The following is a 144,179-nucleotide window of genomic DNA, read 5'->3' as shown; positions in this document are numbered from 1 at the left end:
TCGAAGCAGATGGCTGCCCACCCAGAGATAGGTTCTGCTCGAGGTTTCTGCCTACTAAAAAGAAGTTTTTCCTCGCCCCTTTTACCAAGTGCTTGCTCATGAGGGAATTGTTGGGTCTCTGTAGATAAAGACTTTGGTCTGTACCTGCTCTATATTGAAAGTGTCCTGAGACAACTTCAGTTGTGATTCGACGCTATATAAATAAAACTGAATTGAATAAAAATTTTGTGTTATTTTGTCATTAGTAGTGCCATTCTGACACAGCATGATTAGAAGCATCAGCAGGTGGAGCTGCGGCCAGCTTCAATAATTGTCAAACACATGATCTCCACTCATCCCATTACAGATTAATTGGAGTGGCTGTAAAACCAAAACTCACATTTGAAAAGTGCTGTTAACTCCCAAAACACAATTATACAACACCATTGTTACAAATATGTGTCACTGTAAACGCAACATCAAATCAGTGCAAGTGAAGTGAGTGCAGTGCTTCTCATTGCTGTCCTCTGATGTTTTTTGTTGCTGTGAGTTCTCTATCCTTTGGCTAGCATTGCATTGTGTGGGAGAGAAGACCCTTACCATGGCCAGATGGGCACAGATTGACTTCCACACAGTTCAGTAATGGAGGTCCCACACTCTATTTTCAGTCACCATTATATTTTGAAAGACAATTGCCTTCACTAAAGAAAAATGAAGACATAGTTACATGAATAAATCTTTGGAATGATAAAACACATGCTTGAAGACAAACATGATTTGTCCTTTTTTATTTTGTTTATTATTATTATAAAATGTAATTAAGGGGTCATCAGTGAGTACATCTCTTGTAAATCTTATCTACAACTGCTGTTCCTTTTGTACACCTGTGTTGAGTGTTGGAGATTGGAGTTGGTGCTGAGAAAAGTTGCAAGACCAAAATGTCACATATTTGTTCTTTGAAAAATGGAGCATAGCTTTTACTTCAGGCAGAGCACCAAAGCTGTGCTTGCATCAGCTGATTAGCATTAGTATTAGTATTCCTTTGCCAAACTACCCTACAATTCTGGGCTGCAAATGTTGCTTTGAGTGTAGTGTCTTGGTGGAGTTATACCGTAGGTATATGTCAAATTTTTCAGTAATCAATGGTTTCCTTTATTGTTTACCAGATTCAGTTATCTCTAACGTAGTGAGTGGAAACTCCTTTAACTTAGTCATAGGTCAGACTTGGGTTACAAATTTCATGATTTCACATGTTGTTTCTGAATGAAAAATTGTCTAAAAAGACTTTCAAACCAGTGACACACTACTTTGCCTGGACATAAGCTTTATGTATCCAAAATCTTGACAGACAGAGCAGACACTCAGGCAGAGGCATTCTTTCAGCAAAAGCCAAGCATTGACAGTGTGACATGATGTAAAGGACCTACTATGCTACTGAAAATTGTTTTAACAGCTTATAGCCAGGGGTGCGCATAACTGGTATGCAGGTATGCAGCACAGAAAACATATCTCTTGTCTCTTTGTTTCTTGTCAATACATGTGACCCAATGAAGTAACCTACTGTGAGAGATGTCCAAAAAACAAGAGCCAATAAGCGCCAACCTTGGCATCCCGCTACCGAGAAATGTTAAACCGAACCCTAGCAGAAGACAAGGTTTTTCTCTGAAAAGTGTCTCAAAAATGGACCATGGTTTGAAACTAACGATGAGCACAATGAAATGTGGTATGTCATTTGCGTCCACATATGTAGCAAACAAAGCAGGCACATTTTTTACAGGCTCAAAGAATAACCATACACTATCTGATACAAAAGGGTCACAGTGTGGCCAAAGATATTGCTACATAACAAGCTGGTAAGGCTGAAAAGTTCAGACACTTATTTGCTAAATGGCCAAACAAGTTGAATTACTAAGCATTGCATGTATTCAATTGAATTCAATTCAGTTTTATTCAAGTCAGTTTTACTTAAATAGTGCCAAATCACAACCAAACCCTTTATCTACAGAGACCCAACAACATCAACGAGGTGGACTGATTGTCTCTCACACTGCCTTTAAGCAGTGCAGCATGAGAGAGAGGATTCTCACTATCAACATAATAAGCCAAGTACAAATCTCATCTGTCACATGCTTTATCTCTCAGCCCTGATGCACATTCACCTGTCAAAAATGACCACATTTTGACAGACATTTGACCTATTGCAAGCTGTTGACCTGTGGATTAACACAGGTAGTCGCAGGCTCAACCAGGTACTGGTTCATCATCATTATTTACCATGCAGGAAGCTGAGGCATATAGGCATATATTCATTGATTGATTGATTGATTGATACGAACATTTTTTTTGTCCTACCATCATGGTTTTGATATTACCAGATTCTAGACAAGCTCAGCTACTCAATTATGAAAGGATATCTCTACTGCCAGTTTTTAATGGTAAGATACATGACAAAACATAACAATTCCATAAGATGAACTCTTTTTTACCTTGATATAAAGGCTAATGGTGGCCACATTGTGTCAATAAAATTATTTTAAAAACACAACAACAATGAGGACCCTCTTTTTACTGTTATACAGTGGATCCATATTTGAGAGACATTGAACCTTCTAAATATGCAGTATAACAACTTTTCCTCAGAAATGCCTGCAGGGTGACAGTGGTTTGAATTTATAGCCTTGACAATTGGTCTTGGATGAATCGTCTGTTTTTTTTCTCATGCATGCACAACTGTGGGTGTAGAATTAATGAGGAATATGGCACGAAACACCTGAAATCTGGCTTGCACTTACATGCTGGCACCCAAAAACTTCCAAAAATTAAAAGCAACGATTGCATCCCTGCTCTTATCACAGAACTTATTAATGATTACAAAGACAAGCACTTAAAAGCACCATTTAATTCTGGAATAATATTTCCACTTTCCATTACACTTAGCAAGGGTGATTTTAGAGGTTAACAAACTCCATTTTGTATTTCCTGGATTATGTATTCACTGCAGGCATACAGGCTGCTCTCAGATGTTTTTTTTTGTTTGTTTGTTGTTAGTTTTTTTGGATCGCTAATTGCGATCAGTTGAAATTAATGAAAAGGAAATGCATTTCAATAGATGTGGAGCAAAATGCAGAATGAAAGTAGAAAACGAATCTGTGTGATGATGAATACTCAATGTTGTTTTAGCTGTCTTTGGAAACTCTACTGTGTGAAATAAGTGGTGCTTTCTTCACCCACTAGACAAAGCAGGATTCATCTCACAACAGCATTTTCCCTTTCATCTTCAAGTGACCTCAGAAATGAGACTCAACAAGTCTGCAAAGTACTGATCTACAACAAGCAAACTAAAAATTTCAATTCTTTTAGAAGAAAAAAACTGGGGTTGTGGATAAATATTCTATATACAAACACGATTTTGAAAACAGGGCTCATTGCACTACAAACGATTCACACAACCATACACACAAGTGGCAGAACACCTCTGGTCTTTTACAAAATTAAAACTACACAGTGATTTATAAGAGCCCAATTTTGGCACCATACAGCACACACGGTTCATATGATCTTACATTACATACAATACATTAAGTGAAACCTAGCACTCAAGGAGCAAAACCTCAGCCCAGATCTGCACAACTATAAGCACATTCTCTGCCTCACACTTTTTGCAAAACACTACACACAGTGTTTTTTTAAAAAAAACACCACACTCATTTCTCTACATTAGACACAGAAATCTAACATAAGGTCACTGCCTTTCAAAATACCACACCTATGAACCAGTTGATCAAACACAGCTGTCAGGTGTAGGGACACTTAGGTGCTTAACTGTTAACACACCAACCACACGTAAGCACTATAAAAAGGGAACAGGTGAGTGTACCTGGAAGGTAACATTGCAGTCAGGGGGAGAAACATCATGAGCCACAGAGCTATTTTGAATGTCCCAGGTCAACGTGGTGGTAACATCACAATGTGCCCTACAATCACGCAGAATGGGGTCCTTCACCGCAATGCCAACTTAGGTCCTTACAACACAGCCCACCTACTCACATTTTAGACAGACTACACAACACTGCCACAGCAGAAGGCCAAATGGATGCAGAGCAGATGAGATCCACAATCTGCTCTGGTCCAAATTGGTTTCATCAGCATCCACAATTTTCACTCCAATACCTCCCACCATACTCTCCCTCCTTGACCCCACTGAGGAGTTGTATTTTCAGTATGGTGGCTCCAGCCCTTAGTCAGGATACCCCTCATTCAAGCCATGGAGGAGGCCTGTGACCAAATTAATGCAGGGTCTCTGCAAGGCTGGATTGCCATCCAAGAGGATTCTTCCCTCGCTGTCTTGTGAGCGAGGACATATCCTGTGATGTGGACAAAGTGCCATGGCCAGACCCAGCTAGGCCAAGAGATCATGCTTAGGGTTTCTTTTCTTTTTTTCTTTCTTTTCATTTTGCCTCCACAAATGTTTTTGCTGTGTTTGTGTACTATATTCTACTGTACTTTCAGTACAAAATGCAGCATTTGTAAATGCATGGAGAAGTAGTGGAGGGTGTGGACAACATCATGTTCCTGGGCCTCCACATCACATCTGATCTTTCCTGGTCCATGAACACCTCCCGCCTGGTGAAGAAGGCACAACCAAGGCTCTTCTTCCTCAGGAAACTGAAACGGGCTGGACTCTCCTCTCAGTTGCACATCAACCTTTACAGGGCCACAATTGAAAGCATCCTCTGCCTTAGTGTGACAGTGTGGTATGGCAGCTGCACGGCACAGGAGAGGAAACAACTGGCACGGATGGGTAAAACTGCACAGGGCATCGTGGGCTGCCCCCTTCCTGACCTAGATTCTATATATGAAGGCCGGGTCAGGAAGAGGGCAAGATCCATCGCCACGGACCCCAGCCATCCGGGCCACAGACTGTTTGTACCGCTTCCATCAGGAAAGCGGTACAGGAACATCCGCACCACCACCAACAGACAGGGAGGAAACTGTATAAGTGTAAGTACCCTGCTGTAATTTAGCCGTGCCTAACTTACCGTTACATTCTCCAAAGAGTAATGCATGGGGATCCGTCATGTTTCAATTAAATGTATTTCATCCACAACCTGTTTTCTTATGTTATAAATCCCACTAACAACAGAAACTTTGACTTTATGATTACAAGCCTTCACGTGGCCACATCATGTTTCCAGAACTGTCACTGATATATAAACCAAACACATCGGCCTCTCGTCACTTGTTCTGTGTGTTATCTGAGTGAAATAATGTGTTTCATGGCTTGTAGGTTTCTCTTCACTGACAGCTCTGAAATGTGTCTCATTGAACAGAGAAAGAAGACACAGCGAGGCTGATCAGAAAATGAGAGGAGGCATCCAGCCAAGAATGAAGACATTATTTCTCATGTGTGTTGACAAAAGTGTTACATGCTTATTTGCTAGTGCTGGTAACTTTTTTCTAATAATGTAAATTTAAGTGAATGTGTCAAAACCGAGTATTAAGGGTGGGGGTGTTTGTGTCAGTATGAATATAACGGTAAAGGTAACAGTCCAGCTTCACGTGATGCTTCAGAGGAAAGGACGTCTCAATTCTCTTAAACATACAGTGGTATGAAAAAGTATCTGAACCTTTTGGAATTTCTCACATTTCTGCATAAAATCACCATCAAATGTGTGTTATCAAAAACTTATTCCTCCCCCTTCTGTCATTGTTTGCATGCTATCCTCATTAAAATATGAAAACCTATAAATGTTTGGGTGGTTTTAGTTAAAGCAGACACTGTTTTTTCATCTGTGTGATTTTGACAAAGATCAGATCACATTTGATGGTTATGCAGAAATGTGAGAAATTCCAAAAGGTTCAGAGTTTCATACCACTGTATTTCCACGTATCTTCTCTCCTTTTGCTCCATGCAAACCCCGGGTGGGAGGGACAAAGAAGCAAGAAAAAGATGCAAGTGAGGGAAATGTGGATGCAATTTAAGAGAATTGGGATGTACCCTATTACCTATGCCCATCTACAGAATGTGACACATTCCCACTTCTGGTGTATTCAGGATGTTAAAAGACAAAATAACAGAGTTTCTTGTTGCTGAAACACAAAGTCAATAGGCCCTTACTGAAGCATGCCTCTATGTAGCTAGATTAAGCCTGTACCAACTGTACACAAGAGTGGTGCAGACTTAACACACTGCCATGTCAGGGAGCCATGTAGGTATGAGAGTGTTTCTGAGCATTAGCTTTTGGCTGTGGCACTTCTTTGCTTTAAAATTGTTTGCTTTTAATTCCAGGATGAAGAAACCTTGAAACTCAGTCCCCCATGTCTTCCTTGTTTTGTAAATTATGAGACAACAAAGAAAGCCATCAAGTTGTGTGCAAGGTGAAACAGGACCTATCTCTGTGTAACTGAATATTCAAGAGGTGAATCATCAAAGCCACATTAATTCTTGTTGCCTATTTTAATTAATATTCCTCAGGTTTGTTTACAGAGCTGTGGATAACTGAAAGGTTAATAGACTAGCCATTATCCCCCACTGGTTCTGGATACTTCAACGTCCTGATAAAATGCTGTCTGAGTTTGACATAAATAATCGTCTTGAAACTCGTGGGATTCTATAATAGTTTCTTGACTGACTGAATATTCTGTGGATTGTGTATTTCATTTAAACAAAAGGACAAATTAGCAAATCTAAACTTATGCATGGATTCTTCTGGAATAGTAACCATTGTAAATAATCTTTTCATGTGATCATGACATTTTTATGAGTTTATTTGAAAACTATGAGGCATTAATCAAATCCTCTGTTTAAGTGTATTACTTTTATTTGCTTAAAAACCAAGAGCTATTTATGAAAGAACTAATTAGACAAGGAGAGAGCGAAACCTATATTTCTACTGATAGTATTCTGTGTTAAAGGGACATTTCACCATGTTTTATGTGGATGACTTATCAGTGTTGAACATAAAAATAGTCAACCAAAGCAAAAAATTCTGCAGTGCATGCTATATTAACTGGTAAAGCTGAGTTCTCTATGCTGTCGCTGACACCAACCCAGAGAGAGCTGTACTTAACTATTGTAGTAGTGTATATTATAGGGTATTGTGCCAAGTTCATGTCATAGTGATATTGTTATGGAACACATTAAAATGAAACAGCCTGAACCATACGAAAACACTAATATTCACACAATGGCAATCACTTCTTTCAAGCTATTTCATATTTTTTTAGAGGAATGGAGTCATATCATAGAGTAGTTCGTTTGGCAGTAGTAAAGCACAAAGAAAACAGTCCTGTTGTGGATCGTAATTTTCAGACTTTTCATTTATACAGCACTATGTCAGAGAGTCAAGAATAAAGTATATTGAAACTTGGGGATCTGAGGTATAAATTCAAGCTAATGCAGATTTATTTGGTGTAAATATTTATATACATGCATAGTTGGCAAAAGTGGGTAAAGTGCAAGTCAAACACTGAGCAAAAACAAAACACAAAACATAACATTATTTCACCATGTAAGATCTGTAACAATAGGCTTGAAAGAAAAAAAAATGCAGAAATATGCTGAGAACAGTGAATAGAGACCAAAGAAAGTGTAACTGTAGTGAAGATAAGACCTTATTAATCTCACAATGGAGAAATTGTGTACCATTCAAAAATTAAAAAATAAGGTATCCTATATACAATGAATTTAAGATCAAATAGAAAAGGTGTTTTGCTTAGCAATAATACAATAACTACGGCAGTGTGGATTATAGATGTTTACAATCACAGAGGAGGTAGATGTGGTTGAGAAGAAGGTGGAGGTGACTCTGGCCCCTCTTTTACGGGGCTTGAGTGTTGTGGGACCAGTCCAGTTTATTGTTGAGGTGAACACCCAGGTACTTGAAACTGTCCCCCTGAATGTTCACTGGTGAGTGTGGTAGTGTCCTCCAGCTGAAGTCAACCCCCATCTCCTTTGTTCAAGCACAAGTGGTTGCGCTCACACCAGTCCACAAAGTCCATGATGACCGACCGGTTCTCCAGCTTGTTCCCCTCTGACACATAGCCCACGATGGCGGAGTCATCAGAGAACTTCTGAAGATGGCAGCTGTCCATGTTGTAGGTGAAGTCCGAGGTGTAGGTGGTAAGGAGGAAAAGTGACAGGACGGTGCCCTGGGGTGCTCCCGTGCTGTAGAATGCCACCTCTGACTCACAGCTGTACATTCGCATGTATTGTGGACGGTCAGTGAGGTAGTCGCTGGTCCAGGCAGCAAGATTTCCATCCACTCCCACGTCCTCCAGGAGAGCTTTGAGCTCAGGGGTGACTTGGAGAAGCACCATACCCTCCGAGTCGGCACAGTGCAGTCCACACAGAAGTTTATGTAGTCTGTGATGCAGTGTGTTAGGCGGTCGATGTCTTTTCCATAAGAGCTGCAGAGCATGCTCCAGTCTGTGGACTGGAAACAGTCCACGCTTTCACAATCCTCTTCTGTGTAGGTTCCTTTCACACCCTGGCTGTGTATTGGGGGAGCAGATGAATAAATTGTGATCAGACCGCCCAAGGTGAACAAAACACATTAACAGACACGACAAGACATAACAACCAGCACCCCTCCTTTCTTCTTACTGCTCTCCACCACACTCCAGTCTGCGCGCATGAGTGTAAACCAGGGAAACCATAGAGCATGTATCAGCACATTCAGCCACGTCTCTGAGAAACACATGAGGCTGCACTCCTGGTACTCCCTCTGCTATCTAGCGCAGCCAGGTCCTCCATCTTGTTAGAGATGGAGCGGACATTTCCCATGATGACAGACATATAAGTCGTCTGCTTCTTTCGTCCACCTCTACAGCCTCTCCTTTTTCTCCATATCTCCGCGGGGACAACGGGCTTGTCTGTGTACAGCAAATAAGGGCCACGCAGACTTAGGAGTTCTTCACATGTGTATGTGGGACGCTTGGAGCTGTAGCTGAATCCAAAAGGGGGAATTAAAAAGTGCAAAAAACAGTGGCAAACCAAATAAAAGTGTAATTTCCCATGTGGGTTTCCCATGTGCAGAATTGCACAATGCTTCACCCACTTTAAAGAAAGATAAACAAAATGCCTATTTACGATAGAAAAAAAGGAAAAGTAGGAAAAGAGGGCTCAGAGCTACCGCTACCAGCTTCTGGTCACCCAGCGCCATTATGTTAAGATAAAGAGTTTGGTCTGTACCAGGTCTATATGGAAAGTGTCCTGAGACAAGTTTGATCATGATTTGGTGCTATATAAATACAACTGAATTGAATTGGATTGGATTGAAAGAGGCCCATGCCAAACATGCCTAACTAACACTTCATCGCAAAAATCAGGTATATAGCTAAGGAACAATCTTGTGAGATTGCTCACAGACATTAGCAGTAAGGTTCTCCTCCTAAATTTGAACACACTGAAGTTAAAGATTTTCATTTTCGCCTGAATATTTTTTGTAAATATATGCCTGCAGATGACTGTGGTTGGGATTTTTTAGCTTGAACACACAATGAAATAGCCTCCCTCCCCCAACAGGTCAGCAGACTTACTGAGAAAGCACACAGGGAAAAGCAGTCTACAAAATGCGTTTTCGTATGTCAAACTAAAGCTTATTTATCAAAATTTGAAATATACAGTAGTATATCAAGTCGAAATATATACTAATATATAAGTCGAATATAAACATCGAAATATATAGTCATACATAAGTTGCATGATAAAATAGACAGACATTGCTTCAGATAATTATCTATTTTTCGCACAGAGGCACAGACATCATATGATGTCTCTTTACACACGTTTTTCCATTGTAGTTGGAAAGTTCCCTGTGTTCAGACTTTCTTTGGCTATACAAAGCACCAGTCATTTTGTTGCAGTTGGCTGGATCTGTACATGTGGGAAGTGAGAGTGGTACCTCAACTAAATGTGGAACATTGTTGTGTATGGTAAGCTCCTTCTGAGCCAAATGAGATGGCAATGCAAAGATCAGAGTTCAGCGGCCATGGATCCAAGCTACTGTCTTTGTGTGCAGGAGAAATAGAGATACAGTAGAGAATTCGCTTAAGATTTTGCACTGAAATTGGATAATTTGAACGATGCGCCAGCAGTCTGTGGATGTTTATGGACATAATATGTTTTGTACTAAATATTTTACTGGATTGGATCAGATGGAAAATCTAAGCTTTCCAATGATTTAGCATGGGTAGAACCTTAAACAGAGGAGTTATGTACATCATGAGACCGCTGTGCAACAGATGGACAGCCCGCTGGCAGTCCGTCTGATAAGTTAATGAAAATGCACTTGTTTCAAAATCCATAAAAACCCTGTCAAAACAACAAGGTTAAAATCAAATTGTAACCAACAACAGAAAAGGGGACAGTAATTAATCACATTTGCACACAAAAGACAACAATCCTGTAATAGTATAGGTAGAGGTCGGAAAAGCGGCTTGTAATCGGAAGGTCGCCAGTTCGATTCCCCCACTGGACTGGCAGAAAAATTTGGGTCTGGTGGAGTATCCCATTCCCCTCCATTAGCCAGCTGATGTGCCCTTGAGCAAGGCAGTTAACCCCCCCTATATGCTCCCCAGGCGCCTGATGCGGCAGCCCACTGCTCCTGTGTGTGTTTCACTGCATGTTGCATGTGTGTGTTTCAACCAGCGATGGGTAAAATGCGGAGAAGTAATTTCCCAGTTTGGGATCATTGAAGTAAAAAAAAATAATAATAATAATAATAATAATGTCCACATGCTACAGCTAACATTTCTATGGATTTCTTACTGGCTAACTAGAGCCTGCTGCATTTTTCACTGAGGGTGGAAAGTCTGTACTACCATGGGTAGGGGACTCTTTTAGTCAACTTATGAGCCATTTCATTTTAGCTCAATTCAACTAAATTGTTGACTTTTTTTTAAAATTAGGATTTGCACTTATATTTACTTCAATGTAAAAGGTTTGCTTCTGTCTGCATATGCATTACTGTACTGTTATTTTCCATTTTTTCACAGAAATTTACATGAATGCCTGTTGATTCACATGGAAAGTCCATGCAAATTACCAGAATTTTGCGATTCTAGTGAGGATGCAGCAAGGTCATATAGAAGATGTGCATAGACGTGAATCCACCTATGCTCATTGAACCTGTGTAGGTTCATATAAGACAGCTGTCATTCTGTTTGTTATTATTAAACAGAGACTGCAGTCTGCAGTGCAGTTCAAACACCTCTCTATTTAACCAGAGAATTTACAGTGGTAGCCTGCATCAGGCCTCGTAATCAAATAATTATAAGAACACAAAATCAAACTTCCCATTGTACAAATGCACAGTGGCAGTAATTAGCCCAAGTTACCCTATGTAGGGTATCTATCTAGAAGTAACTGGCTGGACTGAACTCTTTGGGTATGTCTAACCAGACAGGGTGAACAAATAGCTTTGTTACCTTGCCTCTGTGGGACAGGGAGAGGACACGAAAGAAGGTGTCAGCCACTTCCCCCTGCACTTCAACCTCACAAACTGAAGGCAGAGAGGGTGATGCAATACTTTAAAAAATCACAATGATTTAACCACTTGTGATGAAATTCTGAAAAAAAAAAAATCCAAATCAAATAATTTGATTAAATGGTGGTGGTATAATAGATATCTGATTTTGCATATTGTGAAAAAGAAAAGCAGGGGTTCTCAAATTAATTGCTCAAAGGTCAGAATCTGATTTTAATTCAAGGTCAAGGGTGGAAACAATTGGTGATTACAAAATAATATTTAATCAATTAATTAACATTGCATTTACTGTGATTGGGCCAGCATAAAACCGAGGTAGACAAGGTTCAGACAGCTAGTCCATATTTATTTCTGACTCTGACATATTCTTACAACTACATTTACACTAGTTCCACCAGAAAAAAAAGACTGTATGCAGTTTCAAATCACACTGAGCTGAATTCACCAAATTTGAATAATTTATTAATTGCATTTTACTATTTTTTTTAAATAAATTCAGCTGAGAACAACTGAGTAGAATTTAATTATGTTCATCAGGAGAGTCAAAAGTGCAGAAAATTGATAAATTTTACTCATTGGGAAGTCCTAATTTTAACAGCACTGGGAAATACTGCACACATTTTTAATTTTTTTTTTCTATTTTCTAAAAAGACACCTAAATTCATCGAGACGCCATCTTGTATTTTTACGCGATCCCAAAAAACCCTTGGCAATTCTTCATCGTCAATGCCTTGAGCTCATGTGGACAAAAAAATAGGCTCATCAGATGTACGGTGTAGGACAAGTAAATCAATTTCCATTGTATGTAAATTTGAAAAAAGTCCAATTATCTCACTTCCTGTTGGGCGTGGCCATGGAATCATATGACCTTTTTTGTTTGTCTTGGTATAATACACACCCCCATAGAAGGATTAGTCCGTGACTTGTACAGTATGCCGGCCCCGCCCCTTTATCACGTTAGGGGGCGCTATTGAGCACCTAGGCTCTGTTAGGGGCGGGGCTTTTTTGTGTACGTACCTGCCACCCTACCGAACACCAGTGCAAAATTTCCTTTGAATTCGCGCATGGCAACCCCCCCTCAATTGCCCAAACGTCCGTGGAGACGAAAAAAAAAATAATAAAAATAATAAAAAACATGACTAAAACAATGGGGCCTTGCGTCTTCAGTGCTCGGGCCCTAAATATAAGTCAATTTTTGTAAATATGAATCAGTTTCCCCCAGATATTTAGTAAATTGAAATAATTTTTGCTCAGGTATTTAGTAGATATAAATCAGCTTTTCTTGTGAAATTGACCTGTTAGTATTTTATGGCGATGTAACTCATCATTTGGCATGCTATTGCTAAATCCAACACATTTCAACTGTTGCTTTTATTAACATGTACTTCATTTTTTTTGTTAAGTTAATGAATTCAATACTTTTGAATCAAAATTGTCGAACTTAAAATCTATTCAATTACATTATGTGTCACTTTGTTGCCACAATTTTTTTAAGTAGCCATTGGTCAAATTTTTCTCACTGTATATATATATCATCACTCAGACCAACAAGCTGATACACAGTACAGCAACAGTAATCATGGAGATGCTTGGGAAGCGGTACAAACAGTCTGTGGCCCAGATGGCTGGGTTCTGTCGCGATGGATCTTGCCCTCTTTCTGACCCAGCCTTCATATATGGAGAGTAGGTCAGGAAGGGGGCAGCCCACAATGCCCTGTGTAGTTTTAACCACCGGTGCCAATTGTTTTCTCTCCTGTGCTGTGCAGCTGCCATACCACACTGTCACACTAAGGCAGAGAATGCTTTCAATTGTGGCCCTGTAAAAGTTGATGAGCAGCCGAGAGGAGAGTCCAGCCCGTTTCAGCTTCCTGAGGAAGAAGAGCCTTGATTGTGCCTTCTTTAGCAGGTGGGAGGTGTTCATGGACCAGGAGAGATCAGATGTGATGTGGAAGCCCAGGAACATTATGTTGTCCACACGCTCCACTACTTCTCCATCAATGAGGAGGGGGCCGTGATCTGTCTTTCTGGACCTCCTGAAGTCCACAATGACCTCCTTGGTCTTCCCTGTGTTCAGCACCAGGTTGTTGGCTGAACACCACTGGGTGAGCTGGTGTATCTCCTCTCTGTAGTGGGTCTCATTGTTATCTGAGATTAGACCCACTACTGTAGTGTTGTCCGCAAACTTGAAGATGAAGAGCTGGGCAGCACCAGGCCCCAATATGATCCATACGTACTGGCTGAAGAAGCTAACTCACTGCACTTCATGAACGCCTAGCAGCACAGATGAACCACCCCACCCCACCCCACCCAGACTGGCAAATCTCGGGCAGGACAGTCTTAGTCATGAAGGACCTGCAGAAGGGACCCATCCCATCCAACTATCGGCCAATTACTTGTCTCTGCACAACATGGAAGGCCCTTTCAGGCATCATTGCGGCAAAAATGAGTAAGCATGTGGCTCAATACATGAGCAAAGCACAGAAAGGAATTGGCAGTAACACCAGAGGAGCCAAGCACCAGCTACTGATTGATATAACCGTTGCCCGAGACTGTAAGACCGGACAGACCAACCTGTGCACTGCCTGGATTGACTACAAGATAGCCTACGACTCAATGCCACACACATGGATACTGGAATGTCTGGAGCTGTATAAGATCAACAGGAACCTAAGGGCCTTCATCCAATACTCGATGGAAATGTGGAAGACAACCCTACAGCCCAATTCAAAGCCGATTGCCCAAGTCAACATCAAATGTGGCATATACCAAGGTATATCACCACTGCTGTTCTGCATGGGCCTGAACCTCAGGTCATCACGAAGAGCGGCTACGGGTACCGATTCCGTAGTGGGGCAACAATCAGTCACCTGCTCAACATGGATGAAATCAAGCTGTACGCCAGGAGCGAGCGAGAAAGAGACTGACTGATCCACACCACCAGGATCTACAGTGATTACATAGGGATGTCATTCGGATTTGACAAGTGTGGCTGGATGGTCTCAAAGAGAGGCAAGATGATCAGGACTGAGGGGATTGACATACCAGAGGGCAACATAGGTGATATCCAAGACAGCTACAAGTACCTTGGCATCCCACAGGCTAATGGAAACCATGAAGATGACACAAGGTCGTCAACCACAGCCAAATACCTCCAGAGAGTAAGGCAGGTCCTGAACAGTCAGCTGAATGGTAAGAACAAGGTCCGAGCCATCAACATCTACACAATAACAGTCATCAGATACCCAGCTGGTATCATAAGCTGGCCAAAGGAGGAGATAGATGCCACAGACATCAAGACTAGAAAGTTCCTCACCATGCACGGAGGGTTCCACCCCAAGTCCAGCACCCTGAGGCTATACACTAAGCGGAAAGAGGGAGGCCTGTCACGGTTCGCAGACAGAGGCCCAAACGCAGACGAAGTTCACAGCACACAACTAAGTCTTCACCAGAGTTTATTTACAATAAGTTTAAATACAAAAACCCACGAGTGTGATAATATGTACAGTGAAGGGCTACAACTAACCAGATACCCAGAGCAATAATTGTACAAAACAAGTACTAGGCTAAATAGCAAAGTTATTGGACGGGAACCTAATAAACAGGAAACAAGACTGGTAACAAAACACTAAATGTAGAAAACACAACTAAACGTAGAGGACTTAAGCCAGGGACAAACTAAGGCTACGAAACTAATTTTACAGGACCAACAAGAGACAAGGGTTACTGACGGAGACTGAGGGGAAGGCTGGAGGTGAGGCAGATGGTAGCGGACAGGTGTGGCAGTAGATGAGGCTTGGCTGGAGTTGAAGCAGAGGGTTTAGAGCAGCAGAGTCTTCGGAGACCAGAGGTGAATCTAGCAGAAGGTAGCAGGGTGGTCCAAAACTGAGGCAGAGCAAAGACACAATTAGATCAAGCACCAAAATGACAAAAAGCAGACTTACAGATCTTGAGCAGCTGGGAATAAACTAACTGGAGGTAGTTTACGGTCCGGCGTCGAGCCATGGACTGAAGCTGGTATTTATGGCAGCAAGGAGAACAATGGAGCTGAGTAGACCACACCCTGCTGCAGGTGAGTAGGGTTGACAATCAGCAGATCACCACACCTGTCCGTGCCTCACACACCAGCCTGCACACGCCCACCTAAGGATGAGTGTGATAGAAAGAGGGAGCGAGAGGAGGGGAGGGGAAGAGGGATTGCCACTAGGAGAGGGCAGAAGTGGAGGGCGTGACAGTACCCCCCCCTCTACGTGCACCTCCAGGTGCACGTTGGAACCGTTCAGGACGACGTCGTCTAAGGTCCTGGATCAGCGTTGCATCCATGATCCGTCGTCGTGGAACCCAACTCCGTTCTTCGGGCCCATAGCCCTCCCAGTCGACCAAGAACTGAAGTCCTCTGCCACGACGGCGCACATCCAACAATCTCTGCACAGTGTACACAGGGCCATCATCCAGCATCCTGGGAGGTGGAGGGGGATGGACAGGGGGGGCCAGAACACTCTCCCTGACAGGCTTGAGCTGTGAAACATGAAAGGTGGGATGAACCTTCATTGAGGCAGGGAGTTTCAATCTCACCGAGCTTGCGTTGATGATCTTCTCCACGACAAACGGTCCAATGAACCTGGGTGCCAGCTTCTTAGACTCCACCCGTAAGGGAAGATCCTTTGCTCGCAACCAAACCTTGTCTCCCTGGGCATATGTGGGTGCCACAACTCGTCTCCGATTCGCTTGCTCCTCCATCCTCCGGTTGGCACGAATTAATGCTGCTCGAGCCCTCCTCCATGTCCTCTCACACCTCTTCACAAACGCCTGAACTGAGGGAACTGCAATCTCCTGTTCCTGTGCTGGGAAAAGGGGAGGTTGGTAGCCAAGAGAGCATTGAAAAGGTGAAAGGCCAGAAGAGGAGTTCACCAATGAGTTGTGTGCATATTCGACCCATACCAACTGACTGCTCCATGCCGTGGGATTGTCTGCTGTGACACATCGAAGGTATGTCTCCAAAGATTGATTGGCCCGTTCTGTCTGACCATTGGACTGAGGGTGGAAACCAGAGGTTAAACTGACTGTTGCTCCCAAAGCTTTACAAAAATGTTTCCATACCTCAGAGGTGAATTGTGGTCCACGGTCAGAGACAATGTCCAAAGGTAACCCATGAATCCTGAAAACCTGCTTCACCATCACATCCGCTGTCTCTTTAGCCGTGGGCAGCTTAGGGAGGGCGATGAAGTGAGCTGCCTTGGAGAAGCGATCGACCACTGTAAGAATAGTGGTATTACCTTCAGACGGGGGCAATCCGGAAACAAAATCCACAGCGAGGTGGGACCAAGGGCGCCGGGGAACTGGCAAGGGCTGCAGTAGGCCAGAGCTCAGCTGATTGGACGTCTTTTGGCGTGCACAGACAGGACACGCAGCAATGAACTCCCTCACATCCTTGTCCATAGAGTGCCACCAAAACCTCTGCTTCAGGACCCTGAGTGTTCTGCTGACCCCCGGATGACACATCAGCCGCGATGAGTGGCCCCACTGAAGAACCTGAGATCAGACAGAGTAAGGCACAAACAGGGAATTAGATGGCCCATTACCTGGATTGTCCGACTGGTCTGGAGCTTGACGAACCACGTCCTCAATGGCCCAGGTGAGGGCCGCCACCAGACAGGACCTGGGCAGAATGGACTCTGCTTCTCCAGACTTCTCCTCCTTGGAGTACAGGCGGGAGAGGGCATCAGGTTTCAAATTTCTGGAGCCAGGGCGGTAAGTCAGAGTAAACTTAAAACGGCCAAAGAACAAAGTCCAGCGAGCCTGCCGTGAGTTCAATCTTTTTGCTGAACGTACATACTCCAGGTTCTTGTGGTCTGTCCAGACCACAAATGGCTGGTCAGCCCCCTCCAACCAGTGTCGCCACTCTTCCAGAGCCAGCTTGACAGCAAGTAGCTCCCTGTTTCCGACATCATAATTCCGCTCTGCTTGGGACAGACGACGTGAGAAGAAGGCACAGGGATGAAGTTTGTTGTCACAGGAGGCCCGCTGAGACAGCACTGCTCCCACGCCAGTATCTGAGGCATCCACCTCCACGACAAACTGATGCTTAGGATCAGGTTGAACCAGGATTGGGGCAGACGTGAACCGATCCTTCAAAGTCTGAAAGGCCTGAGCAGCTTCAGGGGACCAGGCAAAAACCCTGTTGACAGAGGTCAGAGAGGTTAAAGGGGCAGCAACCTTACTATAGTCCCGAATGAACCGACGATAAAAATTGGCAAAGCCCAGGAATCGCTGCAGCTGTTTTCTAGTCTCAGGGACTGGCCAATCCTTTACCGCGGACACTTTCAGGGGATCCATCCGAATCTCCCCCTGTGAGATGATGTAGCCCAGGAAAGATGTGGTGGTGGCATGGAACTCGCACTTCTCAGCTTTGACGTACAGACGGTTCTTGAGGAGCCTCTCCAGAACCAGACGGACATGTCGGGTATGTTCCTCGGGAGAGCGTGAATAAATGAGGATGTCATCCAAATAGACAAAGACAAACCTGTTGATCATGTCCCTGAGCACATCATTCATGAGGTTCTGGAAGACTGCAGGAGCGTTCGTAAGACCAAAAGGCATGACCAGATACTCAAAGTGGCCCAGTGGTGTGTTGAAGGCCGTCTTCCATTCATCACCCTCCCGGATCCGGATAAGATGGTACGCATTGCGCAAGTCGAGTTTGGTGAAGATGTTAGCACCATGCAGGGAGGTGAAGGCCGAATTGATCAACGGAAGGGGGTAGGTATTTTTCACAGTGATGTCATTAAGTCCTCGAAAGTCTATACAGGGTCGGAGTGAAGAGTCTCGCTTAGCCACAAAGAAAAATCCGGCCCCTACCGGTGAGGAAGAGGGTCGGATAATACCTGCAGCTAACGAGTCCCTGATGTAGTTCTCCATTGCAGACTGTTCTGGTTGAGACAAGTTGTATAACCTGCTCCGGGGTAATGCGGCACCAGGAAGAAGATCAATTGCACAATCATAAGGTCGGTGGGGAGGGAGCGACATAGCCTCTTCTTTGCTAAACACAGGAGCCAGGTCATGATACTCTGCAGGAACCGAAGACAAATCCACTGGCGAGGAAGGGCGAGGCTCTGCAGAAGCTGGTGTCAGAGCTGAGTGCAGGCAGCGAGGGTGGCATGCAACACTCCAAGAGGTGATCTCGCTCTTGATCCAGTCGATCTGGGGATTGTGCAATTGTAGCCAGGGGTGTCCAAGAACTACAGGGGGGTTGGAATGGTCAAGAATATGGAAGATGAGTTGTTCATGATGGTTACCGGCCAAGACTAGACTTACTGGAGCAGTACGGAAACGAATTACAGTTAATGGCAGACCATTCAAGGCTCGGGCTGTGACAGGATTAGGCAGAGGTTCAAGTGGGATCTGTAACTGTTTGGCTAAGTGTTCATCCAAAAAATTCTCCTCTGCCCCAGAGTCAATCAAAACACTAATAGATGTGGAATGGGATTGCCAACAGATGGTAGCATCTAGCAGTAAACGTGGAAGGGAGGAAGTGGTTGTGCGGCTCACCCGAACTCCTCCCGTTAGCGGGGAGCCAGCTCTTTTGCCATCCTCTTAGGGCAGGCCACCAAGTAATGTCCAGAGACTCCACAGTAGAAGCAGGCGTTGGCGGCCCTTCGCTGCTCCCTCTCCTGGGGGGTCAGTCGTGCTCTGCCAATCTGCATCGCCTCTGAGTCAGCAGGTGGAGGTGTCACTGGAGTTCCTGAGCCTGGGACCAAGTGAGGGGCTGCCGGAATGCTGATCCAGTGACTTCGCTCTCTCCTCCGTTCCCTGATTCGATTATCCAGACGAATACTGAGAGATATTAAGGCGTCTAGGTCTGCAGACTCGTCACGTGTGGCCAGCTCATCCTTTCCCTTCTCATTCAGTCCTCTATAGAAGGTCTCTTGGAGGGCTGCATCATTCCACCCACTCTCCGCCGCGAGAGTCCGAAACCCCACAGCGTATTCTGCCACACTTAATCTCCCCTGTCTCAGATGGGAAAGACGAGAGCCAGCTTCTCTGCCTCGGACAGGGTGATCAAAAACCTTCTTCATCTCATTCACAAAGGCTGCATAAGAGTGGCACAAGGCATTCTGCTTCTCCCAGATTGCAGCACCCCAGTCTCTCGCAGGTCCTTTCAATAAGCCAATTAGATATGCTATTCTAGACCTCTCTGTGGCATATGACAATGGCTGGAGCTCAAACACTAGTGACACCTGAGTGAGAAAAGACTGACAAGATCCTAAATTACCATCATAACGTTCTGGTGTGGGGGCGGATGGTTCACGGGCAACTGGGAGTGGAGCTACACTGGCGTTAGGAGTAGCAGGCAAGGCAGTAGCATTAGAGATTTGTGGATTAGCAATGGCGGTGGTTAGCTGTGCAGACAACGAAGACACTTGATCAGTAAGCAGAGACACTTGGTTCATCAACAGGTTATTGCTCTCGGCTAATGAGCGTAACAACTCATCGTGTCGACCCAGCATAGCTCCATGGCTAGCCATAGCTTGCATAACCGGGGAGCCAGAAGCTCTAGCAGCACTGGTCGCTTCATCTGCTGAGCTCATCTTGGCCGGACCGTACTGTCACGGTTCGCAGACAGAGGCCCAAACGCAGACGAAGTTCACAGCATACAACTAAGTCTTCACCAGAGTTTATTTACAATAAGTTTAAATACAAAAACCCACGAGTGTGATAATATGTACAGTGAAGGGCTACAACTAACCAGATACCCAGAGCAATAATTGTACAAAACAAGTACTAGGCTAAATAGCAAAGTTATTGGACGGGAACCTAATAAACAGGAAACAAGACTGGCAACAAAACACTAAATGTAGAAAACACAACTAAACGTAGAGGACTTAAGCCAGGGACAAACTAAAGCTACGAAACTAATTTTACAGGACCAACAAGAGACAAGGGTTACTGACGGAGACTGAGGGGAAGGCTGGAGGTGAGGCAGATGGTAGCGGACAGGTGTGGCAGTAGATGAGGCTTGGCTGGAGTTGAAGCAGAGGGTTTAGAGCAGCAGAGTCTTCGGAGACCAGAGGTGAATCTAGCAGAAGGTAGCAGGGTGGTCCAAAACTGAGGCAGAGCAAAGACACAATTAGATCAAGCACCGAAATGACAAAAAGCAGACTTACAGATCTTGAGCAGCTGGGAATAAACTAACTGGAGGTAGTTTACGGTCCGGCGTCGAGCCATGGACTGAAGCTGGTATTTATGGCAGCAAGGAGAACAATGGAGCTGAGTAGACCACACCCTGCTGCAGGTGAGTAGGGTTGACAATCAGCAGATCACCACACCTGTCCGTGCCTCACACACCAGCCTGCACACGCCCACCTAAGGATGAGTGTGATAGAAAGAGGGAGAGAGAGGAGGGGAGGGGAAGAGGGATTGCCACTAGGAGAGGGCAGAAGTGGAGGGCGTGACAAGGCCGATGTAGCACCGGTATCACACCACTAACTGCGCCACTGGACCAGTTCTAGGCTCTAAGGAGTGGGGAGCAAGAATAATTACACCAGAGACCGTTGCTTTAAGTAGAAAAGGACGGCAATTTACTGAATGTAAAACACACATATAAAACACAATGCATATAACCAAAAATACCCTGCAGGTTCCCAATAATGAGGTAAGAATAAATAAAAATATATATATATTTCTGCGGCACGGGCAGTTGTTGAAGCAAAAACTCGGGTATGGGAAAAGTTCGGGGAGGCCATGGAGGAGGATTATCGGTCGGCCACAAAGATATTCTGGCAAACCGTCCGGCACCTCAGAAGGGGGAAGCAGTACCCTGCCAACACTGTTTACAGTGGAGGTGGGGAGCTGTTGACCTCGACTGGGGATATTGTCGGGCGGTGGAAAGAGTACTTTGAGGATCTCCTCAATCCCATTGCCACGCCTTCCGTAGAGGAAGCAGGGGCTGGGGACCCAGAGGCTGGCTCATCCATCACTCAGGCTGAGGTCACCGAGGTAGTTCGGAAGCTCCTCGGTGGCAAGGCCCCGGGGGTGGATGAGATCCGCCCTGAGTACCTCAAGTCTCTGGATGTTGTCGGGCTGTCTTGGTTGACACGCCTTTGCAACATCGCGTGGCAGTTGGGGACAGTGCCCCTGGACTGGCAGACCGGGGTGGTGGTCCCTCTATTCAAAAAGGGGGACCGGAGGATGTGCTCCAACTACAGGGGGATCACACTCCTCAGCCTCCCTGGTAAAGTCTATTCCAGGGTACTGGAGAGGAGAATTCGGCCGATAGTCGAACCTCGGATTCAGGAGGAACAATGCGGTTTTCGTCCTGGCCGTGGAACACTGGACCAGCTCTACACCCTCCGCAGGGTGCTCGAGGGTTCATGGGAGTTTGCCCAACCAGTCCACATGTGTTTTGTGGACTTGGAGAAGGCATTCGACCGTGTCCCTCGTGGCATTCTGTGGGAGGTGCTTCGGGAGTATGGAGTGCGGGGCCCTTTGCTACGGGCCGTCCGGTCTCTGTATGACCGGAGCAGGAGCTTGGTTCGCATTGCCGGCAGTAAGTCAGACTTGTTCCCAGTGCATGTTGGACTCCGGCAGGGCTGCCCTTTGTCACCGGTTCTGTTCATTATTTTTATGGACAGAATTTCTAGGCGCAGCCAAGGGCCGGAGGGAATCTGGTTTGGGGACCACAGGATCTCATCTCTGCTTTTTGTGGATGATGTTGTCCTGTTGGCTTCTTCGAACCAGCACCTCCAGCATATGTTGGGGCAGTTTGCAGCCGAGTGTGAAGCGGCTGGGATGAGAATCAGCACCTCCAAGTCCGAGGCCATGGTTCTCGACCAGAAAAGGGTGGCTTGTCCCCTCTGGGTTGGAAGAGAGCTCCTGCCTCAAGTGGAGGAGTTCAAGTATCTTGGGGTCTTGTTCACGAGTGAGGGAAGGATGGAGCGTGAGATTGACAGGCGGATCGGTGCGGCGGCAGCAGTAATGCGGTCGTTGTACCGGTCCGTCGTGGTGAAGAAGGAGCTGAGCCCAAAGGCAAAGCTCTCGATTTACCGGTCAATCTACGTTCCTACCCCCACCTATGGTCATGAACTTTGGGTCATGACCGAAAGAACGAGATCTCGGATACAAGCGGCTGAAATGAGTTTCCTCCGCAGGGTGGCGGGGCGCTCCCTTAGAGATAGGGTGAGGAGCTCTGTCACTCGGGAGGAGCTCAGAGTAGAGCCGCTGCTCCTCCACGTCGAGAGGAGCCAGCTGAGGTGGCTCGGGCATCTTCAACGGATGCCTCCTGGACGCCTTCCTGGGAGGGTGTTCCGGGCATGCCCCACCGGGAAGAGGCCCCGGGGAAGACCCAGGACACGCTGGAGGGACTATGTCACTCGGCTGGCCTGGGAACGCCTCGGGGTCCCCCCGGAAGAGCTGGAGGAAGTGTCTGGGGAGAGGGAAGTCTGGGCCTCCCTGCTTAGACTGCTGCCCCCGCGACCCGGCCCCGGATAAGCGGAAGAGAATGGATGGATGGATGGATATATATATTTCACTCTTTGTTTTTCTTCTTTGGTTCACCTAGTTTATTTTAGTGAATCTAATCTAATTTAATTAGACCAGTCTCTTTTTCCTAGGTTGTACCTATTTTAGGATTCCTATTTTTCTTCCTGAGTTAACCCTTTTTCTTTCTTTTATAGGTAAGAAAATACTTTCAAAACCCAAGTAAATCAAAGTGGACCACAGTTATTCAAATTCAAAATATGAACATATGAAAATAAAAAGTTTTGACACTTCACATTTAAGTTCAAATGTTCAGTTCAATGGAAAGTTTCAGTTCGATTCAGTCAAAAATATAATAGTTCAATCAGTTCTCAGTTCTGTTCAGTTCAGTGCAAACTAGTTCCTGATACTCCTACTGCTCTGGCAGTGAGTTACCACACGCAGAGGATTTCCTCAATGATGCGATGGAGGAGATTAGTTGAAGATCTGGGTCTGGCTCGCCATCTTGAATCCCGTCTGTGGATGTGCACGCCCGCACATGGCAGACCAATCCTTGCTCCGTCCGAGCTTCCAACCGAGCAAAAAACCTGACCTGTGTAACAGGCCATGAACACAATAAAGCTCTTTTTTAAATCTTCAATTCACACACATAAATTCTTCACAGTCTCCATAAACACAGAATATTAACTGGTAAACAGTTTATGACGGAGCATTACTTTGTAAACAGCGTTTTTAGCGTTAACTCTCCGCCAAAAAAAAGAAGTAAGAAAACGCATGAAAATAAACACAAAACTCACCAAAACCGATGTGGCTTAGTTCTCACAAAATCCCTGTCAGTTCCCGACCAGGTAAGTTATGTTTCCCTGACTGTTTTATTGACTTTTTCTCTACTTTTTCTGTTAATTGATCACCTCCCGTTTCCTCTGCTCTCTCCCTCAGGTCTCTGCTGCAGCGTCACTGAGGTGCTGCGTCTATGTCGCTGGTCCCTTAAAGGGGAGCGGCATTATTTTCTGTCAACTGTCGACTTTTAATCCTAAACATTAAATGATTGCTAAATTAACATTTTTAATTAACTCTGGTGATTAATTGACATTATATGAATCACTTTAAACTTTTAAACTTATTTATGCAGTTTTTATTCAACTATTTATTTTTATTTATGTAATATTTGAACATGGGTTACACCGAGGGCTAGTAAGGGTCAAGGCCACAGTCCGGGATGATACATCGAAAAAATGGCCCCAAAGGATGAACTGCTAAGTGAATGTCTCAGGCAGCAGAACCCTGATAAGAGTGTAGAGGAGGAGGAGCAGACAACCTGATAAACAGATAGAGGAAGTGGCTGATATCAAGAAACCCTACTTGTGGCTGGAAAATGCAGGACTGACAGACAGCACAGAGGCACTAATCATGTGCGGGGCACTGGCTGTTATTTCCTTGATGAAGTCATGCCCATATCCTGGGGGTTCCCCTGGGTCCCAGTGGGTCTCATCCTATTGGAAGCCAGGATTTGGATTCAAGCTAAATCTGGTACTCTGGTGTGAATGCAAGGCATAACAGGCTAAAGCTAAATTTAAATAAATAAATAAACTCCATCCACTCTTTGCTTGTACAGCCTAGCTCCTGGACCAGCTCTTCTTCCCCTCTGCTGTGGCAGCTCTAACCGAACCCAGCCATAGCATTATGTTGTCCTGCCCATGTTGCATTGCATTGAGGGCGAATATTGTCAATCAGCAGAACACTCTTTAGCTTGATTTTGTCTGTGCAATCTTGGTTTATTTAATTATGCAAATTTCCAATGTGAACACACCAAATACTCAAAACACAGCTATACTGACTGTGCTGTACACTTGTATAAACGTGATGCATAGTTATTAGTCAGCTGGTAATTAAGCAGATAATGAATGATCCATTGGTGGTGAAGATAGATAGATAGATAGATAGATAGATAGATAGATAGATAGATAGATAGATAGATAGATAGATAGATAGATAGATAGATAGATAGATGGATAGATTGTGGAGTGAGTGTGTGGACCAGTGCAAATGGAAGATGCTGTAATACCAGCATAAACACACTGTGTTTACTACCATGACACTGCAAGTGAGAGAACGGAGAAAGCATGAGGCTTTATTTTTTAAAATGAAAATCCAGGAAATTTTAACATTCCCACACATGATGCCTTAGCACAGTTCATTCACTATCAGCCCTTAACTAAATGTTCAATAAAGCCTTTGCTGGTTGACATTGGCGCAATATGGCATTTTTATGAGCAATACAGCTATGTTGGCTCTGCCACATCCAAATTCAGTGTATATTAGCAGATATCTCTGCTGTCATAGACAACTGCAGTGGCCAGTGTTTTTCAACCCATTACTCTAAGAGTGCGTTTTGATGCCTCCAGAGAAGAGGCATCAAAACGCCCTGGTGTCAGTCTGTGGGTCAGATGGATCAGGTGGAAGCTCTTTAGTGTTTGTCTTTAATAAGGGTCATCCAGAGTTCAGAGAAATGGTTGAAGGCAAGGATCTCTGATTTGTTTGTCCTGATGCTTTACGTTCTTCACATACTGAAATGAAAGCTTTTTGTGGTGAGGTTTATTGCTTTACTAGCATACTGAGAGTGAATTCATCCATTACTGCTGACTAAATACATCCATTATGGTTGCATTTTGGTTTCATGGCCACAAAAGGCGACTGGAACTGGAAGTATTCATTATTGTTCAGAGATTGCTTCATCGGTTGACTAACCACTTCCATTCAGGTGAATTTGCTCTCAATCCTGAACATCTTGCATTTATTTTAACACAGCAAAATCATTGTACTAATTAAATGCATACTTTGATTTTGAATAGAACACATACTGTGTAGTTGCAATGCTGTTAGGGTTAGCCTTAGGTCACCCCAGTATTGATGACATGCAACTCTAAATTAATTTGACGACTCCAGAACCATGGTGTTGGTGGTAAGCGAGAATCGTAGAAAACTGTTAAAAACCTAGTGTGAAAAATGAAATGAAAGATACCCATAAAAAGATATTGCACAGATACCATACATCAAGATATTGCTCATTCCCACCAATAATGCCCCCACCCCCTGCATGTATGCACACACACACACACACACACACACACACACTAAATAGTTGGATTGATAGAGGAACTAAGCAAAATTTCTACCTGTTCAACTTAAAGTTTGGTAACCCAGTGCAAGGTCAGGCTGGCCATGGAGGTCAAGCTCAATTCGAATTCTAGATTCCTTGGCTGATGGCTCAGCTGATCTCAAACCAGCCAACATAAGCTGACAGCTCAGCTGATTCTCTGCTTACACCCAATTGGCACATCTAAAACAGGGTGCTGTATTTAAGGTGTCATAGCCTGCTTATCCTCGCTGCCTCTCTGCAAGCCATTTTGCTTTCCCTCATGAGAATGACAAGGCTGTTGGTGTGCATGCTTTGACTTACCCTGCCGCTCATGAAGTCGATCCACATCAATGATGACGATCCATGGCAGATCAACTGCATCATGGATTCTCAGCAGGTAGGAAGAGGAAGAAGCAGGAAGCCAATTTCAAAGAGATCACTGTCCCTGTTCGCCAAAGCTCTTGTCTGGCAAGTAAAAATTTGAATACTCCAGGAGTAGCGAATGGCAGGTGCCCTAAGTAAGACTTCCCTCCTGGAAGCCTTATTCAGGAATTTGATTTAGGCTGCAGTCGGAGCTTCTCACAAGGAGCTTTTTTTTTCATTAATTAATTAATAAATTAAAACGAATTAATTCACATCCATCATCTATCTGTTGTTCTTTCCAATTCCTCTGCTCCCAATGATGTCTCACCAGCAACCACAGACGGCATCACAATCCTGTGGAGATCACTGGGAACTGCAGTCCCAATTTTGACAATGAACAAACAAATGAAGGTGATGGGTAAAATATGCAGTGCGTAAGTGAATCAAATACAATTGGTAGTGGCTGTCACATGAGCAGCTGGCAGCTGGTTCCTGGTTTCATTGAAAATTATCAATGACCAAGGCACGTTACTAGCTGCTAAAAGGCGCGCTATGTTATCATGATGATAATCTTAGGTACGATCAAAGTGGTGGCCCATTGACGTACACACCCTTCAGACTGATGAAGTGCCACTTAAGGTGTATTGTAGCTATCTGTCCTTATTTACATATCACATAGATTCTCAGAGAAGCAGACTGGCAAAGGATGTCCATTATTGCAGCATGGATGACTAACACAGCACACTAAAACTATAATTGAACGTCTTTACTTGTTCTGTTTCACTCACCTCTTTATTTAATTTTTCTAATTGGCTTTACCTCCTGGGGGGTATACTATGAAACAAGTTTGAAAGTTCGGCCAGGCTTTCTTGTGCTGGCTTGTCAGAACCTAAAACCCCTGTCAGAGATAATGGGTGTTACAATGGTGGTTATCAATTTTGTTTGTTAACCCAGGTTTTCTTCATCAGGCTCTGTGCTCGCTTGTCAGAAAGAAATTCTTACTGAAGGACTGATCTATATTGTTTAGGCCGTCAGGCCTGTTTTGTATTCATAGCTAACACAACCAAGATTTTAAAGACCATAACTGTCGACTGAGGCTGAGTGAACCAGTGCTTTGTAAACATATCATTCACAGACACATAGATCATTTTCTCTTTTTCTTCAACAATAAATAATTGGCAAAGACACAAATGAAGTCACACATTGCCGCCATTTGAAAAATACATATTGATTAATAAGTTAACCTGAGGAATAATGAAGAACTTATACATTTGTGGTGATTCCACACCTTCTTTCTGTCCTGCCTGCCTGCCCCTGGCCAAGAAAGCTGTCAGCACAGCTTTTTGATCGGCTACTGATGCACCTTGGACCTGGTGTATACATGTGGAAATGCAAACAGACACTTAGTGTCAGCTTAGTGACCTAGGCAGCCATGCTGCCAAGATGTGTAATACCTGTATGACAGTATTCCCAGTTGTCATCCCCAGTCCTCCCTATACTCCCTGTGAATGTGCAGGTTGTCTTCATGGAGGCAGTACAGGGAGTGTGGCAGCCAGATAAGACAGTGGACCAGTTCCTGGCTGCAGCATTTCCTTTCCTGGTACTTGGGCATGTCCTTACAATTCCTGCATGTGCACCATGGTACCCCAGGCAGCCCAGTGCCCCAGGCAGCCCAGCAGCTGGTGGTACACCACTGTAAATATGCTGCTCTGATTGTGTAAACAACCATTAAAAAAGAATAAACTGACACATGTTAAGTGAAGTCATCTGATATGCAACAAGACAGAAGGCAACGCTTGCTCTCAACATGTACAATACTTGTTATAAGACAAGAACCTGTGAAATGCAAAGTGCATAAACAATAGTTGTTTTAGCTTTTAACCCTTACATTTTAAAAGCCTCTACTAAAGAGATGAAACACAAGAAAGCAGAAACCTGCTAATCAGATACTGTCAACCATAACCATAACCATAAGGATGAAATGCCCAATATAAACTCTGACACTTTTGTGTAGTGTCCTGATCAGAGACTCGGCAGCAGAATAGTTCTATCCCATGTAAAGTGGTAGTTACCCTTTATAGAGCTTACTAATACATATAAGTATAAACAGTAGGCCACATCTGGAAAACAAAACACAAGTTGCCTGACTCTGAAATGACAATATTATCAAAAGGCAATGTTTCACAAGTCACTCACAAGTCCATCTGTACTTGTGAGTGTTCATCATAGTTCCCTGTGTTTTAGTTTCCTTTAGTTTAATAAACTTAACTCAAACCAGCGCCCCCTTGTGTCTGCATCTGGGCTCAACCCGGGGTTCCCTTGAAACCCCATATTCCTGACAATAATAAAACAAGTGGCTTTGTAGAGGATCAAAAGATCCATTTAAGTGCATATCCTGGAACTCTCTTGGATGTTGGCCTGAAACAGACTAAAGGCAATCCTTCATTACTGCCCTAACACATAACTATGTCCTCACCACTGGCTGCATGAATACTCCTATCCTCTACAAAAGCATTTCTCATCTGTGTGGAACTCTCAGTGATGCTGCTTTTGAGATGCACAATTCACAAAAACACCAAACAAATCTTGTGGCCGAAGTATTTCTACAGTCCAACACCGATTTTGTTTTTCAGTCCGAGGAATTTGGGGGCAAGCTTTTCCCCATTCATTCCCATGAGTGCTTTTTGAATGAATTCATAATAGCATCTCAGTTCCTTGGGGTAGGCCAGTTCAATGCATAGATCACTCCAATCATCACTGCGCAAGCCTGGGCTGCAGATCCAATGTTGTCCAGGATGATCGCTCCATCAACAGTAATTGCGATGTCATCATGATGTTGAGGATCTCATTCCCCTTGCTGATGCAGTAAATGCCCATGGCCCACTTCTGCATGTCTGTTGGGATGGCACTTCCGAAATAGGAGAGAAGGGAAACATGAGAATGCTTTGCCACAAATAAACATTATTTTTTACCATACATTGTGCATCTGCACGACAGACACCTTCAGATTTCAATCAGGGCGCTGTCCAATTGCGCATCAAGTGTTTTATGGGCACTGTGTGTTCCAAGGTGTGCTCTTGTGCTTTGACTCTATGCCTGGTTCTATCATATAAGCAACAGGAACAAAACCTTTTACTATACTGACTTGGACAGGTGAAGCAGCACAAGAAACATCACTACATACAAGATTCTATAATGGTGCACTGTGACAGCAAATTATTCTTTTAAACTCAGACACCTCTGCTGTACACTGAAGAGAGCCAGTAGGGAGCCAAAACTACAGGGCAATCAACTTCAAAATCTTAAATATTAGTTACATTCAGATCATTAAACTTACCATATACTCATGGATCAGATGTCCATCATCCTCACCAAGGTAGAGGCAAAGTGCTCTGAGGACTGCTGCCCTTTTTGAATGAACATCACTTGTAGCCTGTGTGAAGACATTCCACTGACTAAAAACATTTCCAGGCACTAAAGTAATTACAAAAGTATTTGAACTTTTCAACCCACGGTTATACTATAAATAACTGTATTCCTTTGATTACAAAATAATTGTGGTGTGGTTACAACATATGAAAGGTATGGATGTATAAGAATGAAAACGCTGTGCTAAGCATGGTTCAAAAATCTTGCTCAGTGCAGGTGGTGTACATTAACTGTCGCACCGGAGAAGACAGGGCTGGTTTTGCTACCATAACATGTAAACATGTCAAATATTTCTTTGGAAAAGTGTCCTGCATTAATGCATTAAAGGCTTTATTGAAACAGAATATATTAAAGCACACATATAGGTGGAGGGCTTCATGGATCATGGTTTTCCACCTGTTCCTGTGCTGGAGCCAAATCTGACGGCCTTTTTCGGAGTCCGTCTGGCCAGCACTGTGGCAGGTCGACCTGTCCCGCCCTTGGCCAAGGACCAACTGACTTGCCGCTTAGCTGATCGCGCTCATCAGTGCACCTTCCAAGCCTCGGCAGCGGCCAACAGCTTGTCTCTACTGGCCTTTTCCCTGACCAAGCTGGCCGCCCGGTCTACGACCATGTCCCTGGAGGAGGCGTCGGAGATCAGCAAGGCGGCCACGCGATGCTTACTATGTGCGCCTCAATTGCAGTCTCTCAAGCCAGGATCGTCTCGTGGCTGACCCAGATTCATCGCCACATTTGGCTGCAGCAGTCCTCTGTTCCAGAGGCAGCGAGGAGGGATTTCTTGGAGGCTCCTGTCCGCCCAGACGGGCTGTTCGGGCCTCAGTTTCATGAGATGGTTGACTCTATGAGGTCTGCGGCGGAGGAAGCGGAGAGCATTCACCGTCACATCGGCTGGGCTCGACCTACGGCTCATGTCCAGTGCCCCTATGATCAGCGGCGGGACCGTCACGATCGGCGCGATCCCCGGCAGCGGCAGAGATGCCCTCCGGCGGCCACCAGGAGCTGCGTCCTACACCTCTACGTCTGCACCTCCTCCTCCTCTTCCACGAGCAGTCCAGCTTCCTCAACCAGATCTCCCTCCTACCCAACCGACCCTGTGGAGGGGTTTCAAGCCTCGACGTGTGGCTTGCTCCTGGACCAACCCTCCGTTGGAGCCACAGAGGAAGCAGAGCAGGAGACAATGAAGTCTTGGGGGGGTGTGTGTGTGTAAATGTTCCAGTTTGTTTTGAAATAAAACGTGAACATCACTTAAAGGGCTTGGTTCCTAGCTCAACACAGTCTGTCCCTGATTCGGCTGAGTCGGCTACAGCTGCGTGTACATACACATCCCCCACACTACAAGAGCATGCAGCCACTAACCCCTCGGTTAGTGGGCACATGTCAGATAGACACATACCACAGTGTTTTCTCCTCTGAGAAATAGGAAACATGATTATGAGGCCACGAGCAGCGTCTTTACGCATCGTGCGGACAACACACGCCGATCAGCGCTCAGCTTCCCCTCGCATCCGTGTCGGCTGCGGGCGAGGGTAGACGTCCCTGTCCGTCACGTTTCTGAGCCCTCTTTCCATAAACGTGTCAACAGTACGCTCTTGTCTGCGGCCAGCGTCTCCTCTCTTCCATCTCTGGTGTGTGAGAGTGTGAATGACCCTGTACAGTGCGCTTATGAGCACTCTCCTCCTAAGCGTCAGCTCTTTGATGACGCCTCTGCCATTTACTCACCTTCCTCCCGACGGGACCCGGTAGCAAGTGTGGGTAAGGAGCAGCCTCTGGAGTCTTCCAGTTGGCCCTTTCGATCCAAGCCCCCATGGGTCACATCAGAGTGCACTCCAGTATATGTGACGAGGGCTCTGAATTGGCTCATTTCCATGACAACCGAGGCACCGCAACAAAATGTATGCCCACTTTCAGAAGGCTGCTCGGTGTGACAATGGACAGCTGGATGGAGAGGGTGATCAGCAAAGGTTACACTCTGCAGTTCCTCTCCCCCCTGAAGTTCAACAGGATACTGGAGACATCCCTGTCATCCCGGGAACAACCCATTGCTCTCCAGGAAGAGCTGCAGGATCTTTTGTCAAAATTTCCGCCGTTTCTCAGGGGGAAGAGAATCAGGGGTTTTACTCCCGTCACTTTCTGGTTCCAAAAAAGTCGGGAGGGATGAGACCCATTCTCGATCTGTCGCTGTTCAACAAATCGATAATGACCAGACCATTTCACATGCTGACGATCAAACAGGTGTTGGAGTGTGTGCACCAGGGCAACTGGTTCACCTCCATAGACCTGAAAGAGGCATATTTTCACATCCGCATCATACCAAAACACAGGAAGTTTCTACGCTTCTCTTTTCAGGCGACTCAATATCAGTACAATCGCCTGCCGTTCGGCTACTCTCTGGCTCCTCGCACATTTTCCAGATGCGTGGAAACGGCTCTGGAGCCATTACGCAGGATGGGGATGAGAGTTTTATTCTATCTGGACGATCTGCTCCTACTGACCCAGTCCAGGGAGGAAGCTGCTTTACAGACAGTGAAGCTGGTGTCTCACCTACTGAGGCTGGGCTTCACGATAAACTGGGAAAAAAGCTCCCCTCTCAGCTTATTGTTTACCTGTGAGTGGAGCTCAACTCTGTCAGCATGAGAGCGCGGCTCTCTCAACAGAGGGTGGAGACGCTCACGGCTCTCCTCCACCGTGTCACTCCCCACAATGTGGTGACAGCTCTTTCAGTCATGCGTCTTCTGGGCATGATGTCAGCAGCTCACGCTGTGGTTCCTCTGGGTCTCCTCCACATGAGACGGCTACAGAGATGGTTCATCCACTTGGCAATCGACCCCGTGCGTCAGCGGAGACGCATGATTTCCATTCCCCAGTCTGTCAGCTTGGACTTGGTTCACTGGAGGGATCCTCGCGTCCTTGCAGCGAGGTCGAGTTGGGCAGAGCAACATCACACACCTCAGTGTTCACAGACGTGTCTCTTTCAGGGTGGGGAGGAACGTGTTTGTCTCAAGTGGTAGCGGGACAGTGGCCAGCGCGCCTGTCTCTCCACATAAACGCACTGGAGTTACTCACAGCGTGGAAAGCGCTCAGACATTTCGCTCCCCTGTTAAAGAATCAACACGTGTTGATTCGCACAGACAACAGGGCGACGGCAGCCTACATAAATCAAAAAAGGCGGAGTGCGATCAGCGCAGCTTTTAGGCATAGCCAGGAAGCTGCTGTGTTGGGCACACAGGGCGGCTTACATTCCCGGAGAGTTGAACAAGGGAGCGGATATCATGTCGGGGGGCGGCCCTCGTCAGGGGAACTGGAGTCCCAATGCCGAAGTGATCTCGCAAGTTTGGAGCAGGTTCGGCAAGGCGGAGGTGGATTTGTTTGCGACACGAGAGAACGCACAGTGCGCTCTCTGGTTTTCCCTGAGCACTCGAGATGTTCCTCTGCTGGGGGTAGACGCATTTGCGCATCAGCCATGGCCGAAGATGCTCCTGTATGCCTTTCCCCCCGTCCCGTTGATACCTCGCGTCCTGGACCAAGTTCAGGAGGAACAGCTGTCCATGACTTTGATAGCCCCGGTCAAGGCTCCTTTTGAGCCGTTGGATCAGGTTTCACTCAAGTTGCTCTCGGGCAAGACAGGTTTGCTTTTAGCGCTGACATCCGTGAAAAGAGTCGGTGATCTGGCTGCTCTCTCTGTGGCTCTGTCATGCCTTAGAATCCAAGGAGACGGTAGCTCAGCTGTTTTGCGCCCTAATCCGGCTTACATGCCGAAGAACATCGGTAGTTCCTTCAGATCCAGAGTGATATCTTTGGAGAGTTTTTTTCCTCCTCCTCATAGCTCTGAGGAGGAAGCCAGGTCTCACCTCCATTGTCCGGTGCGCGCGTTGTCTTGCTATGTTCAGCGCACAGCTGCATTGCGCCGCTCTCAGCGTTTGTTTGTGCATTACAGAGAACGTTCTTTGGGTTCTCCTCTGTCTGCACAACGTCTGTCGCATTGGCTCTGTGAGACTGTCGCACAGGCCTATACCTCCTCCGGTGTGGATCCACCTGAGCGCATCAGAGCGCACTCCACCAGAGGGGTCTCATCATCCATGGCTTTGCATGGTGGGATGTCAGTAGAAGACATTTGCACTGCCGCTTCTTGGTCTTCTCCCTGCTCGTTCGTTCGCTTTTACCTGCGTGATGTTTCACGTTTCTCAATGACTCATTCTGTTTTGAGTGTTTTGTCAGAATGATGGATGTCAGGTTTTTCGTCTGTGTGTTCTTCTCTTGCGCACGGACGCATGGAGAGCTGCCCTTTTTCCACCCTTCTCCTGTTCGCTGGACCTTTTTACGGCACGTAACATTTGTCCTTAGCTCTCAATAGCAGGTTCCTATGTTTTTCAGCCTCATTCCACATGAGAAATATTCTGTTTCATGAGGTGACATTATGGTGCCTGTTGTGGTTATGTATGTGCCACGCATGATGCACCGACAAGGCAAGGTACGTTATTGTTTCTCTTATTTTTGGGTTTTTTGCATGTGCTTGTGGTACCAAACGGACCCAGTGTGGCATGGACTATATCCTGCTTTGCCCTTATCCCACTAGCGATAGCCTTAGAGGGCAAAGCCTATACAAAATAGAACGTCAGTTACGTACCGTAACTGCAGATTCTATGAGTATAGGCGCAGCCCTCTAAGTCATGGGCCCCACTGGCTCCGTAGACGGCCGAAGAAAAGCTGTTATGGGAGCCAATTTATACTCAGGATGAGACCGCGAGTGGGGCCCAACCAACAGGTGGGCATGGACTAAGTTTCATTTTCAGTGCTGCGCAGGCGCGCAAAGGATAAACCCACTAGCGATAGCCTTGGAGGGCTGCGCCTATACTCATAGAATCTGCAGTTACGGTACGTAACTGACGTTATTGTACTACAGGAAGCTCATAATTTATACATCTTCTGCACCAGTAAAGAAGGCAGAAACAGCAGAGAGGATGAGCAGAAAAAGAAGGAAGTGGAAACAAACCTGCTATTTAAAAAATAAAGGTATCTTAACATAAATAAAAAAAACAAAATAAATTGATGTAACATAAATTTAAGAATAAATAAATGAAATAAATTATTAATAACTCATATGTAATTACCAAGCCTCTTCTTTGGAAGCTTCAAAGGGATCAGTGTCATCATCAGTTGATTGATTTTGTGCAGGAAACAACTGACATCTGTCTTTATACTCATAACATGATTTATGTCAGTCATGTATTAAGCTCTAAACGAGGTTCAAATTCAAGTGACAGTTTAATTACTTTTGCTATTGTTCAGAGGTTTTCGTCGCTTATACTTCTTCTACTATCCAGGTCTGTAATATCCCTGATTACTAGCATAGCTGCCTCCTCTGGTGAGCCATTTGGTTTAATGAACACTTTGCTGTTTGTTGTCGCCATCGATTGGATCCTCTTCTGTTTCCTCAGGAAATGCGCTTGTTTGGCAATGTCTGCATTTTTCTTGGGAAGGTGTTCATTGACATACACGTTGGTACGTCTCAGCTTTCTCCCCTGCTTGAGCAGTGCATTTTTTCTGCTCTCTGCTCGCAAAGAGAATTATAATTGCTGTCCTCTCACTTTTGTTTTTTTGAGGGAGAGGATGACATGTATCAGTGTCATCACTATCCATGGCTATTCCCTTGCTGTAAAAGAAAGCAATCATCTGTTGCTAGGGGGAGTTCACCACCACAGCCCTCAATGGGACTTGGTCTTTAAGCCTATGACAATCAGGTTGTTCTTGCTGGAATATTGCTCCAGGTCAGGCACTCACGCCTCCAATAGCACTATTCTTTCATCCTTTTTTTGCCATTTTGTCTTTGCAGAGCCTTGCTTTGTCTAATTTCTGTTGTTTAGTGATTTTAGTGATCTCTCCCGACTGAGAGAAAGTTTAGTGATGTATTTTTGTCTTTATCTTTATGTGAATTTTTTTATGATTTTTTTGTCTGTGACGCAATGAACTGTGGCAGTGTGCCCAAGGCGAAGAGTTAGGTGTGGGGTGGTCAAAGCGCTGGCTTGTTCACCTTGAGTGTAGCTCTCCAAATGCTGCTAATTGGATTGGAAACAAAAAGAATTGATCAAAACACAAACACATACACCTATATACACCTACATCAAACCAACATAACAATTAAAATAAGCATGCTCATTTTTTCCCTGTGAAATTGAATAAACTGGCCTGTATGTATTCACTGTTCTTACTGTTCTTGTCTTCTGTATGTTGCTTTGTCAGTGTTTTTTGTCAGTGTTTTGTCTTAATAAAAAAAGAAGAAAAAAGAAAAGAAAAGAAACAAAGCAAGTCAAAGTCAAAACCAATTTTTATATCTGTTGTGTCCACAGCTGCATAGATTTAACAGAATAGGACAGACTATTGCAGACACACTCAAACAAGCAGGTGTACTTCAATCAGCAATGTCAATCTGAGTGGAAATGGTTCAGACAGGCTTCCTGAGGCTCACCAGGAACAAAGACTTGTTTTATAGGTGACAACCATTGGACAGGGACCTGCGGCGATGCTTTCTTTCCTTCTTTGCTTATCTGCCTTTCTGTCATTCAGGTGTTAGACAGCCCTACAGCAATGTGCAGTCAGCCACACACACACTCACTTGCTACGGTTATATGTGCTGCTTTAAATGGGCACATTAAATTGTCTGGCAGACACACACACTGCTTTGCTTAAGCACAAAGGTGTGATGTTTTTTTTTTTTCTTATGTTCAGACAGAAAGAAGACCACCTACCTCTGTACACACAATCAGAAATGTCCCTTCTGACTCACCTTTACCAAGCAAGCAGCAGCCCCAAAATACAAAATGACCAGTTGACCAGCTGATGTGGTCAGCACTGTCTACCCCCAATCTGATGAACATAATGATGTTTAGTTGATTATATATTTGTACACAAAAGTATCTACATATATACTGTACATACAGTACATACATACTTGTGTGATCAGAGTTCACACAAGTTTGTATTACTATATCTTACTATATCTGCATTTCAGGATCAGTGTTTTTCTGTATGTATGTAAGTATGTATGTAAAATAAGATAGTGAATAAAATCCACTTGGCAATAACAGTAAAAGTAAGAAAGAATAAGGATGAAAGAATCAGAATGGGCTTTATTGGCCACATATGTGTGCACATACCAGGAATTTGACTCTGGTTTAAACACTGCATTCAGTATACTTGGGTGCAGTGTTTAAGAGTAGACAGGAGACAGGAATATGTAAAACAAACAGTTTTTAACGATAGCAAGCAAACTGGTGAGAGTTCCAACAGAACAACAGAGTTCAATGCAATGGTGCTAAGTCCTGGGGTCCATTTCACAAAGCAGGTTTACTGAAAACTCTGAGTATGTTAACCCTGAAATGAAGGAAACTCTGAGTTTTCTGTTTCACATAGGAAGGCTGGGTCAAACCAGAGAAAGAGGGGTAACTCAAGCCTGTTTCACAGACAGAGGTAAGTTAAAATCTGGGTTCATAGAGTCTGTTACCGTCGTAACAGACTCTATGAACCTAACCTGGTCCATCATCTACATACATAATCTAGTCCGTCCTTACATTTGCAACGTTACCAGCCGTAGTCATGCCCTGACATCTCAGCAGATATTGTGTGTTGCGCTGCATTTTTTTGCAAATGGGTGTTTTCTTTACAATGTCGGAGATGCAGAGCACTTGAGCAAGGCGACTCTGAGAAAAGTGTGCCTCGCCCTGAAACGGCTTTTACCAATCTTTGTCGTTTTCCCTGGACATAAACCTGTCAGAGTCATCAAGGAGGAGTTCCACAGGATTGCAGGTGAATGATGTAGAGATCCGTTAAATGAATTTTAAATTATATTTGGTTAATGACGTACTGCACCCTCAGACTGGGATTAGTAATTTTAATTTCTTTTAGGATTTCCCAGTGTGATTGGCTGCATAGATGGAACACTTATCCCCATCACAGCTCCTTCACATAATGAAGCAGACTATGTGAATCGGAAGTCCATTCACAGCATAAATGTGCAGGTACATGTAGATTGACTACTGTTTCAAAATGTTAAAGACTGCATCATAGTTAAACATCTGTCATTCTCTGCACTGTCAAGATCATATGTGATGCCGGATACATTATTTCCAATGTGGAGGCCAAGTGGCCTGGGTCTGTTCATGACTCAAGGATTTATCACGAGTCTAACCTGAGCAACAGACTGCAACGTGGTAAGCAGCCTAAAGATTTGCACAATTTGCACAATTCACTTGTCTCCCTCCTTTAATATACTCTAACTATACATTACAGGAGAGTTTGACGGCCTTCTGCTGGGTGACAGGGGTTACCCATGCCAACCCAGGCTGCTGACCCCTTACCCTGACCTTGAACCAGGCCCCCGACAGAACTTCAATCGGGCTCACTGCAGGACGAGAACCCAGGTGGAGATTACCATAGGCCTGCTGAAAGCCCGTTTCCAGTGCCTACGTCGCCTGAGGGTGACCCCTGCGAGGGCCTGTGATATTATTGTGGCTTGTGTTGGTCTTCATAATATTGCTACTATTAGAGGAGAGCAACAACCTGCCCTACAAATGGATGACCCTGATGATGACCCCTTCCACCTGCCAGCTATGCAGGATGGCAGAGCAGTCAGAGACACCATATGCTATAATCATTTCCGAGATGAAGTCACCATCATCACCACCACTACCACCACAGCAGTCAAATAAATCAATAATACACATTTCATTTGGTCTTCTTTATTTCCTACAAATACAAGAGCTTGTTTAGTTAATGTTCCAATAGTTAATATAATTAACATAGTTCACCATGCACCCACCTCTAACTTGTGCTCCAGTATTGCAGTTTCTAGGTCTGGAATTTTTATCTTGTGGTCCAGGTATTGCATGTCTTTTTCAGTTTTTTGGATTTTTTTCAGGAGATAGATTTTGTAGATTTCGTTTACTAATAACTGGGAATACATAAGGAGGACATTAAATGATACAGTTGCACACGAATTCCACAGATTGAACCTCTGGTGTTCACTGAATATTCATCTCACTGTGTCAATCTGTGCAGTGGAAGTTGAGGGACCTTCCTGCTGCTGCCCAGCCATGCCCTGTTAAAAAGGATGAGAATGTGTTCATACTTCAGTGTAGGCTAAATGTCACACTCTTTATTCCACCAGAATGTTAATAAATGTAAATGGGAAGGCGACTACCAGTAACATATGAAGATGTTACCTCTATAAGCCTTTCTGGATCCCCCTCTGTGAAGGCAGCAGGCAGAGTTTGGTTTTGGTCTTCATCCTAGATGAGTGATATGTTTCAGTATACTTAAATGGACCATTTTGCAAAATCTTTGGAGTATTGCCTACTTACAGTTACAAGGTCTGTTGTGGCTTGAGGTGGCTCCAACAGGCTGACAGTACCATCAGAATCTGTTGGGACAAATGGAGAAAAAAAAAGACATGAAAGGAAAATAAATATTTTTATGAATAGGCTTTAAATATATATATATATATATATATATATAGGCCAAGGCGTGTTACATTTTATGAAGGCACTTGTGTCTTGGGTGGTGGTCTCAGAGGATGAACTCCCTCCAGGGATTCCCTCAGCCACTGGCCTTCCTACATTCTGGCTTAGGGCCAGCTCCTCTGCCTCAGTTAGAGGATGCGGTGCTGGGCGTTTTTCGGGCATCTGCCTTCTTTCTGTTGGCTGAGTAAAAGTCTGTGTTCGTTTAAATATAGGCTTGATTATTTACATAACATGATATAGATGAGAACACTTTTTTTTTTTCATTTTTAAATTTTATTTCATTCGTTAACAAAAACCAAACATTATATGAACAAAATATACCCAATTTTACAATGAAAGGGAGCAGAAAGAAGAAAAAAACTTATATTTATGTTGGTGAAAACAGCATTATGTAGGGGATAAAACAACTGCACAAACAGCCACTTAATATTAACTTTACAATGTAAAACATTATCAAAATGAGGTAGCTACCTCCATGAGATCGTGCCGAACAATGGTTTTATATTTCATTTTAAGCTGATGCCAAGTGCGCTTCTCCCCTGCGGGATTGCACCTAAATGAAATAAATTAATAGGCAACCATTCAAGCAGTTTTGCCCTGTAATATTATTGTGATTTCAAAGGACTACATTTATACTCACGCATTGAACCGAGCAGCAATGTTCTCCCACGCCGTCTCCCTCTCCCTCTAAAAACATGTTCATATTCGCTGTATGAGTGCATAAAATGGCCAATTCCAGTGGCGTGAAGTCGGCAGTTGTGGAATCGAAAACTCAGAGTTTGCAATCTCAGAGTAGATCAACTCAGAGTTCAGGGTTACACTCAGAGTTTGTTGAACCTGCTTTGTGAAACGGACCCCTGGAGTCCAGATCTAAGTCCCAGGGAGAGCAAACAGACGAGGTCCAAACGAGCTCCACAGGAGGGGGTTTGGGTGATCCAAGATGTCCACTGACGGACAGGGTCCAGACAAGGATGAGTGGCAGGATTTCCACACAAGGTCTCACAGGGAGAGCAGACAGACAGCGCACGGAAGAGAGTAGGTGACTGAAATCACCACTCTGGCAGGCAGGCAATTTTACAAATACTGGTTAAATCTCCAGGGTTGATATACTTTGTGTCAGTCAGTCAGTGTTTTGCAAGGTCTAAACTAAAAATATTAAACGCAAATTATTTTTGGTCATCATATCAGTAACCAAAAAGGATTTGTTTGCCAATGATTTGACATTAAATCTAGATAAACAAGAAGGCAGCACAAGAGTGGCAGCTAGTTACAGCAGCTCCAACCTCTTCTCATTGTTTTGGTGTGTTTCAAGAGAAGATAAGATAAGACTGTATTAATCCCCCACCGGGAAAATTTGGGTGTTCCAGGCAGAGGGCAATAGCAGTTCGAAAATAACAAAAGAAAAGAGAAATACAAAATAATAGCTACCTATATATACATATGTACATTCTATACAAGGAATGATAAAAAAAAATACGTAAAAATATATTGCCACAAAGAACTAATAAATATTGCCAGAAAAAATATACTGCCAAAAATTGTATTGGATATTCACAGTTTGAACAGAAATTGCACATGAATTGAAATTGCATATGGTGGGTATGGTACACCATTTACACTATTACACACTAATAAATATATAAGTAGAATACCAGTATATATGCGTAGGTGGAGTGCTTAAAGAGAGTGAAAAGTAAAATTGCACAAGGTCATTTGCATTTGAATATAGACAAAAGTCTGAATATGGGCCCAGTGCTACATTCAGCAATGCTGGAGTTGAACACTGACAGCTGTTGGAATGAAGGACCTGCAGCAGCGTTCCTTCTTGCAGAGTGGATGCACTGAAGGAGCTGTGTCTTGCAGGGGGTGGGAGGGGTTGTCAGTTTGGCTAACATCCTCCTCTCGGCTACATCCTCAGTGGTGTCCAGAGGGCAGTCCAAGAGAGAACCAGCCCTCCTGACCAGTTTAAGTCTCTTTCTGTCCCTCTCAGAACTTCCACAGCACCAGCAGTCCACTGTGTAGAAGATTGCAGATGCAAGATGCAGATGTCTGTGATGTGGATTGGAGAGTTGTGAAGTGGCGTGAGGACAGAGCTACTGGTGTCAGGGATGCTCCAGAGTGGAGGGAGGAGGTGCAGACAAGTAACGCCGTCAAGTCTATTTTCAGGCCCCTCCAAACCTCTCTGGCATTGTTCCCCTGCAGGTGCTCATCCAGTTTCCTCCTGTCGCTCCCCTTGCCTCTCCTAATCTCCTTCTTCAGCTCCCTCTGCACCCTCTTCAACTCAGTTCTTTCTGAACAGACTGCACTGGGAGTACTGGGAGTATAGCATCATGTGCTTCACTGAGACGTGCCTGAACAAATTCACGCCGGACACTTATGTCGCTTTGGACAATTTTCATCTGCTGGGAGTGGACACATGAGCGACGGAGTGCGGTAAGAGGAAGGGTGGAGGCATCGCGATGCTTTTGGACAACAGATGGTGTAACCGAAGGCACATCACTGTTAAGGAGCAGCGCTGCACAAGAGACATTGAGCTGCTACCTGTTAGCATTCGGCCATATTACCTCTCGAAGGAGTTCTCGCAAGACATCTCAATAACTGTGTACACCCCCCTCTTGGCTGACGCTGCAGCAGCATGTGAGCTTCTACACACTGTGGTCTCACAGCTGCAGACATCACACCCTCAGGCCTTCCTCCTCATCTCTGGAGATTTCAATCATGCTCCCCTGTCCTCAACTCTCCCCACAACCACCCAGTATGTCAAATGCCACACCAGAGACAATAAAACAAATAGACTTCCTGTATGCAAGCATAGAGGATACGTACAGTTCTTCACACCCCCATGGCCAGAGGAGTCCAGTATGGCACTGAGTGGCTGTTTTTGATACCACTGACTGGCAAGTGTTGTGCAGTCCACACAGGGAGGACATCAACAGTTTGACATGCATCACGGACTACATTAACTTCTGTCTGGACAACACTGTGCCGACCAGGAAGGTGCGGTGTTTTCCAAACAACAAACCCTGGGTGTCCCCTGAACTGAAAACACACACAGAAGAAGAGGGTTTTTAAGTCTGGGGACAGAACTGAGTTGAAGAGGGTGCAGAGGGAGCTGAAAAGATCAAGTGAGGCAAGGACAGCTACAGGAGGAAGCTGAAGCAGGTGCTCCTGCAGGGGAACAACACCAGAGAGGTTTGGAGGGGCCTGACAACAATCTCAGGCCACAGCAGTGACAACGGCAGGGGCCCTGAATCTGGGGATCGGGAATGGGCAAATGAGCTGAACCTGTTTTTCAACAGGTTTGATTCTACCCTCCCCTACCCACCAGAGCCCAGACCAGATGGCGTTACTTCTCTGAACCCGCTCCCTCCACCCCAGTGCATCTCTGCACCCAGGAACTCCGTCCTTACACCGTTTCACCCCCCTCCACCCAACATCATAGACCACTGACCCCTCCGCCCACCTAGTCCAGAAAAGTCACAGATTAAGTTAGATAAACACAAAACAACCCGTATAACATTTCTGCTCCAGCAGAGCCCTATTCCCAATGCATCAAAGTCTTCACACAAAATTGCACAACAAATTTAAATTCAATATGACAAAAGCATATTTGAAACAAAATAAATAAATTAAGAAATACATTCAAATGATAATAAATGATAGAAAATAATACAAGATAAAAAAAAAAGCTTCACAAACAATGAAACACAATTTTAAAGTTATAAGTAAAAAAATAAATAAACTGTACATAATATGGGATCACAAGTACAAACATCGGTGGAATCCATTGTTTCTATATAGCTTAAAAATGATTGCCATACAGCATACCATTTCTAAGCATGTTCTCTTGTAGAATTGGGAATTTTCTCAATGTCACCTGATGTATACTGTAAGGTACATAGCTTAGAAATACATGGCCCTGTTGATGTATTTGGTTGTGTTTTGTGTATTTGGTTGTGTTGTGTGTATTTGGTTGTGTTGTGTGTATTTGCAGCAGGTTTTCCAAATGCTATGCATGTGTTGTGTTGATGAAGATGTGCTCTTAATTTGCTTGTGTATTGTCTATTTGCACGTTTTCTTAAACTGCAGTGTGCTGAGCTCTCTCTGCCACCATACTTAACGCACGCACATTTTACCATTTTATACTAATACAGCTTTGAAGAGCTGATATCCTTATGTGGTTAGGAAAATTAAATCCACCTGCCCCAAATGTGCATTTCTGTGTTGATGTAGATGAACCTAATTAAATGTGCTAGCATCAGGTGTATGTGTGTATGTGTGCACATTTGTACTTGTGTGTGTGTATGTGTGTACTTTTTTAATTAAGTCAGTTGACACCCCTGGGATAGTGTTATTTCAGAGGTGACAGAGACCTCCTGGACAGTGACTAAACACAGAGCCATTTCATTTACCCGCTCATGCAGCGCATATGTCTGTGTTCATTTACCTCGTGTGTGTGTGTAGCTGGTTAGTGTGTGTGTGGGTTTGCGGGGGTGGGTGATAATGGCTTCAGGTGTCACACCATATCGGTCCATCTTTTTATTAGACCCTGACTGTAACAAGTAATTAACTTCCCGCCGAGAACATGTTTGTTCCTCTGTTGATGTCATAAAGAGAGATATTAGCAAGCCACGGGTCATAATTTACTTTTCCATACCAGAGGCAAAGGAAACTAATGCGTGTGTGTGTGCATGTGAGTGTGCATGCATGTGTGTGTGTGTTTGTGTGTGTGTGTGTGTGTGTGTGTGTGTGTACCAGAGGCAAAGGAAACTAATGTGTATGTGTGTGCATACGTGTGTGCATGCGTGTGTGTGTGTGTGTGTGTGCGTGTGTGTACCAGAGGCAAAGGAAACTAATGTGTATGTGTGTGCATGCATGCGTGTGTGTGTGTGTGTGTTAGCCTTGCACTGTAAATCCATCAAATGTCTTATCTGTAAATTGTGGATGAGTAAGTTTGAAGCTACATCATGTTCATTTCATGTTTTTAACATAATTTAGGATGGGAAATGGGCTGAAACCCTGTGTGTGCATTTGTGTGTGTTTGCTTATACTTGTAGAGCTACATCTATAAGAGTTTTAGGCCTTGGGAATGAGCATTTTTAGAAAGTGAGGAAATTTTGGCCAGTCCTCGCTGGACTGTTTGAAGATTAACATGTTCTGTTAATCCTAAAACAGCCTTACAGGTTTGGTTACAATTAGGTTTAGGTTAGGGCAGGGGTGTGTCCAGACATTCTTGACTGGGGTAGCCCAAGTGGAGCATTGATTTATGTGGGGGTAGAATGAAATTCGATGTGTGTATACAGACATGTACCTCAAAATTGCATTAATTTGCCATTTACCAATTATTACCATCTACTTGTTAATGTCCAACAATCAGGGAAATTGATAAACACTGAGCCATTTTGCAGGCCTGTGTTTTCAAACATTTTGTAGGCTATTTTTAAAGTATGGCATACAATTTATTCAACAGAGATGTTCATTACATAAACCATTATTAATAATTACACCATGTCATGAAACCAAATTCTAGGATAAGGCCTATTGATTTCACTTCCCATTATCACTAAGAATGTTATGTATTTTTGTCAAGTTTCAGTCACTTCCTTGCTTAGAGTTGCTATGAGAATTTTTCTAAATCACTCCTAAGGACTCTATGCTAGACATTTTTAGACTAATTTAGGTGCTCTCTTAGTGTACTCTCAGAATGTATGTGAATAAGGCCCCCAGGTGTCTACAGTAATAGCACATGAGACTCAAACATGACATAACTCTAGCTACGGTGTCAAGAGGCCTAGTTAGCTTTCATAAAAGCAATACTGCCAATGTGAGCTTAAAACTCCCATGCATTAGCAACAACTGTTGCTAAGGTTACTATACATATCACAATGTAATCATTATGAGAGAATGCCAAAGTACAGGATGTAAATGTAGTAAGATAGAAATACAGTACTTATCACAAAACAGGTGGCTCACATCTTTGAATTCCCCTTGTGATAATAACTCAAAAGGAAGATACATTTTTGAACACATAGGATTTTGTTTAACTCAAGTCTATGTTGCTGTACTCACGGCTCCTTGGAAACTCAGATTATTGTTAGCAAACAGTTTTGCAATTTGCAGTTTTGGTAACTGTGATTGTGCAATTAAGTTCAATTACCAAAATAAAACAGCTTTAGAGAAGGCCCACATTCTCATTTTACAGAGTTACAAACAAATACAAAACTTTGGACTCCAAACTGAATTAATTAACAATAACTTAACTTACTTTTAAAAATGCAAAACCAGGGTTTTGCTTACTAGCTGGGAGTTATCCTCATTTGTTTCCTTTGTTCTCTCAGACCTTTTAGTCCCACCCATTCAGAAGCATTCTAAGTTACAGTACACTAAAACAAAACACTGATACCTAGCCAACCAATATACAAAAGAGAAATAGACATGGTCAAGGACTTCTCTAAACATAAGATATTCCATTTGCTTTACAAAACAAATGCAAAATTATTATGTACAAGACATTATTAAGCCAGTCCATATTTGTAAATGTGTATTTGTAGTTGAAATGAAACAATAAGTGTGATAAACAGTACAACAGGGTGCTGCAGAAAAAATGGGGGAAAAAAAATCTAAAATACAATGCAAATCTCTTACAGAAAATGTGCTCCAGTGCCAGATCACAGGATCTACTAGCTGCCTCTTGCAACACAAGATATTTTTGTTAACCATTGTGGACATTTCATTAGGACTCTGATTCTGATTTAGATTCAGAAAAATCTCTCCGAAAAATTGCTTTGTTGCAGTACAAGTTGCTCAACACACAGACAGAAGAGATAAAACTACTAAAAAGTTTAAAAAAAACCTACAAAGTTCCAAACTATCATAAAGATGACATATCCATAATAATAATAATAATAATCGTAAACAGGTGCAAATGTGCAAATGGATGAAATAACAAAATTTAAGAGTAAAGATACAAAATGCTCGATATAGTAAAATTTGCTGAATAATGCTGTTAATAGTTAATGTTTTCACCTGCTCATTATGAGCATTAACACACTCACACACCGATTCACAGCATCAGGAGCAATTTGGGGTTCAGTATCTTGCCCAAGGATACTTTGACATGTAGGCTGCCAAGGCCAGGGATCAACCACCAGCTGATCAGTGGATGACCACTTTGCCTTCTGAGCCACAGCCACCCCCAGTACAAGGTAAGAGTTCTACTTCAGCAGAAAGGGGAGAAGTCATACAGTTGAATGGCCACCGGAATGAAGGACCTCCTGTTGCATTCTGTGGAGCACTTGGTCATTCTGAGTCTCTGCCTGAATGTGTTCCTTTAGCTAACCAGAATGCCATCTATGACAACATCTTCCTTTCTGCAACTACTTGCAGAGAGTCCAGCAGGGTGTTGACTACCCTCATGCTCCTGCCCCAGCATACCACAGCATAGAAAATGGTGCTGCCCACTACAGACTCATAAAACTTCCATAGCATGTTGCAGCAAACATTGAGGGACAGGGCTTCGGCAGGAAAGCTATTTGCAGAGAGTTCCTGGTCCAGTCCAGTTTGCTGTCCAGGTGGACAGCCATGTATTTGTGCTTCTGTACGAGCTGTAGGTGGCAGTTCTCTGTGTCATACCTGAAGTCAGTGGTGTACAGGGTGAAGAGAAAAGGGGACAGGACAGTCCCCTGTGGAGACCCAGTGCTTCTCACCACTGGGCCTGACATACTTCTGGAGTCACACATGCTGGGGGCGTCCAGACAGGTCGTCCATATTCCAGGTCACCAGAGGAGCATCCACCTGTATGGCTGTCATCTTCCTTTTTCTAGTATTGTCTTAGTTGTGCCATGTTTTATGTAAAGCAGGTTGCTAGTCTAGTCAGTGTCTAAAGCTCTGTCACGTTAGTAAGTAGTAAGTTTCGAATGCTGTCTTTGTCTCACCCATGCCCCCTTGTGTTTTGCGTTTATGTGTTGTAATTGCTCAGTGTTTCCCTGTGTTGCCCTCGTTTTATGTGTAACCCTTTTCCCTAGTGTGTGTTTCTTCGTTGTTCCTTGAGTTCTGGTTTTCCTTTTGTTAAAGAAATTTATTAATTCTAACCAAGCGCCCCCTCGAGTCTGCATCTGGGTTCAACCCATTGTTCCCCTAAATCCCCACCTTTCTTGACAAGGTGGTAGAAAAATCAAAAAACATGACTCTGGTCGCACCACCTGGCTAGTCCACATGGGTGTGGGCATGATGGAGCAGATATATGATAGCATCCTCTACTCTGACATCCGCTTAGAAGGCAACCAGGAGGGGGTCCAGTGGGAATCCAGAACTAGTCTTTCAAAATCCTTCATGATGTGTGAGGTCAGCGCTACCAGCCTGTAGTCGCTGGTGGCACTGGGGTAGACCTTCTATGGTAAACGAACCAGGTGGAATGTCTTCCATAACACTGGGTCCTCCTCCAGATGTAGGCTGAGGTTAAAGATGTACTAGAGTATAAAACAGTTTGTTTGTTGTTGTGTCAGCTTGCAAACCCACCTCTGACCGTGCAGACAGCCAATCATAATTTTGGATCTTGGGGAAGCACCTTGGTTGGCCAATGGGTGGTAAGGGTAAGGTTTGAGTGGGTAATGAATATTTTAAAGACGGCAGATCTCATGATTTCCACCAATCTGTCAGCACAACAAGTCATTTGTACACTATTTCTGTGTGTATGTGTAGACATACACACAGAACAAACTACTGCCACCATATTCACAAACTAATGCCACCATATTCACATTATCATTGGCTTTGTCATATACAGACAGGTGGCAAATTAAAGACAAAACCTAAATACAGTCTACTGAATGCAGGTGCTTCTATACAGGGCACGAGGGCTCAATGACTTGTTTGATGAAAGGGAAAATTATTTTAATTAGGTAGGGTTGTTCTGTTGATGCTGTTTTTGTTTTATTGATCTTCTTTTTTTATTGTTTAAACCTTAAAACATCTTTAAAGTAGTGGCAGTGGCTTTTGTTAACTCAAATATTTGAAAAAGTTAAGACAGTGTGTGGGATTCTACCATTACCATTGCAAAAGTCCAAATCGGTTCAGATGCTGCTGTTGTGTAAAAAGAGAGGGCACACTTTCCAGAATTGTCTCTGAGCAATTTATTTGCCACCCAGCAGCAACAGCAGTGGCAATTATAGAGAAACAGAGCTTTCACAGGTCCTCTCTTGCACACATGCTCTCAATGTCGGCAATTATGGAGAAATAGGACATTCACAGGTTTCCATCACACACATGCTCTCAGCACCTTCCCAAGGAAAGTCCTGAAAGACTGAGAAATGCATAATAGCATTAGAAAAAGAATACATAAAACAAAAATTACATAAATAAATGAATCCAACATATTGTAATTTCTGTCAGAAAATTAAAAAAAGAAATGGCCATAATCCATGTACCTGCAATCATGGATAAATCGGACTTTCACATGGCTTCACTCATGTACATACTCTAAGTGCCCGTGTTCCGTGATGAAACGCAATCTCAACAGTACATCAAGTGTAACAAGCTACACTGCAGCCCCACGATACAAATAAAACTTCAACACACTTAACATCACAATGTTACTACACTGATGTTAAAAATGTTTTTAAATGGTAAATTGACTGTATTTATATAGCGCTTTTCTACTCTTCCAACCACTCAAAGCACTTTACAACACGAGCCTGCATTCACCCATTCACACATGGTGGCTAGGCCACCTGCTCATTACGGTCATTAACACATTCACACACCGATGCACAGCATCAGGAGCAACTTGGGGTTCAGTATCTTGCTCAAGGAAACTTTGACACATAGACTGCCAAGGCCGGGGATCAACCACCAACCTTCTGATAAGTGGACGACCCCTCTACCTCCTGAGCTACAGTCGCCCATTTTTTAAGCAACTTAACTTCACATTTACATCCAAAGCAGCAGAGTAGATGCATATATTCCAGTGGGGACGTTTCAAAACGAAGAGGAGTGTTATGTTCCTCTTCTAGCCAAGGCTCATGATAAATCTTAGATTTAAGGCTAACCTAGTGCCTCTCCCTGTACGTTGCATTAAACATGAACACGTGACCTAAACTTGAATGTACAACCCTGATTCCAGAAAAGTTGCAACACTGTGTAAAACATAAATTAAACAGAATATGGTAACTTGCTAATACTCAATTGAAAACAGTACAAAGACAATATATTAATGTTTTACCTCATCATCTTAATTGTTTTTGTAAATAAATGTAGGCCGACAACAAGTTTCAAACAAGTTGGGACAGGGGACAACAACAACAAAAGACTGTTGTGTCTTGCTGTTGTGGAAAAAAACAAAAAAAACCCACCTTTTTGGAACATTCCACATGAAAGGAGCATTCTCGAAAATGAGAAAAGACGGATGCTTGGGTAGGGTCCCTTCCTGGCACACAGTAGAGGACTGCACATCTTATCATACAACCAGGCTGTATGGCTGTAAAACTTGTAGCCACCTGAACACAGCTCGACAATTTGAACTTGGCTGAGAAAGCCAGTGGACTATGGTCCATGTACACCTCAACCTCTCAACCTGAGTGAGACACATACACTTCAAAACACTTGACCATCAAGACAAGACCCTAAGTTTCCTTCTTGATGGTCAAATAAGCCTTCTGATGATGGGTCAGTTTTGTGGAGAAATAAGATACTGGTCTATCCAATCTGGCTGCATCTACTTGCAAGACTACAGCCCCCACTCCAGTGTGACGTCCCATCCCCCTATGTCATCCCCCACTGCAAGCTTGAAAGGTACATCAAAATTGGGAGCCAGCTACACAGGTTCACATGCCAATATGCCCCCCCCCCTCCAAACCACACAAAAACTTGCCATTTTTCTTAAAGAGGTTAGTCAGCAGTTTGGTAAGCACAAATCTCCTATAGAACCCACACATACCCAATACTGTCATGACTTCCACTTTTGCCCTAACCCTCCTGATGCCCAAGTTAGGTGATTTGTCCATTTCTAAATTCACACCTGTACCGGTATATGTAAGGTATGAGAAAAGTAAATACATATTAGACACAACCTCAGCACTCCCAATTCGGTCTATGCAGGCTTCAAATTCGGGAGTTGGGAAAGCATCAGCCTTCGTCTCCTGAATCACTTTTCTGATGTCAATTCAAGGTTGTTTTTTTAACTTATTTTTTTTATTGTCAATTCAAGGTTTGGATGTGTTGTCCGGTTCGAACCCACCAGGGGTCTTTCTGTGTGGAGTTTGCATGTTCTCCCTGTGCAGCGTGGGTTTTCACCGGGTTCTCCGGCTTCCTCCCACAGTCCAAAAACCTGCTAGGTTAATTGATCATTCTAAATTCTAAAATTGTCCGTAGGTGTGAATGAGTGGTGTGCTTGGTTGTCTGTCTATATGTGTAGCCCTGTGGTAGGCTGGCGACCTGCCCAGGGTGTCCCCTGCCTTCGCCCGAGAGACGGCTGGGATAGGCTCCAGCCCCCCCGGGACCCTGCAAAGGATTCAGCGGTGTATAGATAATGGATGGATGGATGGATGTGTTGTCCAGTTTCACACCACTGGAGAACTCCACTCACTTTGCCCATTTACTATTGCCCGCATACTCATCATACAACGCATATCCTCCCTCAAAATCTGCAATTTAGAGGGTTCTAGCCTATAAAGGTGTTGTTTGATTTAAGTCGCACTGCCTACTTTCACATCTTACCTGGACATTATGAATTTCAGTGCATATATTCTTTATTGCCTCATCATGCTTGCACTGTTTAACTTATTGTTCATTCTTTTGTTATTTTCTTTTTGTCCTCAGTTGAGCAGTTTTTTCCTTTACAAGTGAGTGTAATGTTTAAACTGAGGTCAAATTCCTTGAATGTGCACACATACTTGGCCAATAAAGGTGATTCTGATTCTGACTCTGATTCTTATCATGGACAGCTAGAGAGGTGCACCCTGGAACATTTTGAAAAACAGCAGAGAACAAAGCTAGTTAATTTAAACACAAGATACTTGTGCTCAAAAAGAGGATTCATTCTCAGTGAAGAACCTTGGAGCTCTAATCTGCCTCTATACCTGCCAAAGAGCAGTGATTCCTAACACGTCTCTGGGGGTCATCAGGTGGAAACCTCCCTTCAACAGTGTTTCGCCTACTTAGTCCCACTACACCTCCAGGAGGTTAGGCAGTGAACTCCGGCGTCCCAGAGTCACCCCCCCTAGTGCCAGTTCACACTGCTCCTACACAATCCAAACAGCACCGCCACGTTCAACTGACCCAGAGATGCTCCAGGTAGTGGCCAGTACCGATGCTACCATTTAACTATTGCTAATGCTACTGCTAACCGCTAGGAAGAACAGAAGAAGACAATACAGTTCCGATGCTACCATTTAGCTAATGTTATGTGCTAACCGCTACCTGCTAAGAGGAACAGAAGAAGACAATAACGCTAGATTCACCTATACTGTTAATGTTAATTGCTAGCTACCAATACTAACTGCTAAGATACTATCATACTCTCACCGCTTTAGCTATTGTTAGCTGCTACAATGCTACCACAGGCCTAGATGCCACATGTAACTGCCGATTGCCACACTACCATCATCTACCCCTGCCTCTCACCAACTGCACCAAGAAAAAGCGGGGTGGGAATACAAACCCTGGTTCGGGTAGGGGATAGAAAATAAAGAGGTAGAGTCAAAAGATGAAAGTAGGGATTGGATACAGACCCTTGTTCGGGTAGGGGGTGGAAAATTTAGAAGGTGCTGAAGGTGGAGGCCTAAACCACAGACTAGATTTAACAGCCTCTTCTAACATTTCCTTCAAGAAGCAGCAAACCCTACCATTTCCTTCAAAAAGCAAACAGAGCAGGATAACAAACCCTAACATTTCCTTCAAGAAGCAGACAAAACAGGAAAACAACCAAAAAGATCAAAAAACAAGCCAACTCTGTGTCTTGCCACGCAAACTCACCTGAACAGGCCGCATGGTCCCAAAGAGAGACTCTAGCTGGCCACACCCCCACCTTATCTAAACTTCCTGGTTCTCTTCCTATTGGCAGAGCAAGAAGATGGGGCGGGGAAAGCAGAGCAGAGGAGAGGTGTCTTGTTCAGACTTTAACCTCTTCTCTTGCCGGGTTAGGCATGCATGTCCTCTGCCTGCCCCCCCACTGTCCCTATTTCACCCCCCAACTACTATTATTTCTCCTGATCCATATCCACTGACTAGACCTAGCAGCCTCATCTGACATCTCCCTCACTGTCTTTCTTAAATTTTGCCCATGCACTCCCAGCTCCCTCAACAGTGAAACAGCTGACCCTGCAACAAAACCTCTACACCCCACTTCAACCGGACAGACCCTGGTCTTCCATCCCCTCTGCTCAGATTCTGTCTTTAAATCTGCATACTTAGTCTTCTTCCTTTCATAAGCTGCCTCCACTGAATTTTCCCAAGGGACTGTTAACTCAATAAAATACACAGTCTTTTTACTCATGGACCATAAGACAATGTCTGGCCTCAGATTACTATAAACTATTTCCTGGGGCACAACTAGCTGTCCTCCCAAGTCGACCTGCATTTGCCAATCATCAGCCCCTACCAGGCAGCCACCTCCCTGCTTTCTCCCTGACTTAGCAGCTCTATTTTTCTCCCCCTCTCGAACAAACTGCACATCTAACCTCTCCTTTCTAGAACTTCCAGAATTCACCTGCTTCCTTCTCTCCTCAATGCCTGCGGCTAAGCTTCTCAGCACCTGATTATGCCGCCATGTATACCGGCCTTGTGATAAGCTAATTCTACAACCTGACAAAATGTGCTTTAAACTTGCTGTACCTGAGCAGAGTGGGCACGATTGATCGCCCTGTACCCAGAGACTTAGGTTCTGCGGGGTTGGCAACACATCGTATGTCGCCCCTATCAGAAATTTAATACGGCCTTCCTCCATATTCCACAGGTCCCTCCAACTAAGTTTCCTCTTCTCAACACCTTCCCAATTCAACCATTGTCCCTGTTTGGCTTGACCAACTGCTTTTGCCCCTCTTAACAACTCCTCCTGCCTACGCACCTGTTCCACTACAAGCTTTCTTTTCTCCTTTAGACCTGCTTTATTCCACACTGGTTTGCCTGGGCCAAGCCCCAAGCCTCCCCGGCCAAATTGAACATTTCCTACTATTTCTGCATGCCTAAGAGCTGCCTCTGCCTCCTGCACTGCTGCCCTTGGGTTCCATTTCCTCCCCCCAGAAGGATTCGGAACCACATTGCTAACTAACATGTCCTTACTCCCAGATAATAAAAGTTCTGTCCTAACCTTAGTGCATTTAAACTCCTCTGTTAGACTGGATACTGGCAGCTGAAGCATTCCTTTCCCATACAAAGCTACATTGCTTAAGCACCTGGGAGCACCCAACCATTTTCTAATATAAGAGCTAACTAGCCTTTCCATTCTCTCTGCTACAGATAATGGGACTTCATATACTGACATTGGCCACATTAACCTAGGATACAAGCCAAACTGCAAGCACCACAACCTCAGTTTTCCTGGGAGCCCTGATTTATCTATTCTCTCCAGCCCTTCTGCAACATCCTTTCTAAATTGCACAACCTGTTCAACATCATTCAGGTCCACATTGTACCACCGTCCTAGACTCTTAACTGATTTCTCCCTAATTGTTGGGATTTCCTCACCATCTATAGCAAACTTTCTATCACTTACTTTCCCTCTGTATATTGAAATACTCCTTGACTTACTAGGCTTAATCTTCATACTAGCCCACTTGAGATTCTGATTGACTTTATCTAACAACCTCCTTGTACATGGCACTGTTGAAGTTAGCAGTGTCATATCATCCATATAAGCCCTAATTGGTGGAAGACGCATTCCATTCTGCCGTCTCTCTCCACCTACGACCCACTTGGAAGCCCTAATAATTACCTCCATAGCCATTGTGAAAGCTAGCGGGGACACTGTACATCCTGCCATAATACCAACCTCCAATCTTTGCCAGCCTGTTGTGAGCTCTGCGATACTTGCACACAGTCTGATGTCTTGGAAATATGCTTTCACCAAGTTAACAACTATCTCCGGCACTTTAAAGTAGTCAAAGGAACTCCAAATAAGGTTATGTGGCACTGACCCAAACGCATTAGCCAGATCTAAAAATACAACATTCAAGTCTCTTTTCTCCCTCTTAGCTGTCTGAATCTGATGCCAAATCATGCTAGTATGCTCTAAGCATCCCGCAAATCCTGGTATCCCTGCTTTTTGCACTGTCGTATCTATCATACCATTCCTTTCTAAGTATTTAGCCAGCCTCTGTGCTACGATACTAAAGAAAATCTTTCCCTCAACATTTAGGAGAGAAATCATCCGAAACTGGCTAAGGTCCGATGACTCCTTCTCCTTAGGGATGAAGACACCTCCTGCCCTGCGCCATGCTCTTGGAATACTTTGTTTCTCCCAAACTATTCTCAGGTATCTCCATAGTGTCCTTAAGATGCCAGGTGCACTCTTATAGACACGGTAGGGGACTCCATTAGGCCCTGGGGCCGAAGAAGCCTTTGCACGCCTAACCACCTCCACCACTTCTCTCCACCTAGGTGGGCTCACATCTCCTGCTCCACTTCCCCTAATGGTGGCATGTCAGGTGGAAGACCTATGTTCCTATTCTCCTTTGAATCTGAATACGTCGACTTCAAATACTGTTCAATCTCTGATTTCGTTGCCTTAAGTTGCCCTCCTTTTTCTTGATTAAACAAGCCTTTCACAAAATTAAAGGGGTTCCTAAAAAATGCTGACCTTGCACGTTCCTTCTTCTTTCTCTTCTCCCTAAGGTGTTCTGCCCTTCTGAGTACTGCTAACCTGCTTCTCAGTTCCTCCTGCAACACCTTAATTCCCTCCCTTTCTTCTTCTGTCGCCTTCCTCCACTGCTTTCTTAACTGCCTCCTTTCCTTTACTAACTTCTCTATTTCTCTTTGCCGCCTAGACTTGCCGACCTGCACCCTCTCGCCTTTCCTTTTGACAAGCACCCCAAATCTCTCTCGACCATAGGAGTAGATCACATCTCCAATTTTATCCAATTTCTCCACTACATCTCCTCTAAGCCTGCTTAATATGACTGATAAATCTCTATCAACTGCCTCCCACTCTTTGCTATCATTAGCCCTCGGCCACTTAACTCTAGCTTTCTGCTCCATGCTTCTCTCCTTGGCTGGCCTGTTGCCCTCAACACCAACTGCATCCCCTCTCCGTACCTCCTCCTCTCCAGGGATAGTGTTACTGATATCCTGCGAACTGTGGTTTTCTACCTGTCGCTGGACTTCATCCGACTGATTCGACTGACTTCTCAAGAAATACTGGTCGATGCGGCCACTCTGCCCTTCCACCGCTAAACACTTCCTCCTTCCCTGATGAGTTCTAAGGCCTCGGATTGATGTTATTTTCTGCCAGCCACATGGGCAAACTTGAAGCTTCTTATCCTCTGCTGCACAACTTTTGCTCTCCTTAGTTGCCTTCCCTGTCACCTGAGTACTGCTACCTCTGGCCCTAAGAGATGGGTCCGTGCCCCCATCCCTCACTGAGTCATGTATCCAAGGCATAGTCATATCCGTTATCCTGTTCGTTACCATGCAATCCACCTGTGAGTCATCTTCCACCCCTGCTCTCGCTGACTCTTGGGGTATTTTCCTTATATTGGTTGTAGCTAAGTCTGGTTGTAGCAAGGTTAAGGCTTGCCACTGCTGCCATGGGTTGCTAGCCCATACCAGCACCTGTGGGGTCTTTTCCCTCCTGTCAGCTGTCTTTCCAAGCAGTCACATGGTCTTTCCCATGTTGTCAGCTGCTCTATTCACAACAGTCACTAGCCAAGCTAGTTGTGAGTTAATTTAAACACAAGATACTTGTGCTCAAAAAGAGGATTCATTCTCAGTGAAGAACCTTGGAGCTCTAATCTGCCTCTATACCTGCCAAAGAGCAGTGATTCCTAACACGTCTCTGGGGGTCATCAGGTGGAAACCTCCCTTCAACAGTGTTTCGCCTACTTAGTCCCACTACACCTCCAGGAGGTTAGGCAGTGAACTCCGGCGTCCCAGAGTCACCCCCCCTAGTGCCAGTTCACACTGCTCCTACACAATCCAAACAGCACCGCCACGTTCAACTGACCCAGAGATGCTCCAGGTAGTGGCCAGTACCGATGCTACCATTTAACTATTGCTAATGCTACTGCTAACCGCTAGGAAGAACAGAAGAAGACAATACAGTTCCGATGCTACCATTTAGCTAATGTTATGTGCTAACCGCTACCTGCTAAGAGGAACAGAAGAAGACAATAACGCTAGATTCACCTATACTGTTAATGTTAATTGCTAGCTACCAATACTAACTGCTAAGATACTATCATACTCTCACCGCTTTAGCTATTGTTAGCTGCTACAATGCTACCACAGGCCTAGATGCCACATGTAACTGCCGATTGCCACACTACCATCATCTACCCCTGCCTCTCACCAACTGCACCAAGAAAAAGCGGGGTGGGAATACAAACCCTGGTTCGGGTAGGGGATAGAAAATAAAGAGGTAGAGTCAAAAGATGAAAGTAGGGATTGGATACAGACCCTTGTTCGGGTAGGGGGTGGAAAATTTAGAAGGTGCTGAAGGTGGAGGCCTAAACCACAGACTAGATTTAACAGCCTCTTCTAACATTTCCTTCAAGAAGCAGCAAACCCTACCATTTCCTTCAAAAAGCAAACAGAGCAGGATAACAAACCCTAACATTTCCTTCAAGAAGCAGACAAAACAGGAAAACAACCAAAAAGATCAAAAAACAAGCCAACTCTGTGTCTTGCCACGCAAACTCACCTGAACAGGCCGCATGGTCCCAAAGAGAGACTCTAGCTGGCCACACCCCCACCTTATCTAAACTTCCTGGTTCTCTTCCTATTGGCAGAGCAAGAAGATGGGGCGGGGAAAGCAGAGCAGAGGAGAGGTGTCTTGTTCAGACTTTAACCTCTTCTCTTGCCGGGTTAGGCATGCATGTCCTCTGCCTGCCCCCCCACTGTCCCTATTTCACCCCCCAACTACTATTATTTCTCCTGATCCATATCCACTGACTAGACCTAGCAGCCTCATCTGACATCTCCCTCACTGTCTTTCTTAAATTTTGCCCATGCACTCCCAGCTCCCTCAACAGTGAAACAGCTGACCCTGCAACAAAACCTCTACACCCCACTTCAACCGGACAGACCCTGGTCTTCCATCCCCTCTGCTCAGATTCTGTCTTTAAATCTATATATGATCTTCAAATTCAGTGACATAGTGCAGCATAGTTACACCTGGCTTCGGTTGAAGCGACTGTTCATTAGACAGCTTCAGGCGACCCCTAACCTCATGACTGAAAACTGGCTCAAAGGGGATTGTAGGAGCCAAAGTGAGTATTAGATTGCACATTTATTTATGTTTTGGTTGTGCACATTCTTGTGATTATCGTCGTTTCCGGTGATGGTGAGAGGTGTGGTTTTCATTCATATATTCACCTGTTCACTGGCAGGGCGGCTTTTTTGAGACAAAGAGGGTGAGTGTGGCTCCGATATTTTCTGTTGACCGTCACGACTCATTTTGTTTACAGTTATTCGGAACGCTTTTGTTTATCATCATTGGTTGAAATAAATAGCAAGTTGGAAAGTGTCTCTGGATCTCAATGTGTATTATTCATAAGCGTCACAGGTAAGAGCCTGCTCAGCCTCTCAGCGGCCTTTTATAGCCGCTATAGGGATAAATCCCTCGGATTTGCTTACAGACTCTCTCACAGCAAAAACAAAAATGAAAATGTGACATCCCAATCAACATGAAACTGAATGCTGTAGGTCTTTAACATAGTTTTGGGGACTGGGGTCATATGCAGATGAAACATCTTGTGAAATACCAAGCTCTCACATGACATCCTGAAAGAGACGTAAAATTGGTTTCCTTGTTTTGATGCACCAAACTGAGACAAGAAAATACTAGCAAATCTATGATGGTTCTAGCCTTAATGTTTCTTAAAAGGTAACACAATCTATAACCACTTTAATCACTTTTTAACCCTGAGACAGAGCTATCTGCTCATACACACTACGCTCATTTCTCTCACTCAATTTGAGTCTCCAATTTCTCAAAAGCACATCACCTTGGATTGCCTGAGAGGGCAGGGTTGTGAGCTGAGTCTGTGCTTAAAAAAGGGAGTCCAAAATCTGAATTATATACTGATGTGATGAACAATGCCATATTAGAAAACTGAACTAAACTGTGCAATTTTCTATCATTAATTTTTTGTATGGATAATTGAATTGAAAAACCAGACCAATCAATGACCAATGAAAATGTCTTCAAATGTGCACCCATGCAAACGTGCAAACTTCAGGCACTTGTGTGTAGACGAGCATTTTGCTCCACACAGCAGTCGACAGCCCCAAGGCTATGTAAGTGGCAAGGGCATGAAGCAAAATAAGCAGCAATTCAACACATATTATTAGCTTGTCAAAAGTCTATCAGTTTAAAATGGAACAACAAAGGAATCAACAAATAATCACTTCTGTATCATACTACACAAACACTTCTGTGTAACACTGTGTGTTTTCTGACTGCTCTAAAAAAGTTACATAATTAATAATAATTGTATTTAGTGGTGACCATGTGATGAGGTATGCATTTGTAGAAAAGTTTAAAATAAAATAAAAATTCAGTGAAACTTTTTACTTGCCTCAGTAAAATGATTTGTGTCACATATACTGTAAGTTTGTATGTGCTGCAGGCCTGTTGTCTGATAATTAGTCTTGCCATCTGTGTGTCAGAGGGTGGCAGCCATACAACCTCTGTCTTCTTCCTGCCTCCAGCTATTATACTACATAGAGTGATCTGCTCACACTAAGTGTGCTGCACCACCGGAGAGGACTCAATGTCATTGCACAGTCAAATTACTAAGTTACAAAGTCAGAAAAAGCACTCACTGGGCGCCAAGATCCATTTTACTACTGTTAGTTGACATTAAATAGTATGATTGACCAACTATTTTAAATATTTTATAATTATTTTTTTTTATATTTTTCCCCTACTCTGCCTCTGACTGGCTCTGACCCTGACATTTTTTTCCAACCCTGACCACCTAACCTTTTTCCAGGTTTTGGTCAGTCAGTCTTGGAAATGAGTCTTCGCAAGAGTCAGTTATGAAAAGAACTGCTCACAGGAGGAGATTGTTGCCTAGCAGCTCAATGATTTTATGTCGTAGGTTGTCAGGCACATCAGCTGGTTCACATTAAACAGCATAGCCAATATGTTCAGTTCCTTTTGTTTACTTTCCATGTCCTGAAACCTCTCACCAAATGTCAGAAGGCGTTTTCACACTCATCAGCATATTCAGATGTCATAGCAGACTTTTGTTCTTGCAGTAGGAAAATGCATAGTGTTACTCCTTTCCAGTTGCACTTGCCACAGCTTTAATTTCACTTCAAATGATATTACATTTGAAAGCAGATAGTTGAGATGCTGGCTGGAGCTTGATCATGAGGGCCAAATCACACAGACACTTGCTATCACTGAGTTTACATAACAAAAGTTTATTGTTCATCTATCTGAATTATTCCAGACAGGCACTTTCAGACAATTTTACTTTGTCCGGTGCTAGCAGCTCTGCAACAGCAACAAGGAACTCCACAAATTCTCCATCTGAATGAGGTTTCAGCTTTTTAGCTATTGACTCGCTCACTTTAGCATGTTTCTGTTTGGGGCCTGCTGCTTTCTCCTTCCCCTCTGTCTGTGTCTGTGTGTGTTTGTGGTTCTTCTCACTCATTTGCTTTCTGTATATAAACCCACCTCTGCACCCAGTATTTGTCGATTCATCTGTTGTGAACAGTGGTAACAGTTGACTCCAATTTCTAGTAGCTTGTTTCTACAGTTGCTTGCCTGCATTTCTGACTTGTTTGTTCTGGAGTTTCATGCAAATTCTTCAGTCATGAGTAGTAAGTCTGGACTCTTCTCCTGCCTGCCCATTCTGCTCAAGATAACTATTGGATCATCTGACTCATCTGGTGCACATTTAAAGATTGGAAAATTAAAAGACAGTTCATTTCAATGAACAAAACAATGGCAGACTCTTGAGATTAGCCTTTTTTTTATCACAATGTCCCCACAAATTAACGTAGGCATACTGGCTTTCCTTTCCCTTCAATAACAACAAAAAAAATGTTTGTCCTTTCTCTTGAAAAGCATGACACTACGCATTTACTTATGTTCATTGACGTAATGCCAACCATGATGGTGTTGTGTTTAGAATAATGTGTTAGTCTCCTATTTCAGGTTTATTTTCATTATTCCTGAAAAAATTAGTGCTTTGTGTTGTATTTATAAATTGCCTTGGAACAGTTCTATGATTTCAACAGTAAAATGATGCAAAGAGTCAAAAGCCAAGGCGACAGAACCAAACAGACTTAGACAAGAATCCACAGGTGAATACAAACATGGTTTTAGGATTCAGGACAGGTTCGGGTTTAGGTTCAGGATGTATATACTGAAAGGATGATAGGGGAATGAGTCACACTTGCCAAAGGGGTTATTATTAAGTACAGTGCAGGGTGCCCAAACTTTTGTTTCAGACCCTTTTCCTTTCATGTTATTTGAAAAGATGGAAATGCAAACGTAACATGCTTAAAATATTTAAGAAATGTATCCTCTTAATATTTTGACAAGGGGTGCCCCTTATCACTGTATGTCTATAAGTTGGCTGGTTATTGTGTCTTAGCAGATTTTGTTAGGCTAGCTTTAGTCTGTCCTGCTCAACATGTCATATCTAGCTGCTGTGTGATTAGACTTTTTGAGTAGATAATGATGTGAAAATTGTTAATATGAACATCTGCAACCAGAAAACTGATCATAGTTGGTAATAAAAGAAATGTGAAATCGAAATGCCAACTCTGTCTGAAGCAAACACAAGGATGAATGTTGTGGGCTGTGTCCTCCCTTCATCTCTTCACATCCCTCTCAGACAGACAGAAGAAAAAACAGACATTGGATTGATTGCGGTGGGGCAGTATCCAGTAGTTTTTTCACCTTGTTGACCAATTCACTTGCTTTCACCATCTGTTTTTTCAAATTCTCCCTTCTGAGGAGAGACTGTCATGTGACATGTAATTGTGATTGCATGTATATATATTGACAGGTTATTTATGACAAATTACATTATTTACGAGAGACAAGAAATTCCCTGGCATTCTGCAACAAATATAAAAAATACAAATAACAAATTTGGAGACATGCAGCTTTGTGCAAAGTAGACGCAAACTGGAGGAGGATTTTATGAAGCTGTTATGTAGCAAAGGTTCCTCCAGAAGCAGAAGAAGGACATTATTTTCAATTGAAATCCACCAGTGCTTGTCTGCTCTCTTCCACTGGAAGAGAGGGTGCTGCTGCTTGAATCCAATGCTGCCTCAACCATAAAACATTCACAAGCTGTTTTTGGATATCAACAACCACGTTCCTTGGTGGGGATAATAGTTTAAGCTTGTGCCACAGTGTTGAAGCAGCCAAGTTATTCACATCCAAAAATCGCTCCCTATATGACAGCCATTGCCATTTAGACAATTGTGCACACACTTTCACCACAAGATCCTCCTAGTTTTGCTTTTCAAGATGCTGATTTCCAATATAAACTCCTAAAACTTTTTATCCCATTCCCATTCCATTGAAACTCTGATAGAAACCCTCCCCAACACCAAAGGCCCCAGAAAATCAAAACATATACCTGTGACCGAGCTGATCAAATACTTTTTATTGATCTAGTGACCAGAAACCAATATTTAAATTAAATTTACAATTAAAGCTGCAAGCAGCAATGAAAGGGCCTTCACAGTATGCGCAGGTCGGAGGGAGTGCACGTTGGGGGTAGCAACAGCACTCTTGGAAGAGTCGACAGCTGCGGAATAGAAAAATAGCAGGCACTTATGAAAACAGAGTGCCTGTAAATGGCAAAACATTCTGTCCTTCTAAAAGCTTTAGTTGACTAAGACGCCTGGAACAAGAGTTGGCTTTTTAAGAAGAGGTTTTATTACAGCTACTTTAAAGGACTGTGGTATGTAGCCTGTTGATAGAGACAGGTTGATCATATCTAATAAAGACGAGCCAACTAAGACATCTAAAACATCTTTTTGCAGCTTGTTCGGAATGGGATCTAAGATACAGCTTGATGATTTGGATGAGGAAATTTAGATTAGTTGAAGGTCGACAGGAGAAAAGCTATCTAAAAATACAACAGGTTTAATAGCTACTTCTATGGTTTCTGTATTTGAAGATAAATCAGTCCCCACTGAGGGCAGTAGGTGATGAATTCTGTCCCTAATAATGAGAATTTTATCATTAAAGAAGCACATGAAGTCATTACTACTGAGTGTTAAGGGAATACGTGGTTCAATGGAATTAGGACTGTCTGTCAGCCTGACTATAGTGCTGAAGAGAAACCTGGGATTATTCTTATTTTCCTCTATTAGTGAAGACTAATAGGCTTCTCTGGAGGGCTTTCCTGTATGTTTTAAGACTGCCTTGCCAGGTGAAACGAAATACTTCCATGTAGGTGAAACGCCATTTCCTTTCAAGTTTTTGCAATGTTTGCTTTAATTTACAGATTTGGGGATATACAAAGGAGCTAGCCTCTTCTGTTTTTATATCTCCCTTTTAGGGGGGCAATAGAGTCAAGGGTTATGTTCAATGAACCTGTAACACTATTAACCAGATGATCAATTCGGGAGGGACTAAACTTATCACAGCAGTCCCCTGTCCCCTGACATGGCGCTGAATTAAATACTGATGAAAGAAAATCCTTAAATTTAGCTATAGCACTCTCAGACAGGCATCTTGTGTTGGAATTTTTGCCTAACCGTGGGTAGTCTGGTAATAGTAATTCGAAAGTCATCAAATGATGATCTGATAAAAGAAGATTCTGTGAAGAGATTATCAGGTGTTCAATTTCAATAGGGGGCAGCCGTGGCCTAGAGGTTGGAGAAGCGGCTTATGGTCGGAAGATCGCCGCCCCCCACCAGACCGGCCAAAAATTGTGGGTGCGGTGGAGTATTCCCTCCCCCTCCATTAGCCGGCTGATGTGCCCTTGAGCAAGGCTCTTAACCCCCCCCAATATGGTCCCCTTGATTGCAGCCCACTGCTCCTGTGTGTGTTTCACTGCATGGTGCATGTTGCATGTGTGTGTGTTTCCCCAGCGATGGGTTAAAAGCAGAGAATAATTTCCCAGTCTTGGGATCAATAAAGTAAACAAACTTAAACTTAATGATGTGTTATGTCTCGTCGTATGTGTTAATGTGTTTTGTTCACTGCCATCATGTCTTGTTATGCACTTCCTGTTTTATTGTGAAACCTAACTCTCCTCTCGTTTCAGACCATTGACTTCCCGCCTGTCTGATTGTCTGCCCCTCCCTGATTGTTTACACCTGTTCCTTGTTACCTCATGTTTATATGGGGTGCATCTCATTTCTCAAAATTGTTGTGTCCTCGCGCCTTGAGGCTTGCTTGAACCGGAAGTACTTCTGGACCGCCATCTTGCCGGCTGACCCAAAGGGCAAATTGCGTCTCCAAAGAGGGAGGAGCCATGAGTGGGTATACATGAGTGCATCCTTGCTGGAAGTCTTTCAACTGAGCGGTATGAAGATTCCACCCCCACAGCTGTCACATGTAAAAGAGTTGACGGAGAAACTGCGCAAGTGTAAGTATCCTGCAATGCATGGCTGTAATTCAGACGAGCCTAACTTACCGTTATGTTCTCCAAAGAGCAATAATACAAGAACATGAAGATCTGTCATGTTTTAATTAAATGTATTCACATCCTGTTTAGTTATAAATCTCACAAACAGCAGCCTCCGAGCATGTGTGGAACATATTTGATCATACAGATAACAGCACTCTGTTATTTATCAAACTTAACATGTCACTTTGACTTTATGATTACAAGCCTTCACGTGACCATGTTATGTTTCCCGAACTGTCACTGATATATAAACCAAACACATCGGCCTCTCGTCACTTGTTCTGCGTGTTATCTGAGTGAAATAATGTGTTTCATGGCTCGTAGGTTTCTCTTCACTGACAGCTCTGAAATGTGTCTCGTTGAACAGGGAAAGAAGACACAGCAAGGCTGATAAAGTTCAGGTCAGAAAGTGACCACCTGTTCACCAGGAAGAGGCTTCCAGCCAAGAATGAAGACATTAATTCTCATGTGTGTTAACAAAAGTGTTACATGCTTATTTGCTAGTGCTGGATACTTTTTTTCTAATAATGTCAATATAAGGGAATGCGTCTAAGCGGAGTATTGAGGGCAGGGGATTACCTTAGTTTTTGCTTAAGCAAACCTTGTGTCTTTTGCTTGTACTTTTGATGACCAAGCACCTTTTGTTCCTGTCTTGTAAATATCTTACAGATTCTTGTTACTAAAATCAGCCTTTGAGCTTTGACTATCCTTGTTGTTTTGCATTTGAGCCCTATTCCCTCGAGCCCACAGGCATGAACATGTCAGAAGAGTGTGGTTGAAACAGTGAGTAGGTCCATGAAGACTCCTCCTGACAGAAGCCAATTGAGTCCAATAATGAGACGAATGCAGTACTAAGGCTGTCATTATCAACGTCCACATGAACATTAAAATCACCTACAGTAATTATTTTGTCTGTTTTAAGGACTAAACCTGATAGAAACTTGAAACAGATGTAAATTCAGACTAAGGACCAGGAGGGCGGCATACTATGACAAAATAGGCTGTGATGTTTTCCTGGCTTGGTTTGAAAGACAAAGAACGAGGCTTTCAAATGAGTTATAGTTGAGTTTATAATTTAAGAAGTAAGCAAAAGCAGAATAACAATGGCCTCAGCAGGATGTGTCAAAAGATGCAGGACTTTACCTATCTCTGGTCGGAACTGTTTACTTTAATGGAGAGTTTGAATTGAATGACATCCCACAGCTTGTCTCACTTCGGCTGCAGGTTCAGTCGAACCTATTTCCAACTTGGAACAACCTACTCCACCGGACCGGCAGAAAATGTGGGTGTGGTGGAGTATTCCCTCCCCCTCCATTAGCCAGCTGATGTGCCCTTGAGCACATCAGCCCTTAAGCTTGAACTGTGGATGACAATTGAATTGCTGAATTTCCCACCAAAACAGACCTGAAAGCACAAGCTGGAAAGAAATGCTGAACGACATGCTGCCGTCATGTGCTTTGTGGCTGATCAGAATGTGTATACAATGGGGGATGATTTATTGATTATGATGGTAACTGTGGCCACTGCTCTTAGGCAAGCTGGACCACGGGTGTCAGTCGAGAAGAGTAATATGAAACAGGTTGGTAGTGCAACATTCCTGTAGCAATGCCATCCTGCTCATGAACATGTAGTTGAAACGGCTGATGATAGTCCAGTAACCCCAAGGCTGGAGCCATTGTCCTTCAAGTCCTGGCTTTAAGGCTTTAAGCATGTCCTCTGTCCACTGCACAATGGGCAGTGCTACCTGCACTGTGGCAGCCCTCAACACAGAATCCATAGCTCCATAGTTAAAAATTCAGTGCCTACAATAGTTAGCCATCCCCATAAATGAAAGCATGTTTTTCTTGTTTATAGGGGAGACATATTAGTCAGGAGCTTCACTCTGTCTGGCCACTGTCCATTTCTTAGAACATCATCATCATCATCATGATTGATGAGTGATGATCAGATAAATCACTTCAGGTGGGCAAAACTGCTGTTTGGACAGCACTGCTGTCTGTAGGAGCAAGACAGAGTCAGTATGACGAGTCTCATGTGACGGCGAGGCCATCAACAGGCCATCAGCCTGCTGCAGGAGGACAGAACCTCCAGTCAGGTGCAGACCTTTCAGATCACGTTTAATCACTGCTGCATATACTGTAGGGCTCTCAACGAAACCCTGGACCAACCTACGCTGTAATGTTTACCTTTGAATGTGAATGCAAACAGATACTGGCTATCTGGATCAAATCAAATCAAATCAAACTTTATTTATATAGCACTTTTCATCCATTTAAAATGCAACACAAAGTGCTTCACAAGATAAAAGAATACAACAACAGAGAGAATAAAAGCATAATATGACAGACAATATCCCACTTCCAGATATACACACATGCGCTCACACAAACACTCACAAAACACACAAACACATATACACACACATACACACAGTGCTGAGACATGGCAGGGCACTGAGGAACCATGTGAGGAAACACCTATGGGAGCCATCCACACTGGGAAGCGCCACAGCCTACGGCCACCGGGAGCGCCGCCACAGAGACCACCCAGACGCCGATGGACAGGGGCAGACTCCGCACTTAATGCAGAGCCACCCAAGTCCCTCGGGCCCAGGCGGCCTCCAAGCAACGGCCCCCGTGGGCAGACCGGGCATACACCCCAGTGTGAAGGCCCCCACATGAGGAAACACTGAAGCTAGAAATTAAAAGACTAAAGAAAAAATAAATAAATAGATAAATAACCAAATAAATTAAAGATAAAAGCAGGTATAATGCACAAAAATTAAAAGCTTTAAGAAAGTTAAAAATGTAGAGGAAAAATAGACAAATAAATAACTAATAAATAGTAAGTAATAAATAAAAGTAATACGATTTTAAGATGTAATACTGATAAAGTGCATAACTAAGAACAAGTCATAAGAAATATAAGAAGTAAAAATAGCATAATAGAGGAATTCAAAGTTTAAAAGAGATCAGTTAAAGGCCAAACCAAAAACGTGAGTCTTGAGCCTCCTTTTAAAAACATCAACAGTCTCTGCAGTCCTGATGCTCTCCGGCAGGCTATTCCAAAATTTGGAGGGCCGTAATGGCTGAATGCAGCCTCCCCGTGGGTTTTTGTATGAACTCTAGGAATAATTAAAAGTCCAGTGCCGGAGGACCTCAGGACCCGCGAGGGTTGATATGATGAAAGCATGTCAGATAAATAGGTGGGCCCAAGACCATTAAGACATTTAAAAACTAATAAAAGAACCTTAAAATCGATCCTGAAACACACGGGGAGCCAATGCAGCGATTTTAAAATTGGTGTAATGTGAGCCCGCCCTCTGGTCTTCGTCAGCACGCGTGCGGCTGAGTTCTGTAATAGTTGCAGGTTAGAAATGGTCTTTTTGGGGAGGCCAGAGAGCAGGGCATTACAGTAGTCTAAACGACAGGAGATAAAGGCATGCATCAGCACCTCTGTGCTAGCTTGAGAGAGAAATGGGCGGACTCTGGCTATATTCTTAAGATGATAAAAACCTATTTTTGTTACATTTTTAATATGTGAAATAAAATTCAGCTCAGAGTCAAAAATGACGCCCAGGTTCTTTACACATTGTGTTGGTTTAAAATCTTGTAGTTTTGGTAAAAGTTTCTCTCTCTTGCCTTCAGGACCAATGACTAAGACCTCTGTTTTGTCCTGGTTGAGCTGTAGGAAATTCTCTGCCATCCATGAATTTATATCTAAAATACAGTTAAAAAGAGGATCAATTGGCCCTGTGTCTTCAGGAGACACAGCAATGTACAGCTGTGTATCATCTGCATAACTGTGGAAGCTGATGCTGTGTCTCCTGATGACGTCCCCAAGGGGAAGCATATATAGATTAAAAAGAATTGGACCTAAAATTGACCCTTGGGGCACCCCACAGCTTGTTTTATGTGTTCTGGAGGAACATGTATCCAAACTTACCCGGAAATATCGATCTGTGAGATAGGAGCTGAACCAGTTAAAAACAGTACCAGAGAGGCCGACTAGGTTTCTCAGTCTGTTTAATAAAATGTGGTGATCTACTGTATCAAAGGCAGCACTTAGATCCAGTAGTACCAAGACTGTGAGTTTGTGAATCTGCGTTACACCTAATGTCATTTAAAATCTTTGAAAGGGCTGTCTCTGTACTGTGGTTCATCCTAAAACCGGATTGGTATTTCTCCAAAATATTGATACTATTTAAAAAATCATTTAATTGATTAAAAACCAGCTTTTCTAATATTTTACTGTTACGGATCTGGTTCAGAGGTTCAAGTGCGGACAATGACACGACAGACAGAGTGTACAACAAAAGGTGTTTATTTCACAATAAATGATTCTTCCAGGGGCAACAACACTGGGAAACTCTAATACTTTAGCGCTCACGAGAGGACCGACAGAAACTAACACAAAGTAGAAAATACTAACCTGACTAACTGAACTTAACAATAAAACACAAGACTAACTAACCTAGGTTTGTTTAAATAACAAGCTCTATTTCGAGGCAGGCAAGAGACTGAGGCTTACAGACTATCAGAATATGGCAGGAAGAAGGTGGGTGGTGAGGCAGCGAGGCAGGTCTGAGAGATGGAGGTGAATATGTCCGGGCAGGTGCAGCAGAAGGAGAGAGATGAATGCCAAGGGTCTTTTCCAGGGGGGGTGAGCAGCTGAGATGATGCAGGTCCAGAGTGGCAACAGGCAGCGGAGGGTATCGAAACTGAACAGAACAGAGAGGAACAATTAGCCAGGCGGAATGAGCAACAACAGGTTCAAACTGATCAAGACAGGGTTAACTAACTGCTGATATTCTACGATCCGGCGCGGAGTAGTGGTCTGCTGTCGTCTTTTATGGGAGGCTGAATGAATACTGGATGGCAACTCCCTGCTGCCGCTGGAGAGAGTTGGGTTGATTGTTGATAAGCTGCACCTGCCTGTTCCTGCTCACATGCCTCACTCACCAGCACCTGTGGAAGAAGAAGGAAAGGAGGGGAGAGAGAAACTGCCTCTAGGCGGAGCCAGAGGGCATGACATTTACTTAAAAATGGTAAGTTGGACACAGGTCTGTAGTTATTAAAAATGTTGGGGTCTAGGTTACTCTTCTTCAGAAGGGGCTTCACCACTGATGTTTTAAAGGCGGCGGGGAAGACACCCGTCTGAAGAGAGTAATTTACAATATTTAAGATCTGTTCCTCAAAGAAGCCATAAAATATTTTTAAAAGTGATGTGGGAATTGGGTCTAAAAGGCAGGTTGTTGGGTTTACTAGGGAGAAAGCTCGACCAAGTGTCCTTGCGTCCACCAGGGCAAAACTCTCCAGTGTTTCCTCAGGTAAAGGTAATGGTACAGGTGTGTTAAAAAATAAATTCTGTTGGGGTAAAAGACTGGATCTGATATTATCGATTTTATTTCTGAAGTGGTCTGCAAAGTCCTCACAGAGGGCATCTGATGGGGGTTTGGAGGGTTTTTTAAAATTGCTATTAGTTAAACGATCAATGGTGGAGAACAGGAATTTGGTGTTGTTTTTATGGTCTGTGATGAGTCTTGAAAAATGAGAGATTCGTGCCAGTTTGACTGTGTTATTGTAGATTTTCAGCTGTTCACGTAATATTTCATAGTGAATTGTCAGTTTGCTTTTTCTCCACCTCCTCTCTGCACTCCTGCAATTTCTTTTGAGTTTTCTGATTTCGTCGTTATTTCTCCATGGTGGTGTAGGTTTTGTTTTTATGGTTTTGGTTAAAAGTGGAGCGACAGAGTCCAGTGTTATTTTCAGTTTGCTGTTAAAATTGTCAACAATAAAATCACAAGAAGCAGGTAAAATTTCTGCAGGAGTGCTCTTTAAAATCTCCATAAAATTGCAATGGAATGGAGAAAAATGACTGTGTAGTGTTTTGACTCAGGCAGCAGTGAAGCTAGAATAGAATTAGTGTCTGGTCCAACTGGAGATGCTGGTACAACAGTGTTGTTAACAGCTTGCAGGTCTTGCACAAAACGACATTAATCTGGGCGATTAGGTTTTGGGATCAGTAAAATGGGTGTGTTGCATGGACTAGTGGTCTTTCTGAGGCAAATGGTTTTGCCTGATCATTGGGAGCTTAGCGTTAGCTTTCAGTGTCACTCTGTGAGGCGGAGCAGACTTTAATAGTTCAAGATGATTCTTGTGTTTAGCCCATAAAACAGCTGGCACCTCTGAAAGTTCTGAAGGGGGTCCATATGCTACTGGTAGGGGTGGCTGTTACAAAACAAATGTGCTTTGTGGCAGTGTGATCTGTTCACTGAGATTTACTATGTACAGATCCTCACTCAGATTTGTTATTGTTTGTGCCTGAGAGCCTGGTACAGCCTGTCTCAGGCCTTGGCAGTGTGCCGCCATCTCCTTAACTTGTTTAGGCTCACAGCCTGTCGTGACTGCTACAGTGATGTGTGGACAGGACCCATTAGCTTTAAACCTTTCAATCTCTGTGTTTGACAATACAATTGGTACAGCACACCCTTGTGGACATACAAACAATATCTGCTCACGTTTTCACATCTCTTGTGTGTTCAGGAAAGCCTGAGCCACATGTTTATAATTATCTAGAAGATTGCATGTTGCTGTACAATCACAATGAACGAGAGGCCGCATAGCAGACATCAATGTTGCACATGCAGGGAATGTTTTAGCAATTTTCTGAATGTTAGGCACAGTAAAAAGATTGAATCTTAAAAGATCATAGCTTTAGCACCTATGTCATCAGCCACTTCCTTGAGAATTGTCCGAGGCCGTGACCCAACCCTAATTAGATGGGGTGCAGTCGTGGGGCTTGACTTTCCACATAGAGGTGTGGGCCCAGTACACCTGTGACCAGGGCCAAAACATGGCTACTATGGGTACCCAGAGAATCCTAAAGGGGAGGCTCAGTTCCTAAGTCTTACCATGGGAGCTGAAAAAAACCCATTTTACAAATCCCAATGTTGGTTGACACTGGAACAACTTGCACTTGTCAAAATCCAGATCAGTCAGTTTAATTCAATTTTATTTATATAGCACCAAATCACAACCGAAGTTGTCTTCAGCTAAAAGCTGACTATAGCTTTTAGCTGTCATGCAGTGGGTGGGAGGGGTTGTCAATGATAGATGTCAGCTTGACTAACATCCTCCTCTCACCTACATCCTCAGTGCTGTCCAGAGGGCAGTCCAGGATAGAGCCAGCTCTTCTTACCAGTTTGTTGAGTCTCTTTCTGTCCCTCTCAGAGCTTCCACAGCCCTAGTAGACCACTGCGTAAAAGATTGCAGATGCAACCACAGAGTCATGAAAGGTTTTCAGCAGTGATCTGCATACGCCAGGACCTGAGTCTTCTCAGTAGATAGAGACTTTTAGAGACTTAAGAAACGCAGTGTTCTACTGGAGCCATAGTGTATTATGAGCTCTTTAAGATAAGATTTTGCCTTACCATTTGAGGCTTTCTAGGTAAGGAGAAGAGTTTTTAATTTGATTCTGGATTTAACAGGGAGCCAGTGGAAGAAATAGGATTTCTTTTCTTTGCTTTTGTCAGACAACATGCCACAGGATTCTGGATCAGAGTATTTAGCAACAAATTGGGCCTGCCTGATAGTAAGGAATTGCAATAATTCAGCCTTGAAATTTGTTTCACGTGGGAGTTAAAGGCAAATCAAACCTGATCAAAGGTAACTCCCAAATTCCTCACAGTTGCTATATAATCACATAGTGAGTTTCTAAGGTGTTTAGGACCAAGTACAAAGATTGGCCTGCAGAAGTGCCAAATGCTCATACGCGTCTCACAAATGCGCCCCCTTGTGCAAAGCTTTTTACAGTAGTAACATTTTTCAGTGTTCCACTATCTGAAGATTCTCTATGTCTTTTTGCCTTCACATATTGAGGCAAACAATTCAGCTACACACGACTTCCTCAGGGCTTCAAAAACAGCCCTCACATGTTCAGGTTCTTAAGCAGGACCTCAAATTCCTAACACTTGATGATTGTCACAGAGACTCAATGAAAGTACTCCAGAGGTTGGCTAAACTATAATATTGCAAGTCACAGGTGGAGTAGGTAGTAGAAGAATGCCCGAGCTCCCTGCCCACGAACTGTTGGGCAGATGATGACGGTCTTGGGAATGACAGGATTCAGTTCTAGGTGGATTGAAGACTACATACAGAAAACTCTGTCAGAGTCAGATCTCAGAGAAATCATGAAGGAAGGTGGAGGTCAATCGTTGAAAGCTTCTTTGCATTGAATATTGAAGCTATTCTAGCTTTTGAAACAATCAAGCAAGAAATGCAAAGAACGCCAGCTTTGGTGACACCAAAACTATCACAAGCCTTTGTTGCTGTACGTGTCCAACAGACAAAACATATATTGCTGCAGAGACATGTAGTGGTCTTTGAAAACAACCAATTGCATATTACAGGACAAAACTTGATAATGTAGTCCAAGGATGGCCACCTGGCTATCAAGGTTTGACATCATTGCACTATGCATATGAAAAAGCATCCACAATAACAATGAGGTATCCTATCACCATTTACACACATCATAAAATCACTGAGTTTGTAAACCGAGGAAAATTTGTGGCAACTCAGGTGAGATGTTTGCAATAAACACCTCTTTGGGCATATCCTGATATAACAATACGACAATGTACAACATTAAATCATTGTTCCTTTTGAGTTTGAAGGAGATTCACAAGTGCATTGATGAAACAATGAGATACATAAAGCTAAGACCTCAAATCCACTAGTGCATGCAAATGTAACTTACTTAGTTGACGGCTTATGCTTCAGAGACCATTTAGGCAGTCATGCTGGTTTTTGCCATGATGAAACAGGAAGCAAATGATTTTTAGACAGTAAGTGTTGAAAGTTGTGTTCAGCCTTGTTAAGCAGAGCTAGCTGAGCTAAAAGCAGAGGCATGTAGACTAGCTAAAGGAAAAATAGCTAATGTTTACGATCTGATCTCAGCAATGATGCTTCCCACGGAGCTTGTGATCATTAAATTCCAAGCTCATCAAAAAGGGAACAGTGATATCATTAGGTAATAATAAAAAAATAATAATTAAAAAAAGCAGACGTGGCTTCGAAAGTGGTCCTTGACCATTTCAGCCACTGGGTGGAAGCGACTCCATCTAAAGATGTCAGAGCTGAAACTGTTGTGAAATTCCTAAGCAGGGAAGTTATCGCACGATTTCATATACCATCAGAAATAACTTCTGACAACGGATCAGCATTTATACAGAAAATTGTCAAAGCTGTCTTTCAACGGCTCAGAATCCAACAATGTTTGGGAGCTGTGTATCATCCTCAAGGCCAAGGTGTGAGGGAATTTTCTGTCACTTGACTACATTTTGACTGTCTCCTAGTGGGTACTCAGACAAATCTAAAAAGAACAAAATAGAAAGAGATAACATACAGTAGATAATGTCAAAACTCCTGTCGACTTATAGAATTGGTTCAAACTATCTCTGTCATTTTCAGGGTAGTCACCATCTGTTCTAGGTCAGTGAAGACCAATCGGTTTCAGTTTCCTTTCAGTTTGTCTCCTTGGCCAGCTGAGAATTCCTGACAGAAGGCTTTTGTGGAGTCCTTGCTGGCTTAATCCAGTTCTTCTTGCGTCCTGTCATTTGTTGTAGCTGCACAGGCTTTTCCTTTTTGCTACTTTATCCAAATTTCCATGTTTATCGATATACATGCCAAACCAACCTTACCAACATTACCAAAGTTATTTGTTTTTGCAGTTACTGGCACATTTAAGGTATACATAGAACTGATGTGCATGAGGAGGCCTGTGATTGGATGGCAGGTGTCCTCACCCATGGCATGATCAGGACTAGATCTGCTACTGCTGGACCTGTGAGCCCATTTGCACTTTTTATTAAAATGGGATATGCATCCATATGTGTTTTCTGGATAATAAACCATCCGATCTTGCCTTTAGACCAGGTATTTTAATGCATTCTCATTGTCCCCATTGAGGTCATTTGTGAGTTGCTGAGTCAGAAAATCTTTGAAATGGTGTCTACGAAAAATTGTTAATTATTTGTCCCCTCTTATAAATTTGGCAACGGTAATACATTAAATTATTGCTTTCTTTGCATCAAAAATTAGCTTGTGTCAGTATGTAGGCTGCACAGTGGCTATATAAATTCTATGCCTTATTAGTGCAATATGTTGCACAGTTGCACAGTGTATCATTCCTTTCTTACCTGTATTGTTGTACTTTTTCATGCAGATGTGTTGAATAACACATTGTGTAGCGCTTTCATGGTGCAGAGTAGACATCTTACCACTAATTAGATGTGTGTCTCTTTCAGTCTTCACTTGCTATAACTTGCTCTAAGAACCTGTATTTTGTATTGACTAAAATTAAATACCTACATGTTGTGTAGCCTATGGATGTCAGCATGTTGTACAGATTGCGATTATATCTACCTAAGATCTGAACACACAAGTTAGACTATCTCAAGATCCTATCTCATTCTCGACACATTTAACTTTCTTTAACATATTTTTTCTTATCCAGATAATGTGCCTGATGCAGATCACATTTTAATACAAGGTGTAAATGGAGTCTGTAAGAGTGCCAGCCAGTGATTAGAGAGCAGTGTAAAGTAGCAGTCAGAATACAGGACAAGGGAGGTCCCATATGGGGCAAAACAATTTAGCCCAATATACAGGAGGCCCCACCTATTAGGTGTATTAGGTGGCACCTAATACAATATAGTTGGCAACCCTACACATGAGGGATGTGCACAGTGTTGCAAGATGGATTTGATGTTTCCCCAAACAATAATTGCTCAAAATCCTACCATATTGATTTTTTTAAAAGGTTTTATCTATCTTGGTATACTGCAACAAGCCTTGACAGCATGCCAATTGAAAGTGTACCCACGACTCGAAATATTCAAAAACAATGGACTTCACATCATTGATCATCATCAATGAACCTGACAAAGAGGGTCAAGGAACAGGCCTACAAGATTGACGGATGAATGCTGAGTGCTAATAGCAGGGAGAACTTGGACCAGTTTATTTATTTATGGTATGTGTTTAAAGATTGGTCCTAGTGCTGGCCAACAACTTTTATGAGCCAGTATTCCATGATCTGGACTTCATTTACTCATTCAGGGAAGAAACGAATTGACCTAAACAAATAAATAAAGTGCATTATATTTTTATAAAACATGTATGTCTAACAGTTAATTGACATTACTACAATATGTATGATAGATTCATTATGTTCTCACTTACACGAATGGTAGTCCAAGTGGAAGGAAGCACAGCGTGGTATCATCTGAGCCACAACACGAAAGTTCAAAACAGACATAAGGGCAGTATTAATTCAGAAGAGAATGAAAACAGAATGACTGAGGGGCATGTAGTGATGGTAATGAGCATTCTGATGTGGGTGACAGGAAACCTGGGACAGGAGAAATCATAGATCGTGTTTTAATTTCTCCTAGTGAAAAAGATGATGCCAAACGTAAAAAGAGAAAACCCCAAACTAGGTGGAGATGGGAAGTAATTATTAGGGCCAGGAGAAAAGCAGTGTGAAGTAGTAGTATCAACAGACGGAAATCTATTGTGTGGCCTTAGAACAGGCAAACAGGTGTTACAATGGGGATTAGACCAGTGTCTAGTAACTGGAAACCAAATATATATTTTAATATAGCTGCCCCTGCAACATGCAAATTGGCAACCCTCTTTTAAAGCGCAAGTGTTACTTCCAGTGTCAAAGACTACTGCAAGGTTAACTTCAACCACTCCAACCGCATCGCTAACGACAAGAATTAGTGAAGTGTTAACTATGCCAACTCCAGTTTTGACTACCACAGCTCCTGCACATATGAAAGGTATGAAAATGTATTGTTATTATTATTAAGGATACATTGGTAGTAGCAGGCTTTATTAGGACATACATTTGCAAATCATTCGCGTAGCAAATAAAATTAATGTTGAACGTGGACTGGAGTTAATATCAAGGTCTGTTAATGTTAATATGCAGCCAAATCTCCAGTATTTCATTATAAAAGTAATGAAGAAATTTCTCTCTGGGAGGATCCAGCTTTATGGTTTAAAAAGGGATTCTGACACTGTTTAAGATTCAAGATTGCCTTTATTGTCATTTAGCATGGACATGTCAACGAAATTTGCATTGCAACCCCTGTGCTAGGAACAAGATAAGAAAGATAAGATAATAAAATAAAGATCATAGAATAAAATAAACATGTAAAGTAGTAAAAAAGTAGTAAAAATATGCAGAAATGCAATAAAAATATACCAGAAATAAAAATATACTAAGACAATAAAATATACAACAGCTGAATGTATACTAAAATGTACATACTGAAATGCAGGTGACAATTAGGTGTGTGTACTTAAGTGTACTAATGTACACAGAAGGTGAAGGTGAAGGTGGAGGTGAAGGTGGACAAAGTGCAATGTGTCAGGAAGGTGGGGGACTTAGGGGGATCTATGAGGGGAAACTAAAGGAGAACTTAAGGGTTGAACCCAGGTGCAGACACTACAGGGAACATGGACTAACAATTAACACGCAACACAACGAAGCTAAAGACAAGACTGAAGCAACACAAGAAACTCACTAACACACAACAAGACTATGGGCAATACAATAAGGAAAACTCACTCAGGACATGAACACAGACAAACCAAGGGATGCATAAGATTTAAATTAATAAATTTATTAATCACAACTAAAGACACAAAGATGGGAACTATAATTAACAAACACTCTAGGGACAAGGGCTAAACACACAACAAAGGCAACACCGGTAAACAATGAATACACACAGATCACGCAAACTTAGGAGCAGGGGAAAGACTAAGACAACATAGGCAACTAGCTAACACAAAACGGGACAGAACTGAAGCCAAAAACAAGACTATGAACAAATTTACAATAAGACTAATGAACTGAAAACGCTCCCGTAGGAGGAAGAAACTAAGAACTTGGACTTAACAAGAACAGCAGAAACAAAATCCACTCCTGAAAACGAGGAGGAAAATAACACTACTATTAAATAAAACAAAACCAAGGGACAAACAAAGAACTGAAATTCGGCTATAATTAGCGAGAACAAAACAAAGCTTAACTTATGCAAATTATAAGAAAAGGAAAACTCATAAGAAATACGGCTCGGACATGAACAAAGACAAGAAACAAACTTACAGGGACTGAAACAAAGGACAAAGACAAACCAAGGAGACATACACATGAAACATGACACGGATGTGAACAAAGATAACACAACGAGGAAACACTTACGTGGAACAAGACTCGGACATGACAAAGAATCACACGACAAACACTTACAATGGGACTATGGCTTGAAATATAACTATAACACAGACTTGGACTATGACTTTGATTTCTCAGACGCCGACCCGACAAGGACAAAGGGAAGACACGGACTTAAATACACTAGGGGCAAACACTAATGACGCACAGGTGGAAACGATCAGACAATCACACGGGAGGGAAAACACAGGAAGTAAAGTAACAAAAAGACACATAACATGAACCTTCAAAATAAAACAGGAAGTAACCAAAACCAGGCAAAGACAAGACACAATGGGGAACTTCACAAAATACAAACAAGACAGGGCAAGGGTACAGACTAAGACAATACAGAACTCTAACATAAAACATGGCATGACTATGAAGACATTAGGGATAACACAGACTTGAATAGAGAAACGAACAAGAACTAAGAAAACACTACAATGAACACTTACAAACTGAATAAGGCAAAAGAACAACAAGAGAACACTAAACAAAACCGACGTGCAAGGCACGGGTCATGACACAATGTGCAGTGGCTCATAGTCCTCACAGTCTCTCACTCCAGTGAGGGGCTGCTGCCGCTGGGTGATAGCTCTGACAGCTCTGGGGAAGAAGCTGTCCCTCATGTTGCGTTCCCTATTCTCACCACCTGAGGCCTGTTGGTGAGAAAGTCTCTGATCCAGTGGCACAGTGACGCAGGCAGACCTACTGAATGCAGCTTCAGCACCAGCTTGACTGGGATGACGGTGTTGAAAGGTGAACTAAAGTCTACATATAGCATCCTGACGTAGGTCAGGGCTGCGTGCAGGGTGATGGAGACAGCATCCTCTGTGGACCAATTCCCTCTGCAGGCGAACAGAAGGCTGTCTAGGTCCGAGGGGATGAAGCCTCTGATGTACCTGAGAATAATCTGCTCAAAGCACTTCATGATTACCGGGGTCAGAGCAACAGGCCGGTAGTCATTCAGGCAGGTGATGGATGTCTTCTTAGGTACTGGAATGATGGTGGAGGACTTGAGGCACTCAGGAACCATAGACAGCTGCAGGGACAGGTTGAAGATGTCCAGGAACACTCCTGCTAGCTGGTCAGCGCATGTCCTCAAAGTCTTGCCTGACACGGGTGTTGATCCTCCTCAGGGTGGATGTCACCTGGTGCTGCTGCAGGACAAGGGGCTGGTGCTGCTCCTCCAGCCGGGGTAGGTGTGTAGCTTCTCTGCTGCCTGATGTGTCGAAGCGGGCAAAGAAGCTGTTTAAGGTGTCAGGCAGGGTGGGGTCGTGGCTGGCAAGCTGAGTGTTAGGCTTGTAGTCCGTCATGGTTCTGATGCCTCTCCACATGCTCTGTGGGTTGTTGTTATTGAAGTGATCTTCAGTTTTGTTTTTGTACCGGAGCTTGACCTGCTTGATTCCTTTCTTCAGCTCTGCTCGAGCCCTGCTATAAGCCAGCCTGTCACCAGATCTGTAGGCAGTATCCCGGGCTTTCAGCAGGGACCGCACTGTGCTGTCCAGCCATGGTTTCTGGTTGGGAAACACTGTGATGGTGTTTAACGGGGAGGACAGCATCAGTGCAGAACTGAACATAGGACAATACAGATGATGTATACTCCTCTAGGTCTGCCTCTTCTCTGAACACAGTCCAGCCTGTATGCTCAAAGCAGTCCTGAGCATGTAGCCACTGTGAAAAAAAAGTTCCTGTTTCTTTGATTGCACAGTGAAATGTAAACATCATCTTTAAAGATGCAGGGGAGACAATGTGTTTATCTTTTTTGCATTTCCACTCTGCTTTCATACATTGTCTATTAAAATAATTATTTCTTCATTTAACCAATACTTAGAAGACAATTTCAACTTTCTGAGCTGCAGAATCTAACATATCTGTGCAATAGGAATTAGAAACACTGTCAAGCTCTTCTCTGGTGAGATCTCAGTGTTCATGAGTACTAAAAAATGTGTTTGGGGCTGTCAAAGCCTGTGTCAGTTAGGGTCAAGACAAAAGGAGGAGGAGCAGCTAACAGGGAACAATAAGAACTCTTACTGTCATTTTGTAACAGTGTAACTGAGAACTAAGTTTAAGGCCTCTGAAATTAAAAACACAATTAAAACACAAAATGGACAATTTGTTTTTTAAAATAAAAAAGAACAAGCCAAGTGAGACTGGAGAACAAATAAGAATATTTCTATAGCCAATCTTGGCCTGGGTTAGGGTAAGGGTTGGCCCTCTTGTTTCCAGTCTTCATGCCAAGTTAAGTTAGTCAGCTTCATATTAAGCATATAGAAATGAATAATATCCTCAATCACTTCATCTTGTCAAGAAAGCATTGCTCAACTAATTTTAAACACAAATAAACCATCTCAACATCACTGGCCATTTTTCATTTTGATTCACATTTTAATTCAGTCTGCCTGTATAGATCTATCCCTAAAAGACTCCTCCATCTCCTATCCTGGATGAGCTCAAAACAGACCATAACTTCTGACTCAAACCTTAAATTTGTGGAATGCACTGTAATTACAGTGAATCGTCCATAACTGCTGTCGATAGAACAGCCAGTCTACTGTCACTGTTTTGTAGACCCTCTAAGGTAATTGAAGGTGCATTTATACCTCAGAAGCAAGAAAAAAAATGCTGGGCATATCTTTTTGACCAGTTCTATTTACAAAAGATGAAATTATTTCTTATTTTTTCACCATAGTATGTGCCCTAATTTCCATTGTTATCACTGACCAGCCGCCTCAGACCGTCAAGTCACATCTACTCCAGTCTGCCAGCTGTGAGCAGGAAAGGTCACTGTGGTTTTCAGAGGCACCTCAATTTTCCAAAAAGTGGACAAACAAGTGAGAATGTTGCACATAAGCTTCTACACACTGTGGTCTCGCAGCTGCAGACATCGCACCCCCAGGCCTTCCTCCTCATCTCTGGAGAGTTCAACCACGCTTCCCTGTCCTCAACTCTCCCCACCTTCACCCAGTATGTCAAATGCCACACTAGAGACAAAAAAAACACTAGACTTACTTACTTACTACAAACACAAAGGACACTTACAGCTCTTCACCCCTCCCCCCACCTGGTTCAACTGCTACCTACTTACTTGCCTTTGGTGAGCAAACAACGGCCAACCATTAGGTGTGTGAAGTCGTGGTCAGAGGAGTCCAGTATGGCACTGAGGGACTGTTTTGACACCACCGACTGGGAAGTGTTGTGCAGTCCTCACAGGGAGGACACTGACAGTTTGACAACATGCATCACAGGCGACATTAACTTCTGTGTGGACAACACTGTGCCAACCAGAAAGGTGCTGTGTTTCCCGAACCACAAACCCTGGGTGTCCCCTGAACTGAAAACCCTACTGAATGAGAAGAAGAGGGTTTGTAAGTCTGGGGATAGAACTGAGTTGAAGAGGGTGCAGAGGGAGCTGAAAAAAAGAGATCAGCAGAGGCAAAGAGAGCGACAGGAGGGAGCTGGAGGAGCGCATGCAGGGGAACAACGCCAGAGAGGTTTTGAGGGGCCTGAAAACCATCTCAGGCCACAGCAGCAACAACAGCAGGGGCCCTGAAACTGGAGACCGGAATAAGCCGAACCTGTTTTTTAACAGGTTTGAATCTACTCCCGTTCCCTCCCCCAACCACCAGAGCCCAGACCCTGCCGCCCCCACACACACACAGTGCATCCTGCACAAGCTGCACAAGCAGCTCCCCCCACCCCCCTCCCGCCCTCTCCATAAAAGCAGATCAGGTGAGAAAGGAGCTCAGGAGGACAAAGACGTGGAAGGCTACTGGCCCAGATGGCATCAGCTCCAGACTGCTCAGGGACTGTGCAGATCAACAACAGCGTAACCACGCCATTCAGCTCGAGCGGCTAACCTGCTATCAAGCAGACAGAGCTCTCGCTGAGGGAGGTAAGACACGCGACGGGGGACTCTGTGTTTACATCAACAATGACTGGTGTCGTGACGCTGTTGTGACCTGCAAGCACTGCTCACTAGTGGTGGAGTTTATGGTCATAAAATGCCGACCCTTTTACCTCCCAAGGGAGTTTACAGCCATACTGCTTGTTGCTGTTTACATCCCTCCGTGCTCTAATGAAAACAACAGGAGCGAGGCATTGAATGAACTTTCAACCATGCAGAAAGAGGGTGTTTCCGAAGCTACAAAAACACATAGACTTTCCAACACGTGGACATAACACACTGGATCAGGTTTACACCACCCATAGAGGATCTTACAGGGCCCTTCCCCTCCCACACCTCAGCGCCTCTGACCACATTACTGTTATGCTAATGCCAGCATACAGACCACTGGTTAAAGTCACCAAACCAGTTCTGAAGGCCTGAAGTCTTTGGAGGAACTTCAGGACTGTTTTAACACCACAAACTGGGACGTGTTTAAACACGTCCCACCTACAACAACATCACCGACCTCCAGGAGTACACAGACGTCGTCACTGCTTACATCACCAAATGCATCAATGATGTAACAGTAACAAAGACCATCACTGTCCAGGCCAATCAAAAGCCATGGCTGACAGGAGAGGTCCACAGGCTGCTGAAGGCCCGTAACACGGCCTTTAGAGAAGGAGACGAGGAGGGCCTGAGGACAGCCAGAGCCAACCTGTCACGCGGCATCAGAGAGGCCAAGAAGGTGTACTCCAGGAGGATAGCTCATCGCTTCAGCGACAGCAGGGATACGCAGAGCCTGTGGCGAGGGATACAGTCCATCACGGACTACAAACCCCCACTGCAGACCTGTGACAGCTCCACCTCCCTGCTAAATGAGCTAAATGACTTCTTTGCTCGCTTTGAAGCACACAACAGCACACCTGCACAAAAATCCCCATCCCCTCCCGGCGAACAGGTGTTGTCGCTGTCCCCTGACAGTGTTAGGAGCACACTCAGCAGGATCAACGCTCGCAAAGCTTCTGGTCCTGACAACATTCCTGGTCGCGTGCTGAGGGACTGTGCCGGAGAGCTCACGGATGTCTTCACAGACATCTTCAACATCTCGCTGAGCCAAGCTGTTGTCTCCACATACTTCAAAGCCACCACCATCATCCCTGTCCCGAAGAAGTCGTCGCCCTCCTGTTTCAACGACTACCGTCCGGTAGCACTCACCCCCATCCTCATGAAGTGCTTCGAACAGCTAGTGTTGAAACACATCAAGACTGTCCTCCCACCCTCCCTGGACCCCTTCCAGTTTGCTTATCGGCCCAACCGCTCGACCGATGACGCCATCTCCACTGCCCTCCACTCAGCCCTCACACGATGTGTGAGGGCTGTCCATCATTCCAATCTGTGAGTGGGCTGAGGGCTGAGTGACTCACATCAGAATACAGTTCATAGACTTCAGCTCAGCATTCAACACAATCATCCCACAACAGCTCATCACAAAACTGGACCAGCTGGGATTAAACACCTCCCTGTGCAACTGGCTGCTGGACTTCCTGACTGGGAGACCTCAGGCATTCATTGTTGTGGACTTCAGGAGAAGACGCCCCCAGTATGCCCCCCTTACCATCAATGGTGCTGTGGTGGAGAGGGTAAGCAGCACCAAATTCCTGGGAGTGCACGTCACTGAGGACCTCTCCTGGACCACCAACACCACATCGCTGGCCAAGAAAGCGAACTTCCTCCGCAAACTGAGGAAAGCTAGAGCTCCGGCCCCCATCATGCACACCTTCTACAGAGGCACCATCGTGAGCATCCTGACCAGCAGCATCACCGTCTGGTATGGCGCCTGCTCCACGTCCTGCAGGAAGAACCTCCAGCGCATCGTGAGAGCAGCCGAGAAGATCGTTGGTGCTTCTCTCCCCTCCCTCGACGACCTCTACACCTCCCGCCTCACTCGCAAAGCCCTCTGCATTGCGAGAGACCCCACCCACCCGTCACACAGCCTCTTCAGCCTGCTGCCATCAGGGACTGCAGAGTCTGCGGGCCAAGACCAGCAGACTGCGGGACAGCTTCGTCCACCAGGCTGTCAGGATGCTGAACTCTCTCCCTGCATTGCCCCTCCTACACACAAACACACAACCTGGACTATAACTCCCTGTTGCCCCCCAAACACACACACACCCTGGACTCTGAAATGCCCCCCGCTGATTCCAGTGCCAAAGACTGAGCATCCAGGGAGCCCAACCACTTCAGGCCAGTAGCTTAATACATGCCTGAAGTGGCACACATTCAACGATGATATATTACTTATTTTTCTCATATATAGTCCTCTGTATAAAATGTACATATGTATATATATATATATATATAGCCAGCTTTTATTTTGTATTTCTGTATTTCTGTTGCTATTTTTTTCCAACTGCTATTACATGCTCCCTGTAATACCTGAATTTCCCTGGCTGGGTGTTAATAAAGTCTTGTCTTATCTTATCTTATCTTATCTTGTCGTGTCTTGTCGTGTCGTGTCTTATCTGAAATGTCAGAATTATTTTTATTTTTTGAAATTGCTAAATTGTCACATTTTAGCATAACCTGTCATATTTCTGTTCATACTGTATCTTACGCATATGACCTTGAATGTGGATGGACAGATGTAGCACCTTCAGCACTTATAGAAGCCAAAGCCTTGGGGCCAAAGCCCGGCTGAAGCCCAAGGTTTTCAGGAAACTATGACCTTAGTGAAATCTTCTTCTAGTTGGAAACTTCAACAGGAAAACTACTTGTATGTTAATAGCAGCAAGGTTGAGGTAGGTTACTGGAGCCCACGCTTACCAGAACGATCATATAGGCTTTATAAGAAGGCTATTATGACCAATATTTACATCCAGTAGCCATAGTAATGAGTCATGTTTTAAGTTCATGGGAAATGTATTCCTACACAGTAATGACAGTATTTTACTATTTGTATTGCAGAACTAAAGGTTACCATCAATCCTTTTGAGGATTTTTTTCTGCCTGGAGATGGAAAGTGTGTGACCGAAATCCACAAATGTGTATACCCCTTCTGCAAGCTATGGAAGACACATTTGGAGCTATAGCAGTTGATGCATTTCGTGGCTGTGGCCAGACAGAAACAAAAGAGAGGATGCAGCATAGTTTTGTTTTTGTTTTTTTTTACTGTAACTGTATACAGAAAATTCTTTTTTGTATGTAGACCACTGTATGTGCAACTTCTGTTGGTTGGGATGTACACTGTGCACATTGTTTTTGTGGGAAAAATAAAATATATTTGTTACCATGTATTTGTGTGTTCTGACTATAAAAATAATATTCTAAAATATACTTATTTATGTACTGTCTGTAGTAAGTGCAACACTGAACAAAAAAAGGGCTAAGTCATTATGATGAATGAAGAAGAAGCATTTACGATTCATCTTAGTGTTTTACTTTGAGCACATCAGTGTTCAACTGGTTCTTATAAATGTATGTTCAAATGATGGTTTGTGTGTGTCATTTGAAAACAAAATACCATTTTGAGAGGAAATAAAATAGTTTTAAATGTAAATTTCATTTTCTCAGGAGAATTGAGGGGTTTGCAAATCAAGAAAAACTGTTCATGATCTGATTATAAAAAGGACAAAAAGTCATTCCTCATCTTTACTAGGCTCTGGTGTATCTATAATTCTACATATTATGTCATCAAAACCCTCCAAAAGAATGGTGCTCTGACCTGACACTGAGGCACTGCTCTATCATGTCGACTCTGATGGTAAGCTGTCTGTATTTATTCATAGTAACAGTGAATCAACATTGCCATCATGAGGCCAAAAAAGAAAGCACATTATGTGCGATCACTTGCATTCAGTGTGTAACAATTTTACATTCTGTGGGTCTCAAATGACCCAATTAACATTTACATTTACTGTTTCTTCTTTATATTGACACCAGAACATAGTTAAAAACAAATAGTTTGAGAAATAAATGCAAGTTGAGTTCTTGATTGAATAAAAGTAATGAGTAAGACAGAGTGTAATAGTCCCAGGTGCCAAGGTATGCATTTCATTGTTAAAATGTCTCCCATTTATTGGTCTCTTTATTGTTTATCTTCTCAAGCCCATTTCTAGGCCTTCCGCATCCATTTTACTCTGTCTGTCTTCCCCAGATATTCTCTCCTTGCATTATACAAATTCAGACAGCTTATTGCTACCACCTAGTGTTAGAGTTTTACTACTACAACTAACGGAACATAATTCTGCTTTTGAGTGGTGGTTTCTTTGCCACTAACATAGGTTTAGAACAGGCATGTCAAACTGATTCCATAAAGGAGGACAACCAAGGAGGAGCACACCAGGCTGGAATTAATTAATCAGCTGATCTCAGTCTTCAGCTGATAACTAAGTGAACCCTTGATGTAGATTGTTTGGCCTGGTGTGCTCCTCCTTGGTTGGAACAAAAACCTGCAGCCACAAGGCCCTTTATGGAATGAGTTAGACATGCCTGGTCTAGAACATCAGTCAAAAAACAACATACACATAATCCCAAATGTTCACAAAAACCAATGACAAAAAGAGAAAACTAAACAAACACACAAACAGCAAAAACAAAATACAGACTCATCAAGGACATTCAAGGACATGCAAAATCACATGTAAAACACATGTAGGCTCTAAAACATTTCCTGTTTAAACAGTTAAAGACAGTGTTTCTCCAGAATCAAATAGAAGTCATGACATGCTTCATTATCACAAGAATTAAACCATGGAAGTGTAAGTAGAATCTGCCACGTTGAGGGCATGTTAGCTTCACTTATAAGAGCTTCCCTTATCTTTACCCAAGTAGATCAACTCCCACCATTCATGGTTTTATATTGTACTTCCCTGGTCTTCTTTGTGACTTAAAGAATAAAATGACAGTTATTATATACACCAGTGTGAAATCTAGATTTTCCAGAAGATGGCAGTGTTTAACAGCAGATTGAGATGGCAGTCCTTTGAGATGTTCTTGTGCACGCATGGAGTGGACTGTTGCAAAAAGTACAAACCAAGATGTGCACTGTCTAGAGGCCTCAGACTGTTTAATGTCATTTACCATGACATGAGAATGAAAGCAGTAACATAAAATGATTTTATCTGAAATCCTTCCTCATGATGTTTTGATGCATCAGTTCCTGCAGTCTGAATTGTTGACAGTATCAGCAGAATTCATTATCAAAATTAATTATCAATACAGGTTTGCAGACATACAGTATGTGTAAAAATGTAGTAATTCCCAGTATTTCCAGTTTACATATTTGTTCAAATGAACCTCAACTTATAGGTATTTCATACAAGTTTGAGGAAAATCATAGACTACATATTTATCAATGTTATGATTTCACTGATTCTAAAATATCCACCTTTGGCAACTTGTTCATTTATGTTTGTTTTATTCCAGTGACCTTTAAATAGTGAAATCTATAGACAGTTTTTGAACTCAATCTACTCTATGCCTGAAATGTGTATGATGCACTATGTAAAAGATCAAACTGTTGATCGCTGTCTTGTCTGCAGTCTAAGGAATGCAAAATGGTTCAAAATTCACCAGGCATTATGTATGCACCACCAGGCATTATATAAGACTCAGCTGGCTTTATATACTATACACTTATATGCTGTCAAACATCAAAAAAATGTTGTCAGGTATATAAACCACTGAACTTGTCTATGTTGAAATTGCTGCAAACTTGCATTTCAAACCCCTGTAAAATAAACGATTGCTCAAAAACTCTTACCTTAATGTATCTGTCATTTATAAACGACAGATATCCAGGAGGGGACGTTCCCAGTGATTTGACAGTATGAATGGTTGTGTGGTCTTCAAAATGCAGCTCAATTACTCAGTGAATTTAACAGCTCTGTGAGTCGAACAATTGTTTGCCAAAGACCCCTTAATCAAAACTGGTAATGACTGATGATGAATGATTTCTCATCATTTCACATAAGTGAAAATGTCAAAGAACAATGATGCATAGAATTTGGTTTTTGCTGTTTTTGTTGTGGCACATACAATAGATATAAATTTAGGTATGATGCAAATTAGCAACAACAGGCGTTAATGCTTAAATGCAATAAAAATTCATAAATGTGCATCATAAAAGCCATTCAAAATTCATTTATTTCATCAAAACAGCCACAAAATTGGTTTACAACCATTACATTGTAACAACAACACAACGGATGTAGTTTTCACTTTGACCGGTCTGACGAGAAACCAGTACTTGCAAAAGGTTCCTAGGTGTGTGTTGAATATGCACAAACCGGCGTTAGAGGAATGCATGATGATGATTCGGCTGCAATGTGGATTAAAGCGGTATGATGCAAATTCGCGCCAATCTGCGTTAAGGGGTTAAATTTAACTTTAAAAAGAACAATCTCTCCATGTGGAAGATACTGTTAAACTGCAATTACATTTTCTGTAAAATAAGGGAAGGTTCAAAACTCTCAATGCAATGCAATTTCAATTTATAACCACAGATATTTAGTAGGTGGCTGGCTCTCAAGTAATAACACGGTAGAATATTGGGCAAAATTCTAAGCATCGTTCTGACAAGTAGGTGCTCTGTGGTTTTGTGTAACTGTGTAACTTGACTTTACCATTGTATGTAAATAATCGAACAAATTCCCTGTAACAACATTCCATGAGCAATGACTGGGAGTCAGTTATCGTAGAACACAATATAGGATGGAAAAACAGCTTTTCTTCATAGATATCTCTCTCTTCTTTCTTTTTGAAAGCCTTTTGTGCTGTTTGCTTGGCAAGTGACATGTAAATAAAAAATATCATTATATTATTATTAATTCATAACCCGAATCCCTTTTTTCTTATGAATTGTATGAACCCCTGCTATATGAACGCCAATAACTGAACTGTCTGAACACCAATAACACAAACTGCAGCCTACAATTTTGCCTACTGATAAATATAGACTCAATTTTACATACCTAAATGTGTGATTCAAAGTTAGAATCCAGTTTGCTAGGATTATTAGCTGCCACTTAGTTAGACATTTCATGTCATGTTATGGTCCATTTTACCTTCACAATGCAACACTGAAGAGACAATGATAGCGAAGTAAAAAAGTGCTTTTAGCCAGTATTTAGTCTGTGCTTGACTCACACACAGTTGAGCTCCCATTCATGATTATCCAGCTTTCTCAACAATGCCCAACACACGTTTGAAACCATTGCTCCTAGCCAGTGTTAAATCTCAAGCCTTATAGATTCTCTGGATGATATTTTCAGCCACAACATGTCACACTAACACTACAATTTCAGACCAAAACAAATGGGAACATCAGCCACACCTCCCCATCCCTTACCGTTGTCAGCAAGGTGTTGTGAAACACAGAAAGTGGCCTCTTCAGATAAACAACAGAAAAAAGTTACTCTTTTGTGAAGGTCAGGTGAAGAGGTAAGTACACTACGCCACCAAGGGGATGAACATCTTGGTTATTATTCTGTTAGTTGGAAAACTAATTTGTACAGTAGAAAATTATTTTTGTAACATTAGTGACGTATTCAGCTTTGTGAAGCACTATTTCCTTGGTGACTCCATGTAACACAATTATTAGCTCACTAGCTATCCTACTAATGCTTGCTACCTAAAAACATCAAGTACAATATACTTCAGAAAGCTAAAGTTTGATTTAGATTTCACACTTTTACAGTGCTGCGTGGAACGTAAGTGTCTTACAGATAAGCTCGATTTACAACACACAACAGGGAATGTGACATTATTGTCTGCTCAGTATGTCATTACTTGACTTTATTATACTAGATTACATAGCATATATTATTGGCTGCATATCAAAGCATATCAACTTCAGCAACTGAACCAAACATGCTAACCCATTTAACATTATTCAACTGTTTAAAACTAGAAAGAAAGCAACATTAATCTATAAACCTCACAAAAAAAATACCACAGTGACCAGTCAACAGTGACTAATGTTTACATTTGCAAGTGCATTTTAAATTACTCGTCAACACCATTCTCAGCAACTGAGAAGTTATTCTTCCAAGGTTAAATTATAAGTTTTGGACAACTATCTATAGAACACACTGACTTATTCGTAAGTTTATCAAACAACTAAATATATTAAATTCCAAACTTTAGCGTTGTTTGTTTTTTTTCATATAAATTAATCTAAAATTTGTGGTAAGGTTTAGATCAATAGAGCAGAACAGATGTATCTCTCAGTTGATCTCATCACTCTATTGCGTTGTCATTGTAAGCCTTAAATCAGCAAGCACTGGAATGAAAGTCAGTTGCTTTAACCATTCTACTACAGTTACACAGCCAGATGCATAGTGGCACAACCACACCTTTATTCAATGCTTGAGGGTGCTTATATGACACCAGACATCGCTGAAACCAGGCAAATTTTGAACAATACGTTTTCCCAAATGGATCCCTGTGAATTTAATTCTCTGCATTTAACTCATTCTAAGTATTAGGAACAGTGAGCACCGCCTGTGGACCAACTCCAGGTCTAAGCCAGTACCTAATATGTTTTTGATGGCATGGGAAACTGGAGGACACAAAGAGTAAACCCACGCAAACATGGGGAGAACATGCAAACCCCACACAGAAAGGACATGCCCCAGCCTGGAACTCTCTGTCTTGTTGTGAGCCAGCAGTGCTAACCACAGAGCCACCATGCTGCCCATTTTATGTTCCATACAATTGTAACCATTTGGCACTCCATGCACTTCACAGTTTTTCTCGATTGTTTCAACACATTGTCCAAAAGCATGCCTCATACTCTCAGAACTCTACACACATATCAAAACACACACAGACACAATGTGCAAAACCCCTAATTCTCCTGGAAAATGAAACTTTACATTGAAAACAATGTTATTTCTTCTCAAAATGGTATTTTGTTTTCAAATGACACACACAAACCATCATATGAACATACATTTATAAGAACCAGTTGAACACTGATGTGCTCAATGTAAACTTAATGTAAACGCTTCTTCTCCATTCATCATAATGACTTAGCCCTTTTTTTGTTCAGTGTTGCACTTACTACAGACAGTACATAAATAAGTGTGTTGTAAAATATTTTGGAATATTGTTTTTATACTCAGAACACACAAATACACAATAACAAATATATTTTATTTTTCTCACAAAAACAATGTACACAGTGCACATCCCAACCAACATAAAGTTGCACATACAGTGGTCTACATACAAAAAAAGAAATTACTGTATACACTTACAGTAAAAAAATAAAATAAAATGCTGCATCCTCTCTTCTGTTTCTGTCTGGCCACAAGACCTCATCCAGTTTCCAATGTTGGCATCCATTGCTCCAAAATAGAAGAGCTCACCTGTTGTCCTTTTATGCTAAAGCTCTGATTGCTAATTGTAAAACTGTGTGACAGGTGTTTGCCCATGTGATGTGTCAGTGTGCATTGTAGGGCAATTAACTTTAGAATTTGAATGACAGTGTGTTCCTTGTGAAAACAAGAGATTTTCTTCATGGAAATTGTGCATAATGCAGTGTTGTATGTAGTGTTTTGAAAAAAGTGTGTTTTAGAGTGTAAAGCAGGAATTGTGCTTGTAGTTTAGCAGAATTGATTCAGGGGGTTGGTGCATGACTTACATGTTGTGGTCATTGTGTCTCAAGTACCAGTATTTGTGTGTAAACAATTGAGAAAAACTGTAAGCCCACAAACTCAGACTGCTGCATGAAAGATAAAAGTGCTGAGGTGTTCCTGCTTTCAAAATAATTGCATATTCATTGCTCAAGTAAATACAAAATAAAAACAGAGAAATATTTCTCACATAATGACAGAATAACAAGGCTGGATTACTAGCAATCAAATTACTGGAAACTCACTGACATTCAGCAAACCTAAGACCAGAAATTTCAACAAACGGCTACTAGTTGGGTTGCAGAACTTCAGGCAAAACACTGCATATTTAAGTAATGTGCAGTCTGCTGTTTGCAGGTACTTGAGAGGAACAGGGTATAATGCCCTGGACGCCCCTGCCATTATTGGTATAGGTCTCTGCAGGACGTTCAGTTCTGCAGAGGAGCATGCATTAACTATAAATTATTAGAACTGAATTGAACACCATGAACATCTTCTAAAGATTGAGAGAGATTTGGCTATACTGTTTATATCGAGGTATGTATATGCCTTTAATGTCTTGAATTTCTTGGTAATGCGCTCATATCTCAATGTCACTATTGTGGTGACATAATGTGACAGAAAATGTTATCCCTAGATGTCCGAATTATTGTTTTCCCTCCTGTAGTCAAGCCCTGCAAGACTAAAAAACAATTCTTTCGAAAGGAAACAGGAAGTAGCATATTGTTTCATCACGGATACGTCCGAGTCTTCACTCCAGAGAGTGGAGTGAGAGAGTGTCCCACAGCACTCAGCAGTGGAGCCACTCTGGCGTGCGTGGCGGCCGCCTCTCACCCTCCCACGTCCCGCTTCCAGTAACCGACACAGCACAGCTGATGCACACAGTCGCCATCACTCGCTCCCTCACACACCCGCCGAGAGCTCGTACTCTAACCGGAGCGTCTCTGTCAACATTACCTCGCAATTGAAAACATCTGACACACTCTGGACTTCTTCACAAGCCACCGAATAGCACTTCTACCTTCCGTTTTTGAATGACGGGCGGACGGTTCGACTTTGACGATGGTGGCACGTACTGCGGAGGCTGGGAGGACGGCAAAGCCCACGGTCACGGTGTGTGCACCGGGCCCAAGGGCCAGGGTGAGTACTCCGGCTCGTGGTCCAGCGGTTTCGAGGTGGTCGGCGTCTACACCTGGCCCAGCGGGAACGTGTACCAGGGCTACTGGGCACAAGGGAAACGCCATGGGCTCGGCGTAGAAACCAAGGGGAGGTGGATTTACCGGGGAGAGTGGACTCACGGGTTCAAGGGCCGGTACGGAGTCCGGCAGAGCCTGAACACACCGGCCAGGTACGAGGGCACCTGGAATAACGGACTGCAGGACGGATATGGCGTGGAAACGTATGGCGATGGAGGTGAGAGGGAGACAACATTGGGGACATGGATGCTGATGCAAGTAGCTGCTTTTCAATGAATATATTGATGTATCTATTTTTAGCATTTACAGCAATGTATGTTGGGACCACACATCAACCCATATCTAGCTCATTATCACATACAGCCTTTTTTGATTTTCTGTACTTACATTAATACTATTATTCAGTTTTATTAAGAAGCTGTGGATATAGATTTGAGCTAGTATGCTTGCTGTAAAGCAAATTTTGAATTTATATATGAAGAAAGCGTTTTTATTTTATTGTGGAACGTGTACATTTTGCCCATGCTTGTAATCATATTGTGGTTTAGTTGTTTGTTCTATTGGTGCTATTAATGGAGATGGTGTTGGTGTCTCAGTTTACACACAAGAACAAATACTTGTCCAGCAAATTTGTTTGAAGATAAGGAGGTGGCATCAACCATAAACTTGTGTAACACATTTTATGCTCCCACCAACACAACTGACCTGTCTCACAAATACAACTCTTTAGATAGTTTAGAAGGTTAAAGACCCTTTCACGCATGCAGTCCACATTTGCCTGAAATGGTCTGGAACATTTTTGCATGGGGTCATGAGTGAATGGGAGCAGGGATTAATTTTCAGGGAAACCTGTACAGCTGTGTTGTGAATGAAGGCTTTCCATCTAATGCTATATTATCATCATTTTGTGTCTACTTTTATGTGACGCACTTAGTGCATGTAATTTCTTAGTTGTAAAACATTTTGAGCTACATTTCTTGTATGAAAGGTAGCATCCAAGTAAATTCTATTACAATTATTATTTTCACTCGAGAAAAATTGGATACATGTTCCAGTTTCATTCACTGAACAACTTGAGAAACAGAATAGCAAATGTTAACAATATTATCAACATCTACTAACAACAAATATAACTTGAGTGCAAATACAGCAGGTAGCCTAAGGTAAATAACGAATAGTGCAAGGACATGACATTAATTCTCAGTTTGACGAACAAACAGAATGAAAGTAAGAACAAATTGTCTGTGGCTGCAATCCAGTAAGTAAATAGTAACAAAATAACAATAAATAACAAAAATAGCAGTAATAAAAATTGGGATAAAGGTGTGTCCTTCACACTGCAGCGTTAGGCTATTCTTTAAGCCTATTCTAGGTTTTCATCAGATAAATAAGCATATTTACTTTTTCAGGCTTGAGCAGGACACGTAATGAATTTCCAACTTTGCCTGCTGAGCTGAACACCACTCTGATGGTGAGCTTGGGCACATACGCACAAGTATGTTCTGACCATCCTCAACAGCAGTGTCGCAGCAGCTAGTGTTTGATTTCCACCATAGAACAGGATCTGCACGGCACTGCTCTTTGCTGCCAGACTGTACCATGGCTAGCTGGAGAGGACAGGGTGGGTGTCCACAGGACGCCGTACCTCTGGATCCCCTCTCCACAAGCACTTCTCCTCGTTGTCTGGTGGGCGGGACCCAGACCCAGCTCTAACCCTAGACTAGTACCTGGGCTGGGGAAAGTACAGCTCACAATGGGCTGAATCACCACCACTGCTGGCTGTTTGTTTTACAAAACAGCCACAAGAAAAACACAGACACAAGCAGAGAATGCAGTCTCTATGCTTGACTCAAACTGTTATCTCATAGTCCTTCAGAATTAATTCTTCTCATTACTCTCTGACACTCTGACTAACTGTAATGTTAAATTAATCAAATTCAGTGCACCATGTTTGCCAGTACGGCTCCAAAGGAAAGCATGACCTGCTTGAGAGGAGTTTCCATGGGAACGCAGCCGTAGAGGTGTTCATCATAAGGAAGTGGGCATGGTTTCATCTAACCAGGGCTGGGAAAATGATGGCACATTCTAACATTACCATGTCGTGAGTGAAAAGGCATAAAACGTAAATTGAATGAATGTAGCTGCATGTGTGTGGTTGAGTGAAATGTTTTTTTAATGGCTGATGCCAATGCTGATATTTAGTGTGGGGCAGCTGATGACTGGTATATAATACAATACCGGCACTGCACTCTCTCTGCAGTGCATTTATTTTTAAATAAGAAAGAACCCTTTAAATAATGTCCACAGATAATCAAAAAGGTAAACTTTGAACAACAACAAAAAAAACTTATTTGACATGTCTGCAGACATTTTTTGTTGAATTGGCTTTGTGAGCCCAGGTATCGGCCGATGCTGAATATCTCTAAATACCAGATGCCTATGAATAGTGAAAATCGTCTGTGAAGATCCCCCATCATCCAGATAATTGTATTTAAGTAGGGTTGAATCAAGGGCAGTTGGACTTGGTTGTAGAAACTTGAAAATGTTTTGTGTCTCATCAAAGGGCCTTCTTCAGGGGCTTCTGTGGTTATATATCTTGGGTTGTTTGTGCACCTGGCTGTGTCAGATGTTAGAGTTGTTGGAGTCACCTGGGGCCAGGTGTGAATGACAGTTGTTGGAGTTGTCAGTTGAGGTCAACTGTAAATAGTTGTTAAATCACAGTTGGCCTCATGTGACACTGTTGACTTGTATTTCAATTTTTAAGAAATGATCTGAATCCCATATATTCAGACTGAGAAAGGGGAATAACAAATTATATTTGTGGGGGACACCAACAGATGGTAATCAATGTTATGGAAGGTCATAAAGCCGAGTCGTAGTAACAGTGAAAATAAGACATGAGAAAATAGAAAGCACTCAATTGAGAAGTTAATTGAAAGGATTTTTTTTTTCTCTTTGAAAAACTCTGTTGAAGTAAAAGCAGTGGTATTCCACATGGCTCGAACCTCCAAGTTCATCAATGTATTAACCTCCTTGAGGCTCAATCTGTAGTCAGTAGTATATTTATAGACAATGTAATACTGACTAACTGTGTCCTCAGTACAGTATAGAAAATTAATACGTGTTAATATGTTGTAGAAAGTGAATGGCACACTTCTGCATCAGTTTCTTTAGAGAATATATGTTACTGATATTGGTGCCAATGTATTATCCTACAAGAGAATGTACAGTAGATTGTAGTAGAGTATAGATTGTAGACACCAAATACAGTTATATCCTTGTATAACATGGGTACTACATGTATGATGATAAATTTTACTGACCAAGAAGAGCCTAAAGTGGGCTATTAAGTTGCTCAATGAGCTAAAGCTCTCATCATTCAGCTTCAGTATTGCGCAACCTGGGCGTCATGACCCCCACAAGGGGTCACAAGTTAAAACCGAGGGGTTACAACTGGCATGCCCAAACTATTCCATAAAGGGCCGTGTGGCTGCAGATTTTTGTTCCAACCAATCGAGTGGTCACCTAATTATCAGCGGAAGAGATCAGCTGATTAAATGAGTCCAGCCTGGTGTGCTCCTCCTTGGTTGGAATGAAAACCTGCAGCCACACTTGATGGAACAGTTTGGACAAGCCTGGGTTACAATGTATGAAAACAGGAAAAAAAACACATTTCCATTAGACAAAAGGGTTCATTTTTTCTTGTGAATTATTGGATGATGTTTGGAGTTTCAAGCCTTTTACACAAATATTTTAACAGAAGAAAGAAAGAAAAATCTATATTTGGTTGAACTGGTCTCAAATGATAGACATATACAATGGAGATCAGATACAGGAATTGCTTGAAAGGGACCACAAGTTAAAAAGGTTGGTAAGTGTTGAAGCAGAGTTTTGTTGCTTCCCCGAGTTGGTTGATGCAGTAAAGAGTACTCAGAAGACAATGGTTGAATCAAAAGCCTTTAATGTGCTGTTTGCAAAGAGCGGAGATCACACCTTACAGAGAATATCAAAGTATTACACTGCTCAGAGGATCTGAATCTAAACAGCAAATACAATCATTTTATACCGTCCTTGGTGTGCCTTCCCCGCTCTGGCTGCTCATCACCTTATAAGGACTTGTTTTGATATATTGATCATCTTTCTAATGCTCTAAGAATACATCTTTGTTCTGTCACACACATCCCGTTTTACACATGTTGCCAGTTTCACTCCTACAAGTTTCACTCCTACCTGTACTCCTGTTTTCCTTCAAATCAGGAAATCTGTTAATACCACATCCGTGTCTGCTATGTCTGATAAGCTATCTGTCCTTCTAACTCCCAAACTGGTTATGTTCAAAACATGTTTTTCCCTTTTTCAGCAACCCCACAGTAGAACTTAATATCCTTCATAAGCTAAATGAGAATCTATGTGCAAAATGTTATCAATGCTCTCAATAATCACCACAGCCACTAGTCTCCCTTTTTTCCATTAGGAAGACGCAGAAAGAAAGCCCAGAAAAACTAAGGAACCCTCATAAAGGGACTGGGCATTACAGAATCTGGACCTCCATCTGTATTGGCTACTTGGATAAAAGATTCATTGAGTAAATATGATAAGTAAAAGTGAAATAAAGTAAATATGTTAGCAGCCACTATTTATTACAAAGGACTTCACTAATAAGATGAATTCAATCCAAAATGCTGCAAGATTTCCATTATAAGGAAAGTGATTGCCTCTGTTTATAATTTAACAAATTAGTAAATCATTTGAGAAACTTCTAGAAAACTTCTAGAAAACTGAGTCTATTTTCTTCTTTATTTGTTCCTGTGGTGAGTCAAGTGTTTTCAGTGTGCCACTGTGAAGATGGCTTATTCCACAGGGAAAGATAGCTGTTTGGAGTTTTGCTTGGCCAACCAGCAGACTTCCCAGTGTCTCAAGTTACTTCCATCTTTTAAAATAGCACATTCTTACATTCTCCAGCTGAAGCCATCAGAGCCAGAGCCTGAGCTCTCCTAACCAGGCCACAAAGCTAACTGTTTTATCACCTAATGTTGCTCATTGGTGGTGGTCTTACATTGACAACTCTTTTATGCCCACACTGTCAAAATACCTTTCACTTCACTCAAGCACACTCAGACGAATGTACGGGTAATAGGCTCTGGGTGTGTTGTCTTGTTAGAAGTGATTTACTTTCAAGGGAGAGATTCCTACGTTTTTTTAGAAGTGCACAATGGAAATACAATGGGAAATGGCCACTTTCGTATAATTTCACAGCAGAAGCTCAAGTATATGATCACCTTTGCTGTTGTAATCATGGGTATAACCACACATTCTTTTGGGGGGGTTGTGTTGGCAGTGTTCATTTGTTTCTTTATTTGTTTCTTCCTTGCAGGCTCATTTGGGATTTTGGTTTTGGTTGATAATTTGAAAAGATTGCTTGATTTTTTTCATGCCATCTATCTGAACTCGCTCATTGATATATACAGTAAATTATGCATTCAGGCTTGTGAGATGCATCTTGCAGCAGGTTCTGATCCATCCAGTTAGTCGAAAATGCCAGAGTTTTGTCCTGCTTTTGGATGTTCGAACAAAATAATTCCAAAACCAAACAACAATGAATAACATTTCACATGTGCAAACTTATTTTACTGTTACAAATGTGTTGAATTTGATATATTACAATTACAAGTTGACCTTATTTGAAGCTAACATGTCTGTCTTTATACTAACAGGGCTAACTAGGCTAACTTATGTCAGATAAAGAAAAAAAGATGAACATTTTTATTACAGTTACATGTCAGTAAGATGTTGAAAATGATATTCATCAATCGTCATCACTCATTGACTATATATTAGATAAGAGCTAAATTTGTATTGTTCATCTCTCATGTAAAAGCATGCAGCCCTGAGTTTATTTTCAGTTCTACAAAACTGTAAGATTATTTTATCAGAATATGTTAACTGTTATGCTGCAACTTTTCACAACCCACAACCCTGTAATGTATATTTTTGTAGATAATGTTTAAACATTTTGTGTGACTTAATGTAAATCAGCAAAATATGAATGTTTCGCTAAAAACAGACAATTTTGAAGCCTCTCATAAATTTACTTAATGCTTTCAGCTAAGTGTTTGTTGGAGTTATGACTTCATTTATTTTCCAAGATCATAAACATTGTTTTTTCATAAATGTTATTTATTTTTATTTGCATGTGTATGAAATTTAAAGATATATCTATCACACAGAAAGAACTGTATTAGAGTCAGATCCATAGTGGATTTTTGAATCAATCAAACTTTATTTCTATAGCGCCTTCCAACATTCAAAAGGAGCACAAGGCGCTTAACAAAGAAGAATAAAATCAACAAATAAATAAAATAAATTAAAACAAGTAAAACAATTTTAAAAAACACAGTTAGAAGGAGACTAAGCATTAAACGCCAGGCAGTGCAAGTGTGTTTTAAGATGGCATTTAAAAGTATTAAAATCAGAGACAGTTGAAGGTTAATATTTGACGGTTAAACTAATTTGTAAACCACATTTTATATATGTATATTTAACATAAGTAGAAGCATATTTTTATGAGGATCCCTTTAAATTTGGTTATTCAATCATTGTGACCTTTGGGTTTTCTGTACTGCTACTCCTTTTTACTTTACTTAGTGGCAGGCGTATACATACAGTGCCAACATACTGTATGCATGTGTAATCTAACATTGGTAGATGTAATCGGCCGGCTGTATGGCTTGCGCTCTAAACTGTATACATGCATCATTTTAATATGTGCCATTATTAAGGTCAGGCCATGAGTTGATTTTCTTTCTTAATGCAATAAGAATTCATCAACAACAAAGGTTGTACATGGTAGACTATGAAGTCCTTCCAGAGGGAAGAACTTTAAAAAGAGAACCAGCAGCGTCATTAAAATCTTATGATAAGTCTTTGGTAAGGTGTCTTTGCTCAAGATAACATAAAGCTGTGAATCATCCAGTGCTGAACATCAGAGCCAAAACTGCATCAGTGTACGAGCACGATCTGGCATGAATAGCCATTTCATTCTTCATTGACCAATTTGACTAATTGCATCTCTAGTTATAGTCACTAGTTATAGTAATTATTGTAATTAGTTTAGATTTCAGTCATTCATCCATCCCTTTCAGAGAACACCAAACCATGCATTAAGCATTTTTGAATTCCATGTATGCTTGTGTTCAATGTCTCCAGTAGTCTATTAGTGATTCTGTTGTTGTGACACTCATTTTTATTTACTTATCTGTGTTCCTCTATTTCTGTATTCCCCTCTGTTCTTACTATAGGTACATACCAGGGTCAGTGGACTGGTGGGATGCGTCATGGCTACGGAGTACGTCAAAGCGTTCCATATGGTATGGCCTCTGTTATCCGCTCACCCCTACGAACCTCGCTGGCTTCCCTCCGCAGTGAGCAGAGTAATGGTACAGTGCTGCGTGACAACCTGTCTGACAGCCCTGCTGGTACACGAGGTGGCTTTGTACTCAACTTCCACTTAGATGGAGAAGGTTCAGAGAAGAAGAAGGGTCTTTTTCGCAGAGGCTCGCTCTTTGGTAGCCTTCAGCGACTGCGCAAGTCAGACTCACGCTCATCCATTTCAAGTAAGCGCAGCTCAGCGCATAGTGACACCACAATGAGCCGCATCAGTTCAAGTGATGCCAACTCCACAATCAGCTTTGGAGACGGAGACCCGGGCGATGACTACCTGCCTCTGGAGGACAATGTGGATGCCACCACCACCGAGTCCTACATGGGTGAGTGGAAGAATGACAAGCGAAGCGGCTTTGGTGTCTCCGAGCGCTCCAATGGCATGAAGTATGAAGGAGAGTGGTTGAACAATAAGCGCCATGGCTACGGCTGCACCATCTTTCCTGATGGCACCAAGGAAGAAGGGAAGTACAAGAACAATGTGCTGGCCAGGAGCATCAGAAAGCAGTTGATCCCGCTGAAGAACTCCAAGACCAAACAAAAGGTGGATCGAGCCATTGAGGGAGCAGTGAGAGCAGCAGCTATCGCCAGAACCAAAGTAGAGATTGCCATCTCCAGGTAAAAAAATCCTGTGTAACATTATCTATGAAAGCCACAACAAAATCACTATTCATGCCTGCATGTTTTTGTTGCATTCAGCTAAGCATTTTGTCCTTTCTTCTGCCTTTATAATAAAATAAATGCTGACAGAATGTGAGGGGCAAGAATAATGGGGGAGGACGTACAGAAGTCCCGAGCTGGACTTGTTGATATTACATGGTTAACATCTTAAACTCTTATCCCATCAGGGCACCTGTTGGCCATCATTTCTATTAGTACTCACAATATTGTTGACTCAAAATGCATAGCTGAAAAGAGCAATCAGACAATAAGGTTCAGTTTAACCTTTAGGTTATCAAACTGAGAGATAAAACAAACGCAAGCAATACATTTATTACATAAACTGCTGTAAACATCCATCACAGTAGAGGTCGGCCGATATATTTTCTTCAGGCCTGATACTGTTATAGATTATAGTAATCAGAGATAATATTTGGAACTGATACATATTTGCAGTAAAAATAAAAATCTTGCTACCAAATTTTAGAATAACACAAACATGGAACAGAAAATTTTATTATCCTAAAAAAAAGTGCAGCAGCATTTCTTATAGTTAGCTGAAAATAGAGTCAAATACACAAACATTTTAGAAAGTAAATAAAGTAAAACTATATTAAACTATTAAAACTTACATCTGTCTTGAAATTTCAGCCCTCTCTCAAAGTCCCTGTCCTCAATTAGTAGTCCCTGTTCAGTAGGACCAGATTGCGGTGCAGAATGCAGAGTTGCTCAGCAGCTCTCTAGAGAGACTTCACTTACGATATGGAGGACAGTGGTGAGCAAAGAAACTACTCTTATTATTCAGAGACTCTAGTGGAAATAACTAGATTAGTTAGCCACCCCTGATCGTCATCATAGAAATAGATCAGTAGATTGTGATTTTTATTGCAACTCCAACCATATCTGCCTCCTAATGGTGTGCTTACACCAAACAAGCTATTTTTTTATGTGGTGCGAATACAATTGCAAAGACGCGTAGGCAGGACACATATTTGTGTGAGCTGAAAATATTCAACTTGAGAGAAAATTTGCACATATGGCGTGGCTTTACACTGTTGGCTGGGAAGGACTGGGCAGATTGGAGAGACAGAGCTACTGCTCAGCGACAGACAGCTGCTGAGAGAAGGGGGGCTCTGGAGGAGTCGGGGGCAGAGCTGGAGCTTCTGGAGGAATGAACACCCAGAGTGACACCGGATTCTTCTTTGATCTCGTGCTGTTCACCAGCAGGAGGAGAGAGAGACATTATTTTTTAACCTTTTGGGATTAAAAAGTGGATTTATGTTCACCCTCGCTTCTTAACCTGTCTGTAGCAGCGAGCCACGGAGGTGTCAACTTCCACTGTTTGATGTTTGTATTTAGTCTCTCTGTCTATGTTGACTGCTGACTGGAGTGAATATATACTTCATGAATGATTCAGTCAAAAAGCTAAACTGAGCACACACACACGCACACACACACACACACACACACACACACTGCAGGTTCACCTACAACCAAAACATTTGATAATCTGTTCGGCTGATGCCGATATACTGACATGCTGCAGTAAGTGTACTTTCTTGTTTCTGGTTGCTGTGTTCCTGGCAGTGTATTTTTGCTGCTCTAGCTTATCCAAGTTAATATTGCTAATTATCCATTATACATATACAGTTTTTTACAGTTGCTTACACACTAAAATTAAACATAATACACAGTTAATGAAACCTGACACTCAAGGAGCAAAACCTCAGCCCAGATCTGCACAACTATAAGCACTTTCTCTGCCTCACACTTTTTGCAAAACACTACACTCACTTCTGTACATTAGACACAGAAATCTAACATGACGTCACTTCCTTGCCATTTCAAGGCACTGCCTATCAAAACACCACACCTATAAACCAGTTGATCAAACACAGCTGTCAGGTGTGGGGACACTTAGGTGCTTAACTGTAAACACACCAACCACACGTAAGCACTATAAAAAGGGAACAGGTGAGTGTACCTGTCCTCAACAAAAATGGAAGGTAACATTGCAGTCAGAGGCGACAGAGCTATTTTGAATGTCCCGGGTCAACGTGGTGGTAACATCACAATGTGTCCTTATAACACAGCCAGATACATTCTCATCTGGGACAATATATCTTTCCACTGATCTGCTTTTGTCCAAAACTGGTTTCATCAGCATCCACAATTTTCACTCCAATACCTCCCACTATACTCTCCCTCCTTTACCCCACTGAGGAGTTGTTTTTTTAGCATGGTGGGGGAAGGTTTATGATCTCCAGCCCTTATGTCAGGACACCACTCAAACATGTAAACACTATACACATCACTACACACTACAGCAAACAATTGAAAACACAATGCTCAATTTGTGAGAAGGTTCTTTGTTTCATAACTGCCAATGCATATTTTTAGAAACTTTACAGTAACGGATCTTCTTAGATCTCTGTAGAGGATTAGGCATTTAGATTTGTGAGTTTCATATTACAGTTTTTCTCAAATGCTAAAACACATTTCACAAACGTTTCCTCTATGTTCCCCAATGTCTAAACACAACACCCTTTTCTAAAGCTACATAAACACAACCACACCTTCTCACTTCAAAACTCAAACTTTTACACCAAAAGAGCAGCTCAAAGCTTTCAAAAATGTAAACACTGTACACATCATTACACACTACAGCAAAACAATTGAAAACACAATGCTCAATTTGTGAGAAGTTTCTTTGTTTCAATACTGCCAATGCATATTTTTAGAAACTTTACAGTAACGGATCTTAGATCTCTGTAGAGGATCAGGCATTTAGATTTATGAGTTTCATATGAAGAATATAAATCTATAGAAAATACTGCATGTACACTACTGTAACACAACTCAATGCAAAAACAGAATCTATTGCACACAACAGTACTCTTGAAAACATGTTCAGGGTGTGAAGTTTTTTTATTTACTTTATTCACACCACAATCACTGTGCATCATCATGTCGCTGAGCTGCATCGGGCCACGTCACCTCATCCACATCGCAGGCTATATTCTCTCTTGCCAGGCACTGCGGAAAAAAAAACCCCTGGAATGGGATGTCAACACAGGCCAGCTCCATTGCCCTTAGGAGGTTCTCTCGAGTGTATGGTTGTCTGTCATAAACCTTCCATCTCCACGATGAGAAGAACTCCTCTGCAGGGTTCAGGAAAGGGGAGTAGGGTGGCAGACAGACTTTAAAAACTGGTTACTGTTGGTGGTGAACCACTCTCTGATTTGGTTTGTTCTGTGGAAGCGGACATTGTCCCAAATTATCGCATAAATGGGATGTGCGGGCCCAGGATGGTGTTGTTGGCGGTCCAGGAGGATGGAAGGTGAGGAGACGTTGGGTGTTGTAAGACCCAAGGACAGCATGTCGGTGGACAAGCCCCTCCGAACCTATGGCCACACAAAGAGTCTCTCTCTTTGGCCAATGATGTTACGGCCTCTTTGCCTTTGTTTCTGCAAGTTGAAGCCAGCCTCATCCAGGAAGAGGTACTCATGAGGTCTGGCCATCGCGTCCAACTGTACAGTAATACCCTCTGTGAAAAAAATCAGGTAGCACAGTGTTGTCCAGAAGTAATGTAGGCCAGTGAGCAACACAGTATGTCGTAGGTCTTTGTGTCGCGCAGAGTTGCGCTCAAAGGGAACCCTATAGACCTGTTTTATCCGCATCTTTTGGCGCCAGAGAACTCGGTCTATTCTGGCCAAGCTGACATCATCAATGCTCTCAAAGTTGACATTATCGGCAATGACTCTGTCTCTGATCTCCCGGAGTCTGATGAGGTTGTTCTCACGAACCATATCCACAATGAGGGTTTCTTGTGCCGCTGTAAATTTGTGGCATTTGTGGCCTTCATGTGGCATTCTTTCAACTCTAAAGACAGAAACATGTGTTGTCAATTGACATGTTTTACAATAACAACTGATTTGAAACCAATAGACTACTTTCACAGGCTTGTAAAACTGTATTGTGACAAAGAAAGCAATAGAGTACAATACCTGTTGTGTTGTCTGAATCCCCTGATAATGTTGGCCACGGTGAACCTACTCAGGTTTGGACGGACTCTTAGTCCTGCTTCAGCCATTGTCATGCCATGGTCAATGACTTGGTCGTATCTCGTCCGTAATGATGGTGCGAGGTTGTCTTGCTCTTCCTCCTGGACCCTCTCCTCTCCCTCCTAGGCCTTCTCCTCTTCCTTGTTGGCCTGCTCCTCTTCCTTCTCTGATTTGAACTCCTCTTCCTCGTTGGCCTGCTCCTCTTCCTTCTCTGATTTGAACTCCTCTTCCTCGTTGGCCTGCTCCTCTTCTTCCATGGCCAGCTCCTCTCCCTCCTCTGACTTGAATTCCTCTTCCTCTGACTCTGCCTTCATCCATTGTGTTTGTTTGGAATCGATTGGATTGCAAACTGTGCACTCTGAATTTGCTTTCATACATGTGGTCACAGCATTAGCAACGGGTGTCTTCAATTTTGAGTCATTGTGTGTAATGAATGATGCCAGGTGTGCTCATTGTGTTCAAATATTGCTGACTGTGGCAAGCATTTTGCATCACATGAGCTTTCATTTGAGAATATGAGCAGAGTTCTTTTGCAACTTGTGTTTTAGCAAGGAAAATGTGTTTAGATTTATGAGAAAGGAGGATTGTGTTTTGTGAATTGTGTCTTCATGTGAAATGTGTTTATGATATTGGCAAATGATGGCTAGATGTAGTAAATGTGTTTAGACAACTGGTCATTTGGTTTAGAGGATAGGCTTTTGTGTTTTAGCATTTGAGAAAAACTGTATTAGAAAAGTAGAAATGTTCAAAGTGTTTTAGATTGAGCATAGCAGTATGTAACTGTGTAACAGAATCAGATCATATAAACCATGCGTGTACCATATGATGACAAAATTGGGTTTTTATAAATTATTGTATAGTTTTAATGAAGTGTTTCATTTTGCAAAAGATCTGAGGTGTTCTGCTACTTGTGTGTGTGGTTGTGTGAATTGTGTGTAGTGTTTTGACAAAATGAGCCCTGTTTTTAAAATCGCGCTTAAGCAATTGTAAAAAACTGTAAACTTATAGCAGTTCTGCTTAAGCTCTCATTTTAGCAACTTCCTTGCTAATCCCACTGTTGGTTTACACACTTGACACAAACATCTGCAATGTTCATGTCCCATTATTGGATGTTATTAACTTGCCATCTTCCCCATAGTTCTTGTGCTTTTTGTCTTACAGGTTCCTATGGATTGTGGTTGCGCCTATTGCCATGGTTCTGCATGATGCTCACTGCTACTGTTATTAGTCATATTTATATTAATACTATATACATATACAATCATACAAACACTATATACATATACTATATGCATGTACTTTATTTGCGTTACTTGTGCAAGTAACACAGATAAACACACATGATCCCAAGGTGAAATTTGTTGAGCTGCTCCAGTTTGCAAATGTGTTCCTTTCTGCTTGTCTGGCGCAGTATCTTTCAGTGTTGATTTCATATTATTCATGAAGTGCAGCCAATCTGATAGCGGTGAGCTTAAAGGATAACTTTTGTTTTTTACAACCTGGACCTTATTTCTAGCATTAAATACGACCATTTACTCACCCAGACAACTTTGGTGGCATTTGGAGTGGTTTTGAAGAAATTAGCCCCAGAGGAGTGGCGCATATATCCGTATAATGCGAGTACTCGGGGCACCCATGCACAGCCTCTATATTCTGGTGCTATTCCCCTCCGAGCCCGTGGTGGTATGTTATCAACATCCGGCATCTCTAGGCAACTACCTCTGACGTGGATGATGTTATTTCTGAACGTCGTGCGCTGCAAGCAGCCAGCCACAACACTGCTAAATCTGCGGCGGTCGGCTAGTTTAGCTGTAGTTTGGCACAGCCATGGTTCGTTATTGTGTATTTCCAATTTAGAAAGGATAGGAGCTGCTGTGTTGTGGCTGGCTGCTTGCAGTGCAATCATTTTCTCACAACAAATTGTTCAGCTTCACATTGTTTCATGTTGGTTTGTGGGCCATGTTAGTGAGAATGAGCTCTGTGTAAGGCTGGGACATTAACCATAAGGCTTGGATATGGACATCAACAGACACGGCTGTGGACGGCCCAGGCTCGTTTTGGTGTTTTTTCTGAAAATCAGAAATTAAAGTCTTATTGACGATAAAGCTTGCAGGAACCCATGACCTTTCCTCGGGACCATACCCCTCCCAGTCCACAAGATATTAGAACCCCCGACCCCATCTGCACTCTGTGAGGAGCTTCTTGACAATGTTCTGTCTGTCCTTTGGATTGTGGGTGATATCCAGAAGTCAGACTCACTGTGGCCCCGAGCAAAATTGCAAAATTCCCTCAAAAATATAGAAATTAACTGAGGCCCTCTATTAAAAACGATGTCTTTAGGTAAACCATGAATGCGGAAAACTTCCTTAATTAATACTTCGGTCGTGACTTTGGCTGAGGGCAACTTGGACAATGGAATGAAATGTTTCATTTTAGAAAATCGGTCTACCACAGTGAGTACAGTAGTGCTACCTCTGGAGGTAGGCAGTCCGGTCACGAAATCAATGGCAAGGTGTGTCCAGGGTCGCTAGGGAACATCCAGTGGGTGCAGGAGCTTTGCTTCGACGTCTTGTTTGTGCAACAGACTTCACAGGCTTGAACATAGTCCAGAATGTCTTTCTTAAGTGTGGGTCACCAAAACCTCTGTTTGACCACAAATGACCTGGGACCGCAGCTGAACTGGTATGAACAACCGATCGCTGCCAGGGATTTAACTCACTTTTTGCACATCACTTTCTATTTGCCAGGATACCCCTCCCACCACACAATCTAGTGGTAGGATCGTTTCGGGTTCCTTGGCGGCTGGTTCCAGTTTAAACAAAAGAGACAAAGTGTCTGGCTTAGTGTTTTATGACCCAGGCCTGAAGGAGAGAGCAAACCAGAACTGGCTGAAAAACAGAGCCCTGTCGAGAGTTAGGTCTCTTAGCTTTCTTTATGTACTCTAAGTTTTTATGGTCAGTTAACACTAGAAACGGTGCTCCGCCCCCTCTAACCAGTGTCACCACTCTTCCAATGCCATTTTTATGGCTAAAAGTTCTTGGTTCCCTATGTCATATTCCCTTTCAGCGGTTGACAACTTGCGCGACAGGTAGGCGCATGGATGGGTCCTGTTGTCCTTGTCGCTCCATTGTGATAGGACGGCTCCGACTCCCTCATTTGATGTGTCCACCTCTACCTGACACTGATGATCAGGAACGGTGAGAACTGGTGCTGTGGTGAACGCCTCTTTCAACTTCTGGAAGGCGGCATCAACCACTGGAAACTTAACTTAGAAGATGTAAGGTTATGAAGGGGGGCCACTACAATGCTAAAATTGTGTATGAATTTCCTGTAGAAATTTGCAAATCCCAAAAATTGTTGTTTGTTTGTTGTAGCTTTTTGCGGTTATTGGGAAGTGGGCCAATCAGCTACGGCCCTCACCTTCTCCGGGTCCATGATTTTCTGAGATTACATATCCTAGGAATGACACTTGTTTGGCATGGAATTCACATTTCTCAGCATTGACATAGAGATGGTGGTTTAACAGACGAGACAGGACTTGGCGAACGTGACTCTGGTGAGTGTCCAGATCCAGGGAGAAAATCAGGATATCATCGAGGCTAACAAGTACAAAGATATTGAGATACTCTCTCAAAACATCATTTACATACTCCTGAAACATAGCCGGTGCGTTGGTTAGTCTGAAAGGCATGACCAGATACTCATAATGCCCGCTGGGGGTGTTGAATCCTGTCTTCCACTCGTCCCCCTCCCGGATGCGGATAAGGTGGTATGCATTGCGGAGATTGAGCTTTGTCAACCAGCGGGCTTGCTGTAAAAGTTCGAATACAGAATTCATTAGTGGCAATGGGTAACGATTCTTAACTGTGATATCATTCAAGGGGCTGTAGTCAATGCAAGGTCGTCAAGAACCATCTTTCTTTTCCACAAAAAAAAAATCCCACCACTGCAGGCGATGAAGAGGGACGGATGATGCCCACCTTTAGGGACGTCTAGATGTAATCGTCCATTGCTTTGCGTTCTGGGCCTGAGAGATAGTATAACGTGCCCTTGGGGATAGGAGCGCCAGAAAGAAGGTTGATGGCGCAGTCTGAGGACCGATGAGGAGGCAAGGAGGTTGCTTTGTCCTTGTTAAAAACCTTGAAGGGTCAAGTCCCAGTAACAGCTTGGCACCTTGGCCAAATCTGGGTACCAGTCTTTCTCTCCCTCTGGTGGCACAGAGGGAGAGAAAGACTGAACAGACTCAGAAGGAGAAGAGTTAGAACTGCAATTCATTCCCCACCCCTGGATTTTCCCTGTTGCCCAGTCTATCTGGATTGTTGAGGATTGTTTTTCTGAAGCCAGGGATACCCCAGAATGAGGGAATGTTGAGCTGACTTGAACAGGTGGAACTGCAGGAATTCAGTGTGAGCATCCCCGACAGTGATTTCACAATTTTGTTACATGAGTCACTTGCGGCCATTAAGGACGGAATAACAACTGTAAATGACCGGTCGGTAGAATCATGGTTTGTTGTTTTGGAACTACTATCGAATAATATATGGGCATTGTGCTGACAAAGTGTACAATACATTATATAGACATTTGATCCAATAAATATAAATGAGCAAGTAGCTCTGATATGAAAATTAGATATTTAAGATTTGTTATTAGGTTGTTGGAGTAACATTAATGGTAATTCACATTATTTGTTAACATTGAGCTGACACGTCAACTAAACGTAGATTAGCAATTTGCCCTGACACATATGAAATGAAAATTAGAATTAAGAATTCATTGTAAATATATTTTGTAACAGTATACTGTATGTCCACATTTCTCATCTAACCTCATTTTAATTCCTGAGTTCAAGTGAAACCACCTAACAACCACAACTGAGTTTACCATTACCATCACCCTTCAAATGACCCAAAAGCAACAGAATAAAAAACAGCTATGTATATGCTGTTCGTCCCATATGCCGAGACAACTGTGAGGCACCTCTCCCCAACCCGAAGGCGTAGTGCAGCGTTCATCTCGTTCACTGGGGAAAACTCCAACACATGGCGGCTAAGGTGGGGAGCTATAAGCAAGCCCACACCAGCCTGCCGCCTCTCACCACGGGCAACCTGAGTAGCAGAGACTCCAGCCTCTCTGGAGGAGTTGGGTTCCAGAACCCAGATTGTGAGTGGAGGTGAGCCCCACTATCTCTATTGCTCAACCTCCCGCACTCACTCGGGTTCCTTTCCCCCCAGCTTGGTAACATTCCATGTCTCCATTGCTAGATTCAGAGTCCAGGGATTGGACCCTGTACATGACTACCACATAAATCCCATTGCATCGGCCCCTCCTACGAGAGGGCGGGCCCACATCGCTCCTTATCTATTGTTGGCTCAATAAGAAAACGTATTGAGAGAACTTTGGTTGTGATTTGGTGCTAAATAAATAGAATAGAATAGAATTGAATTAATGATGCGAAGCAGAATGTAGTCCGTAATATGGTCATTAAACTGTTGATGTCATACCCGTGTGGACTTCCCAGACAGTGGTGTCAAAGCAGTCCCTCAGTGCCATACTGGACTACTCAGACCATCTTCTCTCACGCCTTATGGTTGTCAGTTGTTTATTCACCAATTCACCTATGTAGGTGGGGAGCAGATGAACCAGGTAGTGATCAGAGCGGCACAGCCGGGGGAGTGGTGAAGAACTGTAAGCATCCTTCTTGTTTGCATGCAGCAAGCCCAGTGTTCTACTGCCTCTGGTGCGGCATTTAACATACTCGGTGAAGATGAGGAGAGTGGAGGACAGGGAAGCGTGATTGAAGTCTCCAGAGATGGGGAGGAGGGCCTGGCGTAGCGATGTCTGCAGCTGTGAAGCCACCTTGTGTAGGAGCTTGCATGCAGCTGCAGCTTTGGCCAAACAGGGGATGTACATCGTAATCGTGCAAGAACAACCTTGGGAGATAACATGGCAGAATGCTAACAGCTAGCAGCCCTATGTCCGTCGTGCAGCGCTCCTCATTTCCACTGATGTGGCCAGGGTTGCACCATCTGTTGTTCACAAACATCATTATGCCTCATCATGGGTCCTCTTATGAGCTGCAAAAACATAGCATACTCACAAATGGATTGGCTTGACAGAGAGGCCAACTTAGTCAACGTCAGTTAATCATGTCATCAAAAAATCATTAGTTGTAACCTAGCTCTTAGTTAATATTAATATTAGAAGGCAACAAAGTGAGCAAAAGATTACTATGGTTCTCAATAACTAAAATAGGCATAATAAATATAAAACTTAAAATGTGTCGCAATTACAAACCACTTTAAGACTTAATGCAGCTGCAAAATTAAGTACAATTTTAAACCTGTAATTACATTAAGCACAATTCTGAATTGCATCTGGAGCAAAAACAGCTTCTCAAATATTATTCCAGTTAATAAATGCTCACCCCTATGTAAGTCTTTTCACACAAGGGAGATGCCCACGCAGGCAAAATCAAGATGGACGATGACAACCCCTGGAAGTTCTGCTTTGAAACCACATTGCAACCAAGGCAGTGAAATGAACATGTGAAAAATAGTTGACCCGCCCCAGGCTGGAGTCTCAAATTTGCACATCTTGCCAAAAGAAATGTTATAGTGAGCCTAATTTTTAAATAATAATTTGCCAGTGTTGACATGGACAGGTAATATTTTTTGTATCTTACACAACAATCACATTAAGGCCAGCAATTTCAAGCATTCACTTTTATAGTGCATAGACTTGGGAACGCTGCATAAAACAGATGATTTGAATATTATTGCATTATAGTTGTATTGGAATCAGGGTTGTATAGATGGGTCCGCAGCTGACACGACACAAATTATATAACTTTACATGTATTTTTGAACTATTACTACGACTACTACTGCTACTGCCTATGCAATTTGTATGGGAAATTAAAATGGGTGTTTACAGAGTAAGTTATACACATTTGCAAATCACCCTGTGTTTTTGTGGATATGACTTTACACAACACCAATAAAAAAATACATGTTTGTGAACAATAAAGTATTTGTGGATAATGGTACGTATTTGTAGATTATCTTATGTGAGTTACATCTGATTTAAATCTGATAAAAACTTCCATAGTAGATAAATTGATCTGTCAAGAGACAGATAGTCATCTGCAATTGGACATTATGCTGAAACCCTGAAAAGCTCATAACCCTTGAGCCCCCTCAGCCCATTTTTACTCCACTCCCATCTGATCCAGATACAGGACAGTGAGATGGAAAAAGGCATGGTTTAGCTGAAGTTTAGTCCCCTCTTCCATAGCAGTTCTGAATTCCAAAGCTTGACAAATACAATAATACAATATTATTCCTTAATGTATTTGTTGTTGTGAAATTGAACATACTGTAGTCTGTGGAAACAAATTTTACATATGGGGACAATAAATTCTACTATACTCCTACCTACTATATATGTAATGAGAAAATTTTTGACACTATCATCGAGTAACTAAAGTTGATCACAAGATGTTTCAGGATCTGCCTGGTTGAACCTTGGGGTGACAGGGGTTAATCAGTCATATCATATGTTTGTTTTGCAGCAATCAGAGTAGCATCTCACTTCTTGAAATCTAAAACAAAGTTTCATTGTTCGTTCTCTACAAAACACATAACACTGTGACAACCCAGTTTGTTTGGTTTTGTTTTTTTTAAACAGCAGCAAATCAAATGTTAGCATTGTACAAGCTCATTTGCAGGTTAATCTAGTTTTACGTCTTGTTTTTGCGTGCCTTTCCAGTATGCTTGCTGTAGATTTGTCAACAACGCAGACTGTAGTGTTGGAGTAGAGTGGTAACTCCTGATGAGAGAGGCCTAAAGTTATTCATTCCAATGGAGGATGAATGACAGACATTAAGGGACTAGTGCCCTGTTGGACAATTTAATTTAATGATGTGACCAAAGCTATGTCGACCACGGTTTGTTCATGATTATCTGCTGTTGGGTCAGAAAGGCGGGGGCAGTTCCATCAAGAAAAAATGCTCTTCTTTGCTGTTCAAGGAGACAGAACTGTGTCAACTAAAGCATCAAAATAGTGGCGCAAGTTGTTGCACAATGATGTAAGGTGGAGAGTGCAGCAGAATGTACACATTAATGGCTTCAGACAATCCCCATGAGTCTGCAGACAAGATTGCATACAAGTTGGTACAAGGAACTTGTCTAGATCCTTTAATGTATGAATGAAAATTTTATGAACTTATAACAGTGGTGTCTTTGATTATTGTGTGTTATTGAACAGCCACACTCACACAAAACATGAGGACAGGAGGCACACAAGCACATCCCTATAGGTATGCTTAAATACATATAAGCATGAGCACACACATACACAGTCTAACCAAGAGCAGTAAGAGCTGAAGATAGAATGTAGGAAATGGGAAATGCAGTCTTTGAAGGTTGCAGTGTTGCCCTAGCTGATGAATGCCTTCTACTCAGAAATATGTGGGAGGGTTTTGGCTTGAGTCACTTTTCTCATCATCTGGGGGAAAGATGTCAAGAGAGTGAAGGAGAGAGTGGGAACAAAGTGAGAAAACAGAGGGACAGAGAGGTCAAGAGAGTAGGTGAGTGGACTGAAGAGAGAGAAGCAAGTAGGCATATCCTTGGCCAGATTGCCAATTTGTGTGTGCATGTGGGTTTTAGTGACAGTGTGCGTGCACAAGTGCAAGTGTGTCTTACCTGTGTCTGTGTGTGCGTGTGTGTGTGTGCGTGTGTGTGCGCGTGCATACATTTGTGTGTGTGTGTGTGTGTGTGTGTGTCAGAATAGTGCTGTCTAAATAAGGCCAGGTAGGAGGACTTCATGTAGCTCCAGCCACACACACACACACACACACACACGCACAGTCAATCATTCATTTGTGTGCTGTATCTGGTATTTTCCTTGGTCAGTCTGGAAGAATGGTCTGAACTCTATTGGTGGCATGGCTGGCCTTTGGACTACTGCTTCCCAGGTTTTGTTTCTGAGGTGGAAGCACCAATGCTAATAGTGGTACTATCAGAAAAAAACTCAGACAAAAAAATCCCTAAATAGAAAAAATGTTGTGCAATAAAGGAAAACATAAAACAGGATACTAACATATCCTTCCAAGTGGTCACTGAATACAACATGCATGTAGTGGTTACATATCATTGCTGGCAGGCTTCATCAGCTATGATATCAAGAAAAGAAAAGTAGATGTGCAATGTTGTGCTTTCCAAGAAAAACTGACAAATTATTATATTTTTATTGATGTAAAAGGCAATCCAATGTATCTAGCTTTTGTGAGGTTGCAGTGATGGAAAAGGCCAATCTCAGGCATAACACCTTGAAACATGCTAGGCTGAATGAATTGCAAGGACAAATGCGGATTAAGTTAAATGCTCTTCACTAGCATTTGGGTGTCTAACAATCAGCATTCATAAGACCACATTCTGACAGAGAGTGTTCTTCAGGTAAATTTTGTGGTGACAGAGCTAATAGCTCAGACGCTGAAACCTCATTCACAAGGAGAATTTTTGAAAAATTTCCTTTGCAAAGACTGGATGGGAAAGGGGTAACACTATGCATTTTCCTGTTGGAACAAAAGCCAACTTTGACATGTGAATATGCTGTTAAGTGTGCACGACTATTTCACAATTAGCAAGGGGTTTCAGATGGGTTTCTGTAGATATAGAGTTTGGTCTGTACCTGCCCTATATGTCAAGTGTCCTGAGACAACCTTGGTTGTGATTTGGCGCTATATAAATAAAATTGAATTGAATTGAATGGCTGACAACCTACAAAACAAAACCAGTGAGCTGCAAAGAAAAGATTCCAACCACGCTTCCCTGTCTTCAACTCTCCCCACCTTCACTCAGTAGGTCAAATGCCACACCAGAGACAAAAGTGTTTTGAAGTCTAGGGATAGAACTGAGTTGAAGAGGGTGCAGAGGGAGCTGAAAAGGGAGATCAGGAGAGGCAAGGAGAGCTACAGGAGGAAGCTGGAGGAGTGCCTGCAGCGACGGCAATGGCCCTGAAGCTGGAGACTGGGAATGGGCAAATGAGCTGAACCTGTTTTTTTAACAGGTTTGATTCTACCCCCATTCCTTCCCCCGACCACCAGAGCCCAGACCAGACGACTTTAACTTTCTACACCCCCCCCCCCACAGCATCCTTGACACAAGCAGCTCTCTCCTCACACCACTTCTCCCCTCTCCAATCCACATCACAGACCACTGATCCTGCCCCCCACCTCACCCAACAGGAGCCACCCCCTGCCTCTCCATAATAGCTGATCAGGTGAGGAGGGAGCTCTGGAGGACAAAGGCGAGGAAGGCTACTGGCCCACATGGCATCAACTCCAGACTGTTCAGGGACCGTGCAGATCAGCTCTGTGGGGTTGTTCAGCACATCTTCAACATGAGCCTCAGCCTGCAGAGAGTTCCTGCCCTGTGGCAAACTTCCTGTGTGGTTTCAGTGCCAAAGACTGTGCATCCCAGGGAGCCCAACCACTTCAGGCCAGTAACCTTAACTTCCCACCTGATGAAGACACTGGAGAGGATTATACTATTCCACCTCCGTCACCTGATGAGCAGCGAGCTCGACCCCCTACAGTTCGCATATCATCCAGGCATTGGTGTGGAAGATGTTATCATCTACCTGCTTCATCTCTCTTTCCCACCTGGAGAGCACTGGGAGCAGATTGAGGATCATGTTTTTTGACTTGTCCAGTGCTTTCAACACAGGTGACAGGTGTCACCTGGCTGAATTGTGTTGCGTGGACCATCGACTACCTCACCAACAGACTGCAGTATGTGAGGCTTCACGACTGTGTGTCGGATGTGGCAATTTGCAGCACCGCCGCTCCGCGGGGTAGTGTGCTCTATTCTTTCCTCTTCACCCTCGACACATCGGACTTCAGACACAACACTGACAGCTGCCACCTATAGAAGTTCTCAGATGATACAGCCGTTGTTGGATGTGTATCACAGGGGAACAATTTGGAATACAGGGAAGTAGTCGCTAACTTTGTCGACTGGTGTGGACTTAACCTCCTGCACATCAACTCCAGCAAGACAAAGGAGATGGTGATTGTGACTTCCGCAGGAAAGCACCACAGACTACACCGTTGTGCATCCAGGGTTTTGATGCTGAGATTGTGGAGTTCAAATACCTGGGTGTCCATCTCAACAATAAACTGGACTGGTCCACTAACACTGACGGCCTGTATAGGAAGGTCAAAGTTGTCCCCATCTCCTGAGAAAACTGAGGTCCTTTGGAGTATGTAGGACATGACTGAGGACTTTCTATAACTCTGTGGTTGCATATGCAATCTTTTGCGCAGTGGTCTGCTGGGGCTGTTTTTTCTTTCATACACGAATTACCTTTCAATAATTACTTTCCGTATTCACTCTCATTAGGTACTCTACCTATCAGTACATACTGGTATTCTACTGTGACATATATATGTTTATTTCTGTTCCCTATATTTCATAAATGCTCATGCAATTTGTTCAAAATCTGTGAAATTCATTTTTGTTCATATATTTTTGCGGCAATTCTTCTTCTAGTTCTTGGCGGCTATATATATATATATATATATACATACACACACACACACACACGTATATACACATACATATATTTCGCATATATTCCTTTTACATAGTCATTTGTATAAATGCACATATATATTTTAAGTTTTTATTTTGGATTTTGGATTTCATTATTTCTGTTGCTACAGTATTTTTTCCAACTGCCATTACCTGCTGCTTTAATAGCCAAATTTCCCAACCTGGGGATTAATAAAGTCTATCTTATCTCATCTTATCTTATCTGAGATCAGACGCTTTGCCAAAGCGAAGCAGTTATGGTCATTGTATTAGAGGTTAGTGTGGTATATGTGTTCAGTAATTTAGTATGGCCGTTGAACGATATTCTAAAAATTGAAACGGCACTTCGTAGTTAAAGGCTCCCCACCCCTGGGACAAGGCCTGTCGATTAGTAATCAAAAATCAAATACATATTTGAATTGTGAAAAAAAATCCAGACATTCATTTGTGAAAATGAATATGGATAGACTGCATGATGGGCAGGAGTAACAAAACCAGAGTTTCTGTTGTTCAGTAAATCCCCCTTTTTTTAAACAGAGTAAATCTGGTTAAGTCAGACATATTTACAGTAAATCTCTCCAGTCAAAAATAACTGGTGAAAATAATGCCAAGTTAGAAATTAAGTTACACTTAATAACAATCTGTTTGTTGTGAGACACTAAATAACAATCTGAGCCTGCCAGCGGCATAAACCAACACTTTTAGTAGACGTACATTAATGGTGCACAAACCCCCAGAGTTATTGAATTGCAGTCCATTTCGTGTCTGCCAGCTGCAGCGCTCTCGCTCAATACTGGACCGGTGTAGGACTTTATTTGTTTATTTTGTAACATGTATTTATGTAGATCTTTTAAAAGACATGTTTATGTTGAAATAATATACAAGTAGTTTGTCTTATGTTGTATTGGCTTTCCCTCTTAAGGACATAATTGGAAAAACTGAGGTTTTTTCTTTTTTTTTTCTTTTTTTGAAGGAATAGTCAAATTTACTTTTTGGCCAAAATTTGTCAAACCTACTATGGGCTAGAAACTGGAAACTAGTTTTGGTAAAATACTTTTTCAGTTGCATAGCTTGCCTGATAAAATTGGTCTTTGTTTAGAGAATACAAAAATCAGCTTTAATTTTAAACCATCACTGAAATAATTCTGTGAGGAAAATAATTTTTCTCTACTGTAAAGGTCCCATGTCATGAAAATGGGTTTCACTGTCAGTGTTTTATGTTTTCTTGAAACTCTGCCATTCCTCTAGCTCCTCAACAACAAGGTGACGTCCCATCTTTACAATCCAGTTAGAATTTTCTGGTACTTGAAAACCAGATCACAAATAGGCATTGAGCTAAAATTTGAAAATGAACTGTAAACAGTGTATTATTCAAAAACATCACCAGCCTCCCACAAGAAAAAAATGAATGTTGTTTTTGGAGACTTGCCTAGACCTAGTCTGAGTTGTTTTATTTAGGTGTGTGCATACATGATCAGTTGCTATATGATACTAGAGTATCCACATCAGTATTGAAGAAAAGATGCATCCATTGAAACAATCCAGGACCCTTTTCCAAGCATTGAAACAGTGAGTAAAAACATTTTAATAATCTTTTGCTAACTGTTAGTTTGCTGTGGTGCCACAAGCTGGTCCTGTGTACATGGCTTGCATGCTATGTGCATGTTATAACATACGTTCATCTGAAACTGAAGCTAGCTAGTGCTGCAACTGTAATGTAACTCCATAGCAAACACTTTGACGTTGTCACATACTGTTTTAGTTTGTTTGTGATATTGTTGGTCTCGGGCCAAGAGGACTAAGTAACTATTGTGTGAGTGCATCACTAGCAGTGGCCGGTGTTCCAATTTAACTGGTGATACCACTAGTTAAACTGGAACACCTTGTAGGGATATTTGAGTAGGGATGTTTATAGGTATTTATGTTATATGTCTATTATATATGTGTATATAAGTGTATGATGTTCCAGAATATCACAAGTTAATTGAACCACCAGCTGTCACTGAGGTGTCTGTGAACAAGTAAGAAGACGCAAACAAATTTGTGTAGGTAACTGTATGAAGAGAAAATATGTTGCCATTTGGTGGGTCTTGACAATCTTGGGTACCACTAGTGCTTCAGCTGCAAAAACTGGTGGAGTGAGTGAGTGGGCAAGCGAGACTTTAGGAGCAGGGGCTGCTGTCAGGGGCAGACAGAGGTGTGCTGATCGGCATAGAGCTGGGTGAGCAGTACAAACTGTGAATGTCACCGTACATGCATGTTATGATCAACATTTTTTGATGAATGTAAATAATACAGTCCTTCCAGCCAAGCAGAGTTCCTTTTATTTAGAATTTTTTGTAGATACCCTTTCCAGATTGTAATGACAGAAATAGTGATACTACGAACCTCCAACCCGACCATTTCCTAATGTGGCGATAAGCATACGAGTGGGAGATTTAAATATTAGGAAACGACCAGCCCAACCAGACAACGCCACCTTGGGAGTTTCACCCAAGGAAATAATTTTGTATTACCTTATTGGAGCTAATACCAGGACACTCAGGTTCGTTTTGCTCAAGAAGCAGGAGACGTGGTTCCAATTATAAAAAATATATATTCTTTTATTACAAAATTTCATAAGACCAACCTATTTTAAAAGAAGCTGTGTGTGTGGCTCTTTAACAAAAAAAATACACAAAACAGGGCTGGAGCTTACCAGTGGGGGGAGTCTAGGAGAACGGGGAGGTGAAGGAACCCAGGGAGAAGAGCACCCCACTCAAACATCAAAACCAGATAACTGAGGAGGAGTCGCACAAAAGACACACACACACAAAAAAAGAAAGGGGGGACCCCACCACCAGGACACCAGGACTGCCACGGTAAGTTTCCAGCACCTGAAAGAAATAACAAAAAAAAAAAATTGTTAAAGGGAGATAGCAAAACAATCGAACAAGGCAAACAAGACAACCCAATAAACAAAATAACCAGATAAATAAGGCTTAGGGATAGGCAGCAACCAAGATTACAAACTAACAAACTTAACAGAAAAGTCACTGTGGCTACCAAAAATAACTCAATTTAACGATTAACAAAACAAGCTGACAAAAGTGAATAATCTAAAGAAAAATAAATGATTTACCAAAAATAACTGTTACGCACAAAATAATTCAAATGATGAAAGTCCAGCTACCAGAAATTACACAAACTCAGGCACCTTGAACAAACAAATCCTAATTTAAGAAAGAGAGAAAAAAAAAGAAAAAGGAGCTACAGTCAGTGAAAGATAATCAATTACTAATCTGAAAAGAAAGTAAGATCTAACTAAACAAAACCAACACAACAAGGATTAATCCATCATGAGGAAATCAAACCACCACATGCTGCATCAGGGCTGAGGCAAAAGAAAGGAACTAATAGGGATGAAGAAATTCTGTCGGCAGGCACCGAGTATCCCATCCAGTCCAGACACACACGTACAACAAGCTCGTGCAGAGCCCAGCAGATTAAAACCAGCACATGAGTGATGCGAACAGCGCACCAAGCAAGACATACAGCAAAGCAGCAGCGGGTCTTCAGACGGCGTCACTCTACACACCAATTAACATCAATCAGGCAGCGTTGATGACGCACACACACTGGAGAGGGTCGGAGCACCTCAGGTCTCCCAAGCGGCAGTGGCAAAACACTACTATGGTTGGATGGCAGGTCACCGGCAAGCCCGCCGCACAGGCACAGCCTGTTGGACGTCTGCACAAACAATGGCGAAGAGGAGGAAGTGAGGCGACCCCAAAGTGGGTGAACCTCAGAGCCAAAGAGCAAGAGGAAGGCGAGATGTACACTGCCTCCCTAAATAAGGTGGCCTCAATTGCGGATTAGCTCATAAGGTAGGGGAGGGCAACGCAGCACAGTCCCCATGGAAGGGCACTTTATCTTGCTACACTAACATATCTGAATGTATTCTTAGGGATCCATTAGACCCATTCCGACACTGGTAATGTTGCTGTGTAACTGTCATGTCCTTTACTGTTTGGTGTTCGGTTACAGCTGTCCAGGCTACTGTGTCCTGCAAAGACTTTACTGTTGGTACATCCACTGTTCCCTATGCAGCAGCTCAGGCCTTTCTAATATCTCTACCAGTAAAGACACCTTTACTATACCTTGAGGAGGAGGAAGGCTGGGTGCTAACTATGACCCTGCATACGCTGTCACAGCTTTAACAGGGTTGACAGAAATGTTATGAATTATTCAAATATGCCTACAAGTGTGTGTATGTGTATCAGTTGCCAGTTTATTTGCTGAAAATAATGCTGTCCAAATTCCATGTATGAACCTTTTCTGTAATGTTATTCGTGATCTATTTGATAGGCCTATTAATGATGGAAAATAGCTCAGCTTTCATTAGTTTTCATGATTGCTGGCCAGCTTAGTATATAAGTAGCTGCATTAATTGACATAAGTCTACCATAAACATAAGTCTCCCATCAATTTCACTAATAACACCAGGGATGCTCGCTATGTCCATGAATGTCCTTTTGTGACCGTGCAAGTTGTGGATATCCAGTGGAAATGAGATAAATTGCGCCACAATATGATGCTGTGAAATCGTGGTTATTGTTTGTGACAGACCAAAGTCACCACACTGCTGCAAAGTGTTGTGTTGGGTGGGACAGCTGAGTGCATCTTTAATGAGACTGACCACAAAAAGTATCTCTGCACAGTCTAATCTGTTTGCCTCTTAAAAGCCTCATAACGCTTTATTATGGTGTTGACCAATCACTATATAAATTATACAATAGTATTATGAAAGAGTATCAAACATAATCAGCAGCTTTGATGAACAATTTAAAGCATAAATATGGTAATAGTTGTCTGACAAAAAAAATTGTGAACTAGTGAAATGATCCAAGTTCTGTCAGACATGGACAGTCCTCAAAATAGCTTTGGTTGCTGTGAAGTTTTTCAGTTACATAAGCTAGTTATTTTGTAAGATCAGTAATCCACCTTCAGTTATGTTGACATGGTACAGGATAAAGTCGAGTCCATGCAAATTTCTGCATGTCAGTGGTCTGGTGCAAGGAATATGTGCATAGAGGATAGCACGGTATACAGTATACTCACCCTACAATTACTTTGATTTGAGTTTAGTTAGCTTATTGTGTGTGTTTTTACTGGAAGTAATAATTGACTAATGTTTTGCATGTTTGTTTCACATAATGCTTTTCACCCTGCACACCAGAGCAATTACATGTAAGGTGCATTACCATGTAATGTTGCATGCTAACATGTTACCTCTGTATCTCTCCACAACAAATGCATTCAACTTCACTGGGCTTTGTAGGTCACTTTTCACAAATATGCCTGTAAAGTGGTTATGGTTTAGACACATAATGTACCCCACACTCATACTTGGCTTTCCTGGTTTGTTCACAATTGCCAATTCCTCATTTCTTCCGTAAGTGCCAGTGCTGCTGTTAGCTAGCACTGGCTTGCTTTTAGCCAAAGTAGCTAGCTAGTCAGAGACTCTTTCCGAATTGTATCTCCCCAACAGTTCCTCACTGCTGATCTGAGAAAGAAGGATGAGCTTTTTATGCATCTCTTTACAATAGCTAAGCACATTTCGTGCTCCATGCCCTCAGCCTTAGCCCCACTCCAATGCTACCCTACCTTGTTCCAGGTCTATTCCCATCGTGAGTGATGCCCCACCAGCTGTGAAAGAGGAAGCATGGTTGAGCCACTGTGCAAAACACAAGTCCTGTGCTTGTTCCACCTCTGAGCTCTGCATGATGGTTAAGGTCGGAAAACTGAGATGCAAGCGCTCCCCTTTGCTGCTCAATGCTAGAAGCTCTCACGAGAACAAGAGAACAAGCCCATAGTCAATTGTAGATCCCAAATCCTCCGTGCCGTTGTCTGCACCACAACAAGCCTCTGAGACACACCACTGCTGTAGCTCTCTCTATCCTGCCAGTTGAGAGTTGCTTGGTTCCTCCATCTCACTCCTCAATTGATGTGCACCCTGGGAAATCCACTGAAACAGTTGCTGAAGGCAGTCATACCAACTATCTCCATGTACTTGTACTACGCCATCCACGTGTCCTTGTTAAGCACAATTCTGCCTTAAGGCTGCAATGGCTGGGAATCTCTAACAGGAGACGTAACAGGCATTGGTTTCTATTTATTTGTAAAGCTCAAAATCATACGTTACTTCCTTATTAAACTGTTCCTGTAGGTATTATTTGACACACAGTTGGAACAATTTGCAACACAAATGTACCAACAGGTCAATTTAATACCATGATGACAAGTTATTTAACTCTTGAATGTAACTGTTTTAACTGTGTTCTATTGTTTTCGCTGTAATTAATTGTAATTAATTTTTTGTGTGTATTTATTCTGCTTTAACTGTACTTTCAACATCATTGGAAATGAGGCCCCTAATTCTTCCAGAATTAAATAAAGGTTGAATGAATGAACGAATGAATTATACATTAGACGAGTGTGGGTACATTAGTCATTAATCATCCCAATCGATGTACTTTATTAAGTGTGCAAGTTGAAAATCAAGGAGAAAAAAGTCAAATACACACACATACATACAGATACACTCACCAGCCACTTTATTAGGTACACCTTGCTAGTACCGGGTTGGACCCCCTTTTGCCTTCAGAACTGCCTTAATCCTTCATGGCATAGATTCAACAAGGTACTGGAAACATTCCTCAGAGAGTTTGGTCCATATTGGCATGATAGCATCACACAGTTGCTGCAGATTTGTCGGCTGCACATCCATGATACGAATCTCCCGTTCCACCGCATCCCAAAGGTGCTCTATTGGATTGATATCTGGTGACTGTGGAGGCCATTTGAGTACAGTGAACTCATTATCATGTTCAAGAAACCAATCTGAGATGATTTAAGCTTTATGACATCAGAAGATGGGTACACTGTGGTCATAAAGGGATGGACATGGTCAAAAACAATACTCAGATAGGCTGTGGCATAGAAACAATGCTCAATTGGTGCCAAGGGGCCCAAAGTGTGCCAGGAAAATATCCCCCACACCATTACACCACCACCAGCAGCCTGAACCGTTGGTACAAGGCAGGATGGATCAATGCTTTCATGTTGTTGACGCCAAATTCTGACCCTACCATCTGAATGTCACAGCAGAAATCGAGACTCATCAGACCAGGCAACGTTTTTCCAATCTTCTATTGTCCAATTTTGGTGAGCCTGTGTGAATTGTAGCCTCAGTTTCCTGTTCTTAGCTGACAGGAGTGGCTTCGCCAGACGGGTACCAACTTGGAGAAGCTATCAGCTCGGCTGGGCTGAATCTGGCCACTAATTCGGACATATTGGAGCAAGCCACCGAGAGGCCCAGAGAGACTCAAGGGCAGACAGAAAATTCCAGTGTCTGCTCGTCCCAAAACAATCTGTTATCTCCATTGGCTCCCAGACATGAATGGCCTTCTCAAGGACGCTAATCTCTCCACTCTCCTGGATGTTTCTGCAGACAAGATGCTCTGACCCCCACCTCCTTCTGGGACATTCCCCCTTACCCTCAACTCAACGCCTTACCCTCACCCCCTCCTTCCCCCGTTCGGCGTAGTAGGCCAAGGGTTGAGGGCAGCGCCCTGTAGGAGCTGCAGCCCTCTCCCAGGCGACTGCGCTGTGACCCCCCCCCCAAGCTTCCTTCCCCCACCCACATGTGCAGGTGTTAGAGTCTTGTTACAATGTCTTAAATGTTGCTTTGTGCTGAGGTTTTTTCTCAATTCCACACTGTGGAATCCCCAATGGTGCACAGTCTGAGAATTGCTTTTTCTTCTCCTCTCCCTCCCCATCCTGCTTTCATTTGTTTTTCTAAGTAAATGAAGCGTTGCCCTGCTGGCTGCATCATGGTCCTCCTGTCCCTGTCTTCCCATGTCAATTATTTCTAATGTGTTTTGGGCCTTTGTGTCCTCTGGGACGGGTTGTAATGGAATGTAAGTTGCACTTGTGTAATGACAATAAACGCTTCCTGATTCCTGAAATTCATTGAGTTGCTGCCATGTGATTGGCTGATTCGAAATTTGTGTGTAGTGAGTGTATATATACATATGTGTGTGTGTGTGTGTATGTATATACTATATATACATACATACATATATACATAGAAATTTACTGTATGTAGCAAACTGGGGGCTTCACTTTTTAAGTATGCTTGTTACTTACTTGATGGACGCTAAACTCACTAAGTATAATATTGTATTTTGTGGATTTTTGCAGGACGTCCCATGCCAGGGTCAAAGCAGAGGCTGCCGACCAGGCTGCGCAGTCAGCCAGTCAGGATTCAGATATCGCCAGAGCTGTGGCCAGAGAGCTCTCCCCAACCTTCCATCAGCCAGGTACTGTAACAGCGCCAACAGTACAACAACACAGAGTTGAGAAGATAGCTGTAAACTAGAAAAAGTAGGTGGAATCAAATACTCAAGACACAAAAAAAATATTTGCCTTTATTTTGCCAAACACTAATAACTGTAACTCTGTGGTCATAAGTAGGCTGTAGAAATGACTGCCCTCTGTGTTGTGTAATGTAAAACACTCCACTGCTACTCCAGATCCACTACTGGACTGGCTTTCTCCTTAAACTTACTCTACATAGAATACCTTTAAATATATATGTGTGTGTGTGTGTGTGTGTGTATGTACAGCCGTCCTCAAAATTATTAATACCCTTGATAATTCTTGTGAGTTTTTAATTTAGTGATGAAATGAATGCAATTTTTCAAGTTTGTGTACCAGTTATAAGTGACCAACAATTGAAAGAATGACAACAATCCATCCATCCATTATCTATACACCGCTGAATCCTTTGCAGGGTCACGGGGGGGCTGGAGCCTATCCCAGCCGTCTCTCGGGCGAAGGCAGGGGTCGCCAGCCTACCACAGGGCTACATATACAGACAAACAACACACACCGCTCATTCACACCTACGGACAATTTAGAGTTAACAATTAACCTCAGCATGTTTTTGGACTGTGGGAAGAAGCCGGAGAACCCGGTGAAAACCCACGCTGCACAGGGAGAACATGCAAACTCCACACAGAAAGATCCCAGGTGGGATCTTCTAGCTGTGAGGTGACGCTGCTATCCACCGAGCCACCGTGCAGCCCATGACAACAATACAAAATTCAAAAAAATCTTTATTTCAGAGGTATTTTATTGATGGATTCCCAAAAAATGCCATGTTCAAATTTATTCATACTCTCGTCCTTTGTCTTTCTTTAATAGTCAATCGCATAGCCTTTGTTCTTTATGACTGCTTCTAGACGATTCTTGTACATGTCCACAAGCTTCCTGCATGTCTCCTGTGGGATGTTGGCCCACTCTTCCTTGGCATAAGCCTCAAGCTGGGTGAGATTGGTCGGTTTCCCAGCCATCACTCTAGTCTTCAAGTGATGCCACAAGTTTTCAATGGGGTTCAGGTCAGGACTTTGACTTGGCCATTCTAGGACGTTGACATCATTGTCTTTGAACCATTTCTTCACTACCTTGGCAGTGTGTTTAGGATCATTGTCTTGCTGGAACGTCCAGTTGTGGCCAAGCTGGAGTTTCTCAGCAGATTCCTTCACATTATCATCAAGGATCCTAATGTAATCCTCCTTTTTCATGGTTCCTTGGACCTTGACGAGATTCCCTGTGCCACTGGAGGAGAAACATCCCCATAGCATTATGTTCCCACCACCATACTTGACAGTGGGCACAGTGTTCTTTCGGTCTGTAGGCTTCTCCTTTCTTTCTCCAGACATACTGAGTATCCATATGGACAAATAACTCCAACTTTGTCTCGTCAGACCACAGGATGGTTGACCAAAAGCTGGGATCTTGCTTCAGATGTGTCTAGAAAAGGCCAGGCGAGCTTCCAGATGTTTCTTCCTGAGCAACAGTGTCTTCAGAGGTGTACGTCCATGGAGACCTTCTCTGTGCAAAACTCCCTCGATGGTGGACCGTGACACCTGTGTCCCTGCCTGGTCAAGCATTTCAATTAGGGCCTTGGTTGTGGTCTCTGGGTTGTTGTTGACCTCTTGGCAGATTTTCCTGGCAAGTTTAGAGGACACCTTATGCTTTCTGCCACGCCCACTGAGGTTTCTAACAGGGTTGAACTTCTTGTGCTTGTTGATGATGCTCTGGACGGTTGACACAGGGACATCATACTGCTTGGAAATGACCTTATAACCCTTTCCTTCACTGTAGGCACATACAAGAATGTTTTTTTTTTTGTTTTTAAATCAGTGTTTAACATTTGATCAACAATGTTAAAGGGTTTTATTCCATTGTGACACCTTAAAGTAACTACTGGACAAAGATTACCACATTTGGTACATTTTTGTTGAAACACTGTCAGGGGTATGAATAATTTTGAACATGGCATTTTTTGGGAATCCATCAATAAAATACCCCTGAAATGAATATTTTCTTAAATTTTATATTGTTGTCATTCGTTCAATTGTTGCTCACATATAACTGATACACAAACTTAAAAAAAATGTAATATTTCTCACTAAATTAAAAACTCACAAGAATTAGCAAGGGTATGAATAATTTTGAGGACGGCTGTATGTGTATATGTATATGTATGTATTTATATATATGTAAAGTAAATTGTTTTTGTGGGTTGCACTGTTAGTTAATTGTTTGCACCACCCCTTATGTGTTCTGAAGAGCTTCTGTAAAAGTAAATTTCTCCAGTGTGAGATGAATAAAGTCTATCTAATCTAATCTAATCTAATCTTACATCGACTGCCTCATTGGAGGACTACATTGAAATTACCATACAATTTACTTGAGTGGTTTGTATGGAAGAGGACATTGTCTCTAAATAAGAGTCACTTTCTTTTGAAATCGTGTCAACTGTCTCAGTTAAACAACAATTTTTGTGTATTGCCATTCAAAAGTGAACATTGGAACAAATTAAATAAAGAGACAGGCTGGGAAAAATAACAGCTGTTAAACTAAAACGTTTTAGGAGGACATCAGTTAGCTATTGCTGAAGCTCAAGAACAAGAGCACGAAGAACAGTGTCTGCCAGTGAAATATCACTTTTAAATGCCACCTGCTAATGCATATATGTCAAACTCTGGTGTAATTATATTTGGACTGCGAGATAATATCAAATTTCTATTTGAACTGGCCCACTGGGTACACATGCACTGCTAATACTACAAATCCCAGAATGCTCTGCTAGTGCCTTGGCGTGTCAAGACCTGCATCCTCTCCTCTGTTTTCATTCATTCGCAACCTCATGCTACCAGTGATCTCGGGCAGATGTAAGAGACCCCTCCCAAAAAATGGAAGACGAAAAACAGGAGATTTCTAGACAGGTGGGAGACAGAATATCTGTAAATGACCGTAAAGCACAGACCTGTTAGTCTTGTATTTGGAGCCAACGTGGCTGTAACAAAAGAATATAACATAAGAAGAACACTGTGAAACGAAACACCATGACAAGGGAGCACAAGGACCTAGACATAAAGCAGATGCACCAGAAGGTAGAGGAGATGAAAAGAAGTTTGGTTTCACGACAGATTATGTTTACAAAGGCCACATCACAAAGTGAAGCCGCTGTAAAGGCTAGCTTTATTCTGGCATCAGAGATCGCTAAATCAGCCCAACCCTTTTACTGAGGGAGAGTATGTCAAAAACTGCATGATCAAAGTTTGCGACGTTGTGTGCCCTGATAAAAGGCAAGCATTCTTAAATGTGAGCTTGAACAGAAACTCCATTGCTTATCATACATGTGAGCTTGCCACCAATCTACATGAACAGCTGATGGAAAAGGGAAAAGATTTTGTTGCATTCTTGCTTGCTGTGGATGAGAGCACCGACACATCTGATTCAGCCTAGCTATAGTATTAAGCTTTGCTTGTTCCTGATTCAGTGTTTAAGTAAAACGTAAGTTTGTTCCCATGTGAAAAGGTTCATTATTATATCTAAAAAGAAGGGAAAACGTGCTTTTTTTCAATAAATATGAAACCTGGCCCGCAACTTTGTCCCAGTTTTCAGTTTAGGCCCACTGGGTATTTGAGTTTGACATTCCTGTGCTAATGGGATGTTTGTTTTACTGAAACACTTAACTTTCCTTCCCTTATGCACAGAGTGAAAGCAGTTCTGCCTTAGCGAAACTCCTTTGGTAACTAATGACTCAGCTGTCTCTTCGCCACCAGTCTACACATCACACGCATTATTGCAGCAGATTCAGCTAGCCAATAGTTTCAGAAACATTAAAGTGCCAGCATGCTCCAACAGCAGTGCTTGTCTGATGGTCAAACTGCATCTTTTTTCAAGTATTAGAACTAATTGAAAACTGAACAGCAAGATAAATAGGGATATATTTACTAAGGATTTGTGGTCCATTGTTTGGTGCCAGATTAATCACTACATGACCACTGCTGCAGTGAACTGTGTCTGAAATTCTGAAAGTCTGGGAAAGTCAGAAATAACACTTCCCACTTCATTGTTTACACTCGGGACCAGCTGTTAGTGCTGTGCAACACCAGCGTACTCCCAGCGGAAAGACCGGAGAGACCCCGAGATACAGAGACGGACAAGGGGACAGGGCTGGAGCTAAGTGCCAGGACAAGAGAAGATGGTATAAACCATCCATACCGTCTCTTATTGTGGCGAATGTAAGATCTCTAAGAGCTAACGGCCCTAACCAGCGAGAGTATTGGGAGTGTAGCGTCATGTGTTTCACAGAGAAGTGGCTGAACGAACTCACGCCGGACACGCATGTCGCTTTGGACAATTTTCATCTGCTGAGAGCGGACAGGCAAGCGATGGAGTGTGGTTAGAGGAAGGGTGGAGGCAAAGCAATGTTTGTGAACAAGAGATGGTGTAATCCAACACATATCAGTGTTAAGGAGCAGCACTGCACAAGAGACATGAGCTGCTACCTGTTCGGTCGTATTCAGGGATCAGTAGGAGACGCAGTATTTCTTTGTTGAGCACATCCCGACATGTCTTTGAGCAGAAAGAAAGAGAAAGTTGCGGTGCACAAGAAGCATTCATGTTCAGGACACTTCATGTTCAGAAGTCATCAAAACTGTTTGTGGACGTTTGAGGATTTTTTTTGTGTGTGTTTTTTTGTGGAATCCCCTATGCAGCCCAGCCTCACCCAGACTCTGCCTCCAGTGGCCCCCAGGTAAATTGAGTTTGAGACCCCTGCTGTATATTAGGGGCCAAAGACGTCTCCATCTACTGAGAAGACTGAGGTCATTTGGAGTGAGTACGACATTACTGAGGACTTTTAATGACTCTGTGGTTGCATCTGCGATCTTTTACGCAGTGGTCTGCTGGGGCTGTGGAAGCTCTGAGGGGGACTGAAAGAGACTGAACAAACTGGTCAGGAGAGCTGGCTCTGTTGTGGACTGACCACTAGACACCACTGAGGTTGTAGGTGAAAGGAGGATGTTCGCCAAGTTGACATCTATCACTGACAACCCCTCCCACCCTCTTCACGACACAGTGGGGGCCTTCAGCAGCTCCTTTATGTAACAGACTGCTGCATCCCCCATGTAAGAAGGATGACTACCGCAGGTCCTTCATACCAACAGCTGTCAGAGTGCTCAACTCAACTTGGCACTGTTTTTTTATACTCAGACTGTGTTTCGCAGTGATGTATGATCTATCAGACACCTAGTACCTTGCAATACCGCTCTTTTCCACTCTCATTGGACAGGAATGAAGCACATCACAGGGATGAAGGGGAAGGACAGGCAGACATCAGGGAGCCTGGACAGAGCAAACCAGTTGAACCAGTTTTTTAACAGGTTTAGCTCACCTCCTGCCACCTCTCAGACGCCCCCTGCCACCCACACACCCACACTGTCCCAAATGGCTAGCACCACCCCCCTGCATTCTCCCGCACATCACCTTCCATCTGCCCCCCCTCCTTCTCCTCCTCCTTCCCTTCCTCCACTGAGGACACCAGCATTAACCACCCAACTGTGACTTCAGGCCAGGTAAAGAGGCAGCTGGAAATACTCAATCAGCGAAAGGCAGCAGGCCCTGATGGCATCACACCTAGGATCCTGAAGACCTGCGCTAGCCAGCTGTCTCCTGTAGTGGAACATCTGTTCAACCTGAGCCTGAGTCAGGAGAAAGTCCCAAAGCTGTGGAAGACGTCCTGCCTGGTTCCAGTCCCCAAGAAGCCGAGGCCATCTGACCCAGCTGACTACAGACCAGTCGCCCTCACATCCCATGTGATGAGAGTCCTGGAGAGACTGGTCCTAGCCCAGCTGAGTCCACAGGTGAAGACATTCCTGGACCCCCTGCAGTTTGCCTATCAGCCCCATTTAGGAGTCGATGACGCTGTCATTTACCTGCTGCAATGAGCCCATATGCATCTTGATGGTGGAGGCACTGTAAGAATCACATTCTTTGATTTCTCCAGTGCCTTCAACACCATTCAACCTCTGCTATTGGGTGAGAAGCTGCAGGGGATGGGTGTTAACGACGCAGTGATCTCCTGGATTACTGACTACTTGACAGGCCGGCCACAGTTTGTCCGTCTGGCAGCGGGCTGTCTGATGTGGTGGTCAGTGATACAGGAGCTCCACAGGGGACTGTGCTTTCTCCCTTCCTCTTCACCTTATACACCACTGACTTTAAGTACAACTCTGAGTCATGTCACCTGCAGAAGTTCTCTGATGACTGAGCTGTTGTCGGGTGTATAAGAGAGGGAGAGGAGGGGGAGTACAGGACGCTGATAGACAACTTTGTCGAGTGGTCTGAACAAAACCACCTGAGGCTGAATATCAGCAAAACCAGAGAGATGGTGATCGACTTCAGGAGGAAGAAGACGCCTTCACAGCCACTACAGATCAAAGGGGAGGTGGTGGAGGAGGTGGAGGACTACAAATACCTTGGAGTGGTGATCGACAACAGACTGGACTGGAAATCCAACACAGACTGTGTACAAGAAGGGGATGAGCAGACTCTACTTCCCGAGGAAACTGAGATCCTTCAACGTGTGCAGCAAAATGTTGGAGATCTTCTACCAGTCTGTTGTTGCCAGTGCCATCTTCTTTGCTGTTGTATGTTGGAGCAGCAGCATCAGAGCCAGCGACACCAACAGACTTGATAAAATCATCAAGAAGGCTGGCTCTGTACTTGGACTCAGACTTGAGTCTTATCAGATTTTGGTGGAGAGGAGGACACTGAATAAACTGTTATCCATCATGGACAATGATCAGCACCCCCTCTATCACTGCTCGCTATTTTGATATTTTATGATGTATAGTTTGCTCTTTATAGTCGTATTTCAGAATTTTTCACCTATTTCACTGTGTGTAATGCTGCTGCTGCACTGCCATTTCCCAGCTTGGGATAAGAAAAGTCTATCTATCTATCTATCTATCTATCTATCTATCTATCTATCTATCTATCTATCTATCTATCTATCTATCTGTCTATCTATGTTTATTTCTGTGCCATATCATTAATGCTGGAGTCACTTTATCTATTCCATGTGCAATCTGTATAAAGTCTGTGAAATTCAACAGAATTCTTGCAGTATATTTTTATGCCAATTTTTCTTACAGTTCTTTGCAACAATATATATATATATATATATATATATATTACATATGTTTTCTGACATAAGCCCTTTGTATAATTGTACATATATGTAGTCAGCTTTTATGTTGTATTTTGTATTTTATTATCTTGTACTGCTATTTTTTTTCCAACTGCCATTACCTGCAGCTTGTAACAACCGAACTACATCCCAGCTGAGGATTAATAAAGTGTATCTTATCTTATCTTATTTTATCAGCTGATTAAATGAGTCCAGGCTGGTGCGCTCCTCCTTGGTTGGAAATGCAGGCAGACACGGAAAAGTTAATACATGTTTTTATCTCCAGCAGGCTGGACTGCTGTATAATAATATTGTATTATTAAGTATTTACGTTTGAAATAGACAGTAGTAAAATAAAGAAAAAACAACATAGTAGAACTTCTCAACTAGTTTTCAAGAAATGCCTCAATATATATGTCTATGCTTTTGGTTGCATATACCAGGAAATTTTACTCATGTTCCGCTTACTAATACTTATTCTCATTGGTTGACAGGTGATGGTTAAAGTGTAAAACACGTACAAATCCTAATATTCATTTACAGCTTTCAAAATGAAGTGCCAAAACTGCCAAACTGATGTGAACGTTCGTCACAGCATATGGACAGAACCTCCCAATTCAGCTTTGACCTATTGTACTGCAGTTGTGTACACTCAATGTGGGATTATTGCTGACATTTCAAGTGTGTTCACTTGACCATGAAATAAAGTGGTATATATAATCTGGCTAAACTGCTGCTTTGTTTGCAACCTGTCTAATTGTCAGACTGAAAAGGTTTCTTGATTGTCTGACTTTGTTGTCACAATGTTGCTTTGTTCCCAGTCTCAGCGATTACTTTGATGAGTGCAATATTATCATAACTGATGGACATAATGGACAGAACTATGTATATAATACCCAAATGGTAATAAACTAGCATTATTATTTGCAGGGCTATTGACTTTCTTTGGTTTATTTTTTATGTGTAGTTTTGCTCAACATTTGCTTCATTTCAGGCCCTGACTATATACGGCAGAAGTATCATGAGCCAGTAGAGGTGAAGGACGTTCCTGTGGAGGAGAAAAAGGAGAAATCTCCATCAGGGAGCCCTCATTTCTACCGGAAAGGCACAACACCCACCCAGTCTCCATCTCAGAGCCCAGTTCCCAGCCCCACTCCTTCACCCACTACTGTTAAAAAGACCTTTTTCATCAGTAAAACTCCCACCCCTGTTGCTCCTGTTGGGAAAGAGAGCAAAACCCCAACAGTTGATACTTTGACAACAGGTAAGGATCTTGGGTTACAGGTAATCTGATCAGCATGTCTTTCTTATCCATCAATAACGGTTGTTGGTTCTAGAATTAACACTATCAACAGACAATGTGAAACACATTGACAGTTGGTATCGATGCCTTGCACTTGTTCTGCACAGCAACCATGTGTTAAATAACTTTTGTAGAATCAAGCCCAGACATGAGTGCTGGTTTGGAAGTTTGGCTGAATAAATGTTTGACAGCAGCAATAATTGTAGCTCCAAAATGCTGAGCAGCAGCAGATATTTTAGCAGCAGTAACAACTGTAGAGATAATTCTGTGGAATAGTCAGTTATCAGTTTGTTCCCTGTCACACTCTGTTAGTGTATATAATTATTAAGTGAAACATCTGGCCGCTGTTTTTTTTTTTTTGTGCTGTTTTTGCTCTGGTTTGCATTATAGTGAAACACAAAAAGTGTTAAGATGTAGCCCAATGGGGCAGCGTTAACAGCTAGTGTTTGTTGGTTGAAATGGATCACAGTTAACTGTGCTTTATATTGCTAATATGATCAGATCACTTACTATAAAAGGGATCCAGGTACAATACATGGACTGCATGTATGTAGCACTTCTATGCAAAGTGCTTTACAATTAATGCCTCATCCGTACACACACACACTCCAACGGCAGCAAATTACCATGTAACATGCTGACCTAACCAGCAATTGGTCGATGTTTTGCCTGACATGCAATAAAGAGGAGGACCCGTTTTGGTCTCCAGCTAATTTCACGACGCGTCCGCAGCACAACATGGATCAAGCAGCCCAGTCTACATCCTGGTGTGTTTCTGCTGGGCTGGAGGTTTGTCAGAGTCCCATTGCCAAGACATCCCTGGCTGCCTCCTCTGCCTTGTGTATTGTTGTTGGCTCATCCATGATCTGACTTGTCCATCCCAAGGGCTGAAACCTTCTGCTACCCTGGTGCCCAGGTATCCTACATAAATTCATGGTTCCCAAATATTTGTCACACTCATCCCACTGCATCTATAACTCAAACTGGCTCTAATGAATTCAAACAGCAGCAGTTGGAGACACTCAAAAATCTCCAAATTAAAATCTTCATAGACACTGTCCTTGATGTTAGGATGCAATGTATTGACGCCTGTTCCTTGGTTTGGCAATCTCAAATTCATCTGTATCTGCCAGCTAATAAATCTGTCTCGGAATTTGTTATGAACCACAAACTCATGTAATCTCTGTTTAGTAGCCTCTGAATTTAACTAACTGTTGTCTGGTCTCCTATCCCCCTCACATACGTGGATCTGTGTCTGCTGCTTCTCCTAGCTCGGTTACTCCCTACAATTCTCCTCCTTGTCAGACCAATACAGTTCGATCTTGTCAAAAAAATACATGAGCAATTCTGAGGTGGCCATTTACGTTAAATCTTGTTTTTGTTTCTGTTTCTGTTCTGCATGATGTTGACAGTGCCCAAATACTTTGAATCCCTTACCCTTAAGTTGAATTGTGGGTTTAACAGTTTGTTTGTTGTAACTGGGATTTGTTGACCTCCTTCAGATGATGCCTAGTCTGTTGACCGTATGGTGGAACAGGTCTATGCATAGCACTGTTTCTTCTATCACTTTGGTTGTGAATGACATTGTCAATGCCTTGGATAAGAAAAAGCATTGTGCTGCCATTTTTGTGGACCTCTCCAAGGCATTCAACACTGTGGATCAATACTTGCTTTTACATATTTTGAGTACTGTTGGTTTTAGTTCAAGAGCCTGTGCATAGTTCCAGTATTACTGGCGGCGGTCAGTGAACTATTACTACTACTAAACAGATAACTAAGGGTGTTCCCCTAACTGCCATGCACATTTCTACATTGATGATACAGCATTGCACTGTAATGCCGACTGTGCTCACCTTGCTGTGGAAAACTGGCAACATTCCCTTAATTTTCTCCCAGCTGCACTTAATGATCTTTGAATGCACATAAAATTAAGTTTATGATATTCTCGAGAGCTAGAAATAATGGTGCCAATGTAGAAGGATCCAACATTGAGAGAGTTAAAAAATATAAGCACCGTGGTATTTGGATAGATCGTAAACTCACACTTAAATATCATATAGAAATATCATGTTATCATATACAATTTTTTTAATACAGAAATGAAAATATCCTATGGTTCATTGGAAACGGACTGTCCAATATGTCTTTCTCGTCATTATGAATTATGCTAATGGGATTTATAGGCATGCCTCTGCCTCTACTCCTCCCTCCACCATTGGATGCTGTTTATCATTCAGTTCAAGTTCAAGTTCAAGTTTATTACTGGTGGTCTTTTTATCACTCATCATTGCACCTTATATGAAAAAGTCGGTTGGTCTTCTCTGTCTGTGAGATGTGATAGGCATATGTTTATGTTTATCTATAAGTCCCCTATCGGGAAGTTGCCATCTTACAGGACATCTATGCTAGTTTGTTCCCCTGGACCACATCAACCTCACTCTTGAACGCCAGTCATTGATTTTGCGCTGAACTTACAAGACCTGCTTTTAGTTACACTTCCCCAACTACCTGGGACTTTTTACAAAGCATCCTAAAAATTAATACTTCAGTTCTGTTTTGGTGAATTTAATCCATGATCAAAAACCATTCAGCTTCTGTTTGTCTCCTGTTTTAATTGAATTGTTTTTTGTGTCTTGTATATTTTCTGAATTGTATTTCTATACTTGTTTAATTAATAGTTTAATTTTTAAATTATATTTTGTATAATTTAAATGAGGGTCCTCCCTCAACGATTTTTGAGTTCGAGGTAAAATGAAGGTTTGATGATCCACCAACAGCCTCCAACCAATATATGTATTCTTTAGCTAACCCTTTCTCTTCTCCTTTCTTGTACTCGGCAGGCATAACAAAGGCAGCATCAAAACTTTCTCTCAAACAGGAAGTGAGGCAACAGGAAGCTATTCCAGTAGTCAAGCCAGCTGTTGCCATGACAGTCAGCAGTTACCCCAGCAATGGGCAGATTCACTCCCAGTACCACGGTTACTATGTCAAGGCAGATGTCAAGATTCCACCACCTGAGGAACCAATTGGTGTGGAAGACGATCTTCACCCATCAAGCCTTGCACGCTTACCACCACCTGCCAAACAGATTCAGGTGCCAGCACTAAAACTGCTACCAGCGCCTAGCCCTTCAGCAGTTCCACCAAAAGAGGGCACCAAGGCATCAGAGCCTTCCAAGCCAAAAAGACAGGAATCAACCAAACCAAAGAGCCTTGCAGAAACCAAGAAAGCCAGTGTGGAAATAGCTCCTGAAATTGTGGAGGAGGAGTCGGTGAGTTAGATAAAGTTACCAGACATGTTTGATTTTGATTCTAATTTGCAGTTTTGAATGTAAATTGCTGAGCCCCAGTGGGAATGAAACGCACATTCCTCGTAATAGTAATGCCAGCATTAATGCCATGCAGTCTCCAGCTTGTTTTTTAGAGAAGAGGGAGGGCTTAAGTTCATGGATGAATGCTCCTGTCTAGGGGGACCACTCATTAAAGTCAACTAATGTAATTTGTGATTAGCATTAGAAGGTCCATACTCTGGGCCCCTAATAGCATGATTGCCAAGGTCTTTCAGTCAAGCCACACAGGAAGCAGACTGCCTAACCTTGCGGTGTTGGCGCCTCGTTTGGCCATGTTTAACTGTATATGGATTGAAATCTAAAACTTTGGCTGTATTCTGAAGGTCTTCAGGAATTTGATGCATATATAATAAATATATTAAGAAATCTCTTAAATTGTTGTAAATAAGGGTGAAAGATTTGAGGAAAATATCTAATGGCCAACCAATATTTTGCCTTGGGCTACATTTAAATTACTTTCTATAAATTAAATTACAGGCCTTTGCTGGTGGTCTAAGTGCAGTTATTTAACACATATATGCATGTGCAGTGTTATGCCTGCATAACACTGTCTCTGTTAGAATGTGGTAATGTGAAAAGCTGCTTGTTGGACATCCAAGCTCCTCTGAAGACTGTTTATCAAAGTGCATTTGTCCTTGCTGCTCTTTCAGTTTAGCATGTCAAGCTGTAATGACTCTTAATGATGGTCTTTTTCGATCACTGCAAGCTTGTCCCCACTATTTATTTATTTATTTATTTATTTATTTATCAGTGACAGTTTCGCAAATATGAGCAGTACTCCTCTCAAAACTTTATGACTTAAAGATTAAGATTTTATCACTCTGGGCTCTACCTACAGTGTAAGGAAACACATCTAACACAGATGTGTTTTGGAAAAGTTGCCTGACCAATAATGTAGGTTAATTAGTAAATGTAAATTGATTCATTCTCAGAGTTAGACAAGGGTTAGGATTAGGCATCTCATCAGTATTTGGCAGAAACCTCAAAATATAAATAAGTGCAATCGTCCATGTACCACGTGGTATGTTTGGAGTTGTTATTAATTCATCATTGAGCTTCAAGTTTATGAAGAAGTGTAAGATATTTCCATCCCTTCCTCTGATGGTGGGGGTTAATGACGACTTTTGTGCCACACACATGATGTGGGCCCTCCTGCTTTTGTAGCCTGTGATGTAGGATTGAGTCGGTTTCTATCATTCTAGTTTCTCCTACTGTTTCTCCTCCTACTCTGCTATCTGTGTTTAACCAAGGGCCGTGCTTATAACCTCCATGCACACTTAGTCGAGCAGAAGAGAGATGGATCAACCTAAGATAACGGTACTCAAATTGAAGACAACTCATTAATTTACTCAGGGTACCATAAAAGCTTCCCCAAAAAGACTAATTTATCCATCTAAAACCAACAACAGACAGGCAAAGGGCACTTCCTGTGTGCGTGTGGGTGTGACACCAAAGCTAAGCAATTTATTTATTCTTCTGTTCATTTCTCTGAGACGCTGTGAAAAGCCTAAACCCTTATCCTTAAAATAAATGCTTTATGAACCCTTTTTATAAATTGTATTTACAATTTGTGAAATTCCTGGGATGCTGTCTGTGTTTTCTGCATCACGGAAATCATTGGGCCCTAAATTTGCATCTGGTAGTAACATCAGCAGTAGTAACAGTGGTAAATTCTCTGGGGAAATAATGTGGTCAAAGTCTTAACATTAAAAATCTCTCCTCCCTCTCCTTCTTGGATGATCACACCACTTGCGTCGGCATTTGGTCCAGCTGGTCTGGCTGGGTGTTTTGAGGATGTTGTGGGCAGCGATCGTCCCAAGATCTTCATGCAATCCCTGTCCTTCCCTTTCTGACGTTGATCAGTGTATTTCTATTACAAGCAGTACATGCTTCAATAATAAAGGTGAAAAATAACAAAATAAATATGTAGCAAAGTTTTAGAAAGTTACTGGCCACATCTGCATGTGCTGCTGTCACCATGGTAATGGGCTAGTAGAGTCAATTTATAAGTGCTTATCTGATGCAAGCAGCTGTTTATGGGGATCAGACATACAGTACACTGAATTTGTGTGCCCTACTGTAAATTCAAGTATAATAGGAACATATAATACAGCATTATTTTTCTTGTGTTTTCACAGGGGCCTAACTCTATCTTGGTGGTTCTAGTGATGCTGTTGAACGTAGGTCTAGCAATCATTTTTGTCCATTTCCTGACCTGACCAAATCTCAGGTAAGAATTTATTTGAACTGGTTAGTTCCAGAAAGAATGTGTATATATATATGTGTAAATTACACAAAACGATCTGGGTAATTTAAAATACATCAAAATCAATTGCATGTTTGAAACATTTTACTTGTATTCTTTGGTATAATTACCTCTGCCAAGGAGGTTATGTTTGTTAGCTGGTTTGTTCGTTTTTCAGGAGGATTATGGAAAAACGACTAGCCCAATTTTCATGAAATTTGATTGAAGGGTGTAGCATGGGTCAAGAAAGAACTCATTAAATTTTGGAGCAGATCCACACCACTGAACAGAAATACAAATTATTTTTTCACTTATTAACATTGCGAGATTGGCATTTATTCTGCCAAGGCCAAGTGCCCTCGCATTTTGAAATCCAGTAGATGGTAGCAAGTTCAGTAGGGACAAAACATAGCCAATTGTAGAAATGAAGTGAGTTCATATCACAATCCACAATCATGGGTACCATTAATCCTCTGAGGTTGTTGACACATGTAGTTGCTCAAACTTCATACAGAAAGCAGTCTTTATGGACCAATCAGGGACAGTGGTTTCATTGGACAATCCGTACAATTGTAGCAGTTTTCTCAAACTAAGATGTGGCCATGGAAATGACATTTCTGGTTTTCACAAATGAACATGAAATGTGTCCAGTTTAGAAACATACTAGATGCACATCTGAGATGATGAGGCTTCAGCTAAGTACAACTATATTTTTGCATAATTCTTTTAGTTTGGAAATATATCTAGACATACATAGTGGTTGCACTAGCCGATTTATATATCATAAAAAGAATGGACTTTTGGCCTTGCCTAGGACTGGGCATTGTTTAAAAATTGTAGGTATCAGCACTGATAAGTAGATTTTGATACCGATTCCTGAAATCATTTTTTGATACCAATTTTATAAATTCCATTTAATCAAAAATAAAATTACAGTACATATTACTGTACAATTATTTACTTCAAAGGTGGAAGCTGTTCAAAGACCTGGAAGCAGCAGGAGAAACTGTTTTTTCTCTTTCACCTACACTTAACCTGGATAACTGGATCAAAATGAAGAAGGAACTCTGGCAACAAACAGTAGAGGACAGCAATATGCCATTGTAGACTGTGCTAAAGAAAGGATCGCCTGGGTCTGACAATCATCCAACATGTCATTACCTGTCAGTCTGTAAGCAACACCACGTTTGCTGTTTGAAATTCCTGCCTTGGTGGCAGGTTATCCATCTTCACTGTGGTAAGGAGAGGATGTCCTGGTGGATGATGTGGTGAATGGATTAACTGACAGATGCAGATGCAAGGTCGCTGCACTGCTTAGTTAGCAAGGAGCAGAATGTTTACGTAGTATGTACAGATAAGCAACTGGCGGTAAAAATAAATAAATAGAGCTTTTTTTTTACATGCCATTAGACATTAGACAGCCAATCACCAGCATCATTTTTGGATCTTGTTTAAAAGTATGTTGCATGCTCATTGGCTCACTGACACTGATGAGATTAACTTCTTAGGTATCAATATTTCTCCAATATTTGCTCCATTGTTTAAACCCGGGAACAGCTGTTAGCACCGTGCAGAACAAAGGTACTCCCAGTGGAAAGACCGCAGATCCCTGCGGAAATAAGAAGAAGGAACTGAATCTATCTATCAACAGATTTGATTTTACCCCCTTTCCCTCCTCCACGCACCAGAGCCCAGACCACAAGGCGTTACTGACACCAACAGCACCCTCCTCTTGCCACCTCACCACACCAAAATCTACATATACCCACCCCCCAAAGAGCCACCCCCCAGATGTTTTTGGATTCTCCAGTAAATTCCAGTTACCCTGGAAGGAGCTGGAGTAGACTGCCACATGGCTGCATCAGCTACCTCACCAACAGACCACAGTATGTGAGGATTTGCAACTGTGTGTCTGATGTGGTAGTTTGCAGCACATCGGCTCCGCAGGGTATTGTGCTCCCTCCTTTCCTCTTCATCCTCGACACACCGGACTTCAGATGCAACACTGACAGCTGCCACCTCCAGAAGTTCTCTGAGGAACAAACTGGAATACAGGGATGTCGTCACTAACTTTCTTGAATTGTGTGAACTGAACCACCTGCATATAAATGCCAGCAAGACAAAGTAGATGGTGATAGACTTCCACAGGAAGGTGCCACAGACTACACCGATGAACATCTATGGTTTGGGCATAGAGATGAGTACAAATACCTGGGTGTTCACTTCAACCACAAACTGGACTTGGAAAAACAACATAGATGTCCTGTACAAGAGGAGCTTAAGTCATCTTCATCTGCTGAGAAGACTGAGTTCTGTCGGATTGTGCGTGTGGTGGCATTTGCAGTCTTCTACGCAGTGGTCTGCTGGGGCTGTGGAAGCTTTGAGAGGGACAGAAAAACATTGAACAAACTGGTCAGGAGAGCTGGTTCAGTGCTGGACTGCCTTCTGGACACCATCGAGGAGGTGGGTGATAGGAGGATGTTAGCCAAGCTGACATCAATCATGGAAAAACCCCTCTCACCCCCTGCATGAGACAATGGGGGTCTTAAGCAGCCTCTTCAGCAACACACTGCTGCATCCACTGTGTAGGAAGGAACGCTATCGCAGGTCCTTCATTCCAACAGCTGTCAGACTGTTTAACTACACAGTCATTTAACATATACCTATATAACTACTCCATTATTTATGACATCATAAACTAGCATCACTAAATCTTTGTAACTTGTCCTGTGTAATATATAAATATTCCTTCACTGTGCAATAACTCAAGTACAGTCTATTTTTGGAAAGATTTATTGTATATGTTCAATATACAGTATAATGTACATAGCCTTCTATAGTTGATTTTTGTTTCATATCTTTTCATCTATTGTTGATTTTATTTTGTATCTTTTTGTATTGCCTATTTTGTTCACTTGTTCTGTTTTTAGCCTCTCCTTGTTTGTTCTGTTGCTGTAGCAATTTGATTTCCCCAGCATGGGATAAATAAGTCTTATTCTATCTTATCTTATCTCATCCTAATGTGGGTTTGCCACAGAGGGTTACATAGGAACTTTAGGCCAAAATGTCTCCACCAGAGAATCCATCCTTGCTTATACCTGTAATGAAACCACACTGGTTATACTGTCTCAAACAAATCAGAGCAGGGATAAAATTTCAAGTAAAAGTGTGATATCAGTCAGTAACCCTATCTAGCTGTTTCCAATATGTAGAGATCTAATGTAGGGTACACTACAAGTGTCTTCATCATGGTTTGTGCTGTTTTAATTTTGATCAAAGAGGGGACCACCTGACTCCTCTTAGACATATGTAATAAAAGACAAATAACAGCTTCCATCATGTAACTTTCTTCATTTTTCTGGAGAATATTGACCTTACTTTGGTTGGGACGCTGTGCAAAACAGAAACAGAACGTGATAATTTGCTAATCCTTTTGACATACACTACCAGTCAAAAGTTTGGACACACCTTCTCACTCAGTGGTTTTTCTTTATTTGTATTACTTTCTACATTGTACAAAGTATTACTTTCTACGTTGTAGATACAAGACATCAAATCTATCTATACACCGCTTAATCCTCTGCAGGGTCACACATAGCCACAAACAAACAAGCACACCTCTCATTCACACCTACAGACAATTTAGAATCATCAATTACTCTCTGCATGTTTTTGGACTGTGGGAAAACCCACTATGTAGTAAACAAAAAAGGGTTAAACAAACCATTATATTTTAGACACGTCAAAGTTTGCTTTGATGACAGCTTTGCATTTTTGGCATTCTCTCAATCAGCTTCATGAGGCAGTCACCTGAAATGATTTTCATCCATCCATCGTCCATGAAACAACCTAAAAGGAGTTATAGCAAAAGCTAGATTTCAAAAATCTAGCTTTTGTATCTAAAGATTTATGTTTCTGTTTTCAAATTATGTTACTTTAATATATATGCATTGTTGCAATATGGCTTCAAATACAGTCCCTGAATGTCATTCAGCATAATGTCATTCTATCCCTAATCACCAACTTTTCTTACCCTGCAGTGGACTCATCCAAACTACACTCCCAAGTGGTTACTCTCCACCAGCCAAAGGGGCCTTTTTAAAAATGGCGCCAGTCAGAATGGCAAAGACAGGCAAAACGGAGGACTGAAAATAGACAAATGAAGGAGGAGGAGGAGAAGAAGAAGTGGAAGAAAAAACACATGGGAGAGAGGGGGAGAAAAGCAGAGAGAGAGAAAGATGAAACCTCCACCGTAACCCCCCACCCCCCAACCCTTGATGTCTGAGTCCAACCTGATTCGACCGGTGATGATTTGTGACTCCACTCAAGAGTGCAGTGACAGCTGAAGCAAGCAGTCGTTGGTGGAAAGGGGCCCCTGAGCCCGTCTATCAGGGCTACAAATATCAAGTGGCCTGGACAGCAGAGTGAATGTGAGCGAGTGTGAGGCCTGGCATCTATGCTGCCCATAAATGCCTGTTATGTGTGTGTGTGTGTGTGTCTGTTTGTAGCTCCAGTTCCATCCAACTGTTCAGCAAATTTGAAAGTTTTGAATGCTGCAACAAAAAGCTTGTGCATCTTCCAGCTGGAACTGAGATTTTGTTTCCGAAATGATCCACCAGAAGAACATACTGTTGAGTAATGATTAGTATTTGATAAGAAATTAATGCTCTTCAGTTCAGTGTGCCATGCTTTCATGAAATTTAACCGCCATCAGATAGGCTACTTACAATATTTAGAACTCATTTGTAGGATGTGGCAATCAGCTTTTTTTAACTGCAGTGCACTTTCATTGAACTGTGTCACCAGGTCAGTCAGACAAAGCCTTTATTTTATCAGTCAATGCCTTTCCTGCTGCCATATCCTACAAAACAAATTGACTACAAAAAAATATTCTGCCTCAAGTGGGCAAGAAGTTTTCGCAGTGGTAAAGAACACAACCTGTTTGGATGGAAACCAAGCTTGTCCATATCTCAGTGTATTTTACACACACGTCTGTTTCTACTGTGTGTGTGTGTGTGTGTGTGTGTGTGTGTGTGTGTGTGTGTGTGTGTGTGTGTGTGTGTGTGTGGGTGGGTGGGTGGGCCGGTGGTGGACTGGAAATGTTCGTAGATGCACTTTGAGCTGATGGAAGCCAACAGCTGCCTTACTATTTTACACAGTGACGTGGTGGTGGGTGAGAAGGGCCCAGGCAGGAATGTGAAGCACTCAGCTGATTTTCCCTCTGCCATGTCCTGGGAGAGTTGCTCTATTTATATCAGTCTGACTATTGATCTGTTCATATCTGTTTCTGTGGGTCTCAGCGTTGCTGTTTTATATAGCCTACCACATCAGGTGCAAGTAGACAATCAGAGAGGTTTTATTCCTAAATGAAATGATGGATGAAGGTTACATTTGGAAAACTTAACCTCAACTAAAACTCAAGTTTTGTGCAATTTTGGTTTGGTATTATTCCACACTGCATTTCCTAATTTCAATCTGTAAATAGGAGTATGCGTCTGAGTTGTCATTTTGGAACTAAATTCCTCTTTTTGACGTATCGATGCTTGTATGTATCTGCCTTCACTGATACTACCAGGTTGTATACAAGAATTTTTTAATTGATAGATGAAGCTAAATCCAATTTAAAAAGCAAATGATGACTGGTTGTTATTAGCATATATACCACCACTGGCAGATACACAACCTGTCAGCAGCTAGCTGTCACTTAGGCTAATACCTTGTGTCTTCTGTAAACTAGCTGACATACTGTAGCTG

General features: G+C 42.5%; 2 protein-coding genes across 3 annotated transcripts; both read left to right on the top strand.

Annotated features, from left to right (window-relative positions):
* The first annotated feature begins 37,385 nt into the window (after positions 1-37,385).
* LOC121614782 (putative nuclease HARBI1) lies at positions 37,386-41,803 on the top strand. The gene is made up of 6 exons (XM_041948851.1): positions 37,386-37,671; positions 37,771-37,883; positions 37,964-38,075; positions 38,155-38,423; positions 41,374-41,524; positions 41,643-41,803. Exons 1-6 carry the CDS (start codon positions 37,386-37,388, stop codon positions 41,801-41,803), a joined length of 1,092 nt encoding a protein of 363 aa, XP_041804785.1.
* Positions 41,804-91,903: 50,100 nt separating this feature from the next.
* On the top strand, positions 91,904-143,352 carry LOC121614466 (junctophilin-1-like). Of its 2 annotated transcripts, XM_041948327.1 has the most exons (7): positions 91,904-92,389; positions 99,471-100,230; positions 124,178-124,296; positions 132,523-132,792; positions 135,672-136,102; positions 138,319-138,410; positions 142,466-143,352. In XM_041948327.1, exons 1-6 carry the CDS (start codon positions 92,011-92,013, stop codon positions 138,397-138,399), a joined length of 2,040 nt encoding a protein of 679 aa, XP_041804261.1. In that variant the 5' UTR covers positions 91,904-92,010; the 3' UTR covers positions 138,400-138,410; positions 142,466-143,352. The 2 variants fall into 2 exon arrangements, with proteins under 2 accessions (XP_041804261.1, XP_041804262.1); XM_041948328.1 differs by lacking the exons at positions 124,178-124,296; positions 132,523-132,792; positions 135,672-136,102; positions 138,319-138,410; positions 142,466-143,352 and adding an exon at positions 104,463-104,567.
* Positions 143,353-144,179: the final 827 nt, after the last annotated feature.

This window comes from Chelmon rostratus, chromosome 12, assembly GCF_017976325.1.
Source record: "Chelmon rostratus isolate fCheRos1 chromosome 12, fCheRos1.pri, whole genome shotgun sequence".
Lineage (NCBI taxonomy): Eukaryota > Metazoa > Chordata > Actinopteri > Chaetodontiformes > Chaetodontidae > Chelmon > Chelmon rostratus.
Note: the sequence above shows the minus strand (reverse complement) of the source record. Positions and strands in the feature narration are given on the sequence as shown.

Coding starts and splice junctions, on each gene's coding strand:
- LOC121614466 (XM_041948327.1), top strand. CDS start 92,011: ATGACGGGCGGACGGTTCGACTTTGACGATGGTGGCACGTACTGCGGA. Junction 132,793..135,671: donor AGTTGATACTTTGACAACAG/GTAAGGATCTTG, acceptor TGTACTCGGCAG/GCATAACAAAGGCAGCATCA. Junction 136,103..138,318: donor AAATTGTGGAGGAGGAGTCG/GTGAGTTAGATA, acceptor GTGTTTTCACAG/GGGCCTAACTCTATCTTGGT.
- LOC121614782 (XM_041948851.1), top strand. CDS start 37,386: ATGAACCTAACCTGGTCCATCATCTACATACATAATCTAGTCCGTCCT. Junction 37,884..37,963: donor TTCACAGCATAAATGTGCAG/GTACATGTAGAT, acceptor TGCACTGTCAAG/ATCATATGTGATGCCGGATA. Junction 38,076..38,154: donor GAGCAACAGACTGCAACGTG/GTAAGCAGCCTA, acceptor TATACATTACAG/GAGAGTTTGACGGCCTTCTG.